The sequence below is a fragment of the Gavia stellata genome, chromosome 22 (genome assembly GCF_030936135.1).
Source record: "Gavia stellata isolate bGavSte3 chromosome 22, bGavSte3.hap2, whole genome shotgun sequence".
NCBI classification, from domain to species: domain Eukaryota; kingdom Metazoa; phylum Chordata; class Aves; order Gaviiformes; family Gaviidae; genus Gavia; species Gavia stellata.
In genome coordinates this window covers 9793896-9915791 of record NC_082615.1, presented here as the reverse complement: position 1 = coordinate 9915791, position 121896 = coordinate 9793896, and the positions used below count along the sequence as shown (strand labels likewise).

General features: G+C 39.6%; 5 protein-coding genes across 6 annotated transcripts; 3 read left to right on the top strand and 2 right to left on the bottom strand.

Annotated features, from left to right (window-relative positions):
• Window positions 1-2926: 2926 nt before the first annotated feature.
• Window positions 2927-20224, bottom strand: ATAD5 (ATPase family AAA domain containing 5). Its single transcript, XM_059828219.1, has 23 exons — window positions 20159-20224; window positions 17403-19186; window positions 16985-17072; window positions 16230-16394; window positions 15566-15704; window positions 15006-15090; window positions 14351-14532; window positions 13381-13538; window positions 12928-13081; window positions 12401-12694; window positions 12127-12223; window positions 11168-11250; window positions 10905-11050; window positions 10634-10784; window positions 10030-10200; window positions 8972-9090; window positions 7996-8089; window positions 7699-7763; window positions 6601-6781; window positions 5646-5833; window positions 4534-5351; window positions 3151-3315; window positions 2927-3005 (listed from the first exon to the last, which is right to left on the bottom strand). Exons 1-23 carry the CDS (start codon window positions 20222-20224, stop codon window positions 2927-2929), a joined length of 5472 nt encoding a protein of 1823 aa, XP_059684202.1.
• A 738-nt stretch (window positions 20225-20962) lies between these two features.
• CRLF3 (cytokine receptor like factor 3) lies at window positions 20963-36940 on the top strand. Its single transcript, XM_059828164.1, has 8 exons — window positions 20963-21085; window positions 24020-24227; window positions 26065-26152; window positions 26617-26794; window positions 28301-28523; window positions 29192-29324; window positions 33418-33530; window positions 33868-36940. The coding sequence occupies exons 1-8, from the start codon at window positions 20963-20965 to the stop codon at window positions 34119-34121; spliced, it is 1320 nt and encodes a 439-aa protein (XP_059684147.1). The 3' UTR covers window positions 34122-36940.
• A 2030-nt stretch (window positions 36941-38970) lies between these two features.
• On the bottom strand, window positions 38971-73706 carry SUZ12 (SUZ12 polycomb repressive complex 2 subunit). Its single transcript, XM_059828101.1, has 16 exons — window positions 73394-73706; window positions 70444-70490; window positions 70292-70356; window positions 65276-65344; window positions 62479-62528; window positions 59561-59646; window positions 57901-58132; window positions 57000-57102; window positions 54234-54339; window positions 52390-52567; window positions 44407-44498; window positions 43793-43936; window positions 42977-43134; window positions 42281-42479; window positions 41654-41733; window positions 38971-41319 (listed from the first exon to the last, which is right to left on the bottom strand). Exons 1-16 carry the CDS (start codon window positions 73704-73706, stop codon window positions 40974-40976), a joined length of 2268 nt encoding a protein of 755 aa, XP_059684084.1. The 3' UTR covers window positions 38971-40973.
• A 12111-nt stretch (window positions 73707-85817) lies between these two features.
• On the top strand, window positions 85818-97572 carry UTP6 (UTP6 small subunit processome component). 2 transcript variants are annotated; one of them, XM_059828174.1, is made up of 19 exons: window positions 85818-85909; window positions 86018-86102; window positions 86717-86758; window positions 86847-86939; window positions 87604-87651; window positions 88462-88525; window positions 89049-89167; window positions 89760-89837; window positions 90262-90343; window positions 91563-91644; window positions 92271-92452; window positions 93297-93376; window positions 94075-94152; window positions 94324-94503; window positions 95213-95293; window positions 96115-96224; window positions 96311-96377; window positions 96676-96748; window positions 97301-97572. In XM_059828174.1, exons 1-19 carry the CDS (start codon window positions 85818-85820, stop codon window positions 97456-97458), a joined length of 1794 nt encoding a protein of 597 aa, XP_059684157.1. In that variant the 3' UTR covers window positions 97459-97572. The 2 variants fall into 2 exon arrangements, with proteins under 2 accessions (XP_059684157.1, XP_059684158.1); XM_059828175.1 differs by having other exon boundaries at window positions 94324-94509.
• Window positions 97573-100459: 2887 nt separating this feature from the next.
• COPRS (coordinator of PRMT5 and differentiation stimulator) lies at window positions 100460-103601 on the top strand. Its single transcript, XM_059828395.1, has 3 exons — window positions 100460-100544; window positions 101110-101367; window positions 103410-103601. The coding sequence occupies exons 1-3, from the start codon at window positions 100460-100462 to the stop codon at window positions 103577-103579; spliced, it is 513 nt and encodes a 170-aa protein (XP_059684378.1). The 3' UTR covers window positions 103580-103601.
• The last annotated feature ends 18295 nt before the right edge of the window (window positions 103602-121896 follow it).

Sequence of the window (121896 nt, the reverse complement as noted above, 5' to 3'; positions counted from 1 at the left end):
TCAGTTGAAAGTACTGATACATTTTTTCCATCTTTTTAGGCACTAAATAGCATTGTACTTTTTTTTTCAATATTGTGAAGTCATGAAATAAACAGCAGCAGTATATCTGAAAAGTTGAGTGTTGTTCAACTATCTACATAAAATCTTTCTTTTCAGCACTTACCCCTTAAGAACTGTGCTATACTACAATATAAACATTGATTTGATTTTCCCCGGTAATATTTTTTTTTGCAAGCCATACATTGAAGCTCTTTCGCTAGCTTAATCTTTGTGGTGTCCTTACAAATCCTGTGAAATGTAAAAGAGAATCTATATGACATTTGCAAAATGGTTATTTATATTCAAGACAACCTATAAGCCCACCACCAAAAAACCACATTGGTCAGTAGCCCCATGATTTTTCTCAGTGTCATACTTAGATGGCTGAGCTTCCGTGTCTTTCTGCAACCTGCAAGGGACATGTCCTTCCCAGCCCTCGGCTGTCAAGATACATCTTGCCCTCTTTTGGGGCTTTTACAAAGACTGAGATAGTCTTGCTTGTCATGCAATCCTTCCATCCTCCTCCTTCTACTCTGCATTAGTATTAACACACTGTATGCTTGCAAGAACACGCCTAAAGCTTAACTGCTTTTTTCGGTATTACTCATGTCAACTTCATTTACATTCTAGAAAGCAATATTAGAATGACAGAAAAAGGAAAGAAAAGCTTGAAACTTGACTGAGATTTCAACAAGAACAACCTGTTTGTTGTTCTTCTGTTTTTAAATTATTGTACATCTAGTAGTAACTATTGCTTAAATAAGGGGTAGAGTCATTGTGACTCCAGGGTTATTTTTCACTTCTGGTTTCACCAAATTCTTTGTTTAGGCAGATCACAGGCATAGGTTTTGTCTTTTTCCTTTCCAGGTATCTTCAGTCATTCCCATGATGCCTGAAGCTGATTTTTATGTTTTGGTAGAAAAGGTGTTTTCTGCTAAGGAGGGCCCAAACTATTGCAGGAAAACATTTTGAATCAAAGGTAGGAGACTTCCACAGTACTGGAATGGATCTTGTGAAACATTTCCTTTTAAGCTGAGTTAATGAAAACCAGCCCCAGATCTCTCTTCCTCAAGACCTGCCCGTCCCTCATGGAAACTTGCTTTCTTCTAGCATACGAAAGATGCTCATACTTGATGCATAAAAATGCAAAGTTGCTAGTTTATCAGAGTTCAAATAAATCATCACAAGTAGATTATCTTTCATTCAAACTAGCCAAAGTTGTTTTTATGTGGTAACTGCACACAAGTATCTTACCAAGAACTGAAATACTTGAATTCCACCGTACCTTTTGGACATCAAAGCCTGGAGATTCTATATAAAAAGATTCTTAAGGCAGTTATTAGAACCAGAGAGTTGACTTTAAAAGGAGGTAAGTTGTCTCCCATTGCTTTCTACTTTATATCTTTTAAATCACCGATGAATTTCCTAAAATAATAATACTTTATAGGGCCTGTTTCCAATTTATGTAGGTCCCCACTGCAATCTAGTTAGATTGAGATTGCCTTTATAAGGCAGTGAACAGATATACTTTTACTTTTTTACTTTTAATTAAAAAAAAAATTGTTTATTTATTTTTACAAAAAAAATGTACAGGAGTTGCTTAGACCATTGATACAACAATACAACCCATTAAGATTTTAACAGCCACCACTTTATTTCATTCTTATTTGATATTTCTGGGCTACTGAAAGAGTAAGCTATAAAGATTATTATCTACAATGCGGAAGCTTAAAATAATTTACTGTTTTCATAAATATTTCTCATTCCTGAACGTCTTTAAGACATGAAAAATATAAGATGAGAACAGAATGTACTAGAAAATGGCCTTCCTTATTATTACAGAAACGTTGAGGTAAGTGGAGTACCACTACATGGCACCAATCTGACTCAGTTTGAGCAAGAGGAACAGTCCAACTGCAATATAAAGGTGGAAAAATACATGGTTGAAATATTTCCAGTTAAAAAACCCTTAAACATCATCTTTATGAACTAAAACATTAAGTTTTAGGAGTCTTACTTTTCATACAACAGAAATATTCAGAATTGTAGAAAAGTCTCACAAATCTATTGTCATATAAAACCAGATTCAATCACAAATAATCAGGCTGAAGTTTTGTCAAATACAAAATGAAGTATAAAAATAGAACACAATATACAAGACTAGAAGTAGTTAAATATTACTGAAACCAAAGTAACACTGGAATAATTGTTATTTACAAAATCTTGCCTAATCTCCGAGTCCATCTTGAGCTACAGTAATAATTTCTCTACCTTTTTAGGAGATCAACATGCAGATCTGACAGCTGTAAATAATGAAATGAAACAAATGTATACAAATATATATACATTGAGGCACAGTGCTTCGTAAAGACTTTGTTACCCAGTCGTTATTGTGAAGAGTTGTTTTTAGTCATTTACATTTTAGAAGACTTGTCTCATCCTCTCCCTACCCCTTCCCACCCCGGGTTATTTAACACAACTGCAAATTCAGAAAGAAACAAGCTTATTTTAATAAAATGGTCTCCTCAGAAAAAAGCAACTTTGCTGTGGAAGTCGTGACAGTTGGTTGTTACAAAAGGACTTCTTGCTATGCGATACACAAATTACAGAGAAAGATAGTATGAAGTAGTCCCCATTGATTAGTTTGTGCATTTAATATTATAAATGCACTTATTGGACAAGCACCAAACAAACCCACATTTCAGTTGTGGGGAGCAATATCATGACAATAGATATATACACATTATTTTAAATACTTATAGAAATTTAATATACAAATGGCTCTGAATATACAATAAAATAATGTGGTAAAAAAAATAAAATAAAAAAATCAAACTATGGTGAGAATACCACCATCAGGCACAAAGTATTTCTGGTGTTAGCGATTTTAAGGGAAGTCCAAAGACAGACCGTTTATCATTTGTCTGGGTATTTCGAGATGAATCGCTTCAAGATAATGCAGGAACCTATAAAAAGAAGAGTAAAAGTGACTATAAGAGAGGGAAACGTTCAGCTTTCTTGTCTAGAATTACTTGACAAAATATTTTATTAAAATTCTTAACTCCCTTGTATATTGGAAATGTAGCAAGATCTAGGAAAACCAAAATTTACCTTCTTTTAGTCTTTCCTTGCTCTTTAAGCTTCTCAGACCTACAGATACTGCGAAGAGTGGGGAGGTATTCAAGTATGCTGGCTTGCTTATTGCCCAGGTTTAAAGGACTTCTGGAAAATACAGTTCTGATGACTGCCAGCCTCTTCTGTGCTTTTTTGTGAATGCTAAAAATGGAGAATGAAGCTTTATTGTTTCTTGTTCAAGAACGTGCAGTCCTTATTTTGTTCCTTTAAGATCAAATCTTCTGGTTTAAAACTCTGTTAAACATACTGATGTCCAAAACGGTGTCCCAATGGATTAGATGCCTGCAACTTCTGATCGTGTGCTGCTTACACAGCATCACAAAGCTGCACTCAGAGACAGGAGGGACAGTAGCTTGTTTGGCCAATGCTCTTAGCTTAACTACAGATTCAGATTTAATCTGGGGAGGTCTTCACAACCTAGGTATGTATGTGAGGTTTAGTACACCTGCCAATGTAAACGAAAGCATCTGTGGTCTTCAAAAATAAAAAGCACCATGCGATTGGTATTTGCCAGAATGTCAGCATCAGATCCAATGTATAACTCACGATATATTGGCCAAACTTGGTCACAGGTTAATGGTTAGCTCCATTTTGACATTGCTCCTCTGGGTACTGACTTAGAGAAAGAAGTCTAAGCTATTTTCCTATTCTGACACTTAAAAAGGTTTTATTCACCTATTACGCCAATTTCACGTACCATGACTTGTTTATTTTAAAAACAGTCTTTCACATCCACCCTTGCTAGCAGCAATGTATTCTTTGATCTTTTATAATATATTAAAGGTTATTCTTAGTTAGCATAAGTTACTGCAGAAAAAGCTGCAATAACTTTGCTCTGAATTTTGTTAGGTCTTCATCAAGCAACACCTATGAATTTAACACAGATTCAATATGACCAGGTACTGGATGAAAAATTTGCATGTCTAGTACTTGCAGAATCCATTTCAGTCTATCTGTCTGTCTTGAAAAAGCCATTCCTTTAGGTTTTTGTTTTTCTTTTGGGGGTGGTGGTGGTGTTTGTTTGTTCATTTATAAAGTAAATTTATATATATATAAAAAATTTAATACCATTCCTGAATAACATTATAGTCAGGCTATTCAAACAAGAAAAGTCACTTTTTGCAGAGATTGCCAAGCTTATTGAATTTAATAATTTAAGCTTATTTAATTTAATTTATTTAATAATTCAAGGTTATTTAAGCAAAGCGAATAATGTATTCCAGTGTTTCGGGACATACTGACAACATTCATCTTGGTATGAATGTGTGTACCTAGTATCTGAAACAGTCCTATACCCTGTGAAATGCTTTTCTTGACAAATAACTGCATTACATTCCAGAAATATTAGCAAAGTCTTACCTTGAATCAGCCGACTGACTGAAGGATACATGATTTCTTGTGTTTGAAATATGCAAAGTAAGTCCCTCCAGTTGATCACTTTCAGGTGTTTTACTGGTACTCAAAGAGGATTCCAACTTTTGCGAAATATTAACAGAACACTTGTTAAAATTGAGCGCTTCAATAGCTGCCTTTATTTCACTACAGCTCTGGGAACTCCACCAATCAGTACTTTCTATACTGAATTCATCACAAAGACCATTTTTGATTTTGCCGTTTGTCCAGTTAAATGCTTCATCTTTAGAAAACTCTAGTGGTTCCTTGGTGTTAGTGTTTACACAGCAATCCAAAAAAGACATGTTATCCACAAATTCAGTCAGTGAATTCAGACACTGAAAAACAAGAGCAGACCTTTTCTCATTTGCTGAGGTTTTAGTTTTAATTTCTTCTTCTTCTTTATTCATCAACAATTTTGATTCCTCTTTATTCACTTCAGCACATGACGTAGGACTATCCGATGGCAAAGTTATGAATTCAGCTGAATAGTTCAGTCCAGTATCAAATAAGTCACTATCATCCAATATATCAAGCCTTTTCTGGTTCTTTGTCTTTTTAGACTTTTTTCCAGGGCGGTAACTGTTAGTAGATCTGTTTTTCGAAGAAACTACAGTAGTCCTTTCAAGTATAGAGTTAGAGGCTTCAGACTGGTTTGAAAGAACTTGCACTGGTAAGGGAAGAATAAGTTCAAGATTACTATATATAAAATCCACTTTCTTCATCTGGAATTCTGTGAGAAGCTGCATCAATTTATTCCATTTCTCCATGGTTGTGGTTTTGTGCTGTAAAATAATAATTGCGAAAATTTATTAATACATTAAATAATTTTTTAAAAAGTAAAAATGTTATTACAGAAAATCTCATACTCCTGGCTTTGTGTTTATGAGGCGAGGGACTCTCTTGCTTGCAGGAGACTGCCCCAGTTCAGATTTTGCTTAATAACAACAGAATCCCCTAGTTTCTACAACAAACCTTTTCAAAGATACTTGCTTCTAAGAAGATGCTATTCATAGTGACGATTACACTCACTTATCTGGCAATCATTCAAAGTATTAGCTAGGCAACTACAAAAGTACCTTAAGAAATGTAAGCAAATCTTCTGAAGGCAACAGGATATTCTTAAGGCCAAGCAACGTCTCTACACAGCCTGTATCACATTTTGGAAACTCCCGAAGACGTGCATCAGCTTGAGAAAAATCAATCTTGGAATCAGTAGTCTTTTCAGAATTAATTAAGTGATCGGCTTTATTAGTCTCATCTCCTCCTGCACAAAGATAACATGCTTTACTTGAAAAGAAACAATTGCATCATGAAATTGATTTTTCCCCTTTGCCTCAATTCCTTTTATAAAGGATACTGTAACTGTTGCCTCTTGCTGCAGTTCTGAACAAATATAGCAACTGAAATTAGTCATCCCCATTCATCATCCCCATTTCACTTCTGTAAGTGTCACCAATCTGCCCGCTCTCCCTTCTTTGCGAGTAACCATTTGAAATAGTTTCCTCTTCCTTTTACGTCCCACTAGTCTCTCACTGTCGCTCGCTCACATGCTGTCTCACTCACCCACACCTGCTGAGGATACTCTTCTTGTATCCTTTGGGACCAAGTTCTTACCCTTGCTGCCTGCTTGCTAGCTGTCCAATTTTTCTCCTTTTTTTCAGTTCTGCTTCCTCCGGGTGAATTACCTACAACTCGGCTAAATGGATAAAGAACTGCAAACTCTGAGTTGAGGGGAAACTACTATTGGCTCCCTGCTCTGCCCAATTTTGCTACTCAGAAGAGGAAAAGGAGATTATTAAGTACCATAATGATGGGTAATAAACAGGTGCAATAAAAATAAAACTTTTAGTTCCTTATTCATACGTACAAGGCTTTGGAGTAGCCAAAAATAACCCCAAAATCCTACCCAAGTGTTTAGGACTCTTACAGAAAGTTACCATCTATTCATACATGTCTAAGAATGGTTTGATTTAATCAAATTCATGCTAAGATGGCGAATTTTTTTTTTTAAATTAAATAACATCAACCTACCATGATGTGCCAAACATTTGTCTTTCAAGCATCCGCCTCCACTTTTAATCCAAAATTGTAAGTACAGAACACTTTGTCTGATATCACAATTATTTGTGGTTAACAGAGCAGCTAAGTCTGTTACATCTGTTCGTAGATTCTCAGCCAGACACAGCACTTGAAGATAGCTAGCAGCATTTATCTAAACAAAAGTTAGACAAAGACCACTAAAAACAACTCTTACCAGACTCAATAGTCACACAGAAGCAAATTATTCTATTTATGCTTGCAATACATTTTTCCTTTTAATACAGAAGATTAGTTTCTTAGATGACAGTTACATTAAAACCTCTATAGAAAAGCAGAATACTGTACCAAAGCTAAACAGTCCACATCAGAGAATTAAGTTGAATTTAGAAATGAAACTCCTTAAAAACAAACAAAACACACATATTCTGCCTGTGTTCCTGAAATCATGTACACCTTGCTTCTCATCACCAGTGAACATGTTTTAGTGAACTATATTCACTTTAAAGGTTTTTCTTTCTTTTAACTCTGCAATGGTCTGGTAGCCCAGAAGATTTTCAATTTCACATTAAAAAAAATCCCCTTCTCAAAAGTTAGTTTCTTCTGATTCTCATTTATTTAGGTTTTTCATGTAATACATAGCTGCAAATAAAACTATTTGCTGTACAGAATACTAGTGTTTACGTTAAAGGAATAACCCATATTTCTAGAACAGTTCCTATACTTTTTAATGAATGAAGCAATACTGACATAGTCAGCCTTCAGATCAAAACTATTAGATACATCATCTATGAAATTATTTACTACATCCTAAAAACTAAATTAAGTGATGAAGTGATGGTCTTATTGTAATTCTCTGAAATACTAAATGGTTAAGAAAATAAATCTTCCATGCTAGGAAAAAAAATTCTACATGTCAAGATAAATACATCCTACACATCCTTGCATAAAAACCTGAAAAAATAGTCTTCTGATGAAACAGATATATTACATCAGATAAACATAAACCTAAACCAACATTTAAATTTCAAACTTAAATTAGCTGACAATTACTTGCTTAGGACGTATCTGCATTTCCAAACACAGACTTACCAAGGAAGGGGTTCTAAAGTTGATCTCTTCAAAATAGCCATCAAACATTAAGCTGAATGTTGGATCTATATAAAGAGATATCAGTGAACTGTCATGACATTATGTTCAAAACTAATCATTTTCTTTACCTGTTAGAGCAGCCAGTATCTTTATTCAAATACTAAAATACTCTCTTTATAGTCTCCACTCATTTAATTTTACATTTATGAGCTGTATTCAACCATCACTATTTAAACCATCTTATTAAAAGAGGCTCTTCTGTCTCTAAAGCCTATTAGTGTAACAAACACTACTCACCATTGGTAGTAAGAATTACAGGTCTCTTTGCAGTTGCCATGAATGTCTTTATTGCACTTAGAAATCCTGCATCTTCATCAAATATTATATCTACCTATAGAAAACAAATGCAGTACAAAATATCAATAGCTTTAGCAACAGCTACAAGCTGTGAATGCAGTCATACTGTTAACAACTCAGTAAGACTTAACATTACTACAGGTTTCTTGAACATGCATGGGCAATGACAGTATACATGCTTCAGGTGAAGTTCACTTGTTAGCACACACTTCGATCACAGTCTTCTGGGCTGAAGCTTTCAAAATCACGGACCGATTGAGGCTAGAAGGGAGCTCTGGAGGTCAACATATCCAAACCCCCTCCTCAAGTTGGGTCACCTAAAGCAGGTTGCCCAGGACCATGTCCAGGTGGCTTTTGAAGTTTGTTTTTTATCTTTTTAGTAGAATTGCACCAGTGATCTGTAGGATCAACCCACAGTTGGCAACATTGCTATACCTCCTTTATTTACTTAAAAAAATGTTCTTGGCTGCAATTTTGTATTCTTAAGACTCAGAGACATTGTTGGGCAAGAGGTTAAAGAAAAGAAGAATTTAATGTGGGCTCAGATACTGTAATTACTGGGGTGTTAATGGTGACTTTTAAAGTGTCTCAGTGCATTTCAGTAGTGTAAAATTATAAACTAACACTTTTGGCATGATCAAAGGAATTAAATTAGCAGAATCCTACAAACTGTTCCAACAGTGAACAACTGTCGATAGATGACAGTTTCTTTATCTTTTAAAATAACGATCCATGGTTAAAAAAAGTACTCATGAGGATGAAATCATTAAACATTGAATTAATTTTTAAGAAGTTTATAATCCTCACGCTTGAATCTACGTAGAAGTCTCAAGGAGGAAGAGAAAAAAAAGTTAAACACTTTAAACATAATGAAAGGACGTGTTGCTCACATCAATGTTTTTCACATGAATTTTACCTCTTCAAAAAGAATGAGAGATGTTGCACTTTTTCTGTTGTGTTCTCCTCCTTCTGCTTCTTTGTTTATTGACTTAATTTGAGCATCTTTCTTTTCTTCACATGAATTCTGAGTATTTCCTGCAGGGTGAAGAATTGAGCAGGAAGTAAAGGAGGACTGTAAATATTTAATATGCATTCTAGACACTGGTTTCAAAAACACCCCATGTATAAACTGCTTAAGAAAATCTACACTGACACAAAAACTTAGAAATCTGACCTACATCCTTTTCTGATGTCTCTTGTTTAAAAAATTGCAACAAATTTGCTGGGAATTCAACAGTGCTTGGTGAGGCGCTGACCATGTAAGAATTAATTTTGCACCTAACCTGTTTGTGACCTATGATGTCTCAGGGGCATGGAGTAGACAAGTCCTTCAAGACAGTGCAATATGATTGCTTGAAAAGACAAGGACTAGACTCAGTTGCCCCAATTCAATCCAGCACTTTGCTCATGCATTCTTCTGTACTGTCTGTGCAAAAATACTCGTTCTCCAAATACTTTATTTTCTTTCTAAAAACCTGTCTTTAAGACTTCCTGATCCCATGAAACATTTGGAAATATACCTTCCAATATTGATACTCAAAGATTCTATGTATTAAAATCTACAGTCTGTAATCTAACATTTACTGGCTAGCACAATGACCATTCCACACCAATCTGAAACAGGTAGTATAAAGGTATGTTTTTTCTAGAGATAGCTTTTAATTTATCTTCTCCTACCCAAATGCTCTGGAAAAAAAAAAAAAACAAAACAAAAACACCCAACCAAAACCAAACAACTAAGGAAAGCCTACTGAACTTCAGATTGTCTGTACCCTAGTTAACTCTACTGTAATACAGAGTAATGACTTCTTCTTATATAGTTAAGCGTATCTAAGGTGCATTAAGTAACTCTTGCCGGCAGTTAAGAGTGCAATATGTGCTCTACTCTTTTCTCCATGCAGCTCCACATATATACTAGTACAGTGTAGCTTTTCCATCTCCAAAGGTAACTAATTATTAAATAGTGATACCTACCTTTGTTTTTTTCTTGAGATGTTACTGCTCCATCATTACATTTACGTTTGGAAGAAATTTTGAAATAGTTTGCAAGTGTTTTATGGGGCAAGCTTCGTTTTAATCCTGAGCCTTTTGGTGACAGTGGAGGTTTTCTTGGTGAAATAACTTTCTTTGGAGAATACATTTTTTCTGCAAGATAAGTTTTATATTAAAAACTTACATTTCTCGGGCAAATTTAGAGCAAATCCCAGTTTTGTATCTAGGACAGGACAGGTTTACTGTGCTGATTCCTGCTTATTTTACCCTTCTCCTGTTATAGGGAATGCCTTCTGTTCAACTTTCTATTCAAATGCCACTGCACTTACTCCACAACTACAGAAATAACTTAAGATAATCAAGAGTCAGTCATTTTGATAAAGTCATTATTTAATTTGGTATGTAGTTGTGTTAACCAACAGAGCATTTCTTATTATTATGGCCAGATAAGCTTGAAATTTGCTATTTTTTTTAAACAAGTGAGGTCTAAAAATTGTTTTGGGAACTCGGTTCCTAAAAAAACCCAAAACAAAACCAAAAAAACCCCCAACCAAATAAAAAACCCAGATATAACCATGAAACTTACTTGGTGACTTGGCACTGCTACAACTGTTAAAAAAGCAAGGCTTATGTGCATTAATGCCTTTTTTGTCCACTTGATGAGACTGAGTAGCTTCTTTTAGTTGAGAAAGTATCTGTCTACCGCTACGCTGGCAAGAGGCATTGACTTCGAATATCTGCAATGGTATTCAATTTACATATATATATAAAAAAAATTAGACACCTTGTATTACAAATGTTTTCATATCACTAGTGACAAATAAGAAAAATGGCACTGAGGAAAGGACTCCACAAACCTTAAAACCAAGTTCCTGAGCACAAGCATATACTGCAGCAGTTTTCCCAACTCCTGGTGGGCCAGTTATCAGAACTGTATTGCAAAGGCTAGTCTCTTCCTCAATATCAGATTTATTATCTTTAAAGTCAAGGCTGTCCAAAGAATCTGTAGAATTATTTATAAAAAAGGAAAGGATTGTTCAAACCATTATCAATTCATGTCATTTTTGTACCAACTTTATTAAAGAGAAGCTATATATATTATTTTTAATTCTATCAGCACCTTGATGCTCTTCATCCTCCTTTTCCCCCTTCTGATTTCTTTTTTCTTCCCAATCAGCTCTTTTTTTCCATTCTTTTAGCCAACTATAAAAGGAAGGAACAGAACAAAAAATAAAAATTACTGCTGAGTAGGGTGAACCATATTCAGATGGAACAGAACATAAAACCAGGGGACATCAGCCACTTGTTATCCCTCTCAGAAACCTATCAAGTCCCTTCAGATTTAAAAAAAAAAATAAAAAAATTGGTTAGGGTTTGTTCAATTCTTTTGTAAAAAAGGATTCCTTCTTCATTCTCCATTCTATTAGTTGATGGGTATAAAACCAAGTCACTTAGTGAACTACTGAAACTGTGGAAAATGCTTTGCCATTCGTAGTTTAGTGTTGTTTGTCAGATGGATCTTTAAATTCTGCGTAAGAGCTGCAACAATAAATTAAACCCACACAGAAAATTTAACTGAAAGCACAATGTATTAGATGGACTTGAGCACTAAATTACTGTCGAAAGCAGAGACAGTGCATCAAGATCAGGATCAGGCATGCTTGCAGGGTAGTATAGACTTATAGGGAAGTACTGGTAAGTTGCTATCTCTCATTCATAGCGTGTAAGCTTAAATAAAAATAATTTTTACTAAAATTGTAAGGGCATTAGTTACTTAAGTATTTAATTCCATCCCACAGCCTAATGTAGCATTTTATGTGTATTTTTGTTTTGTACTCCACCATACAAGCTACTGAGGTATTACTGTAAAAGAAACTATGACCAAAAGATCTTTCACACCAACTGATAATTTGTTTCTGCAACTTTTTGGAAGCAAACTAAAACAAAGACCGCAAACATACACCCTGTAAGTGTTATTCAAGCATAGTGTAAAATAACTGCCTTTGCTTCTTTAAGCATAATCAAGTAATAGGATATTTCGAGTTATTTTAAGAATGGATCCATGTTCCCACTTCTGACCTGTGTAGCCTTTCAATTTCTTTCTTGTTCCCTACAAGTTCACTGGAATCTTGAGGATGATATTTTTCTGTCCAGAGCATGTCTTCCTTTTCAACACCTACAGAAAAAAGTATTATCCATTTTTAAAAAGTTCTTAATGCAAAAGAGTTGATCAAGTCTATTAGAATATTAAAACTAGATAGGATTTTTGCATCACAGTGGAAAGCTGACTTACATCATATATACATTCCTTCAATGCAAAGAGAATTAAAAATCAGACAGGAAATGCAGTTACCTGAAAGTGCATTTGGCTCTGATAAATATTCAGTGTCTTCTGTCACAACATCTGGTTTCTGGGTCTTGTTTTTTCCCAAATGCATGGCTTGTCCTGTCTCTGCTTGTTTTTCTCCAGATATGGGAGAAATAAGGTTCCTGGAAACTCTGGATTTTATTTCAGTCTCTGTACCTTCATTTTGTTTTCTTCTTTTTGATTTGTGGTCTTCTGTTTCTTTCCTTTTCCTCTTAGTTTCCTTCCAATTGTCAGAATGTTTCTGACTTACCTCAGAATTTGCAGTGCCATCTCTGCTTTCTAAGAAGAAAAAAAAAAAATTACATCCTTTAAAAATGTCAAGCTATGCCCATTACAACTGTATGTTTGTTTAAGCCATATTTGAAGAATTTGGTCAAAATGACCTAAAATGCGAGGATCAATTTATTTCCAACAACAGTATTCCTTCACTGAAACATTTCTGGAAATTCCAAGTTGCCTTTTTATGCCAGAGAGAGCATGTGTGTTTATTTTTCCCTACGTAGATTACTAACCTTGTATACTGTTTTCAAAACCCAACCGTTCCATTTGCTTTTTCAGAAACTTGTTGAAGTATTTTCTCACAGGAAATTGAGAATTAGAAGACATGATCTCATCTAGTAAATCCTTCCTGAATGTATCAGGAAAAACTGGTCGGTGGCCAGAAAGCTGTAAGACACACACACACAAATATTACTCAAAAATATTACACAGAATAACAATGACAGTTTTGCATAATTTAAATTGGTAGCCATCTTTTTAAACCCAGAGAATAACAGAAAGCCTTGAGAATTGTCTAATGTTACAATGCAGAATGGGTAAATCACACACAAAGAAAAAAAAAATCCAGGACTGACACAGATTCAAAACTACAGGATTTTTTAAAACAACAGAAGTCCTAATAAGAAAATTGAAATTGTTCTGTTACATTTTTCTTGTAACACAAGCCCCCATTTTAAACTACTAACCACAGGTGCAGAACAGCTTCCAGTTAGTTTTGAATTCACCGTGGAAAATTCACCAAGTGAGAGAGTGATTTTTGTGACGTTAGTGACTTCAGTATTCAGTTTCCTTAGCTTAGTTAATAGAGGACACGAAGGTGATTTCAATTTCCACATTGGATAACCTACAAAAGAACCCCCACCAAAACCAAAACAAAAGGAAACTTTTGTTAACAAGACAGTCACAGACAAAACCATCCCACAGTAAATAAGAGTAAATGCTGTTTTAACTACAGCTTTATCACGTCAAAGCCAAGCTTATTTAACTTACACTGCATCAACTTTTTATCTTTATTAATTCTACCTACCACAAGTAGAACAAATTTGCACATTTTTGCATACAACATTTCTCCAGTAAGTTGCTCCTGGGCTCTGCCTGCTCTCAGTAACAACCTGTGCCCTCACCGGGTCTCTGTAGGACAGACGCTCACCAAGGATTTTCTTTGCTTATTGGTTGGTTTGCAAATATAAATTGCTAAGTGCTATTCCACCTTCTGCTTTTCTGTCATGCCCTTTCATAAGAACATTGTAGCACACTCCCTCACTTAGTGGAAAGAAGTGGGCCGTTCTTTTCTCTTTTGAGAAATATTTTGCCTTTGTCGGAAGGAAACGGTTTCTGCCCCAGTCAGTCCAACATAATCTTTATTCTCCAAATTGGAACTTGAAAGACTAACTTTTCTGACTGAATATTAAGAATTTTGCATCCCCATCCATAAATGTATACGTTACTTTAGCATCGATTTGATTTGTAAATTGTGTATTCAAAAACATCTCACTGGAAGCTTGTAAGTTTTGTTTTCTTACTGCGACACAAAACAGGAGGGAACTACCAATTATTCCAGTCATAAGAGTAAGTTCTGTTGTTCAAGTTTCTTTTCTGCACAGATTTACTAGAAATTATTATATACATTTACACAACAGCTGAACAAAAGCTTACAGTCATCCTTCTGCTGTACATGGACAACAGTCTTAAAACAGGAACTTGCAAGAGAGTATGCTTCCATAGCTGCTGCCTTCTTTGCAATCTGTCTTTTCAGTGACTCTGGCAATCCACTCATCAAGAATTCACGTTTTGCTTTGAACTGATCATCATCTTGAGAATTTTCAGATGCATCTTGGCTTTAATGAAAATAGAAACAAAAAAACCAATCATTAGAACTACCAGCTATGTAAGGCTTACAACAGAATTTAATCACATTCACTTCTATACGCAAGTTAGAAATAGACTGGGAGAACTGCTAAAATTAATTTAAATGTAGTAAGTTTACGTTTAATTTTAAATTTTGTGTTACAGATTTTAATTAAAAAAATCCTCTTTGGTTTTGTATTTTTATATTCAATTTAGGATTTCTTTTTAATCAGTCATCAACTACATTTTCAGCCATCTAAAATGGCTCAACAATAGTTGAGGAAACAACTCTCCAAGAAAACCCCAAAATTTTGCAAGCAGGTTAACATATTGATTAGTATAAAAAACATGAACATTTATATCACATTTCAGTAAGCGTATTTAATTTTGTAAAATGAGAGAATGTTAAAGTAACCTTGAAGTACATTTTGATTCTTAAGCAACTGCAATCTTGAGAACTGACCTGCTTTCATCAAAGATCACAATTGGTTCACCTGCAGAGTTTTGACCATTTCTGCCTAGGAAGGAAGGTGGATATCCCAGTTTTCCTTTAAAAAGAAAAAAAAAGTCACAATTAGATTAGCACTGATACAGGATTCTAACCTTGCTTCTCTGTTCACTATCTGTATGTTCCATTTAATAACATTAGGGAATCTCTTTTCTTAAGCGAAAGCTGAGTATTTTAATAAAATTAATTATAGTTCAATTTCTAGTTATTTCATCACTATAGATGTTATTTTCTGTAACATTAAAAAAACCTTTAAATTAGAAAACAACAAAACATTGTATGTTATCGGAAGTTTTTAAAACAAACAGCGTTTTCCCTTAATGAAGAAAAATCAAAGCAGTACTTGTAAATAACCTCTGCACTATTAACTCCTATCATAAAAATAAAAGGTATACATTGGAATATTAAAAAAATAATCAGAAGATGAATGTACTGCAAAGGCAGCTTTATAAAATAAAGTTATAATAGTCAATAACTGTAATAAAAATTAAACACATTCAGTAAAACTCAATTACCATTTGAGTTCTTTGTAACCTTCAAGTTTCTAGACTTTTTCCCCAAAACATCATTTAAGCTCCGAAGATTCTTTTGCTTCACATTCTGCACTGTAGTAGTGGCATTACTCAGGCTTGAATCTAAAATTACTACCGATTCCTGGAGGTAAAGCAAATAAAATAAGAAAGGAAACAACTTTTCCTCCTTTATTATCAATACAATGTAGCTATCAGTACTGAGAAAACTGAAGAAACTGCTAGAGAGCCTAGAAGTTAGCAAATATAATTTGAAGATTATATAATACTATTACTGTTGTCTACATAGAAATAGTATCTAGAATAAGATCTCCAATATATAAACAAAGGCCAGAATTACTCTCATCTAAATTTAAATGTCTAAAACATACACATTTGAAACAGACACCTTGCTGTCCATTAGGAAAGAGAAATAGTCACTTCTAAAGCGTGACCATCTGCTGCATGTTATAGATCTGCATTAGGGTGAGCTTTCCACTCTATGCCTGGCAGTTACTTTACTATTTTACATTTACCATACCATTGCATAGATATCTACCTTATTTGATTATTGAAAAGAAATGTCTGTAAGATAAGAAACATTGTTGTTGCTTAAATGAGTCACAAAAACATAAAAATATTTTTTCCCCTACAAAGTATATAGGCTTACTTCATTTTCTTGTAATTTTTTCTTTTCAGCAAGAGCTCGCTGTCGAGATGAGCGCCTCACAGGAGTTGGTAAGTCTTCATTAACCTTTGATCTATTATGCCGTATAGCCTTTGCTTTTTCAATCAGCTGTTTCGCTTTAGATATATTTTTAGAAGTAGAGCTTATCTGTTAAGAAAGTACAAAAGAACCAAAATACCTAACAATTAATAGCAATATATTTGGCAAGTATTTAACATATTAATATAATTTTTCATGTTCATAAAAGCGTATGATTTTTATAAAATTTTATTGTTATCAAAAAGTAAATGAAAGAATATCAAGGAGGAGCAAACCAAGATGATATAAGTACTTTTCAAAAAGGAGTGAGAAGTCTACAAGGAGATACTCCAATTTGTCCACAGAACAAATGAAATATGGGCAGTGACATTCTTAAGCATAAGCTGTTCTGCTGTACCCAAACACTATGTCCCATCCTGAGAACCCGCAGAACATGAGCATACCATTTTATTGAATTTTTCTGTTACGAAAAGTAGATTTACACTAATAAAACATATTTTAAAATCTAAGGTACAATAACTGTACAAGAAACTATCTCAAATTCTATCATAAATCACAATAATATTCTCTTTCTGTAGGGCATCTGAGAACTGTCATATCATATTACATTAGACTATCACATAATACTGAATATTAACAAAATTATATGCATATAGTAAATAAGAAAATACTGAAACACAAACTGTTACATAAATTACCTTTATATTTTTGGAGTTAAACTCTTCATTTTTCATTGCTTCAGCTTTATTTGATTTTGTAGTTGCATTGATACGTGTAAACCTCATTCTAATTAGGGAAAAATGTATTACAAAATTATTACTTTTTAATAAAGGGCAATGTTACTCTCAATCTCATTTTTAAAAGCCTTTAAAAATACAGTGCTGGAAACAGAAGCAACCCCCCAATTGGTGGTGGGGTGTTTTTTTGTTTTTTTGATGTCTTTAGTGCAAACACATTTATAGAGTCAACTTTGGTTCTTCTGTATTATTATCCACCATGCTCGGTATTCAGGAAGCTTTGGTATACATTCAAATCAATTTATAATTATGTCTTACTCTTAAAATACTTGCAGGAAAACAAAGTGCAAAAGGGTAGAATACACTCTAAAATGTTTACCTTATTGGGCTGTTTCCATCAAAGGGCACTGTAATCACCTCGGCTTTATACACGTTGCTTTGCTTCAAGGATCGCTTGCTTGCTTTTGGTGTAGAAGTCTGAAAAGGACAGCCACTTAATTCATCTTCAGGAAAGGTATTTCTAATCCTGGTTTTTTTAGGTGTAACATTTTCTGTTGTTTTGATTTTCTTCTGCCTTAAACTCCTCCTTAACTCATTCACTTTTGGACTTGATGAAATTCTTACATCTAAGGTGTTTTCCTTAGTAAGAACATTAGCTCCCAAATCCTCATCTTCATTATAATTGCTAGTATTTGAGACATTAGTTTCCTTAGTTTCTGAAGCCTTCCTTCTTCTGTTTCCTTTTCTCTGAAACTTTTTAGGTCTTTTGGTTTTAGTTCTACTGTTCTCAGGACTAGAATGTGCGTATTTGTCCACGTAATCTTCTGGTAATCTGCTTTCTAATCCTTTATTTGAAGCAATGTCATCTTCAGGTCCTTCTTTTTCTTTTGAAGACTTTCCAGTGGCTTGCTTTTGTTTTCCAGGTGCCTTTTTAACTCCACTTTTTATTCCATCTGATGTTGGTTGTCTAAACGCCTTCATAAACTGATGCCTTTCTTCCAGAGTACATTTTGGCTTCAAAGAATCTGACCCTGCAGTCTCTAGTACAGCTAACTCCAATTCTTCTTCCTCAATAACTACATTAGATTTTCTTTTCTGAGTAACCTGTTCAGTTTGTTCACTGTCCAAGAGGGGTGGGCTACTTTCTTTTTCCCCTACACATCCTTTCTGCTTCAAAAAAATGGAAGCTATTTTCCTAGAGCCTTTTTGCTCCTTATGTAAAGGAGCTAATTTTGGGGGAATAGAATGAACTTGTGCAAGGACAGTTACTGTTCTAAGTGGTAGCTGTTGAGATTCCTCACACTTTTCTGGGTCACTAATACTATCACTTTTGTCCATTTCATTTGCTGTAGAATTGTCCATTGTTGGCTTTGTGCCTTCTTCAACATGATCTACATTATTTTCTCCCTGACTCTTCAAGAAGTCCTCAAATGACACTGTTATTGTACTGTTATTTACCTGCAATGTCTTATCATCCGTACGAACTTCAAAACTGGAGTCGCTAATAGTAACGTCACACTCTGCTATTGTAGGAGATACCACCTTTTTCTTATCTTCAGTTTCCTTTTTACACTTTTCATTCAGTTGGTTTTCAGATGAAAAACTTTCAGACAAGTCCATATTTACTTTGTGCTTCCTTTTCCTTGATTTTCTTATCTTATTTTTTGTTCCATTTATTTCAGAACCAACTTTCTTTGCATTTTTTGTGGGGAAGTTCTCTCTTTGCACATTATCTTCTGCTAATTCTCTTACACATTGTTGGTCAACTAAAGTACAAGTAGCAGTAAGGTCATTACTGTCTTGTTTCAGTCCTGTTGTTTCTCTGCTGTCATCACTACTAATTTCTATTTCACGTTCATTCTCAGATACTTTCATCTTTCTTAGCTTATTATTTAAATTAACTCTCTTCCCCTTCCTCATCCGCTTTAAAGGTGGTTTAAAAGGTGACTTACAGTCTTCGTCATCAGCATCCAATGGTGTTTTATTTTCTCCAGCTACAACTGGTAATGTAGCTTTCTCAGTTACGGATGTCTTTTTAAAATAATCCAATATATTGTTGGGTTTTGGTGGTGACAACACTTTATCCACTGGTTTTGCTAACGGTGAAAAATATCTGGTGATTGTTTTTACAGAAGTCTCTTCCTCTCGCCGTTTCTTGCATGGCTATAAAAAGTTCAAAATGAATCTTAGTTTTAAAAAACTTAAGATGACTTAGTATGGTAATATAAAGCAGTACAGTATCCACAGTATATATTAGTGACACTAGTACTTTTTCAGAGGATAAAAAACTCACGTCAATGCATTATGACTGCATGCACATCAACATTATTTCCCTATTTTCAAAAGCCATTTAAGCTTGAAATAAAGATTATTCCATTTTAAAAAAAAAAACCCATTCTGAAATTTTGAGACCGCCAAAACTCAAAGTGACCCCAGGGTCTTCAGAACAGCTCTGCAGAGATTTCGTAACACTGGAGTTCAGAAAGTCTACTTCAATTCAGATGCCCTACCTATTGGTTACGAGCATTTGCAGAGCACCTAGCAGAGAATTCCAACATCACTTAAAAGATACGTGTGAGCCTACCTTAAACATCTAACATATCTTAAGAAGAAACCATGCATTTTAAAATACTTGAAGAAAATGAACGCAAGATAATTCATAATTCAAATGGTAGAAGAGAATTTATTTGTACGGCTCCACGAAAGACGGCTCACAAAGAATTTAAAAACTCTCCCAGTTGATTAAAAACTGAACTCTTGCGAAATCGCACCACCTGGAACCGAAAACACTTCTTCCCACAGGTACCGGGGACCCCGCTGCGGTGCCCCAGAAGGCACTCCATGACAGGCCGGCCCGCGGGCTGCGCAGCGCTCCCGAGCGCCGACCGTCAGGCTGCGAGCGAGGGCGCGGCGCCGGGCCAGGCGGGCAGCGGGCCGGGCAGCGGGCCGGGCAGCCGCGCCGCAGCGCCCGGGCGGCGTTTCACGCCTCCCCGTTACACCCGGCGCGCTGTGTCGAGCGCCAACGACAAAAGGGCGCCCTCCGCCCCGCTGCACCCCCAAGACGGCCGCCAGCCCCCTCGCCGCCCTCACAGCACAGCGCGGCGCCCCGGCCCGCCCCCGCCCCCGCGTCCCCACCTGAGCGTCGCCGTCTTTCCCGGGGAGGGAGGCGGCCGCCGCGGCCACGGCGACCCTGCCCACCATGCCCCGGGCGCTGGCGGGATGCGGAGCCCTCAGCCGCGGGGGGAGGCGCGCGCTATCGCCATGGAGCGGCCCCGCCCGCCCGCCCGATGGCCGCCGCCGCCGCCGCCTGACAGGAGCGGGAGGCAGGCAGGCAGAAAAGCGCGCGCGGGACAAGATTCGGACCTCCGCGCGGAAGGGGGCGGCGCCACGGCGCCCCACGTGACCCACCCGCGCTGCCAACGGCCGTCCGCTTTCCACCCTCACGTGACGCGGGCCCGCAGCCGGTCACCCCGCCCCTTCCCCGCAGGCCCGGTCACGTGCCGGCGGAGCCACGCCCGCGCCCCCCCCACCCCGCTTCGCCGCTGTCAGTCGGGTTTTCGCGCCGCGGTGCGGGCAGGGGCGGGGCGCGTGACGTCACGCGGGTGGGGCACAGGACGCGAGAGGGGCCAAACTTCGCGGGATCGGCGGCGCCGCCGCGCAGCGCGCTGGGCCGGCCCGGGGCTCTCTGGCAGCACGCGCCCTGCCCACCCCCGCCGGCGTCACCCTCCGCGCACGGCCGCTCCAGCGGTCGGGGCCGCCGCCCCGCCCCGCCCCGGGGCCGCCCCGCGCTCTGCCGCCGCCGCGGGGCCGGCTCCCCGCCGCGCTTCCCGCTCCGCCCCGCGGGGCACGGCGCCCGGATGTGGGGCCCTTCCGGGGGCGAGGCCCGCCCGCCGCCGCCACGGCCCCGCCCCGCCGGGTGCCTCGCCGCCGCGGCTGCCCATGGAGGCCGAGGCCGAGGCGCGGCTCCTCTTGCAGGAGGCTCGGGAGAGCATCGAGGCGGCGCGGAGCTACCGGCGGGAGCTGGAGCAGCGGCTGCGGGGCCTGCAGCAGGCGCGAAAGCAGGTGGGGAGGCGGGGCGGGGCGGGACGGGGCTCTCCGGAGGCGCTCACCGCCGCGTCCGGGAGGGGACGGGCGGCCGGAGGGCGCCCGCCCCACCGCTCCCGCCTGCCCGGGGCTCCCGTCCTGCGGCGTGTCCTTAGGCGGCGGCTCGGGCCGGGACACCCGCTGAGCCGCCCCCGGCAGCGCGGGGCCAAGGGTCCGCCCGGCTCGGGGAGGGGCGGCAGCCACAGCGAGCCTCCGCCGCGGCGGCGGCAGCGCTCGGTCCTGCGCGTCTCACCCGGCGCTGGGTTCTTCCGTGCAGCCCCGTCCGCAGGGCGCGGGGAGCAGCCGGGGGGAGCCGCGCTGGGGGCGCGTAGGGGAGCGGGGAGGGCGGCGGGAGTCCCGCGGGAGCGGGGGGTGGTGGCCGCGGTGGCCCCGCTGGTTCTGCGCGCTCCGCGGAAGCCTGGGTGCTGGCTCTGTCGGTGCGGGGCTTGGGAATGGATGGGTGGGGGAAGCGTCAGGGAGAGAGGGGGGCGAGGTGAAGTCTGTCACTGAGCTGAGCCTGACTGTCTGGGCTCCTCGGCGGGAGTGTTAGGAAAAATTCCTTTACTGAGAGAGTGGTGAAGCACTGGAAGAGGCTGCCCAGGGAGGTGGTGGAGTCACCATCACTGGAGGGGTTCAAGGAACGTGTGAACGAGGCACTGCAGGACATGGTTTAATGGGTATGGTGGTCTTAGTTGATGGTTGGACTTGATGATCTTACAGGTCTTTTCCAACCTTAGTGATTCTGTGAATAAAGATGTCTCAAGGACCTGCGTGCTCAAAAGTAGTTGGGATGCCAAGTCTTATTTTATAGGGAGTGCCGTGCCTGCCTCCTCCCCTCACCTCTGAAAGATACCTGCCTAGGCAAGTTGCTCTCTAGTTTGGTTGCTGTCCTGAACTCTGCTGTCCCCATGCACCAAACTCCGTGGGTCACGTACTCCGTGGGTCTCTGTGGGTCATGTATAAGTGTTGCCAACATTCCAGGTTAGCTGGTTTTTCTGCAGCTGTGCACTGAAGCCAGAGGAGAGTTTTCACTGGGACCAGTAACCCACCCACTCTGTGTTGAAGATACACGGTAAGATACGCAGATGTGGGTAGGGAGGTTGCGGGGAGCCAGTGAAGGACTGGCTCCTCTGCTAAGACATCCTCTAAGCTTTTTAGTTTCCACAGACTAGAACTAATGCATTACTATCTTTGATTCAACTCTGCAAGGGGTAAATAAAAAAACCAAAAACCAAAACCAAACGCAGAAAATGTTTCTGTGGTGACCTGATAATTTTTCTGAAGCAGATCCCATTAGCATAGAAACCTGCTATAAATCTGCTAGGTTACTGTCCTGCTACTGAGTGAATGTGGGCGAGCACTATACATTAAATTAGTCATCTTCAAAACCGCAAGCTACTTAAGAAAATGAATTGTTTGTGACCGTCTTTAATCCAAACCTCGTCATCTCAGAGTGTTGCCTGATAACTCAGACTGCGTTGGGAGGGAGCCAGCTTGTCTTTCTGCAGTGGCAGCGAGCGCTTAGTTAGCTTACCTTACCTTTCCTTTCCTTTTCCTCTTCGGGGGAATTTCTTTGCTTGTGTGCATGTTTCTGTTTTCTCTCTTTCCGTCTTCAGGACGACACGGTATTTTGTCTACAAAGAATCAGTTATGCAACACATGTCCAAGAATTCCCTGCGTCCAGGAGTGCTGAATATCTTAGGCTGGAGTTCAGATAGTGGAAGCTTAATTATTTGGGGACTGGTGGGTTGTTGTGGTAGGAAAAGCGCTTTAAGTCACTTACACTGCATCCTTTTCTTTTGGACCAGTGGCACACGGTTTTCAACAAGCTTCGTGCAGCTCCCTATGTCCAGGCACTTGCATTTCCTCTTCTGCGTAGCTAGTAGTATCTCTAATTCTGAGGCTGGCTTGTTGAATTTGTATCTGCATGTAATGGAGGTGATGGGCTTAGGGAAGTGGCTGTTCTGTCTTCCTCCGCCCCACCCCTTCACAAAGCTAAATACTTCCTTTTTTTCTCAAGCGTTGAAATAACAAGGGAAACCAAGCTGTGTGGCAGCTGCAGAGCTTCATGAATATCACTTGAAGAGGAAATTTATTTTACCTAAGCAGAGAACTTCCTGTGTTGGTTGTCTGTACTTCTAAAGATCTAGAAATTACGTGTAAGGCCGTGTGCATGTTGCAGCATTTCCTTGTGTGTGTGACTTAGAAAAGTTGATAATAGGGAGACGTTTACTTCGGACTTTTGCATCTTTAGCTCAAGGGTGTTCAAATGTGCTTTCTTCCCTAAACGTCAGATTCAGCAAGTTTGCAAACATTTTAATAAGGACTTGTAGACCTTCTGTGGTCTAGTTCTTCCAGACCTGCTGTTCACCCTGTGCTGTAACCCTGGAGCACAGACAAATCAAAGGTGGCTATCTGAAAAAAAATTGAAAGGAAAGCGGCTTTACGAGGATGTTAAAAACCCAATGAAGTGATGGGGCCTGGAAGAGTGCTTCTAGATAGTCTTCTAAAAGCCTGGTATCTCTTTCTTTCCAGTGAGGATGACCTGTATATGATGGCAGGGTAGCTTTTGAACAGGATTACAGCAGTTTCGGGGGGTGGCAGGGAGAAGACCTACAGAGCATTCAGACTTTTCTGACAAGAAAAATTCCTTGATTGAAGTACATGTAACCCAGTTTGTATTTTGCTTAGTTAATACGCTCTTCCCCTTGCCCAGGCTAGTTTCTTTGCCTCCTTCCCTGCTATACTAAAAACAGCTACCCTACTTTGTTACCTGCCAGGGGTCCTTTTTTTAAAGCTGACTTCACAGGCAGCTTTTCTCCAGCAGATGCAGGTGAGGTGGTTCAGAAAAATAAAAGGTGTGCATTGCCTTTGCCTTTATCTTGACTCTTCTTTCCTGTTACCTGAATTTAGATCAGAGAAAGTGCAACATTGACCAGAGATGTACTTGAGCAACATTTTAATGATTTGAAAGGGACCCTAAAGAAACTGTTGGATGAGCGACTGATGTCACTGCTGCAGGAAGTGGATGCTATAGAACAAGAGAGCATCAAACCCTTGGATGAGTGCCAGAAGCTAATAGAGCACGGAGTCAGTACAGCCGATGATCTGCTCCGGGAAGGTAAGGCAGGACCTGATACTAAGACTTAGCTCTACCTTCCAGTGTGTGTGTCTCAAAATCTGGAATGTTCCTGTTATGATCAGCGTATTTGGCTCATTTTGGAATGCTCCCAAACCAAATGTTAAGAAGAAGTTAAAGTTGGGTAGATGTAGTGAAAAACTGATCAATATTATCTCCTACGAATCCATGTTTTAATATCTCGCTCCAATCCTAGGGTGTACCTATGTCAGCGTAGCCTCTCCGTAAGGGCAGGAAGTACCTACTTTGGAAGTGTCTCACTGCAGAGATGTCCTGCACCCTTCCAAGCTAGAAGGAGGATTATGTCAGGCTACTTTGAAATAAAGTACATCTTGGGTACCATAATAACAAAATGTCTCTGTTGGTCGAAGAAAGTTATTTGTGTCTTAATGGAGTAGCAGCTGAAGTAAACAGATTACCTTTCCTGTTAAGTGTGATTATGTTCACTGTTGGTGGGCAACATGAGGAATGGAATGGCCACTCTATAGGAAAAATTTCTCCAAAAAGTCTGAGGATGAGGCAGACAAAAACAGACATGTGGAATATTGCTGTAAGGGCCAGTTTGTACCCTACTGGTGCTAAATACCTAGCCAGAAAGGAATGTCACTCTTGACTGTTTTCCCCACACTGGAGAACCTACTGGGAGCATGTCTGAGCCGTGAGTATGTTGGCAGTTTCCTTGCATTGTTCTCGTGTCTCAACTTTAACTTTCTTTCAACATGATCTCAGTTTTGTGACCTACAGTGCATTGAGCAGTCTCCCACGGGTAGGAAATCTACCGGCTTCCACTCAGACGTGAGCTTTGCGCTTACAGACCATGCTGGCTTGGCAGCTCTATGCCTCCTGTTCACGGGAGTAGTGACAATATTTAAGAATTAATTTGTTGGGTTTTTTTGTTTTTCTAGCACCCCCACCTCTGGGACAGCTGGTAGTCACGTTGTTTTTATTTTAAGTCTCAAGTTACTGAATCACAGGGTGGTGGCAAAGATTGCCTGTGTTTTACATGAGTTTCTATCAGATCTCATGAGAACTGGACTGGCTGTGCGCTTCCTGGCCGTGGGTCACCATTCCCTCTGGAGCCGTAGAAGCGTTGCTGAGTCATGTTGTCAAAATGAGCAGACATTGCATCTGAGTCAGGAATTAAGCCTCCGTGGTTATTAAAACTCCTGCTGCCAATTATGATGTATGCTTGTCTTTTAGAGATTTGTTTGTAATCCTCCGTTTGGAAAATGACTGAGCTTGCTTATGTTGTAAATTATCATAAAATCATCAGATAGGAGAATGGAGCATACGTCTCTGTAAGCTGAAGTGTGGGATGCTACTTTATTTGCAAAACTTATGAAAAGATTTCTGTTTATCTCCACACTTAATGCATGGATTATTTCATTCATTATGACAATAGCTACCATTTAGGTTGTAGCAAACAGAACAATGGTTGAAATTATTTTTTGCTTTTAAGCTCCTGCTTTTTTATTTTTTGCTCAGTGAAGGTGCTTGGGCTTTTTTTCTTCCTTTAAAGCAGGTGGAGAAAGTGATTAATAATCCCGATTTCTGGCATCTGACCCCAGTTCTGCTACTGTCTGAGACCTGAGGCAAATTATTACATCTGTTATGGGTGTGTCTACAGGAAACTTGGAGAACTTCAAAAGTTGCTAGATAGGCTTTATATTGTTAACTATAATTGTATTGTCTAGCAAAAGTGCTGAGAATGCTTCATGTTTAATTGGTTGTTCGTGTCAGAACTGGTTATTCTTTGAAGCAAAGAATGCCTTTCTTGGACATTTTTCTCATTAGGAATATTTTTACCGTTTGATTCCAGGAGAGAGTGCAGTCCATGGAGATGTGGGACAACAGAATGAGAAACTGTGCAGCTTTACAAAAAAAGCTTTACATATTCAGCTAGATAGGTAAGAGACTGACACACTGAGGTGATCTGAGGCAGCGGCACATGTGCTTTTCCTGTACAGGGGATCTTTTCTCCTTTGAAACAAAAGCCTTCCGCTCCATTGCCTTAAAAGATTCATTTGAAGTGTTACTGTCCTATTTGTTTCATAGATTTTCATTGGGGCTGGCAGTCCTAGAATGGAGTAGTTTTCAACCTCCATATGTTCTGTAGAAATATAGGCTGTTTATTTGTGAACAATGAAACCACTCCTTGTGGAACAGCCTGTATTTCAGAGTATTTACTGAGAAACAGACAGTCTGGTTAGGGCTGAAACACAATGTTTTCTGAGTCTTTCAAGTTTGAAATGCACATGCCAATTTCTGCAGCTGTTCTCTCTTTGCAAATCTGCACAGATTCGAGTGTATGGACAAAATATGAATTTGTAGAAGCTGGCCCCTTTCATTACAGCAAACTTTCCTTTCTCAGCTTACCAGAAGTGCCCTCCTTGGTTGACGTGCCTTGTTTATCTGCCCAGTTGGATGACTGCCTTCTCACTATATTGAAAAATCAAATATTCAGACATGGAACTGTGGCATCTCGCCCACCTGTACAGCTAGAGGAATTTGTTGAGAAGCCTGGAGGTATTTTAGTCCGATGGTGTAAGGTAGGTAAAATATCCTGGGTGAAAATCATTCAGACTTCAGTTTTGTTGAAAGAAACTGAAAAAGCCACTTTCATTCTGGATTCTCTACTGCCTTCAGAGGAATAGTCCACTCCAGTGTGTAGTTTGGAAGAGATTTTTATGGTAATGGCCTCATCTAAAGGCAAGACAATCCAGTGATGTTGTGGTCGGCGCTGGCAGTGACATTTGTGTGTTGGACTCTTGCTGTTGGACTCTACCTGCTCCCATCTGCAGGTAGAAAGGACCGATATGCTAATGCACCTCTGCCTCATGAGTTCCTTCCCTGTGTGTGGAAAAGTCGGGAGGGACAGCTGAAAACACTGCTGCCCCTGTGCTTCCCATGCTTATGGAAGTGCCAGGTACTGGACAAGCAGGAAATGCCTCCTTCAGATACTCTTCCCAGTAAACAAATAAATCGTAGAGAGTAATGTATCTGTGATGGTGTTGTACAAACAGGACCAAGAAATCCTGGTGTGTGTGTTTCTGGCAGAGGTGATTCGCACGTGGCCATTTGTGCTGTGGAACCGAGTGGTTCGGTTGTGTGGCAAAAACTGCTAAACACTCTCAGTGAGACTGGACTGCAGTGCTGGGGGGATGCTTGTCTTCCCTTTGAAGACACTTTCACAGACCCAGGATGAGGCTGAACCTGTTCTGTTATGCTTTTACACCTACACGTTTGTGTTCTTAGCGAGATGCAGTGGATAGAAAGAGAAAATATTTTAGTATTGGCGTTAGCTAGTCAAGTAGCCTTTCTCTTCAGTAGACAAAACCTATTTTTGAGTAAATCATTGCTGTGCTCTGATGTGGTTTAGTTGTTGTTGGACAGCTCTACGCTCCTTGGCAGCATTAAGCAAACTTTTGTTGTTCTAGCAACAGCCAGCCATTGATCAGCCACCCTTACCTTGTACAGGATGTGGACTCGGATTGTAAAACCATAGGCACTATTGTCACATGTGGTCTGATTTTCTGTGCTGTAGGGGAGTTCCCTGAATTTGGTTATGCTTGGGGGATAGTGGAGCTTTTGTGGGGAGAAAAAATTAAAAAAAAAAGAATCTCTTTTGACTTAGAGATATCAAAGAATTGGAAACAATTCCCTGGAACAGTTTATGAAGGATAACAGTGAAGTTTCCCTTGCTGTTAAAATTGGCGCTGAATTTCTTCTGCAAGTTTGTCTTCAGCTTTTGGCTGAAGGATCTTGGCTGAAGGATCTTGGTATATCTCTGCTAGATTGAAAAAACTTCTGTTAAATGTTTCTTCTCTTATAGATACTTTTAAACTGTGAGCAAATAATTCTTACACTACTTTTTGTATTAGTTGGTTCAGACACTGATTTTATTTTCTATAAGGCATGCTTTCTGCTCTTTAATACCTTGTGACTCTGAATCGCCTTTGATGACAGCCTGCAGTACTACCCTAGTGTACGCCGCTTCAGAGGCGAAAGGGAAGAAAGAGGGGGGTCCTTTATTAATGTAATGAATATTTCTGTAGGTGGATGATGACTTCATACCACAAGATTACAGACTGCAATATCGTAAGAGTACTGCCAGTCACTTTGAAGATGTATATGTCGGCTCGGAGACAGAGTTCATAGTGCTGCATATTGATCCTAATGTTGATTACCAGTTCAGAGTCTGTGCCCGAGGAGATGGACGTCAAGAGTGGAGTCCGTGGAGTGTTCCTCAGATCGGCCATACCACGCTAGTTCCCCATGGTACTGTTTCGTTGTTCATCTTCATCTTAAGCCCATGTCATCAGTGCTGCACTCCTGAGGGTCTATAGCTGAATGACTTATGGAGCTGCTCTTTGTATGACGGTGGGGTGTCCTTAGCTATGATGTATGTGTGTAACATATGATGAACTATCCTTTCATCCTACAATTTATTCCTTGCTTTGTAGTGTGAGTGATAGTCTTTCCAGCAGGTAGCTCACTGCTTAGCCTTGGAAAGCAGTAATGAGCCAGAAGTGAAGCATTTTTTTTCTCCTTGTCCCTCGCCCCTACCTAAGCATTGTTGGATGACCTGCAGTCACATAACAAGCTCTTACTTTGGAGAGAGATAACGCTAAATTTTCTCTTCACTTGCAAATTTTTAAGGGCAGTAGGTCATGAAGGTTTTCCTTTGCCTACAATACGACTGCAGGGATCGCAGCAGAGTGTGACATTCTGGTGAACCCTGTGAGCTGGGAAATACTTTTTGTAATTGGAAATGATTTGAAAAAGAAATCTGTCCATCAGAAGAAGATAAAACCAGCCCCTGTTCTTAACATAGCTTAAGCTTCATATGAGGTAAAGTGAGTGAACATTGCGGCTGACGTTATTTTGCACAGACGGTAGCTGGTCTAGTTGAGGTTCACACTGCCTTTTTTTTTTTTTCTTTGAAGAATGGACAACTGGTTTGGAGGGTTACAGCTTGAGCAGTCGAAGAAACATAGCACTTCGAAATGATTCTCAGTCATGCGGTGTGCTCTACTCCAAAGCTCCTACTTACTTCTGTGGGCAGACATTAACATTCAGGCAAGTACTTTCTGGGTAGCTGTTGTCTGGTGCGTCTCCTGTGAACCGAGCTTCCTTCTCTAGTCCGTTAATTTGAATTGTATGTAAACCTGAGTAATGATGCGTGTTTCAGTTTTACATCAGCTCAGCCTCAGTCAAGGTAGCGTGTCTGTGTGAAGTCTGAACCTCTTTCTCTTTACTTCTACTTCCTGGCTCTTTAGGAAAACACCTGATGTTTTTGTAGGACCTGCCCCTATCTAAAACAGAGACAAGAGTGAACTCCTGAGGGATGGTAAAACGCAGCCCATGCTGAGCAAATCTGTGGAATGTTGAACTCCTCGAGTTTTGTAGCAGCTGTTACTGGCCGGTCAGAAGTCGGTGGAGGCCTGCCACTGATTCTTTTTAACCTTGGGTCAGCGGGTTTTTTCCTTCCCAGACTATGCACATGCTTTGACTTTGGATGTGAAAACATTGTATGTGCTGCTGGGACAGGTAAGGATGGCAGTCTGGCACTGTCGTCATTAACAGCCGAGATCATTAGTGGTGATGGGGCTACTGCTTGAAACTGGCATTGAAACTCTTGAGTGGAGAAGGGATCTTGTGAAATTCAAGCTTTTCATTTGACACAGAATGCGATTACAAACCTTGGCAGCTTTGCTGCCTGTAGTTCTATCCCTGAGATGATGCTGTTTAATAGGGTATGAGGAATGTCCTTGTGGATATGTCAGTTGTAATTACAGACCTCAGAGACTCTGAAGCTTTATTCCATCTTTCCCTGGTTAAATAAAACTACTAGCTGTACAGTAAGCAACCCCCAAAGGCAATTTAAGGGTCATGATATTTTTGTAACTTACTCCATGGTGTTTCATTTCTCCCTTCCTGATAATGAATTATCTTAACGTTAGATGGTTGTAGTATGAGGATGTATTCAGTTGCCCCTTCTGAGATGGGATAAAAAGATCTGAAGCTTTCCTTTGAAATTTGTTGCTAGATTTAACATCTCTTGGCTCAGAAATGCCTGTGAAATTAAAGGCAGAACTTTGAGGTTTCCCTTTCAGACCAATGCCTTTTATCTGTTTTTATTGGTAACACATGAAAATCTTTTGCTTTACATTTTGGTAATGTGGACTCCTCTCCAAGAGGAGATTGTTTCAGGATGGCAGAGTACTAACAAGCACGTGTCCACAAGAACTGTAATGACACAGATCTTGAGATTGAAGACAACCTCAAAAATTGGTTGCGTTCCTCTTCCAAGGTCCAAGAGTAGCTGCTTATTTCAAAGCGTGTGAGATTTTCCTGAGCAGGGAGATGTAGTACTTGGCGCTTGGCTTTCTCCATCTGTTGAAACAAAAGTGTATTCACGAGGGGTAAGTGGCTTGCAGAGCAAAACAAATAAGCAAGGTTCACGTTACAGATGTTTGTGAAGCAGCTTTGTATTCTTCTTGTGTGTTCAGGACACAGGCATAGCTCATCAGTGAAAAGTGAAGCTGTGATAAACACAATGCTTTGTATCTGCTTTTTAAAGACAGACTGCTTTAGTTAACCTCTGAGGTGAGGCATTTGGACAAGTTGTAGGAAAACATCATTGCTTTAAGCCGAGACACATCCTGTTCCTTTGCAGCCTTCAGGGAGCTGTCCTTAGGAAAGGGAACGCTTCTCCACAGGGACCTGCTCTGCTGTCTCTAAAGCTTTTGCTTGCAGTGGGGAGCCGCAGTCAGCCTGGCCAGGCTGGTGATTCGGGATCATCCAGCAGACGCCCTGTGAAGATCGTGCTGACTTTGTCAGGAACCCACCACAACTACTGATGGCTATTACAAAGGAAGCGCATGTGGTCACCCACAGACTTACTTCTCTGTGCTCTGAGACAAATGGAAACTGGTGGTGGTTGAACTGGTTCAGTGTCTGTATGCTGCAGTGACAGAGGCAAGGGGTTTGCTCCGCAGCATTGGAAGTGGTGAGAAGGGATTTGAACAGTGTCCCACTGAGCGTTGTTCCTACCACGTATTCTGTGGGCTTTTTAAAATTTTGAGTCCCGGGAATCATAGAGGCTGCAGAATAACTTTTGTTAATGTGATAGGAAAAATCAGTCTAGTAAAGCAAAGCTTAGGAGATTGTGCAGTGATGCTCTGTACTGTACTTGGGCTCTTTGGCTGGTTATTAATTGCTGAAAAATCAAAACCTAGCAAGGAAAAGAATGGTGATCTATACCATATCCTGGCCCTCTTCCCTGTGCATGCGAGAGGAGGAAAGCCACTGCAGAATTATAGGCTGGCCTTTGTCTTGGGCACTCGGATTGTGCTTCCTTGTTATAGTGTAAGGAAGGTTTGGCTCTTTCCTGCTTTGCGTTAGCACACAGCCCAGTCTGCTCCCTTGGAGAAAGGGCAGTGGCGTAGGGAGGGTAGCCCTGATGCTGGAAAGCCTGGGAGTGGTGAATGCTGAAGTGCATGATGCAAAACGTGGCCTTAGCCTGGGTTCAGTGAGAACGCTGAACCTAAAATGTTCAGCTGGTCCTAGACTGACTCCTGTGTAACGCTCCCACTCTGGGTGTACCATCGCTCCTCCCTCAGAGTAGTTGCTGTCCTGTGACTTGTTTATGTTTTTTTTTCTTCCTACTGCTGCTGGTCCAGGTTACCTTGACAGTGCTCTGCAAAAAAGGGTCTATATAAAGTGTGGATACAGATTGACATGATAGAATTCCTATTTTTTAATGGGTTTATAATTGTGCATTTTTAGTCATTCTTGTGACTGTACAAACACTTATTTCCAACGCAAAACTCAAGAAAGGCTCCCATAACTAGGGATGGAATGAATTAATGTCACCTAAGCACAAAGGCTTAACTCTCAAGTTTACAGATAAATAGCTGTTTATAAAGCTTCACCAGTAACTCAGGCAGAGTTTAAAATCTAGAGTACCAAAATGAATTTGAAATCTCATTTAAAGTTGTTTTGGGAAAACATTGTGGATTGCTTCCAAATAAAAAACTTCTTAGATTTTTTTTTTTTTTGCTTTGCTTTACAGTAAAAGGCTTTTGCTATCTCAGTGATGTTCCCAGGGGACTGAGAAACCTAGTGGAGTGCAAAAGTAAAACATGGTTCCAATTTTATCTTCCCTGTTTGTCTTGAAAGAGTTAACCCATTGTGTGCCAGTTGTCTACTGCCAGTTTAATTTCCAATTCTTAAAAACTTCTGCTGAAATTTTTCTGTTGTTTGGCAACAACCATATATCAGCACTGCTCTTTCTCTCAAGTTGTAATGAAAATAACTGCTGTTTTACTTTCTAGAAAAGACAATCTGAGTTTCCTGAGTCACTCAGGCTCTCTCTAAAGTATGATTTAGCACCTTTGAGAGATGGCAGTACAAGAGAAAGGACTCAAATACAGAAGAGCCCTTTAGTGCACAAACTGCACAGCCTCGCTCAGCTGCTAGGGCCCAAAGGGAACCCTGTCCCGGGTCATTTGCACAACTTGGTTGCTTTTTCTTCAGAGATTCTTTCCCAGGACCAAAATCCTAAATGCATCTGAGCAGAAGCCAGGCTGGTAAATGCTGTTCTAGGCATTGTTTTTAATACCCATTTGCACCAAGCTGATTTATTAAAAAAGCCAAACCAAACAAAAAACCCACACGCTCCCCCAAACCCAACAACCCACCACCACCAAAACACATCAACCTTCTGCCCCCACCCCTTTACAGCAGAACATAGCAGGGCTCAAAACCCCCGTTTTAATCACACTTACTAAATACTTGCTGAAACTGTAACTGTTTTGCTATAATACATGATGTTGACCAGTAATCTGGTACAGATGACTGTAGATTGTAGTTTTGCACATATTGGTTCAGACAACTGGAAATAATTTCAGAAGACTCTAAGCTGTGACAGTGGAGAATTTTATTAAATAGCAATGAAAGTTTGCAGGAAGCAGATTCATGTTTTGTACAGATTAATAGTTAGAGCATTGCTCAGTGGAACTGTTGGGAAAGCTGGTCATTCAAGAGCCATCTCCCCAAAAGGTTGGATGAATTTGTTGAAAGCCCTGGAGCACAGTACAGAGGTTGGGATTTCATTGTATGTTTTGATTAAAAGCTTCAGGGTTTGACTTAACTTTTTGCTTGGTAGAATTGAAACCGTGGGACAGCCAGACAGACGAGACAGCCTAGGAGTGTGTGTGGAGCAGCAGAACGGCTATGATTCTTTGCAGCGGGATAAAGCTGTATGCATTAGCACAAACGGTGAGTTTAAATCACATAATTGAAGAATGTGATTTTTTTTTTTTTTTTTTCTTTCCCAAAACCCATAGCCCCTGGTTCTTTTATATCCCTGGATCACCTATGAGGAACTTCATCCACCTTTTATGTGCATACTGCTTGTGCAGTTAAAATCTTTGGTGAGATCACAGATCTCCGTTTCCTGCTTGCAGTTACTGCGACCTGTTTGATGTGACAAAATGGAAGGTGGCAGGGTTGCTTTCCATTTCTATCTGCCTGCAAAAAAAAGAGGGAGACATAGTACTGCATGTTAGTAGGTACAGAAAGTGAGAAATAACATTTGGTATCTTGGCTGTTTCAGGGGCAGTATTTGTAAATGGAAAAGAGATGACAAACCAACTGCCTGCTGTTACTTCTGGATCGACTGTGACGTTTGACATGGAAGTTGTGCAGTTAGGGCCTTCCAGCACCGAGGGAGGAAACTTCAAGCTTAGAGTAACCATTAGCTCTAACAACAGGGAAGTGGTCTTTGACTGGGTACTTGATCAATGCTGTGTTTCTTTGTATTTTGGATGTTCATTTTCATACCCAGGCTGGAAAGTTTTGGTGTTTTAGCAGTGAGTGAAGGGATTTTTGTTCTTGCTATAAAGTGTAATGTTAAAACCTCGGTTTCCAGCTGTTTGACATCAACAATCTGTTAACAAAAACCTGCCTTTATACTACTTGAACTCCACTATATTGTACTTCCTACTGGATTCATTTAAAAAAAAAATTGTGAAACATTGGATTTGTTACTCTGGAAAAAGTTAGAAACAGGCATTTGCATAGTAAGTTAATTTAAGCAGTCCATAAGACCTTTCCCTTTTTTCCTTCAGACTTGATTTTTGTCAGTATTTCATTGTACTCTAGTCTCAGGGTACGTGTGTTGTGTAGAATTAACTTTGCTTAATGCTGCTGTTCTGTGAAATAAGCCTGTAAATGTTTAGGGGGGGTGAAGGGGTGGTAATGGACCAAAGTGTTTTTTTTATTTATACCACTCAAAAAGCGCAAGGCAGTTAGAGCAGTGATGTCCTGCTAATGCTTCCTTCTACGCAATGCTGCCTTAATAGTATGAATGGATAGTGGGTTCTGCATGCAACAGCAATTTCTCCTATGCACGGTACTGTTCATTCCTCTAGAGCAAGGATGTCTGAGCCATAATGTCTGTTTAAATATGTAGCCAGTCTGTTAATGTCTCACTTAAGTGCCTTATTTCCAGCAACTGTTTTCTGTGTTGTCACTTGGAGTATATTTTCTAGTGTAGTTTCATGGTGATGCTTACATCAACTTAACGCAGGTGCTTGCCTCAAACTAGACCAATACCCAGAGTACGATGGTTATCCTTATCTGCTCTTAATGTCTTCCCTGGTTATAATTTACTGTGTAGCTTACGCCAGAGTGAGTCTTAGCGATCGAGTACTTAGGCATGACGTGCAAATGGCAGCCATAATTCCTCACAGAGCCCTTCCAAGAGACAACCTTCTTTCTGTTGTCCAACAGAGCCAAGGGAGGTGCTGTTCCAATGTGCAGGATTCCTGGAAATCCCAGATAGCTACCTGGGAACAAATTGCATTCACGTGCAATAGTGCAGGTGTATGGTCCAAGCGCTGGGGATGGACTAGACCACCCAAGCAAGCTGGGACTGCTCCTGGAGATCCCCCTTGAGAGATAATGGAGATGGGCTTTGGGTATGGGCTTGAGGCAGATGCCACTGGCACAGATTTAACCTGTGGCAGTCAAAATAGAGCAGATGGTGGCAATTTAGCTCTCTTCCAGGTAGTAAGATGGGATGAGAAATTATTATGAATTAATTGACTTTGAATTCAGAAGTTACATAAAGTTACCACTATTTCCCCTAAGGAGCAACTAAGATCTAGAATAGGCTTATCAAAAGAGAGCCTATTCCTGGTCAAAAGATTGCAATACTAGTGGATTTAAAGGATTTTTAAGTAATGCTCACTGAGGGCCTTAAAAGGGACCTTCTTACCTCAAGTTCAATTAAAATAAATATATTTTAGCATGTTAGAATAGCAGTATTTTTATAAAACCTGCACAATCATTCTGCCCTTTTTCCTTCAGTGTCAACTTATACATAAGCCCTCTCTGCTAGCATAAAAAGCTTAATTTACATTGGATTCCTATCCCCCACACTCACACTCAGTACAAAAAGATTAGTCACCTGCCTGCATTTTTCCCCCAAGTGTCTGTAGTAGGGGTACATGAATTTCAGAGGGAGAATGGCAGTTGGTATTTATACAATTTACAAGAAAAAAAATTGAGTAGATTCAGATGGATGCAAAGAACTTGCACATGGTAGCATGAGGTTGGAATTTACTGTAAGACATGAGTGAGGAAGACTGACACCTGCAGGTAAGATAATCCAGCATTAGTAACAAAAAAACCTTTTTCAAGCTTAACTATTTCACGGTTAAGGCAGTAAGAATACTAGCTTATCCTGTACTTTCAGTGTTCCTTTGATTATCCTGTGAAGAGTATTTTCAGTACTTTTAAAAGATGGTTCTTTTCCGATAGCCAGGAGGGTTCAGTAGATGATCAAACAGTATCAGTCCTGTTCAGAGAGGGTCAGGCTGGCACTCCAGCTAGCAGCCAACTTACATCTTGCTCCCCTTAGCAGTGCTGGTTAATTCTATGTACTCACTTCAGGTGTCAGGTACTAGTTGGAACTTAGTACTTTTACCATATGGAAACTAAAATTGTGAATATCTACACTTATAAGGTACCAATGGGTCAGGTACCTTTTCATCTGCTTTTGGAGGGGCTAGTCAGACTATTGATTCTGCAGGATATTTACTTGCATATTAGAAAATAAAGCTTAAGCCTTGAATTCAGGTACTTCGGAGATGGCAATGCCATGTCAGTTCGTTCAGAATATACGTACAAAGCAGCTTAAGATGACTGTGAAGGGCCCCAGGAGGCCCCTATTGCTCCCCTGGAGAGCTGAGGATGGCAATAGAAGAAAGTTTTTTCTGACTTCGGTCTCTAGCTGTATGTTGAAGGGCAGCTTGCCAACATTGGGTTGGTTTTTTTGGGGTGTTTTTTTTTTTTTAACTTAGCATAAGCTTAACTGTCCAAATTGCAAATTAGGTACTGTTCAGCCACCTCTTAGAGCTGCACCTTTTAAACCTGGGAGAGGTGAAAAGTCTCAGGGCAAGAGACCTGAGTAATAAAGTATGCAAAGAATCAGAAGAGGCTTGAATTAAAAAGGCTGGAATTCTGTCCTTCCACAGTGGAGTTCAGCTAGACAGAAAGTGACATTTCCCTTACCATTGTTCACCTCTGGGTATTGGAGCCTTGCAAGCAACAGAGTGTTAACTGCTTATGAAATCCAATCCTGAAAGTTGTTTTCTTAAGCTAGTACATTCACTTACCTCAACGAAGACTTATGTGTCAAGTGAAATTTGAATTTTTTTTACAATAAAGTTTTATCCCTCAACTGTGTATGGTCTAGTAAATTATTTATTAGGGCATAAGCTGAGCATCACTGCATTCTTATAACAAGAACATAAAAATGTGCTCGGTAGCACTGCAGTCACTGTAAAAAGCTTCTCCCTTGTTTTTATTATTTTTACCTTCTGTCCCTCAGAAGTCCCCATTTTTTCTCAGGTTTCTCACTTGTGCACTTATTTCCCACTGAAATTCAGATCTTAACTGGTATCTCTTGCAGAAATAATTATTTTCCTTTTTTAAACTACTTTCCCCAATATTCCAGCACAGCTAATTGGTCTCCATTTTACTGTTCCCAGCTCCTTACAGTTGCATTAAATGGTGCAACTCTTACACATAGTAGTTTTTGGCCACCATTACTGAGCAAGAAGCAGGTACGTAATCCCCCTCAAATAAAGGCCATGTTGAACTAACAGACAGCTTTGCTTTAATCCCTTAGTTCTGCTTTACCTGCGGCCTGTTCCACTTCCTTGGTCTCTTTTACAGGAAAAAAGAACTTGTGAAACCAGTAAATAAGGTTGATGACATGGTGGCCTTCTCTCGTAAATACACCATTCATATAAAGAACCTTCTTCATGCTAAGATGCCAAGTATATCTCCTAAAGAGTGCATCTTCAGTCTCAAATCAAGCAGCTTAAGAACAGCAGATTATCAGTCACAGAAGGAAGACTTACCTACTTCAAAGCTTGTTTTCTCAGCTATGAAACCATGTGGTATCAGATTTACAACCAGGATCCGGTCCAACAGGAACACCTTCATTCAAGCCCTGGTTGATGACAGCACCAGACTGTTCTGTGAATTAAGAAATACTTTGAACGATAATGTCAAAATTGTCCTCACAGAATGGCTCCTGCATTCTCAAAGGTAAAATCAAATTGCTGCTTTGGGGTGGGTTGTATTGTTTGAGGGTTTGGTGATTAGTGAAGTAACCAGAACAGATCAAATTATTAGCAACTGCTTCATTCCAGGCAGTGAATCTTTACCCCACCCCCAAAAAATTCAAGGACTACATTCAAGACACAGTCAAAGCAACATACACTTAAGGTTAACAATTTAAATGCATCTAACAATTTTGAATACAGTATTTAATGCACTGAACTGCATATTCAAGTCATATGTTAGGTTCCAACTTAGGGTTCACCAAATACAAAACATCAAAAATCTGCCATGAACATATTAAAGGCTAGATTAGAACCTTGCCCATTTTAGAGACAAAAGCATACTGAACAATGCAGTCTGAAGTCAAGTTTACAGAATGTAGCTGTCATAGCCTGTATTTCAGTATCTGAATTATTTTTAACACGAAAAAAGGTTTTCAGTGTCTGCTATTCAACAGCCACTATTCAGCCAAGCAGTGCAACTCCTTACTTGTTTTGTTCTGTAGTACCTGGAGTACCCATCCTGTACAGTCCCAGAGAAAAGCACTATTTTAAACTGATACTGACTTAAACTTTGCTCCAAATAAACTATCTTGTAAAATCTGTTTGAAACATTAACCACTTGCATGTAAAAAATTCACAAGTCTTATTTTTATAACTGACACAAGTGATATGTTTCATTTTCAGTTATATAAATTACAGTTCTAAACAGTAATACACAACTTACAGATAGATCCCAAGCATTCAGTCCTACCCCCCAGAAAGAATGGAAGTTTTTATAATCTAGCTAAAAGCCTTGTAATTTATGGAGACACCTTAAATATAAGAAAAAGACTGGACAGAAACTTAGCTGCCTCTGTAACAATCTGGGAAAGGAAAAACACGTATGTATCCAAATTCTACAAGACACACAGAAGGGAAAGTTTACACAAGTACCGCTTGTGGCCCTTCTGCATGCACGTAAAATGACTGGACAACCATCATGGCAGATTTTGTATTACTGAACTTTATGTACAAAAGCTGATTTCAAATAAAACATTTTAATGTAAAAACAATGGTTCATTTAAACAACTGAACTTGTTTTTTCTTTTTGTTTGGGGTTTTGTTTTTACATCTACTGTACCATTCAAATTCTTTTTAACCAGCTTACATGATATCTTCAAAATCTATCAAAGGTACATATAGAAAAGGCATCTTTATAAATAGAAAACAAAGGGACTTTTTCAGCTTTTATTATAAATTGACATGACATACAAAGTTTACTGGACAGAAGTAATTTCATTACTATTTTTGGGGGGATCACCAACTTTTTGTGCAAACAATGCTAGCCTTCTTTTAAGCATTAAGAGCATAACTGCTTAAGAAATGACATAAGCAATAATTCTAGAACTACATCTCCCCTAAAATAATCTATTTTTTTACATATGTGCACAGCTTTAGCAAATTAAAGCCAGAGAGAAATGCTTGATGTACTATCCAGAGGCATAATTAGAGTTTGCTAAAACTCAGAGAGCTGGCAAATTCAAGAAGTTTGTAATGAAAGCTGCAGTTTCCCTCTTTCCTATTTTGTACACAAAATCAGTGACTAAGAACTTAATACTGGATGACAAATCACATCCACACCATTAGTTAAATAGTCTCACAGTTAAACACATCTTAAGGACCATCAAAATCAGTATTTACATTTTATAAATTTCTGAAGACACCATTAGAAAGCTTATATACCCCTTAAACAAACAGGGAACTGCATCTCATGGTGATGGAATGAAATAAAAAATTAAAAATACCTGTATTTACAGCAGCATTGTTCCTTTATAAATAAAGAATATGAAAAATGCAATATTTTAAGGATAATAAAAAATTGAGGTGATGTCACTCAACCACAGTGCTTGCTGGAATAAACCCTTCGGTGCTGATACTGTACCAGTAGTGAAACCACTTTCCATTGGAAAAAATCTGTAAACGTATGCATAAAATGTGTTAACAGCAGTGCAAAACTGCTCAAATATAGTTTAGTCAGCATCTTAGTATCTGTATTGAATACAATACATCACAGAATACTTGCATAAGAAGTGCAACACATTTTCTGGTCCAATTTTACAGTGCATTTTTCCCTCAAGAGTGGCATCTCGAAAGCCAAAGCTAAACCTATGGCCTGGACTTGCAGTCTGTACTCAGGCAAAACAGCAGGCATAAACTTCAAAAGAAGTTAATCGACGTAATGCCTACATACTGACTATAGACTCTCGGCTTTAGCATGGCACACTATGATGCGGAACCCCAGTAAAAAGGGTTTACATCAAATAGTTTGTGTAGCTGTGTAAATGTGTAATAAAAATATAAAGGAGCTAATGTTCAAGTTTAAAATGGTACACTGGGTGATCAATACATCAGAATTATCCACGAAAACCAAACTGCTGGTAACCTCAAAAAGCCAAGGTGGTACTTCACTGTGTCTGTAACATGAAAAGCCAAGATCTTTCCAAACAGGCACAAGACAAAGGAAGTGCTAAGTTTGCCAACTTTCATAATTTTAGTGTAAAAAAATTTTGTAATTTATGATCAATTGATAAATGATTTCAAATACAAGGATCAAGGTTAAACTTTAAATAGTGAGACATTATTTTCACAAAAAGCTAACTGGAGAATTTCTAAATAAGAAAAGCAGAAACTGTATCCCAATCCCCTTTCCCCAATGTTTCACAACTTCATGGTAGGAAAAACAGCCAGATACAGATGCAAAAATCTTAATATAAAAACGGTTTTACATATACTTAAATTATGTAAATTCCATAAAGTTCTTAAGACACTAATTACTAAAATTACAAAAAGATTTTCATATTGCTCTTCATGCTCAAACTCTTAGAATATTGTCATTACATCACCAAAACCGATATACATGTAGTACTTGCATAATTAACTGAATAGAAACCCTGTTAAAACAATATCCTTGTTGAAATCATTTATTTCCATCCAGCAGTGCCTGTTTGGAATCTCTGTATTTTTGCGTGTAATTCTTTAGAGCTCATGCACCCTAGAATGTCACTTCAATGCTTGTCCGTTGAATGGCATTTGACTTCTGACTTCAGAGCTTTTGTTTCTTGCTCTGTTTTGTGACACCTGAGATGCTATCCATTTCTGAAATTCTCTCTCTCATATTATTTTCACTATATCCATTTGTTGTCCCACTTTGTTCCTCAGAAGACTCCTCATCCGTTGGGGAGGCTGATTCTCCTTTCTCTAACTTCTGCTGCATCTCTCGGAGCCTGGCAACAGCTTTGTCTATTGACATTATGCTGATGAGGTTAAAGTCATGCATGCTGACCAGATGTAGCATAAAGTTTCGACACAAGTTCTTCTTAATTATTTTTTGTCCGTAATTTTCAACAAACAGCATACAGGCATGATTCATTTGATTGTCAGCAATAAACCTGTCAAATTAGAAAGCCATCATTATGCAAGTAGAACATTTTCAAAAACAAAAAGACACCCTACAACATGGTTTATCAATGTAACTGCATAGACCATCTATTATGTAGTCTCAACATTTGCCAATGTTTCTTCTTTTCAAAGCCTTAAGGCTACTAAGCACAATTTTTAAAAACTTATACAGTCAAAAGCTTGTTACCAAATGATCCTTTAATGAGCCTTTCCTAACAACTGAGCTAACTGAATTTTAAGTGCTTAGTGAACTGCCGTGCAAAATGGTCAACCAAATCTATACCATAATTTATTTGTATCAAATCAAAGTTTATCGTAACATACCCGTGCTTCATAACATGAAGATTCCATAATTTCATCACTTCTTTCTCTCCTTCGTTAACATCAGAAAATTCTTCAATTTGCTGGAGAGACAAAGGATTGGGAGAAAGGACAGGAGAAGAAACAAACACACACACACATCAGAACTGCACATCTGCTGACAAGTCGTGAAAGCACACCTAAAATTCAACTTATGCCACCTATACATCACAGAAATAACTACGGCTGAAAATTCAGGCACTGCAGTCAAAAAGGTCTGAAAAAAAGTCATATCATGTAGAGACCTGTGATGATAAATTACTTCCATATTATATATACACACCACTGCGTACTCCTGTGATACCAGCATCTCCTCTTCGAAGGAGAAATCCAGCCACAAACAATGAAAACTTGTTAGGGCCCATGTGGACTGAGCTAGCTTTGCAACTAAAGACGTACTTGAAAATACAAACTTTGATTCCATGAATTTTTATCGTTAGTGTCTCAGCATCACAAAGTTTTCTACTTACTCTTAAAGTAAATGCATCATTTTCAGAACATATGCCCTGTTTGTTACCTACAAAAACTGCAGACCATCTTTTAAAAAAACACAATCCATTTAAAATAACTTTGTATAAATGGAATAATTACAGTAATGGTTTTCTCCCGTAGCCATTCAGGGTCCTTCTCATCCTCACTGTCTACTTCCATTTCTTGTGGACGGAGAGGTAAACATGTGTCACTGTGAAAATATAGCCGATTGTGCCCGCTGCTGTATGTTCGCTGCTGTTCTACTTCTCCATCTTCAGATTCAAGAAATTCTGACATACTTGCTTTCGTACGCTTTGGCCTACCAGAAGGAAAAAAAAAGTAACTGCTTTCAACCATCATATAAAATATGCAAATACTAAGAACTGTAATTGATTAATGCAAATTATTCTTTTAAGCTCTAGCTTGCAAAAGTGTTGTGGGGAGGGGTGTGTGGGGTGTGGAAGGGAAATCACCAGCAGTGAAATAAATCTCATTAAAAACCCAACACCCCGCTCCAACCCACACTCCACCTTTTCAGGAAGAAAAGTTTTAGGATAAGGCAGTTAAAAAAAAAAAAACAACTTACATCATTATGAATAGGTACCTCAACTGAAAAGACGTAGAAAAAAATCAAAGGTGATGTTATCATCCTTCAGTAACATTTTATTTAGTCATAAACCACTGTACTTTAATGATAGTGAAATTTAACACTGTTTATGTGCACCTACAGATTTACAAATCCTTAGGGGTTTCACAGATCTAGTCCATATGCTGTATTACACAAATACAGATAGACCTTGATTTCCATCTCCCTACCTGCAAACAAGTATGTGTGTGATAGGAGTTCTTTTGACCGGTCCATTGCGACTGAAGGCAAATCCAGGTTGACGATGGATGTCCTGGGGATTTCCTGCATAGGAGCCATCATAGCACTCATTGATAGATACATCTATCCTAGCACCTTTTGGATGATACTGAAACAGATAATTGCAAATATACTTGGCAAACAGTAATGACAATACGTCAGGAGGTTTAAACAAGTAACCTTTTCAATTCTGAATACCTTAAATATCACCCTATCAGTAACCTGACATAGCTCTAGTTTCCTTTTACAGCACCCAAATAGTTTTTAACCTCTAGAAACAAATTATACTGAAGCTTCTTTGCTCTGTACTATTTTACTGTTTTATATAAAACCACTCAGAATAGAACTAATTATAAAATTAAAGAAAATACCAGCAAAAGATTGCTAGCAAGCACCCTAGAAATTAGAACATTTCTGAATTTCCCAAAGCTTCAAGAGACTTCCAACCAAGTGTAGATTACATTGCTTTCTACATCACATAAAAAGAATACATTAATGCAAAAGCAGCAGCTATAGTCAGAATGAATCCTCCAGTGATCAGCATTATTTAAAATATATTAAAAAAAGAATAAAAAAAAAAATCAAACCCACATTTTTTTCCCCCCATGTAACACACAAACATTCACATAACATTCAAAGGAAGCTGCATTTAACCTGTAGATACAGACCTACAACTTAACAGGCTGGCAACAGAATCACTGCATATGTAATATCTGTGACAGACTGTACAGTGTTTTATAGTGCTAAGCTACAAAAAGATTACTTACCACATAATTAAAGATAAACCTGCTGTGGCAAAGTTTAAGATGTTTGAGTAAACTATACAGTTTCCGACAGTTCAGCGTGCACCACGGGCAATGCAAGTCATCTCGGGCTTCAGTCTGCTGTCTCGTGTTGTTGTTATAAAGGAACTGATGCAAACAAAGGAATAGGTAGTAATAGGTAGTATTAGCATCAAATGCGTTTCATTCATTAACCTCCCAAACCCCAAAACAAAGCTGGACGTCACTTCAGGAAACCTCTACCGTAAGTTCCTGGGAAACACTACATCAGCTCAGGGTACTGAAACACTGGTATTTCAAGAACTTTTTCCCCCATAGGGAGACCACCTGCCCCCCGCCCCCCCCCCCCCCCCCCGACTATTAACAAGAGACATATTTTGGAATGTCAGACATGCCCCCAGGAAGATTAGTTTTCTAAAATACTTCCTGTAAGAAGAAATATGTGGAATGGTTCTTAATATGTGAAACTGAGACCCCTTAAGGCATCCACTAAATAGGCAAATAGAAATTTCCACCCAACTCAGAAGAGAAGTGAACATTTTAATTCCATGTAATATTTACATTCTATTTTTTCCCCCTCTAATGCTTATTTTCAATACCTGGTAAAATATTCGCAACTTTTGCCGAGGTTCATTTAAAACATCTCTCTCTTTTCTTGTTTGAAGGTCTGTCGGCAAGGATTCTTTCACAGCTGAAAAAAACCATACATTTCTTTGGTGAAGAGGAAAAGAAAAAGACATTGTTTCTTACCCACGTATGAAGTTCTGAAAAGGGCACACCGCTGCTGAAGGAAATGGGCTATTCTAGTGTACTTTGACAAAGTAGCTCATACCAGCAACAAGAAAGCCTTGATGCTCAACTTCCTGCACAAATCTACAGGCAAACCCACCACTTTTAAACATGAGATGTACCTCCAGTTTTGGAGAACCCTTCAGAGAACTTAAAAACAGTCAAGTAAAAAGCAACATTTTTCTTACTCCATTTAAGCAAACAGAGAATTCTTTAGGTATAGCTAAAAGCAGGTGTGACTGGGAAATAAAAAAGAAACACTGCTTTCAGATGGCTGCATTGCAAATACATTGCTTAAATTCAATTTCAGAAGTTTCCCAAGTCACACAACAGACAACAGTATGAAATGCTAAGTAACACGCAAAATATTTAACTGAAACTTTAATCCTTGACTCTTATCCCTCACTTACTGTTTGTATGTGTGTAATGGCACGGCTCAGTTGCCTCTGAGTCTTCCATACATTTCAATGTCAGTAAGATTATTTGATTCCACACAATTAACAGGAAACCCCACATGCCTAAGCAGCTTTATAAATCTACCATCAGGAGAAATCAAATAATGACACCTACTTGCTTCTGAATGGTGAAAAAGATGGCAAGACAAGTCTCAGCCCTACTGACAGAAGGAGATCCTTTAGAAGAGGCACTTATTTCATATTTAATATTTTGGAGAACAAGGGAAATTTCACCCTCTTTCTGTATGAACAAGAGTGGAGGCCTGACACTTCAGCCTGCACCACATCAGAGAAATCAGAATTCTATGGCTCAGTTACTTTGAGCACTTGTAATTACAGCAAAGCTTACGCTGCCACATTTAGAAAGTCTTTGATGTCTTTATTCCACTGGTCTACCTTGGGAAACACGCCAAAGTAAAATGACAACACCAAATTCATATACCCTTGGGAAAGATGCACTGGATCTTTTTCTTTTACTACCAGAACCTCTAACCGATAGTAGTTTCTACTGTTTTCACTCTCCTCCTTTCTTGGTATTCAGAGACTGAAAACAGTATGACCATCATCTGTATCTTACAATGCTGCACATTGTGCTACGATATATTCCTGTGTTAAGAGTCTGCTGTACTATTTTGGAAGGTGGCTCTTGCTGTAACTTTACCAATTTACTGGAATACTTATCTTCTCTGATGCAAGAAAAAAGGGGTTCTATCAGTATGTCAGCAATGCAGCCTTGCCACATCCCTCTTGCCTCTATTTATTATGTAGTAAACTAGTACACACCTTCTAAAGTTAATCAACACACCGTCATTTCTTTTGCAAGTCTGAGTGTAAAACCTGCCTAACAAATTACAATATAGGTCTCCAAGAAACTCTAAAATACAAGGAGCCCTGGTATGAGGAAGTAAAGATAAAGCAGAACAACTTTTACAGCGCACGTTGAAGTACTTCCCCACTTCTGTTCCTTTCTTCTGTTTAAGAAACCTAAGTGTCTGCAACCCCTCGCTCAGGTAAAATATTCAATTCAGAAGACAGGAATCAGTCTTATTTAAATATTCTTGTACTCTGTCCTAAGACGAAGATGTCTGTAAGCTGACTGAGGATGTTAGGGGTCATTCTAGACAGTGGCTTCTGCACAGGTAGGGGTGAAATTCTTCTTGCTCTAACTTCGGTATTACTACACACTAAAGCTCTAAAAGCAGTGAAAAGAGTTGCTACTCTTAGAAAGTCTCACCAGAGATGAGCTATCGTTGACCCATCAATGTACACTGCAATACAACTGCACAAAAAGCACGTTTGGAAAAGCAGTATATTTTTCATAATAATCATTCCCTTGCTATCACTACTACAGCTCCAAAACCTCACAGTTATATATCCAACACAAAATCAAACTCAAATACCATTTTGCACAAATTCTCTGATATGCTACCACAGATGAACACTGGAACGCCAAGCAAGGCAACTCTTCACAAACAGTGCCTGGCTACATACCCCAGAGATTAAGCCTGGAGACAGAACCACTGCACTCCAGATAATTACTTCTATAATAGGGACCTAGAAGTTTCCTTAATCACAGTCCCAATCTAGTTACAAGCTTGGAAATACTGATCACTCTGAAGTGAATCGGGTGCCAGCTGAGAGTCTGGGTATGTTCATAGGTGCTTCAACAAGAGAAGCAGCCTGTTGCCTTCTGTACAATTTAAGTTTTCCAGCTGTCCTTGGGCCTTACCTGCCAACACAATATTCCAAGCCAAAGTTACAAGCAACTGTGAGCGAGACAAAAGACAGACAGTATCTAGGCCAGCCCCCACTGCCACTTAGGAATCAAAGGGGAGTTTCAGATTAAATATGACCCTGAGACAGGAAATGGATAAAAAAAGGACACAATGGTCATTCAAAGGTGCTTTTCCTATATAGTGTCAAAAAGTATTCTAGTAGTAGCTTTTCTGAGCTAAGCTCTGGGACAGCAAGGAAGAAACGTATTTTTAAAAACATATTAACAAAATTGCAATTAAGCAACTGAACTAAATTAACCACAAATTTGTATTTAGAAATACAAAAGCTACATTAAGCTTAATTCCTTGAGATAATTACGATCGAACAGCATGCCACCTGCTGTACAGCTACATCACTTCGTGAAGTTTTTAGGTAACTGGACTGCAGCATACAATCAGTTACCCCCACCCCAGCAGCTATCCCAGTATTTTGCAAGATCTAAACAACTCTTGAAGGTAAAAATAAAAATACGGGGTTGTTTTCCATATCTAAATGCGCATCTTAATACTACAATCTTCTGCAAAACGTCTCACAGCAAGTATGTATCTGTCAATGTTTTTACATCATGCATGAATTAAAAAAATAAGTGTACTATCACACATTCTTTGAAAATTATTAAGGGTCAAACCTTGTAAGTCCATTGAAACTTTCAAGGTAAGACCCAGCACTGATACTGATTAGCAAACCTTATGTAAATATTCCCAGAAAACTTTCCATAAAGAAACTGATCTGAAACACATACCTGTTTTTTTCAAACATGTACCTACAGAAATATCAAAGGACATTTTATAAAGTTTTTCTAAAACAGTGCTTCCAATCACCTATGTAAAACAAGACATGATTTTTAGTTACAGCAACAGCAGAATGAACAGTTTCTAGACATTTCAAATAGCTCTTGAACTAATGTGTTTAAATATATAAGGGGATATATTAAGGTAACAAAACCTATAATTTTACATTTGCAGTAGGTATTAGCAGACTGCATTAATGTTTTCGACATTATGTAATCTCCAAAGTAGTGGATCAGATTACAATGATAATTACATTTTCAGTGACACTGTAACCTCCACAGGAGTGCCACTACTACATTAAATACAAACCAAGCAAAGAAGGAAAACCAAAATAACCGCGAGAAGTCCAAGGGCAATGAAGAGAGATTTCGGGTCCTTGGGATGACTGGTCAAGGGATCGGGAGCACAAGTTGTGTTCTCCTCTATCCCTCCAGTTGCAGGGGATGATGAGGGGGTAGACAGGAAAAGCCAGCAGATCAATGCCTGCCTCCGAGCCTGGTGCTACCGGCAGGACTTCGGGTTCTTTGACCATGGCTTGATTTAGCAGACACCAGGCCTGCTGGTGACAGATGGGAAAAGCCTATCTGACAGGGGGAAGAGGGTTCTAGGACAAGAGTTCGCAGGGCTCATTGAGAGAGCTTTAAACCACATTTGAAGGGGGACGGGGAGGTAACTGGGATTGCTAGAGAGGCGCCTGGGTGTAGTAGCTCAGCACTTGTGGGGCAGTGTGCTAGTATTTGAGAACCAGAAGGCCTACCACCCCTCAAGGGCGAAAATTACACACATAACTCCCTCCCTGAAATGCTCATACACCAATGCACGCAGCATGGGGAATAAACAGGAAGAATTAGAGATCTGTGTGCAGTTGCAGAGCCATGATCTCATTGCAATTACTGAGACATGGTGGGATAGCTCATATGACTGGAATGCTGCCATGGATGGCTGTGTTCTTTTTAGGAAAGATAGGCCGGCAAGGCCTGGTGGTGGAGTTGCTCTTTATGTGAGAGAGCAACTGGAATGTATCAAGCTTTCCCTGGGGGCAGATGAAGAGCCAGTTGAGAGCTTGTGGGTAAGGATTAAGGGGCAGGCTAATATGGGAGACACTTTGTGGGTGTTTATTACAGGCCTCCTGATCAGGATGGGGAAGCTGATGAGGCCTTCTACAGACAGCTGAAAGTCACCTCACAATCACAGGCCTTTGTTCTCATGGGGGACTTCAATCACCCTGATATCTGCTGGGAAGGCTACACAGCCAGGCATGTACAGTCCAGGAGGTTCCTCCAGTGTATTGACGATAACTTTTTTGACTCAGGTGGTGGAGGAGCCAACAAGGAGAGGTGTACTACTGGACCTAGTACTGACAAACAAAGAGGGACTCGTGGAGGACATTAAAGGTTGGGAGTAGCCTTGGCTGTAGTGATCATGAGAAGGTAGAGTTTAGGATCATGTGTGGCATGCACAAAACAACAAGTAGGATTGCAACCTTGGACTTCAGGAGGGCTAACTTTGATCTCCTCAAGGAACTGCTTGGAAAAATCCGATGGGTTAGGGCTCTAGAAGGTAGAGGGGCCCAAGAGAGCTGGGTGATATTCAAGTCCCACTTCCTCCAAGCTCAGGATCGGTGTATCCCTAAGAGCAAGAAATCAGGCAAGGGAAGCAGCAGGAGCCCTGCATGGCTGAGCAAGGAGCTTCTGAAAAAGCTCAAGTGGAAGAAGGAAGTTTACAGTATGTGGAAGAAGAGACTGACCACTTGGGAAGATTACAAGAATGCTGTCAGAGTATGCAGGGATGAAACGAGGAAAGCCAAGGCCTCCTTGGAATTAAACCTGGCAAGGGATGTCAAGGTCAACAGGAAGGGTTTCTTCAAGTACATCAGAGGCAAAAGGAAAACTAGAGAAAATGTGGCCCCCCTGTTGAATGAGAGAGGTGCCATGGTGACAGATGATGCAGAGAAGGCAGAGTTACTGAATGCCTTCTTGTTTCAGTCTTTACTGCTCTGGCGTGCCTTCAGGAGTCCCAGACTTAGGAGGTAACAGAGAAAGTCTGCAAGAAGGAAGACTTTCCCTTGGTTGACAAGGATCAATTTAGAGACCAGTTAAGTAAACTGGACATTCACAAGTCCATGGGTCCTGATGGGATGCACCCACGAGTGCTGAGGGAGCTGGCAAAAGTCATTGCTGGGCCACTCCCCATCATCTTTGACAGGTCCTGGAGAACAAGCGAAGTGCCTGAGGACTGGAGGAAAGCCAAAGTCACTCCAGTCTGCAAAAACAGCAGGAAGGAAGACCCAGGAAACTACAGGCCAGTCAGTCTCACCTCCATCCCTGGAAAGATGATGGAACAGCTCGTTCTGGGCATCATCTCAAAGCAACTGGAGGAAAAGAAGGTTATCAGAAGTAGTCAACATGGATTCACCAAGGCGAAGTCATGTCTGACCAATCTGATAGCCTTCTACAATGGCATGACTGGATGGGTAGATGAGGGGATGGCAGTGGATGTTGTCTACCTTGACTTCAGCAAGGCTTTCGACACTGTCTCCCACATCATCCTCATAAACAAGCTTAGGAAGCGTGGGTTAGACAAATGGACAGTAGGGTGGATTGAAAACTGGCTGATAGATAGAGGGTTGTGATTAGTGGCACAGAGTCTAGCTGGAGGTCTGTAACAAGCAGTGTTCCCCAGGGGTCAGGACTGGGTCCAGTCCTGTTCAATACATTCATCAATGACCTGGATGAAGGGATGGAGGGTGCCCTCAGCAGGTTTGCTGATGACACAAAACTGGGAGGAGTGGCGGACACACCGGAAGGCTGCGCTGCCACTCAGCGTGACCTGGACACGCTGGAGAGTTGGGCAGAGAGGAACCTTATGAAATTCCACAAAGGCAAGTGTAGGGTACTGCACCTGGGGCAGAATAACCCCACGCATCAGTACAGGTCAGGGGCTGACCTGCTGGAGAGCAGCTCTGTGGAAAGGGACCCGGGGGTCAACAGGATGACCATGAGCCAGCAATGTGCCCTTGGGGCCAAGAAGGCCGATGGCATCCTGGGGTGCATCAAAAAGAGTGTGGCTAGCAGGGCGAGGGGGGTTATCCTCCCCCTCTACTCTGCCCTGGTGAGGCCGCATCTGGAGTACTGTGTCCAGTTCTGGGCTCCCCAGTTCAAGAAGGACAGGGAGCTGCTGGAGAGGGTACAGCAAAGGGCTACAAAGATGATTAAGGGACTGGAACATCTTTCTTATGAGGAAAGGCTGAGGGACTTGGGTCTTTTTAGTCTGGAGAAGAGAAGACTGAGGGGGGGATCTTATTAATGCTTATAAATACTTAAGGGGTGGGTGCCAGGAGGATGGGGCCAGTCTTTTTTCAGTGGTGCCCAGTGGCAGGATGAGAGGTGACGGGCACAAACTTGGTCACAGGAAGTTCCATCTAAACATGAGGAGGAACTTCTTTCTTTGAGGGTGGCAGAGCACTGGAACAAGCTGCCCAGAGAGGTTGTGGAGTTTCCTACTCTGGAGATATTCAAAACTCGCCTGGACACATGCCTGTGCAATCTGCTCTAGGTGAACCTGCTCTGGCGGGGGGGTTGGGCTAGATGATCTCCAGAGGTCCCTTCCAACCCCTATCATTCTGTCATTTTGTATGCTACTTAAAGATGTTTCCATGAAGAAAGGTTAAGCAACCCAATTTTAAATGGTCTATCCACTACTACTTTTAATGTGATATATATCTGAAGTTATGATAAAACAGTTCAAAAGCTGATTACCAAGTCTGACAATATGTAAACTCTTCTGGGAAAAACGTACAGGAACTAACTTGCAGAAGGAAACAAACCAGTTGCATTTCAGATCACTGAAAAATTCTGAACTTAAAAAGCATTTAAACTACAATGCTCTAAACATTAATGAATGACTAGGGAGAAACTAGTTCAATAATACATACAGATTAATTTACATATAACAAATACCAATTTACCTCACATTATAGTAATAGTTTGCAGACTTGCTATGTTTTCCTCTTACCTACACAGAATTATTTTTAGACAGTACTAACCGTAAGCCTGCATTCTATCTAGACAACCGCAAACTGCCCAAAATGAATAAAAGCAGAAAAAACCTTTAGGCCCAAACAGAAATCTTAGTTAACTTGTATGAATATGCAGAAAATGTAGCTAAATAATAAAAATGTATACATATCGTGCTTCCATCATAGGACCATGCCTAGACATCAAGCTATGTACCAAGGAGATTAGTGCCAGTTCATAAGCATTCTGAAAGAACCCAAGTTAACCTTTAGACCACAAACATGCAATGTAACATATAATATTTTAGACGGTTTGTCACATTTCACAGTAGCAGCTATATTTTCCAAGAGCTAAATATATCATCTGATAGACAAATTTTAAAACTATTTTCACTACGAAGCATAAAAAAGGAACTTATTAATAGTATAAATCCAAATAGTTACAGAACAGTAGTTAAAATGAGTACAGCAAAACAGACAGTCCTAGAAGTCCTATTCATAGATTTCCACAATTTATTTCACATCAGGATTTATGAGCATTGTATATAATCACTTCAATATTGTCATGACTTCAAAGACCCCACTATTTTTAGCTTTTAAACTTACCTTAAAAAATGTACAAAATATGGGATACAACAATGTCCATTCATTTTTGCTTTTTCATGTTTAAGATTACCTGAAGTAGTTGCACCAGTGAGTCAGGAACCATGAAGCACAGAAGTGTTAATAAGATGATTAAAACCAAACTTTGCTTACCTATAGTCTGAGTAGGTTTAACAGAATTGGGCTTGTTTTCTTGAGGGAGGCTTTCAGAATTTCGTGTTGCAAGAGGCTTAGCTATAGGAGCTGTAGACTTATCATTTGTGTCTCCTGTCCAACGAAGAGTAAACTGAAGTGTAGGTCCCTGAGAAAATGTTTCAAATGGAGGCAGTCTCTGGGGGGGAATCAAAATAAAACAGCAGAATAAGTGTCTTCCCATATACAAAAAGAATCATGAGAAAATATTCTCAGAGTAGGGACAGATGTAATTTTTTAATCACCTGAAGTCCTTGTGTTTTCAACATAAGCATACACATTTAGATATTAAAAAAGCTGAAAAAGATGATTGTGCAGTTTCCTGCACATTACTGAGCAACCACTTCATGCACATACTGTGGCACACATGTTGATCTTTATGAAAAACTAAACAATAAACAGGCCCTGACTAGAAAGAGAAGAGCACTTACCCACCAGCCTGCTGCCAGTGTATTTCTCTTTCTGCTCACACCTACTCCTAATTCTGCAGACCAGTATTGTATATTAATACACAAGATTTAAAAACCGCACCATTGTCTGCTGTAGTAATGCTATTGCATAATATCCTGTGGATACATTCTTATAGTACACTCACTTATCAAGATAATAGTAATAAAGAAATAGAGGAGACCTGAGTCAAGTCTAAACTCTTATTATCAAGTATCATACCCTAAATTTATCAATGAGATTACAGAATTCCATCTTAACAGCTCTTCATTATATTCAGGCCTCAGTTTACAGAAATGCTATTGCAAAAACAGAAAACCAATGACAATGGGCGTATCAGATCTTGGTGATAAACACACTGCCATGACTATTTTCTCTTCAGGGTAGCACCTCCAGCGTGGAAAACCTTTTTCACATTCTCCCACCAACAGAAAGCAACCATAGCCCTGTCTCAGTTTAACAAAGTTAGAGCAATTTACATATATATATTTATTTTTTTTAAGCACATTTACATGCGGAGCATCACCTCTTATGATCTGCCTAAAAGCTGTTTCTACTTTTCAATTCTAATTTCTGACAGTTTAACAGAATCCAAAGCAGTATTCCAGGTAAAGGCTGAACAGCATAATAGAGCTTATAACTATATTTTTACTATATACTTTGGATAATACCTGCTTTTTTCCTTATTATATAATCATGTTGATTCACAACTACTTTGCAAACATGTAGAATTTTATACTCTTCTCCTCAGTCACTTACAACTGATACTCTCCCAGGACACAGGAGCACGTGGCTATGTAAGTGCATACAATCACCTGCATTCACGGTATCAGCGAGTGTTGATTCACCTCAGTCAACAATTTCTCTTTGCACAACACTTTCTCCTACATTGACACACGCTCTTCCTTTCGTCACTAAATTTCACCAGCATTCTCTTAAGATATGTGTGTAAGATCACACCTATGAAAGCTCTGGGTTATTCTTTCTTTCCCCCAAAATACTCTGCTTCTGCAGCTTGTTCCTTTTGATTTGTCCAACTTGTATTTATTACAATAACAAACATTTAATTTGCCTGATTTTCTAAGACTGAAATTCAGAAGTCACTGAAGGAGACAGCTGACATACCTACGGTAGTTAACATCTGCATGTATTAACGATCTAGTGTAGCCAAAGCCTTCCTAAACCAAGAGCCAAATTAAAACTTACATCCATACATCCTGAAAGAGAAGTATTATTTCCTGTTCAATTTAATCCATTTTCAGAGGAACAGCCACTGACTGCACTTCAAATTGTGTTCCACCTTAATTCAGACCATTTTAGGTGAAGACATGTCTTTCAGCCACTAAAACAATCCATACCTTCCCATCAAGTATTGTTTCCCATGTTGCTCTTTTCTTGCTAATGGGACACTCTTCCATTTCCTGCATGGCCACTTCATATTCCCCATCGAGAAGTTGCAAGCGCCTGTCAAGACAAAGTATGTATTATGAGTAAAGCAGCTCATTTTTATTGTTTGCTTATTAAAATGTAGAATATATTTAACAGTACCTAAGTCTCTATGTAACTAAAGGCAGATTTTCAGGCAAATTTATTTGGCAACTAAGTGTTAATCTTAGGTAAACATCATCCATAACAAAAAAGCTGCCTAATGCCAAACATTAACGCAAAAGCCTCCATCCAAGTGATTCCAAGAGATGTAGGAAAGGTATTGATAATACAAAATTAATGCTATGATGGGAATCTTCCTCTGAAGAAACAAAACCCAAACTGAATGACACTCCCTCCAAATCATCTCTTATATATTCCTGCTTTATTAATAACTACTTTGTTCTAGCAAACCAATATGACCTCTAATCAGGCCTCCAAAACTAAAGAATCCTATTTTCTTATCAGAGCCGTGTCAGATGTAACCTTAAGACGACTTCAACATAGTAAATATAAAGTATGATGTTCTCAAAAAGCAAACAAAAAAAATGCTTTACATAGACTAGAATGGGTAAATCAAATGTGTGAACCAACTTGCTACATTTTCACTTTCCTCCCTATCTCACCCTGCTTCCTCCTATGTAGCAGTCTGTTCAGTGAGACTTGAGAAATTCTGATTTCTACTTGAACAGCTTTATTTTGTTGCCACTTGCTGAACAGCACAGGAGAAGCAAAAAAGAAAAAGCAGTGAATCAAAAACAGTCTCAGGAAAATGTTTCATGGATACATGTGTTTTAAAGATATCAACACAAATCAGCAAGTAATATCAATGTACAATACAAGCTCACTTTGTATTTTTTCTTTTGATACATTACTTTCTGAAGCAATGAAACTGAATTCCTGACAACAGATCATAAGCTACAGAAGCATCATTCAAAATAAATGAGTTGTTGCTAAGTAGATAAATTCCATGTGAATGCATGTTACACAGTTTGAACATGGGAATTATGTCTTGCAGAAAAAGGCTGTTTATGTTTCCAGATGCTTCAGTATTTTACAGTGAGATATCGGAACAGGTAAACTACAGCCTATCTTTTTCTTTTACATGTAAACTATATTACAGCACAAGTATCCCAGCAGAATGAAGTTATAAACACACCACGTAAGCCACCAGAGACCTTTTGTTCTATTTCTTGACAGCATCTTGCAAAGCACCAACTCCATCATTTACTCTACTTAGAACAGTAAGAGCTTCAAAAAGATAAAAAACCCCATATAGATAGAGAGACCATAATGTCCTTAGACAATACTTTTCCTAGATCTGCATGATACGTATAATCCTTTTCCAGGACTGGAGTCTGGGTAGAATAACTTATTTTTCCATTTCTTCATCAAACAGAAGACTGTAACTTCAAATGGTTAACATAAATGAACAGCTTATACTTTACAAAAATCCACAAATAACTAATCAAGTTAATAGCTTATATTTTGAAGATGGTTTTCCACACTTTAAAGGTTTTTCAAAAAATACCAATTTTTATGCATGATTTGGTTCTGCTGTAGATCAGGGCCACTTATACAGCAGCACGGCTGAAAATGCCCTAGCTTATATATCACCACTACAAAACCACCTAATGGTTCATATCATGTTTAGCATATTAAAGTTCTCCAGTGGAATTAAGTAATAGAAAAGAAGAAAATATTGTCAAGACTTCTAAGAAGATACAGTTTAGAGAAAGACATTTCTTAAAAAAACCCTAGTCAATATAAGACTCCTAAAACCATATTTGTATAAACAACCATTTTGTCAGAATCCCTTAGAGCTATGTTTTAAGCAGCTTTTTCCTGAAGCTGTATTTATATTTTTACTAATAAAGAAATTATCTAGATATCTACCTCCACCTGAGATCTACATTTGCCACGGACAGAACTCTTTACTTTCATATACTGCATTTTGGCTGTTGCTGGTATTACCATCTTCTGCAGGACAACAACTACAATGTCCACTTACCAGTAAATGGTATACTACTTCTGAACTATCTGGATTGCTCTAAGCTATAGCTACATGTGAGTTCACCCCACTCCACCTTCTTTAAAATATATTAAGTAGCATCAAGATAACAAATAGTAAAATATTTCACCACACTTAAACTACATGACAGAGTAAGCCTATTACGATTTTAACTACTTGTTTGATTTCACTGTAGTAATTGAGAACTAATGTCTTCTTTAGGTGGTAGCAGAATAAGACCTGTGACCGCATCAGCAAGAGTCTGGGCATGGAGAAAATTATGCCACCAAATAGAAATGTAAGCAGTAAGCATATTTCAGAGACTTTTGTTTGTTTGATTTACTCTTCCATTATGCTGTCACTGATCTTTAACAGAACCACAGAAATTACACCTGTCAAAAAACTGACAAGGAACAGACAAGCTGATGCATATTAACAGGACAAAACTCAAGTTCATAAAAGGGGATCATTTACAATTGTCACTGAACAGGTCTCAGTATAAAGCATGCATTATGAAACCTGTAGACTCTTTTTTTTTTAAAAAAGAGAACAAGCCTAAGCTCTTATTGTAACTACCAACTAAAAATGCATCCAAAGACAGTCAACACTGAAAATAAGAACAGATTTAAGTTTAATGTTAAACAAATTCCGAACAACAGAAACAATATTTATTTTTGGATAATATTACCTGTTTTTATCAAATACAGTCATTTGTGCTACAAATGTCTTTTCCCCGTCTTCGCGATTCGAAGAGTTTCTTTTTCTTCTAGCTGGAAGCTCCTCATTGACATCTGTACATAAGAAATACAGTATTCAATTATTATATAAGCACAAATTCAAAAGATTGAACACCTTCTATGCAACTGTAAATTTTAACTGGCTGCTGATTATGTCAGATGTGTCATACAAAAGGACATAGTATTTAATAAACAGCTCAATGGCAATGGAAAGAGCACTTAGCTTAACAGTAATCATAGATATGTTCACATATATTCATAGTTTAGTCATATTACTGTGTCAGCATAAAGAATTTGGAATTTGACCTTCCTCGTCTTGTAGCTATAAAATAGTGAGAAAGAACGTTTTTGATTCTACGTGTGCTCTTCAAAGCTGTAACATTTGTGATGTAACATAACATGTCTTGATAAGATTAAGAAAATAGCTTTTAAAAATTTGTTAAGGTATTTTCTTTGTTGGCTAGTCATTTAGTTTTGATGAGAGACCATGATAGCACCTACAGCTCAGTCAGTAGTGACCAGTGTTGCTGGAGGTTTAATGACAGTCACAGTGACCGCAGGGCTCTCTTACATTATTCACCCCCCCAACAGTGTTGCCTCACGCCTTCACCATCACGCATTAGTAAAAACCGGTGTTAAATTTACACAGAAATAGAAGCACAGTTTCCAGCTACCAACTACCAACTGTATTTTAGCCCCATCTTGAAAAAGACTGAAAACAAAAGGAAGCCAGTTCAGTCACTTGTCTATTACTGGCCCTTTTCAGAGTATGACGTACACTGCAGATCAAGACAACTGTCTATGTGCCTACAAGACAAACCTTGTAAAAGCATATTTAAAGATTGAAGTTACCAATGTTTTCATTAGTTTCGCCATTGATCAATCCATTAAGCTCTCTTCTTCCTGGGCGAGTTACTCTGAACAACAATGAGTAAGACTTCACCATATGGCTGTTGCTTGGTTCAAACTCATTGCTGGAAACTGCAAGTGATGGGAAGTTGCCTGGTTTTATTTGGCTGAGGTCTGGGTTTAAAGGCACCTGCTTTTTACCTGTAGGAACCTGTCTTATCGGACAACTGACATCCTGTAGGAAATCAAGAAAGCTAAGATTTAGGCTTTTAGAATACACAGTAAAGACATTAAGTGTTAAAATTTACATAACTTATGAATTGTACTTGTCCTGCCATCTTTTTGAAAATAAGCCTTGTAACAGATGTAAATAAAAATATCTGAAATAACAATCCCAGGTTTTAAATGTAAAAACAGGTATTTGAAAGTGTAAATAAAACTGGCATTTTGTAACCACTTCTGGCAGCAGCCATCTTTCTCTAAGTGATTAAATTAACACTAACATGAGGCATTCAGAAATATTGTAGAACAGTCATTAATACTAATTTAATTCTGTTTACCTAAAGAAATTAAATGTTTTGGTTATAAATATATTTGAAGGGCTTCCTCTCTTCTCCTTCCAATATTACAAAGTGCACTTTGCCCTATCTGGGAGATAAGAACCACTTACCTAGGATTTATTATATTCAGTATCTCTCAAATAGATCATTGAGCACTGTGTAGTATTGGAAAAACAAGGCAAGATGGCCTAAGTATGAAACTTGCAGCAAAACATTTCAAATAACCATCAGCACCTCCTGCTTTTACCATATTTATCTATACTATAGCAAGTAACAGAACTGGCTAGAAACAATATAAACTCTTAAAAACGTGTCAAAACACCTTAACGTTCTTAGGGAAAATATACAAAGCTCTGACCACAAATCTTTCCCTTTTTGGTTAAAAATTACAGCATGCATTACTGAGCCTCTCATACTCTCATAGCTGTGAAGATAATTTGCCAACTGGTGTGGAACAAATACAGCTAAAACAGCAAAAGCAAATTCAAAGATGCTTTTAAAAAATATATGAAAATTGTTTATGATTCACAGTAGCTAAAATCTGCATTGAGATGATCAATGTAAAAAACAGGTACAGAAAAAGCAAGGAAAGAGACAAGACTTGGCAGATGACTAGGAAATTAAAAACAGTTACAACTTGTTCCTTTTTATTTCTAAAGTCTAAAAGGCATAGACTATTTTATGATTTTGTGATTGCCTGGTTTAATTAAACCTCTGGACATTACAACAGAATTAATAGTTTAATGATGTGATACAAAAAAATCAAAGAAAAAATAGAGGTGGCTGAAATTCACGAGTGAATCTGACTTATAAGCAAGCTAAAGTCAATGAACAAAGCTGAATGTTATTTTTAAACCTTCCAGTTATTTCTCACAAGGCAGAGCAAAATCCATAGATGTATATATTTGCTTCTGAAGAATCCCTTACCCAGTCAATAGAAAACAACTTGAATAGATTAGTTCTTCATTTTAAAGACTAAGTTAATCTCAACAGAAGTATCATTTCACCATTACCTTGTTGTATGGCCATGTTAAATAGGTGTTCCAGAATCAGGTAAACGTTTTGCTTTAATATATATCAATAGTTTGTAAAATCATTTTTACCTTTCGTTTCTTGTGGCAAACTTTCACAAGCAGTACTTCCAGGGTTACAGAATTTTGTTCATTCTCTGAGTTTTGTGATGGCTTATCTAGACAGAAAAATATTTTAAGTGCTGAAAAAGTAAAGATCTATTCAATGATGTAAATCCACCCGTAATTACTTTTTAACCATAGGTACCTCCAGGCACAAAGACCTCTAGTCAAATTCTAAGTTTCAATTCTCCCCAAACTTACTCTAAATTCCCATTTGAGAGCATATCCTACCTCACTATTCTAATGCTAGCAGATGAAAAAGCATAGTTGATCTCCAATGTTTAAAAGAGTAAGCTTGCTACCTTTGGCATTGCCAAATCCTTTTTATAGCCGACAAAAAGGATACGGGTAGATTTAAGGAAAGTCAGAATAGACTAATTACAGATGAGTCAAATTATTTCCTGTAATTTTTTTTCTTTACAGCTTGCAAACCTAGAATTTGGTTTGCATCAAAACTTAAGATCCAGATGCTACCAGATAGGAAAACAAAACAAAATTTAAAAAACCCTTAAAGTTTATGCAAGGTAAAGTATATGCAGAATTGCTGTTAAAGGACTCTTGAAAGAACTTGAAAAAAAGTCTTAGAAAAGAAGACTTGGCTTCACAGTCTCTGCACTATTAATTTTCTAGAGCCTGGAATCTTCAAGATGGCTACTATCAGCAGTATGATCAGCAATGCCAGCTACGAACTGTCTTACACAATAAATTTCACTGTATGGTAAAAGAATGTTTAATAATTTGAATATATATTAATCTAGAAATGTGCCCTCACATGGAAGAGGAATAGAAAGATAAAACTATTATACATCTAGTTAAAAAACAGTTTGTGGAAGAAATTCCGAAAAACAATAATCAGCCAAAACTGAATGAATCTATATGAAGTTATTTCTGCTCTTTTAAAATCTTACAAATATCATTATGGGCTTAAATTAAAAAGCACAATGGCTTCACCTTAGTCCATGTCACAAAGAATCTGACATTGAATGAAATACTTTGTTATGCTCATCAGATATAAAGAGCAAAGCTTTGGCATAGTAAAGACAACATAACCCATGTCTCTTTACTTGCTTGCCTCCTGACGCTGTAACCACATTCAATAAGCCTAATGTGTTTCAGTTGAGGGAGAGTTCTTGTAACTCACCTAGAGACACTAGCAGTTTTATGAAACAAATGGATTTTTTTTTTTTAAATTGTAAACACAAGACACATTAGAAATCTTCTTAGCAAATACAGAAACTCAGGGCAGGGGGAACGCAACCAGAACTCCATCACACTCTCAGTTTCAAGAGTTTCTAACATAATTTCTATCCAGACAAATAAGCACATTAATTGTGCCAGCTTCATTAATGTAAATATTCTCTATATTTAATATTCACTATAGTATATATTACTTATGCTAGTGACATCCTTTTCTATAGTACAAACGATTATCAGGCTCTCACTATATATAGTGCTCTCTTGAAGTGAAAGGTTTTTATAGTTAACAGTAGAGTCACATAATCTAAACATTCAAAAACACACAGAAGGTCATCAAATATATTAACACCTTGAAAAATCTACTACAGACCATGTCTGTGTAAGACCACATCATAACAGAAGAGCAGTAAGAAAAGCACGGTCTGTCAGCAAGATCTATGGAACAACTACCTGATCCACTACAAATTTTAAATTCCATATGCGAGTTTTACTACTATATACTGTCCTGGAAGGATCAGATTTTGAAGTTACATATTTGAATTTAAGATACATCAGCATACCCTTTCCTCCACCTTTATTCTATACTTCTCTATTCTTATCAGTAGCTGCCCCAAAAGTCCTTATCTCTTGTGGTCTCCCAGCTTAAATACTGAACACCACATATAAATTGAAGTTCTGAGAGCAGAAACGAGATGAATACTATCCATTGAGACCAGCAGTATTTTGAAGTTCCAGAAGCAGAATGTTCCTAATCTACAGATTTGAAGAGCTTTCTCAGAATAATATTACAGTTTAATAAATCACTTTTCAGAAGTGATTCTGAAATTTAGACATTTGCAACTTTAACTTATGTTAAGCATAAGATACTTTGAGGGAACATAACAACTTCCAGAAAAAAGCACAAAACCTTTTACATGAATTGTATTAGCTTTTACATCCAGAGATGCAAGGTGCCATTCAGAGTATTTTTAACCAAAAAATTAGAAACATCACTTTATTTTAATGGATAAACAGCTAAATTTTTTTCAGGGAAGTAAAAAGACAGTGAATTTACCCATGCCTATACAGCACAAACCATGTCACTTCTGCTTTCGTTAAAGGAACAGAACCCTTCATTCTGGTCTGAGAAGTCCAATATTCCGATTTTGAGAGATAAAGCCTTATGTGCATAAAAGACACAATAGAATGACTGCAAGTCACTAAAACATGATTTCTGTTGCTTTTATAACCGCTGACATGGCCTTTGCCTTATTTCTAGGCTCTACTTGATAAAATTTATTCTCACACTTCTATTTTAAGTTAAAAAACACTGAATCTTCTAACTATTTGAAGGCTGAGGGTTTTTTTAAAACTACTTCAAATACTTCAAAGACACACTCCCAGAAAACCACTTTCTTCAGGAACTCCTCAAGGTCTGTTTCAGTTTGAATGGGTGATGACTTGAATTATTTCTCAAAAATCACCGTTTTGACTAAAACCCCTGAAAGCTTATCTGCTTAACATTACAATTATGCTACAACATATTTAAAGCACTATTGAAAGTATTGTAACTAATGGGACAGTCTGAGTCTAAATAAGTTAAAATCTGCATTCAAACAGCAGAGATTCGAAATATTCAAATACTCCCCTCACAGATCTATACTAATTTCAAAGGTGCTATAAAATTAACAGTATAGTGAATGAAAACGTACCATTTTTATGGAAGAACCCAGTAAACGTAAGTTGCAAATGAGCAGATAAGCTAAACAGAAAAAAAGAAAGGAAATGTTAGAACCAGTAAGTATTTTCTCCTCGCAGCAGCCACTCCACTCACTGATGTTCAAGACAGGCCTACACAACAGGCAGAACTATAATGAAGCGGTCCATTTTTTTAACTTGGAAACTGCCTGGATACAGCAGTTGCAATGATGGAAAGTTGTAGTCCAGTTTTCTCTTTACAAACTCTCTATGTATTCTATGACTTGATACATTAAAAAAAGTAGAGGTTTAAACACTACAGTAGAAGGGCTTTGCCTGAAGATATGAGATCTTGCCTTCACAGGCTGGCAAACACATTTCCTAGACATTCATCAGTAACAAGAGATGAGTTTTGGTGGAAGTTTTCTAGAACTTCACACTGCACCAGGAACTTGGTATCAATTTTTTTTTTTTTTTCTAACAAGTACTTTAAGTTTGGTAAGGAGAATCTTTACAATGGGGAAGCTAGAGCCTTAGAAATAAAGGTTATCAGTCACATCAAGTCCGTATCATAACATATGCAATCAAGATAATGACATCTATTTTGTTTCACAGCACTGCAGCTCATAGCCTAGACTATTCTGCTGGCTGTAGACCCATTTTATTTCAAATTGTTAAATTCAGAATGCATTTCAACTGAAAGCAAGTATTCATAAAACTAGATAAAATGGGTCTCAAAAACACTTAGTATTTCTGAAGTGCATAGTATTGAACAAAATACCATACCGTTACACTAGAACACCAGATACAATTTTGAGCACCTTCGCTGACTTCTCAGGAAGATACCTGACATTCAACGCCTATTTTTAAACACAAACACTCCTGAGAGCACTGAGATAATTACTGAAAGCGCCCAACAGCTTGAGCATTTAAAAGACTGCATCTATACCAACTTGCATCATTCATCCATGTTACTTTTCCAGACCAATTCTAAAGTACATTTTTTGATAGTTTTGAAAGCACAAACCCCACACACAAATCGATATTCTGTTTTGTTTCAACATGATCCTTATCCTTAAAAATCATAGTATTTACCTAGCAAGTATCCACAATATACTGAACAAAAGATAACTAAGAAAAACAATATACAGTAAATGTATAAAACCTCTTAGAACACAAAATTTATAAGTTTGTTTCAGACTAAATTGTATCTAGCATGGTTGCCTCTGAAGTAGTCTAATTATTTGGAAACGCTATGGAAAAAGAACAGCTGGTTAAAAACCAAGCAAACACCAGAAAAAAACACCCCAAAACTATCTCAACAGGTCTTCACACATTCCAGTAACTTAGGTTAGTCTTGAAGATGTCTGGTTTTGGTTTAAAATTTCCAAAATGCTTTGCATTTCATGATCTACCAGTACATTAAACAGAAGGGTTTTGGCAAATTATCTACAGTCTTTCTACCAAAAAAAGAACACAAACCTGCAGGACTAAAACAGATCTCTGACTGAATTGTGTTGATCAGAACAAAATTATTCTATAAGTCTTACAACGGATTGTTTAATTCCCATCATATATACTTTCACAGAAAGCTTAGGTGTTTAAGTCATGATTAAAGAATGTAACTTTTTTTAAAGTTACGGTCATCATCTATCACACTCAAATATCACAAACACATGGTATGCTACATCACTTCTCAGTGAATAAGCTTTTCATGCCATTTTATTTCAGCACTAGGAAATGCATCAAGAAACAACAGATTAGGCATATTTGCTATGCCTTCTTCTTGCCATCATAGCAAAGACAGGCTAGGATGAAAATGAACTGAAACGCACCATTCCCAAGCTTCACATTTCTGCTGAACTTTGACTTTTGCCGAATACAATATGGCAAACTCAGCAAGAGTTCAGTGCTTTTTTCTGAAGCAGAGTACTAAGACCTGATAAAATATGAGTTTTAGCCAACATTTAAGTGTGTTACATAATCTAAAGTAAACTCTTGTGGAAAAAAAATTAACAGGACAAAACCAGTAGGTACACTGGTATAAAGGTAATTGCTACTTCACAATTAGAATTCACAGAGTAACCTGCCCCCCAAATGACAATTACATATGGAATTAAGACTTGAAATTGGAATACTGTCATTCAGAAGGAACTATGCGAACATTCAATATGAGACACACGTGGGGGTCAGACCACAAGAAGAATCTCAGACTAAGCAATACTTCTCACAAGAAAATTTTACATTTTATAGCCTTTAATAAAAACGTTTTTTAACTAGTTACACTATTATGGCTTGAGATGGGTTAAGATCTTTTAAATAATGTTAAAAAAGCCAGGGTTTGTTTGTTTTGGGGTTGTTGGCTTTTTTTTTTATGTAACTATGAATGTAAGGTTAAAAATAGCAAGTATACAACCATATAAACCCCAAACAGTGTAACTTCATGGTATTTTCTGAAATCTGCCTCTTTTTTTTTTTAATTCCAGCACACACAGATTAGTTACTGACAGAACTGACAGTCTTAAAAAAAAAGTTAAGGCAAATACCTATTTGAGGCTTCTATACATATTTTAAGAAATGGCACGATGAATATTGAAAGTTTATCCTGATACTGCTTTCCTCCAAGTTTTTAAGTGACCAGCACACATATACACATTTTAAGATTTTGGAAGCAACATTTCATACAGGAAGTACCTTGCTTCTAATAATTACTCTTTATCACCTTCATTTTATCAATCAAAAAGACTTTTGATTTAGCGCACGCATGTGCTCACTTGTACATACACACACAAATACATATGCAGGCAGTACCTGTGAGATTCTTGTTCTCCCTTCATTTTCTCTACTTTTGATAACATGTCATCTACTTTGAATGTCTTCCTGTGAAGAAAAGGCAGAAAGAATCGTTTCACATAGCCACTATTCCCATAATATATAACAAGAAAGTTTTTTCAGTCTGAACTTTGACTTGGTTTTTAATCTGAAACTGTCTATATATACAATTTTAGCCTTCTGTTCAGAAAACACCCTTTTTATGCCTTTTTAGGCCTAGTAGCACACCCGTGTTGTAGGGACACAACTGCAATATAGCTTCTCCATCAAAATAATACAAAGAATTAAAAAATAGACATTTCAGAAGTAATCCTACTGCTCATAAGAAGTGTCATTTAACAGGACCATATTCAAACCTTGCAATGAACATGTCTAACCACATTCCAGCTTCGGTCAAAGAAAATCTTCCCACTTTAGTGACACTTACACCTACTAGGAACTTACATGTCAGCTCTTCAGTCATTACTATTTTAATCTCAATCATAAGAATGAAAAACACTTAAACCCTTATCTGACAAAACAGTTAAAAACCTAATTATAAAAAAACCTACCCCTTCTTTCTCCACAAAGTTATATTAAATGGACACAATACAAAGAGCAATGGATTCTGAAGCTACTTCTAGAGCACACTCACAAGAAACGGGGGCAGGGGGGGACAACCAATGACAACAATGTCGTGGAGAATAATCACTTCAAATCATTTCTCTCCGTAATTCTGACATCAGTCTGTTCATGCTCATATGTTCAGCCTGTTCTACCATACATACAATTTAACGTTCACTGCTAAATAGAGTTCACTCATGAACAGAAGTTATTCAATAGTTTCCAGAACAGTCTTTCAATTTTTCATTAAAGGAAAATTAATGCTTGGACCTAGATGCCAACAAAATTGCACCAGACTAGAGTGACAATGCAAGAGCTGCGAGGGCATCCTTCCTTTACATTTATACCTTAGAAAAATGAAGAACATAATCTGTTGCCAAATACTGGATTTCTTGTGGGGAGAACAACGATGACATGCTCTGGGGAAGTGGGAAGCATCGTTTACAGAAATATCCTGACTGAAGAAACACTGATGTCATACATTGTCTACATTCAGCATGTAATGCATCTGAATGATTTAGTTACAAATCACATTGTGGCTAAATAGTAACACCGGGCAAGAAACACGACACAAGTGCAGGGCTGCAGTCAGATAACAAGGAGAAAAATAATTATTATTTGTGTAGTAAACAATCGCTGATTCAAAGCGCTACTCAGCCTACGGTTCACACAGATGACAGATTCAAGAAGTGACTCACCTACACTAAAATGTGGGATTATTAAAATGAATATTGCAATGCTCAGCTTTCAAGCAAGAGATGTTAAGAACAGGGGTATTTGTTGAAAGTTTCAGATTCTAAGGTAAAAAAACCTCTGCGTGCACTTTGCCCAAGCTCATCAAATTCAGCCACTGTTCTGCAGAACAGCAAGTAGTACACTTATATTTAGCAGGCTTTCTTCAGACTGAAGAATTGCTTCAAACAGCTCTAGAGCAAAGTTATGTCATGATCAGAATATGAGCCAGAAACTAGCTAAGAGACAAACATGTTTCAGGAATCGAGGAAAGTTTAACGGTCTTTCATAAAATATACTAATATCTGTCATAGCTTGCATGTAGTATTTGTGAGCATTACTGATCCAAAAAGAACAATGGCACCTTTCCTAATGTCAAACTGAGGTTAGTTAAAACAAGAAAAAAGCCCTCCTAAAATCTTTCACAAAAACTAAAAATAGCAACCAAAAACCCCATTAAATAAAAATTGTTGCCTTTGAAGTTAACTTGTAAGAACACAAAAAAACCACCAAGCCAGAAATTCCTTTAAACTGCATTACTATTTTTATGTTAGCACGTTCCCATGCATAACAGACAAAATTAAGTTTTTGTAATAGCCGTTCCTAACACCCAGGATTTTCAAGACAGCATTTACTTGTGCTACAAGTATGCGCATCTTGCGCATTCCTTTCTCCACCCACTCTTATTCCAGTCAAGCACAGTAATAATTAAAAAAGTATTAAAAGTCACATCATAGCATGCCACTCTGCCAATAAATAAAAAAATTATTCCTTTATCCAAATACTGTATGGGAAGCAACTTTTAATAAAAGTTACTAACTTCTTTCCAATGCCATCATTTGGTCTAATAATATAGTAACACCTGAAGACAGACCCACAGGCAGAAAGCCCATTTCAGTTCTCCATCAAGTATCCCTTGTCCCAAGTGTATTACCTTGCCAATGATAAGCAGCAACTCCAATACTTTTTTAGCCCAAACATGGGCGTTAACTTCTTCCCTATCAACATTTCTCAACCTTAAGCATTCTAGTCTTTATAAACACTTTCTCAGTATTAAACATATGGACCAACATCAATGGATAATTTCTTGGTAAAAATGCAGTTTTACTTCCCTACCTCCAAGTGATAAATTTGTCTGGCATTTTTCTCAGACTACCGTAGAGCTAGAGATAAAAGATGTGGAGCTATAATTAATATTGCAATAGGTAAGTTCTATGAAGTTTGGAGATAACTTCTTTACATTTTACATATGATACTGTTTACTGAAATCAAAACAATTATCAGCAATTTAAAAATGGCAGAATTAAGAGGTTCTAGGAGAATGAATAAATATACATGTATAGTCACGGTCCACATAAGCAGGCTAACAATGATGCAGTTCCAAAAGATACTTCTTTGAAAAGAGAACTTTACTAACATTTTCACTATACTGAAGCCAGGTGCACAATTTTTTCCTAATATAAGCCTCAGGAAGATCTTCTACTTTAGTTTGGATATTTTTCCTCTTTTAAAGCCCCTTTTTCACCAAAATAAGAGGACCACATACCTTAACTATTTCTATTGAATGAGAATGCCAATTAAGGTCTTGAGCACATCTGAAAGTGTTTACCAGCACAGATCAGCAAACAACTATCCTGTTAACCTCCTCTCCAAGTTCAGTTGAGACTGTTTTGCCACAGTTTCTCAGTATTGCCACTACATCTAAACAGTCCAAACTACCTTTAAACTACAACTTTTGTGGTTTTAACTAGGCTGAAAGAGAAGGACCACAGTACTGACAGAGCACAGAAAGGTGGGAGGAGAGGACCCAAGGGAGAAGAACGCACTTCTTTGCAATTACTTTGGTTTTTCCCCCTCAACTATGCTACCTCATGTCTGTTGCATTATTGTGTTTTTATAAAGAAAACATACTGAAATGTTTTACTTAACCTTCCTAGACGTAATTACCAGAATGATTTCAGTAAGTCAGTATTGTCAGAAAACTAGCAAGTGAAATGGCTATCAATCTGTCTGTTAGTAGAACACTACCTACCTAAAATCACAGTTCTAAAACAAAGTGTTAAGGGAACTGGTAAAAATTAGTATGTTTCAAAGAGAAACTAAGCATTACTTGTGCAGCTGAATTTGAACTGGAATTTGGAACAATGGACAACACAATGTACATGCAAAGTACCATTTCTTGTTTCCCAGCAACTACAGCAAATATCCAAAGAAACAGATTCAGGTAGAAGAACAGATGCATTTCAATCAACTATAACTTAATATAAATTATAAGCAAGAACTTCCTGCCGCACAACTCTAGTTTAAAAAAAAAAAAAAGGCGACAAAACACCGTGAACATTATTTCTTAAAATTTGGCTCTGCCTTATTTTAAAATAAGCAAACAATTCACTTTGGTAACTTTTGTAAGAAAAAGTAAGCAGCAACTTCAAGTTTTTAAAAAAAAAAAATAGTACGATCACTACCTGTCCTAAGTATCTGAAGTTGTACGTTACAGATTCAGCTTTAAGTTGTATTGTAGCATTAAAGCTGATGGCAGATTAAACGATATCCAAGAGATCCGAGAATGCCAAATATAGCTTATTTAGTTTAAATAAAAACATGCAAAATCTTTTGCTCAACAGATCATTCAAATATTACCTTCCTCAGATATAAGTATAGTTTAAATTAGAATTGCCTGCATAACCAGATTTTATGGCTACTCCTTAAGTGTTCATGATTAAGTATTTTGATCCCACAGCAACTGTTTCCAAGCAATAAGAACTTTAATGTTAAAATATTTTAAAATAAATGCTCAGACTACAAAAAATATCCAAGGTGTAACAAATGATTTTCAGCGAGGGCGAAGTAACTGAAAGGACTTTGTTATTCTGCAGTATTCATAGAATCACTGAGGTTGGAAAAAGACCTTTAAGATCATCAAGTCCAACTGTATTTATATATTTTAAAGTCTATTGATATGCAGCTGTAGAACCTTACACGGTAGGAATGACTCTTTTGCAACACCAAAACCGAAGCCCATTTCTCAGATGTATCCAGTTCAAAGCAACCTTTTTAAAGCGTTTGCTGGATTTTTTTTTGTAAAATGCTATAAACTGACGTCCTTAATTTTCCAGCTTTTAAAATAGTTACAGAAATAATTACCGGATCCTTCCAAGACTAATTAACCAAACCAATAGTTTGGTGTTTGGGTTTGGTTTGGGGGTTTTTGGTTTGTTTTTTTGTTTTTGTTTTTGTTTTTTTTTAAACAAGCAGTTAGGTTATAGCTTAAACTAAAATGTTTCATATTATTATGATCAAGCACCACTGATTACAAGAGCTCAGAAGTTACACAGTTTTGTTTGTTTCTTAAGAAGTTCTCCCCCAAAACAGAAAACAAACATGGGAGAATTAGTTAGGATTCTGCAGATAGTTATCCACATTTGAGTACTCCTGGTATCAAAAGAAGTCACAGCATAGTCACACACTCTTTAACATTGCAGAAAAGTTCTTAGGTCTCAGAAATCAACTGTAAAGTGATGTATGCATTTTTTAAGTTCTTCAAAAAGAAAAGGTCATGTTTTACACAGCTTGTGAAAAAAGGAAGTCACCCTCCACTATTTTTTGGACTTCAGCTACTTGGTTAACATTTTAGGATTACTTTTAAAAAAACAATTTTACCTTTTGATATTTGTTCGGGAGTTTCTGTGGGACATGTAAGTGAGAGTTCTGTGCAAAAATATTGGCTGCAGGAAAAAAAAAGAAAAGGTTACGCTTTAATTAAAATTTCCTAAAAGTCCAAAGTAAAGGAGTGATAAAGACCAATTACTCACTGCTATTAGATTCCGGGTACGTAGAAATCTGTATATCTGTGTTGGTTCTAAGAAAAAGAGACACATGTTATCCAACATACCTTATAACTCCAGAAAGACAGCCTTGTAATGATAAAAAAGTATCAAATTTAGCATTTTATTTTTTTAAACAATTATCATAAAAGTCATAATTTAAGTGAAGCATCACGATATCCAAATAACTCCAAGTTAGCAAGTCAAAGGTTACTCCACCTACTGTATAACACAAAGCAACTTCTTGTTTCAGCTACCATAAATCGGTAGTCACAACTCAAGTATGACTGCTCTTGCTTTCCACAAAATGTTTCTTAAAGGCTTTATAACATGAAAGGGCAGAAAAAATCTCAACATATTACAACCTATCGTCGAATAGGTAAGTTTTCTTCACGAAGTTAATGAACATATCTGATACAATACCAAAACAGTACATGAAATTTACATAGCCGGACAATTTGGTATCTGATTGTTTTATCCTTCTGGAAAGTACCAAGGTCACTTGCACAAGGTACCAAAACAAGAAGAGGGACTGTCAGTTGACTATGACTCATTAGGGATCATTCTAAGCTAGGAAATTAATTTCCAAAACCTTTTACATTCATAGAATCAGAAAAATGTTGATTCTGGTAAAGCAATTACTGTTTCAAAGTGCAAACAGAGGGAGGATAATACAGCCACATGCAATACTGACATGAAAGGGTAGCATCATTTGACATAGGTGTAGTAACCAAAGTTCAAAAGAGCAAGACTCGCCTACAGAAGAGAGAACCTTCAGTTTAGTTTTAATCAATTCAGTTAAATCAGGACAAAAAAAAAAGTGTTTGTCTGGATTAGGTTATATCTAACAAGAATTCCAACCTAAACTGAAATACACCCTTTTAAAACTGAAATAAAAGCCAGCTTCATTCGGTAACATCAGCAAGAAACTTGGAAATGACTTGATAAAACACAAAAAGACAGAATGGAGAATGCCTTGATGCCCATATGAGCGCTGCTAACATGGTCTCCATTTCCCACATAAAGAAAACAAACAACTATTTATTTTTTAACAAACATAAAACTTTATTTTCATACGACTGCAAAACATTTATTTCAGATAGCTGGAAACCTTATTATAATTTACGGAATTCTGTGATTAGAAGTGAAAAAAGACAGCATTTTACACCCTTCATCCGTTTTTAAAGATATGATTCAGCCTTATTATCTCCACTTATGAATGCAAGACCCCGAAGAATCTAATATTAGAGAGAAATATTATTAGAGAAGGAAATCTTAAAATGATCCCAGTATTTCCTTTTAGAAGCCTGACGAAAACCAGTAAAATTCTGCTTAGTGCAAATCATCATAATAAAAACCTGTATTTTTTCAAATCAAGATAAAAGACAGAAAAGAAAGAAATTAAGAAACACGCGCTTTGCTAGGAAGTGAAAATACAGAGTAGTCACAACTTTTAAAGAAACATCCTGGGTTTTTCAGTCTCCAATAAACCATGACATGATTATAATTTAGAAAGGTATGAAAACATTAAATTACATTCACAAGGACGTAATTTAATTTAAAGACAATGCACTGCTGCTTCAACTTTAGTTTTCCCAAGTAGAAAAATTCTGAAACACACTTTTCGACCTGCAGACAGACGTACGTTTCACAAGTCCGTATTACTCAGCAAAAGCTTAAAATAAATCTTTATCTTTTTCTAGCATATGACCTTGAAAAGGGACAAAAACATTCAGGAAGAATGTGATTCAATACTACATGTGTTAGGATTTTTTAATCCAATATTTACTTATTGCACTTTTCCCATAATATTCACACTACAGAGTTAATGCGCTATGATACATTTACACTATGACTTACTCCTGATCACTACCTGCACAGCTCTAATGCTTCCCTTGTCTGACAGACTGAGGCATGGGCAAGAGAATTATTTTGCCCCATCTCGGACACTGAACACCAACACTGAGCAAACCTCTTAAAACTTGTTTGCCACTTGACCTACTTGCAGTACAGTATTTATTGAACATACAGCTTTGTTAACAGGGCTAAGGTTTAAAGGACCCTGAATTATTAAGGATCTGAGACACCACCAAAAACTCCAACACTTTCTCAAACTCTGTCACCGTCCATAACAAGTGAGCGCGAGCGGTGACAGCACCAATCCCAGAACCAGACCATGTATTTAGCCAGGCATTAAAAATTGCCTTCAAATCCTAGCAATCGCACAGAAATCTTTCAGTACAATGTAAGTTCATCGCTACACTGTGCTTTTGAATCAGATTTCCATAAACTACTTTCTGGTGCATCCAAGGGGATTCTCCTCCTATCTGGAACTGCCACAGGGTGATGCCTGGGTCGCAAAGGTCAATTTCCAATATGAAATCTCAACTAAGGCACAATTATCGCCAGACAAAGAAAAAGCAAGTACAGTGAAGTCTTAATCACATCCTGCCCCTGCAAGGGGCTCGAAAGGCAGCCGCCGAAGAGGGAAGAGCCTCCTCGTTCCCAACTCCCCAGTGCCTCCAAGGGCTGTTAGAGGAGGGAAGGGAACCAGCCACCCCGAAAGCGTGATGGGAGCTGCTACTGAGAGACCAAGTTCATCGGCTGGGCGCAGGCACACACCCCCGCCCTCCACCCGGCGGGCCCCGGCCCCGGGAGCCTCTCGCCACCCTGCCCGCTCACCGGCCCCCGAGCCTCGCGCTTCCGCCCGGGACCCGCCGGGCCCCCGCCTCCCCGGCGGAGCCCCCTTCCTCCCCCAGCCCCGCTCCCCTTCGCCCTCCTCTCCGGTCCCGGCTCCCTCCCTCCCCCGACCATGTTTACCCCCGGAAGCCCCTACTCTCCACAGCCCTCCCCTCCTCCTCCTCCCGCCCTTTCTGCAGCGGCCCCGGCCGGTCCCGCCGGCTCGGGCCCCCACTTCCTCCCCCGGCCCGGTACTCACTCTCGAAGGCCTGAAGAAAGAGCTCGTGGTCGGCCTGGATCTGCTCCATCTTCGGCTTCTTCACGGGGGGCAGCGCCGCCGCCGCTGCCGCCGCCGCCGAGGAGGCCGAGGACCCGCCCGAGTAACCGCTTCCTCCGCCGCCGCCGCCGCCGCCGCCTGCGGCACCACCGGATTTGCCGCCCGGAGCCGCCGCCGCGGCGGAGCCCCCGAACCCCCCGCCGCCGCCGCCTCCGCCGCCACCTCCTCCTCCGGCGGCGCCGCCAGCGGAGCCCGAGCTGGGCCCCGCACCTCCACCGTGCTTCTGAGGAGCCATGGGCCTGGCCCCCGAGAGGGCCCCGGCAGGACGGAGACCGAGCGGGGAGGGAGGGGGCGGCTGGGGCGGGTGGGGTGAGGAGGGGGGAGGGGAAGCGCCGAGCTCCAACTCCTCTAAGTCTCCTCCGCTCCGCTCTCCTCAGCGCTACGACCAGCCGAACCCGACGACCACGACGCGCCCGCCTCCGCCACTCGCCCATTGGCTCCGAAGATGGCGCCGCACCGCCGCATTGGCCGGCGCGGGGCCCGCCCCCGCGTGACGCACGGATGGTTCTGGAAGAGTTTGGTTGGTCGGTGCGCTTCGCCGCTTGGCGCTTCTCCCCTCCCCCTCCTTTGAACTGAATTCGCGGGAAAGGGCCGCTCGCCCTCCGGCGCGGGGCATGCTGGGTAGAGCGGGCCGCCTCCGCCTGCCGCCCGGGGCCGCCCCTCGCCGCTCCGCCGGCCTGCGGGGGCCGCTCCTCCGGTTCCTGCCCTCGCGGCCCTCCTCCGCTGCTCTGCCCGCCTCCGCCCGGCTGCTCGGAGCTCCGGGCTTTCAGTGCGCCTTCCCGCGCCCCTTCCCGCTGCCTCCGCGGCCGCACAGGTAGCTGTGCCCCTCTCGCCTGAGGGAAGACGACCTCTGAGCGGCGGCGCCGCTGAGGGGCCGCTCTGCTGCCCGCGGGAGCTGGGGCTCGGTTGTTGAAAGAGCCAAATTAGTCGAAATAGAAGCTTGGGTATAAATCGGTATCGGTTTTGTGGTAAAAATGGTTATACTGGGTCGGACATGAGGTCCTGCTGGTATCCCGTAGCTTTAACCTTAATTTACCATAAGGTTTCCTGAGAGGATGGCACAAGAAATCGCCCGTAGGTGTAGGGAGACTTCACGTCTGAGGTAAAATGTTTCTCTCTGGTTTTATTCCCACTTTTGTCTGCTTAATGAGGACCCCCAGAGTCCTCGGGGAAATAAAAGTTGTGCCGCTGTGGCTACCTTCAGAGTCCTGACAGCTGCCTCTGTATGGCCGAGCACACATTCAGGATCAGGCCTTCAGGGCACGCTCTGAGACTACCTCACATACGTGATAAACCATAATAGAGTCCAACTGTGCAATGGGAAAATTCGGCACTGGCTTTATTTAATCAAGTCCTTATCAGCGGTGTGGCAAGCTCAATACATAGAAGGCTTTGACAGCCATCCCGTTCTATTTGGCGAAACTTCTGCGAAACTTTTCAAGAGTAATTGTACAAGGTAGGGTAAAAATGGTCTATGTGTGAAATACAGCCCTGAATTTTGGTACCAGGTACAACTGTGATGTGGGCGCTATACCATCTCGGTTTATCTTCTAATTCCTAGTGTTAAGGAAAATGAACTGAATGATAAATACTAAGAGGAAAACCATGTATCAAAGTCAGTCATGCTGTAAATGTGCCTTATGGGGGATTCTAATGTGATGTTTCAATTGTCTGTTATTAACCTTACTATGTTTTAAGAAAATGTATGTATATACACCCCACACACATTTGGATAAATAAGTCTATTGGCTACTATTTCCCCCCCGATCTTTTTTTTTGTTTTTTACAGTTCCTTAATATTTATTCTTATTTAATATCTGAAATGTTTGTTTTATTTTTTTATTACCTCCTCTCTTCTTGCTTTTCCTGCTGTACCATTTACCTTTCATGTTTGTTTTGGAAAGATCTTTTCTTCCCTTATGCTTTTTTTTTTTTAATTACTCTTCTTTCTTTCCTTCCATTTCTATCAGACATTGATGTTTTACATGCAGTCTTCTGTAATTCGTTTCAACCTTAATTTTCATACATTTTTAGAAATTTATCTTTGTCACCATTTTACCTACATTCTATTTTTCTTCCCTCCAAACAAAAAGTGGTATTTCTGAAATATTCTGTTACACATTTTATCCAGCTTATCATAATTGTCTCTGCTTAGTATTCCAGTTTCTTGATCTTCTACTTCGTACTTAATTTCTCTACAGCCACTCATTTGTTGTTGCTGAGTATGTCTTTTAATTACTGGCAGCAGCAGCAATGTTTGATGCACTGTACATTTCTGAGGACCTTAGGTGTAGCTTCTTTGCTCTTAATACCAGGGGACGTCCTGGTGAGCCTTCTGACGCACTGGGTATTTGCCAGTCTTCTGAAATCATAGCCTGGATAGCAACAGTACACCAAATGAAGAGCATCTTTAGGTGATCTGAGGTTGATCTTGAGGTCAGTGATACCCTGTGCCAAGTGATAACAGGTAACAGATACTGCAGTATGTGTGAGAAAGGCTCCTAAATGTTGTATAGCTGCAATTTTGTCCTTGGAAGTTGTTTATTGCCTAAAATCTATTCTTGTCTCCTGCCTACTGTTTACAAGCCTCTGCTGCTTCTGGTGGCTCATCCTTTTAAATTTCAAAACCAGGAGGAGGAGCCAGAGGGCAACTTTCCAAGCAGGAGTAAGAAAGATAATTAGGCAATTAATCTCTGGCATTGGACTGGGATCTGCTTGCGAACAGAGGAACTAAGGATGAGACTTTAGCCTTGAGTGGCACAGGACAGCGCAACACAAAATGTGTACATATGAGCCCTCTGGAAACATAGGACTGACTGCCAAATAGTAGAGCTTCGATAGCTTAAGCCTGTTTTCCTTAGTGGTGGAGAGACTCTTCATTTTTTAAAGTTGTTTAGATCTGCTGCCCTGGGCTGTTCATATGTACTTAAAGAACATAGAGTACTGTTAAGATACGTTCAACTGAAAGAGCCTCAACTCAGAAATGTCATATTTTGGGCTAGAAAGAGCGCAGGGCATAAAACAGCAAGTAACCTTCATTTACTTAGAACAGTTAGAAGCAAGAAAATTAATAATACTTTTTAGAAAGATGGAAATCATTATGGTTTCTTCAGAAGAAATGAGCTGTGGCATGGGAGTGTTGTGTCGTTGACCTGCCTGGTAATATAGACCCCTGTAGATTTTACGGATGCATTTATTAAAAAATACTTTAAAAAAATTTCTTCTACCTATAAATACACCAGGTAACAGAAAGAAGTTCGCCATACTTAGCAAATGACAGGGTATCTGCAAAGCCAGTGAAAATGTGTTTTCTAATAAAGTAGTCTAAAAAAGACAAGCAGTGAAATACAGTGAACCTTACTGAAATTGGTATCAACTCATAAAATTAAAGTAAAAGATGATGAGAAGTAGTGTATTTTTTTGCTATAAATATAGAAAATATCCTAACAATGCAAAAAAGGGCAGTTTAATAAGTTTAGTATGATAAATGGAAGAAACAATCATTTGTGAACTAGGGTGGTTTGAACAAATTTCTGGTAGTGAAAGCAGAAGAAATTGGCAGAGGTGCTTTTATCATATGTCAGATTTTATGTCTTGAGATGGCCAATCCATTGTTATTTTAACGTACTGTTAGTGGGATTTGCATTTGATATCCAAAAGATCAGATTTGTTTCCTGCAGATCGAAAGCATATGCTACTTCTAAATCTCTTTTTCAGAAGCATTTGTGCAACCTGTATGTACGCAGTATTCCTGTCATCTTGCAAGGCTAAACTGCAGTGATTTTTAACTCTTCAGATATGTATGAAAAAGGGCATGCATATTTTATACCACTTCATTAATTTTTTCTTCTTTTCATAGTTACATGCTTTTCTTCATTGCCTGTAGTACCCCTGTAGCCACAGTACTAAACTTTTCAGCTCCCAGTCCTCCAAATTACTATATCTCAGCACAGGAATGTTTGCAAAGTAAATCCTTTTTTAAAGGGAAAATAAATACCTGTATACATGGAGCGCAGTCTAAATGAAAGTTCTGTCAGTAGTGTTTACAGTGTTTACAGTGTTTTCCTCACATCTTTAAACACAGGTCTGTCTATGTAATTGTTAGTAACTGACTAAATAATACTACAGATCTAGCTTATCTTCTGAGAACTTAATTTTAAATATAACTTTGGAAAAAAAGAGCAGTGCTTACTAGCTGAATATAAGCTTTTGGCCAATCTTTTTTTAAGACTTGCTTACAAATTCAGGCCATCATGAAAGCCAGTGCCAGTATTTATTAGGGAGCGCTACTACATCACATTGGTAAGGAACTGAAGTTTGCTATTCAGGGTGTTGCTGAGAATAACAAATCCACAGCAAATGTTCTAGGTAGCTGCGTTTCTTTATTTTGGCCTCGAGCTAATGAGCACATTCAGTGGGATTCAAGGGCACCCAGCATGGAAGAGACCTTACACACTCCACTTCTGTGATTGCATTTGATCTTTACCTCTTTCTGTTTTCATGCTTCCAGGTTCTCCTTCCCACTCTCTGTCCAGCCCGCCAAACCCAGGTTTTCCATGAGTGAAGTGAGAATGCACAAATGCTGTAGAACTGAGACAAACAAAAATACTTCTTGCATAGATGGGAAGGTATGGGTCCCACAGCTGTATCACTGTACTCCAAGTACAGATCCATTTCAGCGGCGTTCCTTTCTTTCACTTACACGAATAAACTTCACTAGATGCTGAGTTAATTTCATCTGCAATAGTTATTAATTCATTTTTCAGTTCATATTCTTTATTTTCAGCCTGATTTGCTGTTGATCAGCAGTAACAGGCCATGGAAATTATTAGATAAGCTACTCTTCCCTACCTACTTGGAAAGCAAAAGTCAACTCCCACTTTGTGTTTTCCCAGTCTCTTGTAAACAGAGGCTACATAACATTGTGACTGGAGAAAGGGAGTACAGCTTTCTGGGTAACAGCACGAGTGGGTAGGCGGAGTACTGGGGATATTTAGGATGGCAGGATCATATTGCTGTTGGGGTGGTAGCTCTCAGTTTCAGTTTGCTTTTCTGCATGTTAATGTCTAGTGCTGCTCTGTTTTTATAAGCAGGGAACTAAGAAAAGAGAAAATAAACTTTACTGTAAGGGAGCAACTGTACTGGAGCATGGCAAAGGGAAGAGCTAAGATCTTACATAGCAATCCAAGTATTCTGATGTATAGCTATGAATGCAGTATGTGTGGAAGATTGACAGAGCAGCCACTTGTGATTCTCATTCATGTGTTTGGCTGGCGACTGCTTTTGTACAGAGCTGTTCAAATGTATTCCAGGAGCACAGGACTCAAGGAACTTGGCCCTCAGGGAATCTTAATGCACCCATAATGCACAGCTGTCAGTGGGCAGGTTGCTTATGTGTCCTGAGTTATTGTAGAGAGTGAAAAGTGACTGCACAGTGTGTTTTGCACCACTGAGTCACCTATCTTCTGCATTCACATGGTAAACAATGACCAATAATTATTGGTCATTATTGCTTAGTAGAAATGTGTACTTAGGACTTGTTTCTTGCTGTTCTCTTAGTGATGTTTAATATATTTTTCATTACTCTTCTACAGTGAAATTTAGTTATACAGTGAAATTTATTTCCTGATTTTCAGTTAATGATTTATTTTTGCTTGGTGGCTTCTTAGCAGTAGTGTTTGTCTTTAGTGTTTAGATGGTGGACTAAAAATAACAGAATTGTTTCAAAAGCATTATGAAAAGCCTAGGCTCAATATATTAATTTGCTCTAGAGAGGTAGAACATCTCTTAAGATGATTTAACTGTAAGCCCAAATATGTACTAACAGTAAAAGCATTCATTACTGAAGAATACATCTCATACAATGAACTAAACAAAAGGGTTTATAATGTAAAAACAGTAAGTTCAGCATAACAACCACTTAGTTTTAAAGACAAAGTCTGAAAAAAGATCTTTATATAAGATTGGATCAAAATCAAAAGGTAGTGTCTGCTGAAAGAAAACAAGGTAGTGCTATTCACCTTTGTTAAAACCTGAATAAATTCCATGTATCGCTGAAGACTCCATGGGTAAGAAAAGGACTCGTGGAGTCTCTGTGCAGAAGGACTGCTGTTGCTCACACAGCACTCAGAACAGACCTTGTCTGGATTACTCGTTGGTCGGTGCCCTTCATTTTGAATGTCTTAATCAAATTTGTAAATGTTCAAAAAATTGAAGATGCTTGAGGTGAGCTGTAAAAAAGTTCTTGTCCCTTTTGTCCTCAGAGAAACTGTGGATCTTTGTCATGGGCCCGCTTTTTAAACTTGAGCTTCAGAAAAGAAAATTGTAGGCTTTTAATATTTTAATTCAGGCTTGTTTGCCTTCTTTACAGAAAATCTGTAGACCTCCTGTATATGATAAATTCACAAAAACCCAACCACACTACAATATATTTAATGTATGATTCCAAACAAAATGCGCAGAAAAAACCCATGCCAAATCTTGAAGTTTAAACGCTTAATACATGGAAATGGAATAGGAATCGTGTTAGTTCATACTGTAATGTCAGAGATACGGCATGTGTAGTGCTTACTGCAAAACTATCAAAAAATAATTCTACGTGAACTTTCAGGAATTGTGTTCTCTTAATTGAGTCCCAGAAACTGAAAGATACAGCAACTGAAAAACTTTTAATGCAAACTTGATCATTAAACTCAGAAATGCAGAGATCAAAGAGAAACTGCTGGGAAGATGTGAGAATTAAGTCAGTTACAGATGTAAATAGAATTTTCTCACCAAAAGGTCTGTTGACAGTGTAAGAATGAAAGCTTCGATCAATCAAAAAGAAAAATAAGGAGGATCAACAAATATGTCAATAGATAGTGAAACGAAACCTCAAATTAATTAACAAATTAATTTCAGCTTGAAGTAAGGGATAAGTTTTAACAGGGATCAATTCTTTCTTTTGTGGCTAAACCCAGTACAGGTTAATAAGATGAGAATTTTGAATTTTATCATCAGCAATTACTTAAATGATAAGATCAGGGCAGAAACTATTTTCCCAATGTTTTCTGGTTAGCACAGGTATACAAAATTCACACACAGGAGAGCTTATTTAAGTGTTTCATACGAAAGTTAACATGTTGTCTGTGGTTTTATATGCTAGAGGTTGCTTCAGAAGGCTTTTACAAGAGTTTATCTTGTTTTTGGAATGCTGCTTGGGATATATGATTCTGCACACTATAATCTGAATTATCCATACTCCTGAAATAGTTTTACTGGTTGTTGCCATGACTGTGGTCAAAGTACTTCTACCGCGCTAAACACATCTCCACAGAAGGAGGTGAGAAACATTTGTCACATCTGTGACAATCCTAATCCCACTTTTTGGAAGGAGAAATAAATCTCTATGTGGCATAATTTATGCTCTTTGGCATACCAGTTTAATTGATGCTGGTACTGACATCTTTGCGTTTAAAAGATACGAGGCTTTGCTCTGAGGAAGTTCTATCTTTACCTGCCGTGTTACTTATGATGTAGCTAGGTCACCCAAGGCCATGCCACAATTTCACCTACTCTTCAAACCTAGAGAGGTTAGCGAGGTAAATCAAGATTAGCACGACTGTGCTCTACAGAGCTCTGGCAACAATCCTAAGTACAAATGTACATGCAAGAAATGGTATTAAATTAAAGATAATTAAGCAATACATCTAATGGCATTGACAATTTGGGAGTACGTAGGAGATGACTGATAGAGTTTTAAATTGTTGAAATGTGACTGGCATTCCACTGGATTATGAATTGGCAACTAGAATATGATGACTGACTAGTTGTAACTGCCCTGCTGCATTTAGACAGACTGTCAAGTACTTACTAACCAGCCAAATGACAAAATCGAATTAAAAGGCATACTTATAGCCACTACTGTACAAGCCCCTGGAGACCCAGAATAAACAGATGGATCTTGTACTGAGTACCAGATGTGAATTGGCAAGGAAACAATTCTAGAGGCATCATTCCCCTTTACTGAAAATTCCCTGTGTATAGATGTTCAGGTCTTGGGGTAACTGAGAAGAAACAGAATGCCTTAAAATGAGTAGGAAGAAAAAATCTGATTCATAAAAATTCAAGTTCAGAGCCAATGCAGAGAAGAAAGTAAAGGTCTTGCCTTTTTTTAAGAGACTATATGTAAAAGTAAATTGTTGGATAATAGTTTTGTTAAGGCATTGAATGAAAATGTTTATTTTATTTTTTTACCAATAATAGTTGAGGAAGAGATAAGTGAGTGAATGAAATTCTAGGAAGCATTCAGATCTAATGCTGCAGGGTAAGGGCCAACAAGCTGCAAGAGTAAAGCAATGCATTGACAAAGACAAGCATTTGTCTATCAGAGTGGAAAAAAAACCCAATTGTGTAGGACGGGTACATGTACAAGTATTAGAGTAGGTATGGAGCAGTCCAACTGACCCATTGCATAGTCTTAAATATAAATTGTGGTAGGCTCAGAGTGAAACTGCAGTGATGAAACCACTGTTTATGCAGAATGACTGCTGGTTTTGACAGAGGCGAAACCAAATCGTCATGTAAATTGTTTTAATTACAAAACTGGGGAAGTTAATATAGTCCAAAGTTTGGGTTAGTCTATTTTTGAGAGTAAATTCCAAGCTGCTTTATTAGTAAGATGTGTTCATATATTTTTAAACCAAAGCCCCGCATTCTCAGTAAATGCATTGAGGGCTTTGTTAAAAATGTGTCCCTGAGGGTGAACCACTGGCTCAGATGAAGTCCGTGGAGGTTTCCCAATTATTTTCATGAGGTTAGAACATCACTCTCATTGTTTAAAAGGCATCTGCGTATAGTATAAGTTAACTGTAAAATACTGTGCATCTGGTGGCATCTTCTAAAAAGCTGTAATTGTTTATGCACTCAGGTAGTAAAATAGCAGAAATAAATAAGGTGTATCTAAATCAATTTATCATTTAAATATTTGCCTTATGCACATTAACCATCATGCATTTTAATATAGACAAGACTTAAAGCAAAACCACTGTTACTATTCCTAATTCACAATCTATCCATTGCTTGCAGACGATAATCTATAAATATTAAGCTGTGACAGCTTGCCAGAACTTCTTCTGGAAGGACTTTCTGGTGGAGTGTTTCTAAAGAGACTTCATAAAAGAAGCAGCAGCAGCAGCAAATTGAGTGACCCTACAGGTGCAAGCTGCAGCAGTTGTCTCTCCAGTCTTCCCAGTAAGATTTGTTGAACCTCTCTGTATCAAAACGTCTTTATTGGTAATGGATACCCCCCTTAATTTGCACTGATGCATTTGGAATGTCAGCTTCCAAAACAAGGCACATGGGAGGCATTTAAAGTAGATTTTTTGAAAGGAAAATGAACAAAGAGCATGTCAGGTTCCATTTTGATTTGCATGACAAATCCAGCGTGCAGTGTTCTGGTGGGTCGGGCTGGGCTTGCCTGCCACTCACTGCATTTGTCACTTTGTGTTTGAACACTTTTGACAGTCCGTTATGTTAATTGTTCTAAGGATTGTTTTGCTGGGGGAAGAAAAGGAAAGGCATTTTTATTTTTGTACGTTTTCCATTTACAGGAAAGGAGGGATTTCTGAGGGAACAGAAAAAGTTTTCAATTGGTTTGTGATCTATTTTATTTGTAAATAATCTTGTCAGGTCATGCACAAGTTCAGTATTTTGAATCTTACTGTTACTTGCTCTGTGCGTGTGTTTTTGAGTGGAAAATACTAGGCCCCTAAACTAGAAACTTGGGGAATCTATTGTTTTGGCACCCACCATTCTTTCTTCCTTTGAGTCCCACAGTGATCGGTCCTGCAGAGTGGTTTGTGCTATGCCTATGTGCTTCTATCGGATGATATTGTGCTGCTTTGACAAGTGCTAACAAGAGATTTAATGCCCTAAGAGGCATTGTTGGATAGACATTGTTACCGGTATGTGGATAGTATGTGAATAACTCTCACGTGTCAAAGACCTGTTGGTAGATACGTGCATATGACTGAATTCTCCTGGAGGCACAATTCAAGGTGGAGGTTGCTGTTGCCCCTGAGGGTACACACACTTCTCTATCATCTACGTTAAAACAGTCATGGATTGTTTGGTGGTGGGTTTTGGGTTTCAAAGTTCCTAACTGACTGCGGGTGGCAAAACACTGTAGGTTGATCACAAAACAGTATTTTCAGACTGATAGAATGATCAACCATGAAGTTTCGGGAGAAGACGCTGTTTTTTATGTTTGTGTCTCTCTTTCACAGTTACTCCTGTTTTTCAGCCAAAGGAGAGCTTAGTGTTTAAAGAATGAGGAGAGCAAGAAGATGGAAATAGAATTTACAGAGGTTTCCAGATGACTGACATCTACGTTTTAAGCTTTGAACTCCTACACGGCATGTGGTGTTCTCATTTACATGTTGTGATCTAAGTGCACCATGACAGATAAGCTCTAAATACAGAATGCTTTTATAGTATAAAAATCATGCAACAGATGCAGAAATACCCAAATAAATGAAGTTAAACAATCAAGTGTCGTAATTCCAATCACATTCTTGCTTAGCGACTCAGTATGCTAATGCTACTTTTCATGACCAGTGTAGTCCTCCTTAAGTACTCTTTAGTAAAATCTGTGGACTTACACGAGAATCAGTTTGAGCTGGTGCATCTCAAAAAAAGTCAAACCCAATATAATTAATAAGTGTCACTGATGATCATGAATAATATTCTTACACCACTACTTTGAGAAGGATTACCTGTTGTGCTGCTTTACTGAAAGCTGAACTCAGTGGGAGGTGAACTCACTGAAATTTAGGTCCTGAGAGATTGAAGGCTTTGCCTCACAAGTGGGGATGGCTTGTGCTGCGGCGGCTCTGCCGATCCCCGCTCCAGCTGTCCTTCCACTGCAGGGATGGCTCAGCTGCTCTGAGGCAACTGCTGGATTTTGCCAATTCTATTGTGAATATTGTGAGTATATAAAGGTGAATTGGTAGCACTAAAACGCAAAACTGTGGCCTGTGGCAGGTCAGTGTAGGACACGGGAGCCTCCAGGGCGGACAGCGTTTGTTAGGAGCTGCTGTTGTCCTTGTGAGGTGGGTAAGTGGTCCCTCGGCGTGAGACAGCGCTGATTCAGAGCTGCCTCAGCCACCAAGCTCTGAGCTCAGTAGTTTGTAGTTCTTGGTCTTGTGACTGGATGGTGCCTCTGCATTTCCTGGTAGCTTTCCTGTTTGATCACTTCTTGGAAAATAGTGTCACTATTTCCTGTCAGAGTGAAAAGTTGCTAAACCTGTCCCATGAAGAATTCGTTTGTTTTTTTCTAATTGGTGCCCAATATTGAGAAGAACCGCCACGAATTCAAGTCATAGCAGGTGAAAAAAGTGACCAAGTGACTGTTCTTGATAGTTCTTGTGAAGTGTTTTTGCCTTACGTGTGTTTTTAACAGAAGTCAAGTGCTCAGGTTCTCGCTCTTGGCAACACTTTTTAAGCTGTTCTACTGTAATAAAAGGGAAAGGCCACCCACAGCTTTTTGGGGCTATGATATGTGAAGCGTGCTGTGCCGGAAGTCCTCTTGCCCTTAGCACCTCTTCCCCCTGTGCTTTTTCAGAGAAACAGCTCCTGCCTTTTCCTGCAGGAGGGAGTGATGGTCGCCACAGGGCAGAGCAGGTTTGGGGTGTGATTCCATTTCCTACCAGTGACAACTGAAAGCCTAAGCAGAAGATAGCATTGTGGGTAGTAGGTATTTAAAGCAACTCCCTCAAAAATTATTTCCCACCGATACTGTTTTGATTTCCTGGGACTTCCCTCATTTAAGAAACAAAAATTTACCATCACCTGGTTTTATTGTTCATTTTCTCAGAGGAAAGGTGCCGTGTGAGAGGGGAAGAGCCATTTATCCCATGAGGAATCTCACCAGAAAGCAATGTGCTTGCAACGGTTCTGGGCTGGCGTCCCCTCACCTGGGTGGGTGCCCTGCGTCGTCTGCGGGTGGAGGAGGTGCCACCTGGGAGCACCCACCATTTCTGCCGGTCTTCAAACCTGGAAGCTCATCTCTCCTCCCTGCCCACAGGACTCTTCCCGCCCCAAAGCCATTCTGTTTGGAACCGGCTGCCGGTTTGAGCAGTCACCGCGGCGCTTGTACTTCGTCTCTTCGCCTCCCGGGCCCGCCCTGCGGGGGTTTTGCCGTTCACGCCCGGGCGCGGGCCCCGCGGCCGCGCCAGGCGGCGAAGGCGGGGCGGGGCCGCTAGGGGGCGGCAGAGCGACACGGCCCCGGAAGGCGGCGGGCGGCGCGGCCGGAACTGGCGGCGGGCCGTGCCGGGCGCGCGCCTGAGGCCCCTCGCCTGCCGCCGCCATGGCGGAGCGCACCGAGCAGCGGCTGGAGGACCGCGTCCCGGAGCTGGAGCAGCTGGAGCGGGTCGGGCTCTTCACGCGCAGGGAGATCAGGTGAGGCGGGCGGGGGCCGCGGCGGCGCGACCGGGTGCCCGGCGAGGGGCAGCGAGCCCACGCGGCGCGGCCGGGCTTGCTCCGCTCGCTGATTCCGCCTTCCCGCAGGGCCGTCCTGAGGAAGGCCTCGGCTCTGGAGTACAAAATACAGCGGAGAGCTCTTCGGAAGGAGGATTTTATTAATTACATTCAGGTAAGCTTTGCTGATGAGGAGAGCGCGCTAACGCACGTTGTAGAAGGCGCTCAGTTAGGAGTGAGGAGGTTTTGTAGTGACCCCGGCAGGACGCGGGCTGGTTCGTGGGGCCTGCCCTCACCCGGGCCCCGGTCTTCGCTCCTGAGTGGGTCCGTGGCGTAGGCTCCTTATCGGGACACACCAGAGCATGAAGCACAGCCGGGAGGTGGTGCCTGAGTTTGGGATGAGAGTCTTCTCTCCTGCTCTGGCGTTTTCCTATAGTTTCTTCTCTCTCCAGGGATGCAGAGACCCCAATTCCTTGATGCGCTGTGCAAATTGTAATTAAGTGTAATTAGGTTTTTTTGTGGTGTTAGAAGTTTGGCTTGTGCATTACGATTCTAGGAATATGTGGGGTGCTGACAGCTCAAGTCTGAAATACCACGTGCAATAAAAATGCTCAAACTTACTTTCATCAGCCTTAGAAATGCAGTGATCCTGCCAAAAAGTTGTTGGTTTTGCTTTTCCGGATTTAATTTTTATTGTCCACCTGATTAGCTATAAAAAACTTGATCTGTATTTTTTTTTCCTTACTGTTATGTGTCTCCTCATTTGCTTTTAAATGTTCTCCATTCTAGTATGAAATTAATCTGCTGGAACTGATCAAGAAAAGAAGAGCAGTAAGTTTATCAATTATTTGGAGTGCAAAATATTTTATGCCAAATTTTCTCTTGCAATAAAATGAATACTTTTTTCGTTTCCTCCTAGCGCATTGGATATTCATTTAAGAAGGATGAAATTGAGAACTCTATTCTGCATAGAGTCCATAGCCTCTTCAACCGTGCTACAGGAAAATGGAAAGTAAGTTTGTTTTTACTGGTCAGTTGAAAAATGCCCTTTTGGTATGTAAAAGTTACTTAGATATCATTGCCACCAAATATTTGCAGTAATACAGAAGAATGTAATAGAAAAACTAAGTGGACATTTGGTCTTACAGTTAGCAGTAGCCTAGAAGTAGATCATTCATGTCAGTTTGTTTCTTTGGGTTTTTTTGGGGGTTTTTTTGGTACACAAACAATATGTCCATTCTGAGTCACTAGTCCTCAACTATCTTGTGACAAGTATTGCCATGTGACTTTGGTCTTTCTGCTTGTAAGGACTAGAAACAGAATGAAAAGAACTTTCAGCTGCTTTAGGAAAAGATTGTCTTGATACATCTAAAGGTAAAACCTAAATGATGTGCCTAAGGAACCACTACAGTGAGCTCTTTATTGAGTTCAGTGTAACACAGATTTGATTGGAGAGGCTGTGAGGGTGTGTCTTGAGATGGGAGAGTTGGTTTTCTTCTGGTGTTTTGCAGGAATTCGAAGACCTGGGGAAAAAAAGGGAATTTGAGATTCAAAATTCCTTCTCTTTGTATGCCAAGTCGTTGTACCAAGGGCGTATTGTTTGCTTGTCAATGTGCAAGTGATTTTGTGCTTGTATTGTTGTAAGGTTGATGGTCTCCCCTTTGCATTTCCAACAGGAAGATATCCAGCTTTGGCTTTCACATGTTGCATTTTGCAAGCAGTGGGTGAGTTTTCAAAATACTAATCTTATCTGAGTTGAGATACTGGATTGGTGTTTAATCAGGCATCTGGAACTTGAATTACATGACAGGGGTACAAACTTCACTGCCACATGCTGTGATACTGAAATAATTTTGATAGTAGTATTGGAGCTGCCCCTGGGATTTTCACTGACGTATGTAAATGTAGAATTTGACTCAGAATGAATTAGTATGAAATTTGATGCTTACCGGTTGCAAAGGTGAGGCTGATTGCATTGAATCTGGAGTACATTTGGTTTGGGAGAATCATAATATTGGTTATACCTTCTCCAGAGTTAATGGATCACCTGTCTGTGAAGTGTGATTTTGTTCCAAACATTTCTTACTGCAACTATGCTGAAAAGTAGAATTCTGGCAATTCTGTACTTTGTAAACTTACCTGTGCAAGTCTTCACATTATTATTAGCATTCAGTCATTTGTCTGTCCTGTACTGAAGAAGGTGCCCTTGTTGTAGTAATGCAAACGGCCAAAGAAAAATGCAGCCTCTACCTCAGAAGTTGTCAGTGACACTATGGGTTTGTGACTTAGGCAACATTTGTGTTAGCTATGTAGTTCAGACAGGTTTGAGTTAACTATGCTAATCTAGTCTGGTAACATTTGAAAGCTGGTCAGTGTTGAACAAATACGAGAAACTTTCTACTGAAGATAAAGTAGCAGAGAAGTGTCTTTTCCTGTTCAATTGCATTACAATTTGTAACCTTCCATAATGAAACTTTAGTGCAGGTGGTCAGTTTTGTACTAGAGTAGGTAAAACAAAACTTCTTCTTTTACAGAATGCAAAACATCAGCTTAGTAAGGTGTTTTCTTCCATGTTGGCCATTCATCCCAATAAACCAGGTAAATAAAACAATGGCAAGCGGTGCATAAATGACTGAGTATAGATTGTATAGTGTTGGTTTAAGTTCTTGCAGATCTCAGTTCAAGCTATTGGGGTAAAAGTTCTTACTCTCTTTTCTTTGCCTTGCTGCTACTTCAGAAAGAAGGGCTCTGGCAGGGATTGTGTCCCCATGGTCTGAATGACCATTTCCCAGGTAGACAGGGAACTAGGTAAATGTTTCACAGGTAGGAAATGTTGAATACTCCTGGCTGCTTTTTGACTTCTGGAGACATTATCATACATCACTGGATCTGTAGCTATACCAGATTAAACTTCCTGGATCTGCTTAGCTTTTAGTCCTTTAACTAGCTTTTACATGGGAGATAATCAGTCTTGCTCCATTGCTGAGCTCATGGATTATATTGGGGTGGATAGACTGAACAAAAACAACCTGTGCATCCTGGAGAGTAGCTTCAAAACAGGTTCTCATGGCCAGCCACTTGCTTTGCCTTAAAATGAACTTATTTGTATCATCTGTTGCAGCACTGTGGATTATGGCAGCAAAATGGGAAATGGAGACACAACTCTCATCAGAAAGTGCTAGGCACTTGTTCCTTCGTGCTTTGCGCTTCCATCCAGAGTGCCCAAAACTTTATCAAGAAGTGAGTTCCTGGTTTTCTTTTATGACTAGTTAGTTGATCAATCAGAGCAATTCAGTCCAGCGTATTTCTCAGATCGTCTGAGAAAACCAGAAGAAACTTGTTTCCCCATCAGTGGGAAAATGTTATCAAAAAGACTTAAAAAAAAAAAAAAAAAAGCACTTTGTACTGGTCGCATTTATCAATTGTTTAGCAAATCCTGTATTTATGTATGCAGAGTGAGAATTTTACACTTTTTATAGATAAATGTGTCAGAATTCCCTTTTGAAGTACTGTCAGCTCTGCTAGGACTTAGTTCTCTGGATTAGATCTGGCATCCCTAGCCTTTGCTAGGGAACATGGTTTTCTTTGAGGGCAAGTTAAGGTTTAAAGAATGACTAGAAAGTGGTAATTTCTACGTGTGGGAAATTTCTGAGTAAATACGCAGGACAGATATAGCTATATGCGCAAACCAAGGCTCTTGGACGTATGTGGGATGTTGGCAAAGTCCTGATTTGTAGCTCCTCAGAGTTTGTTTTACCACATTTGTGGACTTAGATGTTTTATGATTTGTCCCCATCCCCACAATAATTTCATTTTATTTTCTCTCTTGCAGTATTTCAGAATGGAGCTGATGCATGCTGAAAAACAGAGGAAGGAAAAGAAAGAATTTGAACAAGCAAAGATGGACTTGGTAGGTCAGCTGAACTTAATTAAGGGATATTGTGTGCTTGCGTATCACACATTTGAATGCATAGTTTCAAGGGATCTGTATTAATGGTTTGTTTGAGAACAGCTTAGAGAAAGCTTTTGTTCATGTCCTGTGCCTGCGTTAAGGTTTTCAAGCGTTGGCTGATACTCAGCTCAAATACTTCATAAGTTGACTTTTCTTTACATTTGTGAAGTCTTTTGTTACATTCCCCAGTTTGAAAGTGCATGGTAATTTCTGGAAAGGAATAGTTAAACTTACTACCTCTTATTTCTTTATAGTTGACTTGTGCAAATTAGATCAAGATAGATAAACACTAGTATCTTCTGATGTTTTTTTCCATGTTTGCAAAAACGGTAGCTGAGAAAGGAAAACAATTTTTTCAACGATGTTATGCTTGATGTTGTAGGGGGAGTTCAATTATTCCGAAGAGATTCTCAATGGTGAAATGGCTCGTATAATCTACAGGGATGCTGCTCAGAAAATTAAAGGTGATTTAACATGTCTTGTACTTATTCAATAGGAAAATTGTTGCCTTTAACTCTCCAGTAGCTAATATAGATAGACTTACCTCCAGTGTACACACTAAGATACATTTTCAAATACACCATTTTTTCAGTAGAACTTAGATAATGCCAAAGTATAAATTAATAGTGCTGATAGTTCTGATTTCACAACTGTTCTGCAGGCTGACACCTCTTCCAGTACAACAGCTTTTGGGCTGAAATGGTATAGGTGCTGGGCTTACAGTCTCAAAACTTGTTTCTTTAAAAAAACAAAGGGAGGACAGTTCAGAATTACACACCTTTTTTGCTTTGTTGTTTCCTGAACATTAGATCACAACTAATCAGCTAGCGACAGAGAAATAAGAACTCGGACTGCTAACAAAACAGGTTAGATGATTTTAAATTAACCAGGCTTGGTAAAATTCACCCATTTTATTGAGAGAATTGGGTATAATAACTGGAAAGTAGTAGCAGATATCTTTAAGAAAGCATGATAGATGGGGATATTTTGGAAGACAATGGGCAAAATATAGTAACAACTTTGAAAAGTAGTGGGGGAAAAGGGCATTAGAGGAAATCAGAGAAAGAGTTGGCTTCATATAAATTCCTGGAGAAATAGTGGAATAAATAGGCATACAAATGATTTGTAAGCACCTAAAAAGAAGGAGGTGAGTAATGGCTGATAGGGATTCACAATGCACTAATTATGTCAAGTCATGTCAGTTGGCATTCTCACAGATAAGTTACAGAGATACAAGATGGATGGATACAATTCGTTGACATACACTGTGTGCAGCTTTGGGGAGGTCTGTCCCAAGTGTGGAGCCTTCTGTGTTTTCATGGCAGAGTCAAATGAAGGAGTAGAGGAGGTACTGGTTAAATTTGCAAGTGGAACTGAGCTGGAAGGATCTGTAAGCATGTCAGGACAGGACTAGTTTATCACTTTGGAGTCTGGAATGTCCTGCCTCTCATGGCCTTTTTTTGTAACTGGATAATATGAAGTCATGAAGAATATAGTCAGGCAATCAACTTCCTAACATATGGCTTATTATATGGGTGGAACACTGAGATTTATAGAAAATAAAAGTTATCTTACGCTTAAATGTTATCTGTGTGTTGACAAAAACTTGCAAAGACAGAAATGCAAAGTGTGCAATGGACGTAATACTCACTTGATGTTTTCTTTTCTCCTCTTGAAACATAGGTGTTGAGTTCCATCTGGCTGTGCTTTCTATTGCAAAGCTCTTTGATTTTACTCAAGATTTGCAAAAGGAAATTCTTGAAAGGTGAGGTGTGGCTATGTGTTGTGTGGTTTTTTTTTTAAATTTGTTTTGTTTTTTAAGAAACATGTTCTCATAACTTCTGTAATCTATAGTGACAGGTTAACAACTGAAGGCTGTTCCTCTAGGGAAACAGAATGTTAAGGCCTATGGGAAATCCTTTAGGAAAAACAAAATATGAGGCAAGCGTGCTCTTTAGAAAAGGATACTTGTATCTAGCTTCAGAAAAGGCTTTGAGAACCTGCTAAGAAAAATTTAGGTAAAATACAGTTGTTGCTGAATAATTACTACACTTAGTTTCCATACATTTACTGCAGGAACTGTGGATTTTCCTAGTGTACTTTGTGGTTCTTTTGCCTCTTTAGTTTCTCCAGTTGTTCCTCTCTCAAAAGAAAGATCTCTCTCAAACTTCTTGTCTAGTTCATGCTGTTACTGGAGAATATCCATATTAAATAAAAAAACAAAATAAGCTACTATTTTGTCTTTCTCTTGTGGAAAGGTAAAATGTTTTTTCTCTGGCATTTGGTCACTTAGAAATGAAGTACATTTCTATACCAATATAACAATCCTTCTAAACATACCTGCAAAAGAAGAATGGCACTCGAGGGGTATTACAGACATGGTGTGTTTAGTTTGCAGACCAAGTATGCTGATGATCCTCTGACATGGGACTACATGGCCCGTCGTGAGCTGGAGATGGGGTCCCTGCAGTCTGCAGAACACACCACAAAACAGATGAAAGTATCTGAAATGACCCAGAGAGAGGAACGATGCTGTGCAGTCTTTGAAGAGGCTGTGAGAGCAGTCCCAAGAGGTGAAATGTTCTGCCTGCATTTTAACATTTTTTCCTGGTACTTTAACATACTGTATACTGTGAATGTTTCGAAGCAGGTGTTGGCAGGCTCTACCATACCTAAGAGAAGGCAAACAGTTTTTAGATGCTACCTTTTTGGGGTCTATTTTATGTGTTATTTGGGTTATTTTCCAATGCATTTATGCTCTTGAAGGAGCTGCTTAACTGAAAGTGCTTTTTGTTGCTGTTTGCTTTTATTAATGTGACTTAACCAATGAGAATAGAAGCCCACAGATGAATAGAGGTTTGGGAGTTGTAAATAGAGAAAATTTCCTAAATAAAGGAAACCTGTAGAACTCAAGTATATTGCTGGTTGTCTGTGAGCAATGTTTTTGAGTTGCCAGTGGAGTGGATATCCAACTTCAACATCTGGCACTGTCCTTACTCTCAAAGGAGGCTATCAAGGGGACTATCTGGAGTGGACTCAAACTTGCTGCTTATATAGCCTTTGAAGTCATGCAGACAAAGAAGGATTTTCTTGACTGCCTGTGAGTATCCTCACTCTTGCAGGCCCATTGAAAACTACAGGCATAGGGTGCACTGAGCATTAATCGTGGCAGCGTGCGCTGAAGCCTCAGCTGAACTAGGAGCCTGATGCTCTTTAGAATGAGTCAGTCTGCAGCTTATACTGGGAAGCCATTTTTAAATGTTAATGTTATAAATGTAGGGCCTCTTTTATAATACATTTTAAAACAAAGTTGGCGTTAACACTTACTGCTTGGATTCTCTGTATTCCTTAAAGACAAATATTTGTGCTTACTCTTGTGAGTCTATAAAGTGTGATATTATGCCTTTGATTCTACAGAGGACATGTGGAAATGCTACATCACTTTTTGCTTAGAGAGATATAACAGGAAAACCAACAGTGAAGAATTAAAGCAAAAGGTAAAAGCTTATTAGGAAGTCATAGTAACAAATCATCCCTATTTTCACTGACTTCTGTAATCTATCAGACAAGGAACAAATATATTTTGACATTTTATCAGAAATACTTACCTGCGACCATCATTAAAAATCATTTAGTCTCCATCTGAGGGGATCACTTTTGCTGTCAGGCTCACGTGTGGCCTGCCTGAACATGAGTAACTTGGGCATAAACCAGCCTTGTCAGTAAAGTACAGTGTCCTCTTTGGATGAAAGTTAAGAGTGCAAACTTGTTAATGTTCACTGACAGTCCTGCAAACTTGTGCATGTTCAAAGAAAAGGATGAATTAAAATGACTTGCAAATAAGTCTGATTAAAATTTGGTGCTAGCACATGGGCATCTTAATTATGCATCTATGCTTGGGTGTGACTCAGTGAATTAGCTAATCATCCTGTGCAGTTTGCTTCCCTTTTAATACAGTAAAAGAACATTGCTATGTTCTTCTTTTGCTGCTTAAGGAAGAAGTGTAATTCAAATGCTCAGATTTCCCCTTTATCTTGGAATGTATGCAGGTACCTAAAGTATTAGATACGTAACTCTTACTGAATTTCAGTCGTATGTTGATACACTAATCCACTGGGCTTCTTGCAATGCTGGGATGTGGTATATGCAGGAATAATGCTTATTTTCTCTACTTTTTCCTCTCTGTTGGTTCTAGAGGCTGGAGAGGACACTGAGTGTATTCAACAAAGCCCATGAGGCCAGTTTGCTGCCAGAAGCTCTCTATAAACAGTGGGTAAGAGTTGACACAGAAAAATTGATTGTGAGGCTGTCCTGCATTGCTTGCGTGTCTGTCTTTACCATTTTGAGTAGATAGAAAGGTGGACAGTATTTTGATCAAGGCCTTGCTTTTTAACAAGGTATTACAAATCCCTTATGGTGATTAGCTGTTTCTGCTGGGTTTTAGCTTCAGCTGTTACTGGAGTCGAACCTCTTTGAGAAGGCTACAGAGGTGGCAGAAGCTGCAACTAAACGCTTCAGCCTGTCAGTGGAAACATGGCAGATAAGGCTGCGGGTGCTGATCCAACTGAAGAGTGACAGTGTGACCCAGTGTTTTGAAGAAGCCGTTAAGCTCATTAAATCAAAGGTCTGTGCTGGTTTTATCGACTTGCATGCATTAGTCTTAGGAAGCCTCTGGTATTTATTTGAGGGGTTTTTTTCCTGTACAAGGCATTCAAAATCCCTAACTGTTTTTAAGGTCGAAAATAAGAACTTGACATTTCACATGCACGTTGCATTCAGAAGCATTAGGGAATTGCACATTTACTTCATATTCACAATTTTAAAGTCTGAATGCTTGTAGGTGACATTTTGCATACTATTCTAGCAGTCAGCTGGTATTCTTTGTGTCTTAGTTTTCACTGCCCTGATACATTGTTTGTGTGTGTGGTATTTCAAGCCTTGAATTAGCTATGTACTCTCTTACTATTCCATTTCAAACCCTGGGCACAAGGAGTGAGGAGAGGAAACAAGGAGGTGATTGTTTCTTTCCTGCTTGCTGTTCTTAAAGTTACCTTTGTACTGCAGTGTTTGGTAATGCAGGAGAACTTGTCTCTCATCCCTGGCAGCATGTCTTGCAGCTGTCCAGCTAAGCAGTACTTGTCCTGTAAGTGAAGAAGGAAACAAGAAGTGATTTCAGTGTGTAGTCCAAAGTTGTCTTTCTAAGAGCTGTGTCTAAAGGACATTTTTTACAGCAGCTGTAATACAGAACCTAGTGGATGTGTTGTCATGTCATATGCTTCTGTAAATCAGGGTCACTATATTTCAGTCATTTGATTTATCTGCTTACCTTGCAGGGCACTTTGCCATTATGGACCCTGTGGGTGGAATGGAGTGAAGGCACAAACAGCAAGGAAGACACGGAAGCTCTTTACCAGGTACTTAGCTAATAGAAATCTACTTTTTATGACAGTGTGTAAATGAACAGGAACAATGTGTGTGGATGGAACGTGTAACAAATGCTTTATACTGCAGTTCTTTCATGGATTTATTGATATTAAAGAATTTCAGGTAAAACTGTGTATGTTACCAAAATCATTTGGGCATAGGCACAAATGTTGTCCCTGTGCTTCTACGACTTCTAGATGTTTGTAAGCACAACCAACGATCAACTCTTCTTTTCTTTGTGGTGTAGAATTTTTGCTCTATTTTCAGATGTCCATCTGAACATGGAAAAGAGAACTTTCCAATCTGTGAAAACATCAACCTTGTTACAGAAAACTCAAGAACAAAACTGGGACTTAATCTTGCTGTAAATTTCCTAAATAGCTCAGGGCAAAACATTTCCTCTTTGCCTGGCGTGTTGGGTTGTTCCCCCCCCAGCTTACAACATAAAACACATATTTCAGATGGAAGCTTGAATTCAGTTGTTTGTAGAGCGTAGTGAAACCCTCCGCATGAAGGCTGTTAGGGAAATGCCAATTGCCAGCTGTATGGAATGTTGGAAAAGACAGGTATTTTAGGTTACAACTACTATTTTAATTTGAAAAATATTGGATGTGTTACCTAATGCTGTCTTTCAGACATCATTTGGGATGCTTTTGTCCAGTACTTTGTCTCACTTATGCCATCTGCTTTATGTCAGATGCCTAATTAGGGTGAAGGTAGTATTTGGTTTCTTCTCCCTTGGTGCCTTTTAATTGTAGCTTATGTGGTTGGTTTGTTTTTTGTTTTTTTTTTTTTCCTTTTAAACTTGCAGAGATCCTTACATGCCACAACTCCTGCTGAATCTGTGACTATGAAAGAAAAGTATCTTGACTGGACTTACAGAAATGGTGGTTATAAGAAAGTTAAAAGAGTCTTTACCAGGTGACAAATAAAACCTTTGAACCTGATTGTTTTAGGACATATGTTAAAAGGCTTGAAGTCTAAAGTTACTTATGTTTTTACTTCAGCTTGTGTGAAAATCGTCCATTTTCACTTGACTTCTTCAGGAAGATGATCCAAATAGAAAAGGAGCAAGTAAGTTGTTGAATATCCAATTAGTGCCTTGTGTTTGTAAAATACACTTCTAACTTTAGCTTTAAATAGGAAACAGAGGGCTTATGAGTAGTGTCATTAGTTTGTGATCAGTTCATATTTGTCTTCTGAAGTTGATTCATAGCATGTAATACAAAACCAAGTTCCATGGTAACTAATCTTTGGCAGTGTGCGTGTGCGCGTGTAATTACCATGACTCTTTTTCTTTGTAAGAATCTAATCAAGCTGCAGATTCACTTCTGTACAAAGTAAATGGCCTTTTAATACCTTCCTTTGTTAGGAATCCTGCAAAATGCTTCATCTGAGAGAATACTATGAACGTGCCTTGAGAGAGTTTGGTTCAACAGATTCTGGTAAGGAGATTTTATTCATTCAGTGCTGCCTCTTTTATTTCCGTCCATTTCAAAAGGTAGCTGTTTGTTCTGCCCTTGTGATTGCTGTCATGCAGAGTGGAGCTTACTTCTTCTGTGCCATTAAGCGCATGACACTCTGCTGTGACCCTTCACTTCCAATCCAGGGTCATTGTTTACAGTGAGATGGCTTCAGCAGAACTACTAGCAAATAAGGTTTTGATGCTGGCTGGCTTAAGAGATGCGCATTCACCTTTAATTTGGTTTTGCAAATAGTATGGAGCTATGTTTTGATAGATTTCTGCAGTATTCCTTTTAAAAAAGTAAACAGCTCAATTATTGCTGCATTATTTCTTGAGACGTCACTGTTCCAGCTGGGAATAGAACCCAGGCTTTTGGTCCTCACAGGGCAGGGGGTTGTAGTTTCACAAAGTAAACCTCATTGTCTTAACATCATGGACACTTGCAAAAAGAGGGTTTCTAGGTTAGGGTTGGTATGTTTGTTAAGTAATATCCAACGAAAATCTAACCAGAACTTTTATTTTTCTTTTAAAGATCTCTGGCTCGATTATATTAAAGAAGAGCTAAGTCATCCCCAAGGCAAACCAGAAAACTGTGGGAGCATTCACTGGCGAGCTATGAAGATGTTGCAGGGAGACCTGGTGGAAGACTTTGTTTCCAAATACACTTTATTGCAAACTGGACATTTATGAAAAACTATAAATAGTTACAACATGACAGTGCGGATTTTTTTTAACTTGTTTGTACAAAGGTAAATATGTACCTGGATCATATTAAAGTGTACCTTCCTTACATTCATGCACATGTGGAAAAAAATAATTATCTGCCCCGTTGCAGTTGCTTCTGGTGTTGCTTCTGCCAGTGGCAAGTTCAAGTGCACAGTTAGAGGAGAAACCAAAGGCGTCTCTGAGGGTGTTCGTCGTTGAAACTTCTGAGAGCAAATGCTTCCTCCTGCCTAAACATTTAGATGGAATAGTCATAATGCATCAGCTTTTACACTCTGGAAAGCTAATATTACAGCACATAAATGCAAAAAAAAATCCCAGCCCCTGGAAACTACACCTGTGGGAGTTCTTCGTATCTTTCTAAGTTCAATAATGAAAAGTGGAACACTGGAGAAACAATCTGTAAAATGGTGGTATTTATTGTTTCCTAACCTTGAAGTCATCTGTAATCCTCTTTTCAAAAACAAAAACGATCTCTGCAACTACCTTACATTGGTGCTTGCATCCTAAGCTGTAATTCTGAGTGAGAGCTGAGGGGAGCTGAGACCTGTTACACATGTCCCTGATGTGACAGCTTCAGCTTTCTCTCCACAGTGCCTCAAAAATGGGTAACAGGTTTTTGAGGCAGTGCTGTCCTTGGCTGTTTCCTGAGCCACGTTTTACCATGTCAAACCCATTAAATCAGCATAAATGCTATCCTCAGATCAGTAGACCACGCCTAGGGAAGGTATAGGAACACGCAGCAACAGTTCCTTTAATTTCCCAGTGACTGGTGACATAATGACAATGCAGAGAAATATTTCTATTAAGATTTTTCACACAACTAGAAACTGCAGCTCCTCTCAAGCAACAAATTCTAGTAACTTCTGACTAGCTGGAAACAAGGGTTGGAGCAACAGCCTGTTAGATTGCTTCTGTGACATCTGAAGTATGTCTTGCATTGTCTTCACTAAGCTTTTAGCCAGGCCATCTTCCCTCTCCCCAGTAGTTCTCAGCTGTCTGGTGTCATGCTTTCCCCTCAGTAATCACTCCTTTTATACCCTGTCTGCCCCTCATTATGTTACTCCCTCCTCTGAATCACTCATCTTGCTTCTTCAGTTGCACAACAAGAAGCTTTTAAGTGCAAAGTATGGGGTTTGGGGATTTTTTTGTTTGTTTGTTTAGGGTTTTTTTTTGTTTTAAGTCCAGGAAAGCTGGTAACTCCACCATTTCTGGAATGGGCCCTTTTTCTTCACCTGTGCTGGTTCCTTACAGAACTTTGCCACTCACTTCACTACCTGCAGCACGTTCGAGTGACACGTGTTTCCCAAGAGCATGTTTGGCTGATGCCCGTTCGCAGAGCTCCTACCAGCTGGGTTCAGTACAGGTGCTTCCCATCTCTTAACGCTTTCTCTGAGCACGCTTCTAGCACGAGGCTTAAAGGATATTGTTATCTTTTGGCACGATTAAGAAGCCACAGAGCCTGGAAGGGCACTGATACTTCATTTACAACTTTATGAATGTAAAGGTGTTTTCTCACAGCTCTTAATGTCTGTATTTCTCCACCTTTTTTCTCCAGTTGTTCCAATTCCTTGTTTCTGCCCTCAAGTCAGACTGTTTTCCTCTCTCACCAGACACAATTTCCAGTAGCAATGAAACGCATTACGCGTTCAAAGACCACAGGTAGCGGTGGTCCCTGCAGGCAGATAAGGCGAGCGGGGCTCACAGGGATGCGGGAGAAGCCGCCGCTCGCCCTGCGGGTGGAGGCTCCCGCGCCGCCTCGTTTCCAGCCTCTTTCACGGCCGGTGTCGCGCCGCGCTCCTCGGTCAGCGGGTGCCGAGGCACAGCCATTACGTTCACCGGGTTCAGCAGCAGCCGCCCTTCCTCGGAGACCGCCCGCCTGACGGTGCCCGTGGCCGCTGGCTGCCTCGGCGCAGGCGCTGCTGCCGGCGCCGGCCCGGCCCGGCGCTGAGGGGACGAGCGGCCGCGGCAGGGCGGGAAGGTGGCGGGGGGGGCGGACGGCGGAACGGCTCCTCGCGCGCGGACGCTCCCTCAGCGCCCGCTCCCTCAGCGCCCGCCGGCGTGGCGCGGCTGGTGGCTCCGCCGCCTCGGCAGGTGTGGTGAGCTCCTGCGCGGCGGGGAGCGGGGGTCGGGCAGGCTCGCTTTTCCCCGCCACGGCCCGGGCGGGCAGCGGAGGCGGCGGGGCCCGCCGGTGCGGGCTTGCCCGAAGTGTGCGGCGCTCTGCCCTCGTTCGCCGGCCGCGACCCCTGTCAGGCCCCTCCCGGCAGCAGGCCCGGCCTCGGGCGCGCCGCGCTCGGCTCTTGGAGCAGCTGGGAGCCCGCCCTCCCGCACCCACCGCCCTGGGCCGGGGCTGTCCTTCAGCCAGTTCATCTTTGTTGTTCTGGAAGTGGCGGGATAACTCACCCTTCCTTTCCTCTCCTTATGGGGACCGTGAAACCGGTTGAGGTGTTACCTTCTGCTCTCCGGCTGCGCATCTGCCGTCTTTCTCCAGCTCCTCAGGGCTGCTGGAGGGCCTGGCCCTCTCTTGTCTCCCTGGCACGTCGGCTCCCACAAGGTGGTTAATTAATAGCCTTTGGTGCTTGTACTCTTTCCACTCCTTGTGTCTTCATCACCTCTGCAGCTTTCACAGTCTGCTGCTGTTCCCAAACGGGTGCATTTTGGGGCAGTTTTGGGACCCATTCCCAAAATGGTGGCTGCAGGATTATGGCGTGAGTGAGGAGACTGGCTGTTCTGTGTTGGCTGCTTCCTGGGGTGACTGATGGCAGCAGCAGGATGAGCCATCCCTCAGCAGATTTGCTTTCTGAAGTGAAAGCCTGTCTGGTTTAAAGCCTCTGATTCATCAAGGGAACAAACAAACAGGTCATGCTCAAGAGCTCAGAAACACTCAGTTGCACTCAAAGTTGCATGAGCCTCACTGGAGGAATCAATGAAAGGTGCTATTGGATTCTTTAAAACTGTCTCGTAGGTGATGGCTGCTGCCATTGAGTCTGCAAGCTTTGGGGAGGAACAGCTTCCTAATAAGAGAGAAACTATGACCTGGAAGCCCAGAAAAGGTAAGCCTGAAATATTAGGACAAAACAAAGCAGACAGTGAGTAATGAAACTTACACTCTGCTTGAGGAAATACACTTAAAACTCTTTGGTGATGCATGGGAAATGCCTCTTCAGTTACTGCACTGATTTATTTCTATGTAGGTATTTGTGTATGCCTAGGTGCAAGAGTAATTAATCAATACTACAAAAAAATCTTTTTTTTTTTTTTTTTTGTAAACTAGAGCTGTGGTTTTACCTATTTTTTAAAAATCTGAATGTGAGTGTGGTGAAACAAAACTGCTGGGTCCTATACCCTAGTTTAAAGAGTTGTTTTCCAACAAGAGTCTGTGGAAAATCCTGACTTAGGCTAGTGTTGTTATGCAAGTCTATGTCCGATGTTCCCAAGCATATGAAGCCTGAAGCAGCACTGCAGTGATATTACATACGTAAGGAATTGCATATATTATAATTAGATTAGTACTGACAAAGTGGATTCATATACCTGGCTGAATTATTGCATGCTAGGAATTTTGTTGTTCCTGTTTAATTCCTAAGTATCTCTGTTGGCTCTTTCTATTGTTTCTAGAATGTCTGCTGAAGAATATTCCAAATGTTCTTGATAGTGAGTCTGAAGAAAGTGAATTCTCCGATATCTCTCACAATGAAAATGATGTCAGTGGCTCTCCTGTTGACCATGTTCATATACATCCTGATCTGGAAAACTTGCGTGATGAAGTCTCCAATATGCCTGAGGCTGTAGCTTTTCCAGAGCTGCAAACTGCTGCTGCATACGAGGTGGAGGACTGGGATAAAGAATTGGAGGACTCTGAATGTAATCCTTACGGTGAGTACAAATTTACTTGTGCTTCATTTGAGTTTTGTTTACTATGTGATTGGAGGTAGGTGCTTTGCTGGAGAATGTATTTAAATAACTCCACGTTCTATTTTGGGAAGAAATTTTTGTTGTTGTTGACCTAATGGATTTGTAATGCATAATTTTGTTGTCAAATACGGGGTTTAAAGGCAGTGTTGTGAAGTTCACTTGAAACTCTTGCTTGAGCAGTTGAATTCTTAGGGAGTGGAATGGTAACAAGAATGGCATGTGTGTATCGAGTTTCTCTGGAGAAGCTAGGTCTCAGTAGTGTATCTTTGTTATTCTGAAGCAGAAGAGGAGGGTACACAGAGTCCAGGAATGTAACTTTTCGTGTAAAAGGAGTTTTTCCTTTCCTCCAAGAAAATTCATCCAGACTGTGCACCATAACGTCCCTCTAGAGCATGGAGTTCTTGGGAGGGGAGCAGTACAAGTGCTCAGTCTCTGAGTATGGTTTGTTGTTGTTGTGGCTATATTTTTTTTTGAGGGTAGGTTTTTCATTTGTTTGATTTTTTTGTTGGATTTTTTTCAAGCTTGATCCTCTTAAGTGGTTGTGCATGTGATCAGTCCCATGGACAAAGGTGGCAATGGGTAGAAGCAGTTTCATCCACATCTTCAGAGTCGTATAAATCCTCCAGTTTGTAAACTGTTTTACGGTGACTCGTGTTGAACTCAGAGTCTTAATCTTCCATTTGCCAGGCTGTATGTTAGGATAGAACAAGTGGATGGAGTTTAGCCAGCAGTGGTGACCTGCTGTGTCTTTGTTGAAGCGGAATAGTACCATTGCCATTTTCTTCTCATTAATGTGTATCTTTTGTAATTAACACAAACACTCCTTTCTTTGCTTAGGAAATATAGATTTTCTGTTTATTTTAATTCCATAAATGGCTGCTGTATTCAAGTTCCATTGTTTGATAACAGAAGGAAGTGGGAAGGTTTTTGCAGCCTTCCTATAAAATAATTCTGATTTTAAAAAGGAAATACAGTAGTGGTTTTTCACACTGGGTAATCTGAGAAAAGGACTCTTTCCTTTTCAGATGTTTCCCCTCTCTTACATCCTGAGCTTTCCTTTTAATCTCTCATCTGCTCAAATTTATGGAATGTTTTGAAATTATTTTTTTTACTGGAACTGTCACAAGTTCTCTTCTTTTCCTTTATTTAACTCATCCTACCTGTAGCTTATGCTCTTCAAATCCTCACAAACTAAGGAAGCTATGATTATGGAATTCAGGTGCTTGTGAAGGATACTGAGTACAAGTGTCTGAGTTGTTGACTGCTACAAATAAAAAACATGTGTGGTCGGTCATTTTATGGCTTTTTAAAAACTTTTTTAAAATGCTTGCTTTGGTGGCTTGTTTGGCAGTGCTACTGGAAGGCTGACACGTGGATATACTGTGTTGAGTCCTCTGCTGCCCCATACTCTGGGCTTTTCATTTGCTCAGTCCTTTCAGTGCTGGCTAGAAATCTTTTGCTTCTGTTAAAGGACTTTGCCCTATTTTTGTGCTAGGTTGGTTAAATAACAGGCTTATTAAGCTTAATTCTAGCCTAGTGGAAATGTTCAGAGCTTGCTTTTACAGGACCCTACCCTTCCATTCTGTCCAGTGACCCAGTTCTTAAAGGGTTTGGAGGGCTCCTAATTGGGATGTGGTTATGGAGACAGCAGGAAGGGGGAGGGGAAACAAAAGTAATGATTTCATGAGCCTTTTATGCCTGGAGAAAATGTAGATGGACCATGCATTGTAAGAGCTGGTATCAGGTGTTCTGAATCCAGGTATACCATTGAGCTTTTTGGAAAACTGTTTTGTCTCTGTGCAAGAACCTTCCTTAAAATTAAGACATTGCCAAATTCAGCTTTCTGTTTGCTTTGTTTGTAGGTCTGATTCATGAATGCTGGCAGATTAGATTGAAATACTTAACTGGAAGATACTGTAGACCTGCAAAATAATCTGCTACACTATACCACTAGTTTTCTAAGTGTCTCCCGTGGTTTAAATATTTTCTTTGATCTTCTTTAGATGCTGGCGATCTCCACTGTGGAAGCTTTCAGGAAAATAATCTTTTGGCCTCATACTCATGGCGAGAGGATTCGTTTTACAACCCAGGCTGTCACCATGCAGCTTGCCTTGCTTTTACGCCACCAGTTAGAATGACTGAGACTGGCCAGTTTGATGATGCTGATGAATGAGGTTGACCCTGGTCAGACCTAAGTTTGGCTTCTGAGTTGGATTATGTTCTTCACCGATTGAGTCATGTCAAGTCCTTTGGCTTGCTTGCAGACTTCTGCATAAGGCCAGAAATGCTACACCATCTCCAAAGTTTTGCTTAGACTGCTTCTGAGCTCTTTATAAATTGACCACACTTGACCTCTGGAAAAGAGAGTGCAGGTGCTAGCTGTAAGGAGTCAATGCATTTCTGGACTTTTTGTTTGTATTATATAGATCTATGTTGTTGCTAATGAACTGCTTGAGAGGAAGTATTTAATTTCTAAACTTCAGCTTGTTTGCCAAGCTTTGTCAGTTTTGACATGCTGATCCCAGCACGTAGACATAACTTGTAGTTTTCTTTCTATTTCATTTGATGCTGTCAAATTGGTTCAGATAGCTTTAAAAACTCTTCCTCCGTCCAGCTTCTCTGTTGTATTTCTATGTTGCAGTTTGTGATTCCGTATCTAATACTGGTGTTTAACAAAATCAGTCATAACAAATACAGAATGAGTCGTTTTGTTTTTATTTTTGTGTATTTCAGTATAAAGGAATTACAAATACGCAATACACATTTTGCAAATACACATGTGGACATACAGCAGGGCCTGCTGCATCCAATAGGAATGCTGAGTGCTTAAGACTGCCTCCCCGCAAAGGTTTCTCCACATCAGACCTTCTTCTATATGGGCATATTATCCTCCAGTCTCACAGTTGTCTTTACACATCTGACGTCGCATGAGAATGTTATAATGACAAAGAAAATATCTATGTTATATAGTGTTTTGCAGCATATAATCTGTGTCCTGCAAGCCGTAGTGGATTAAGGTCCCTGATGCTGCTGATATGTTTGTTTTGTTGTTGTTTGTGTTGTGGCAAATGAGGAGATGGGAACACAAAATACCTCCATGAAGTCTCTAAGAGAATAGCTGGAACTGGAACCGTATCCTTCTTGCCTTTGCTTTGGAGTTAAAGGAAACGTTCTCAAATGAAGTATGTAAGTGGATTGAATAGCTGATCACTTGAGTAACAATAATCTTCAACTAATGCTCATGTTTCATTAATCACTTACCTCTCACGAACTTTTTGATGGCCTTGTGTTTTGACGCTGACTGATAGTGGAGCACAGTACCCATGTTTGTTTAGTGTCAGGCGAGGAGTTAACATTTACCGCTGGGAGACTTTTTTTTTTAGATCATCCAATGTACGAGACTGAAATAATTTATGTATTAGTTTGGAAGGAGGATGTGAATGACACAGTGATACTTGCTTAATGTTTTCCTTGAGAGCAGAGGAGGACAAGAGCTTGGAAGAGTCTTTTCTTCTGGTACCTTGCAGTTCCTGGTTACGTCTTAGTACCTAGTAAGCAATCGAAGTAAAGAGTGGGAGATGGTGGTGAGGTTGCAAGAAAGAGAACCTGTTCTTTTATTCCTATATGATGGAGTGATCTAGGGATTAGTGTTTCCATCAAAACTTACTTTGGCATGCCTCCAGAACACATACAGCAGAAAGCATAGTCTAACAGACTCTTCTTTCCCTGCACAGCAAGAAAGCCCTAGCTGTGTTCTCTAAGGCATTGGGGGTGTTTTTTTGTTCTGTAGTCTGCTGTGTATCAGAGAGAGAGTGCTGCTCTTTGAGTCTTGCACTAGTTAGAACATGCACTTGACTCTGGAATAGAAGTGAGAATTGACTATGCCCAGCTTACCAGGTTTGGATATATAGTGGCCTCTTTCTCTAACTGAGGAAACAGGAATGAAACTCTTGAGCGTACTATAACTGACCCATCAACTGGAGTAACGTTGTTGATTTGCATTTATAAATGCAATATTAATAAATATAAATTGAATACAGATTACTGTTGAAGTTAACAATACACCAGTAAGCTGTAAAAGTTCCTCAGAAAAAGCACAGATTATTTTGTGAGCCTATTTATCACTTGCCGGCAATGCTCAATGCTACCCCGCAGAGGGCAGCAAAAAATTGTCAGCCCTGCTCAGCCTATTTTCATCTGGCACCAAGTTTCATCAGCAAGTGTCAGATCCCCGGGCTGGATTTCTAACGTTGATAGCAATTTAGATCTGTGTTCTGCATAGCCCTGTTGTTCCCCAGCGAGACTGATTCACGGCCCTGATTAGTTTCTCTTTTTTTTTTATTTCACTCTGAAGTTACACTTACTGGGCTGAAAAATTTCTCCCATGGCTGAGAAAAGAACATCACTTGGCTTCGGGCTTAATTTATTTTTTTTTTTTACTATGCGTGCGGGAGATGCCCCATTGTATTTAATAAAGATGAAACTAACAGAATTCTGTGGAAGCAAACCTTCCTTCTTTAGAATTGTTTTAAAAGGATAACCAAAAAGTCTTTATAACATTGATTAGGTTGATTTTCTTCCTATATGATTCCAAAACTCCATCAGTCCCAAAGTCTTCAAGCCATTTTCTATGCACTCCGTAAGTTTGTTTTTTCAGCTTGTACCTTTAGTTGCAATCACCCTTATCTATTTGGGCTGTCCTGTTATTTGAAGAGAAATTGTCTTGAATGGCTGCCTTGCCGACCTGTTTGTATTTTAAATGATTGTAAACTTAAAAGATTTGTTTTCAGTTTCCCTTTTAGGTTAAAACTGACACCACCCCCACCAGCTTTGGAAAATATGGCATGAGGATTTTAGAGCAGAGATGCATTGCGCTCTCTAGAGATATGCTGGCAAATGTAACTTCGTTTGTCTTGGCCCTGCTTATTAGGGAAGGGGCTTAATGTAAAGCTTGATCTGAATACTCTTAAACTTCTGTGGGATTAGAAAACCAGATGCAGAATTCTCAGAAAGCATCTCCCTGGAAGGATTTGAAATCAAGCTCACAGATTCCAATGCTTCTGCACTACACCGTGTTTCAAATTCCGTTGTGAATCTTGCACTGAGCCTGTTTTGTGTTGACACAAGCGTGCCATTCTAGGCAAGAATACGTTGCAATTAAAAACAACATAAGGGAACACATGAGCCAACAATTGAAGCCAAGACCGTCAACCCTGCAGCCTGCTCAAATTATTGGAGAGAGAAGAGTCCCATTGCACAACCAAGATTGTAAATATTTTACGCTTACAAGAAACACATTGGCAGTACATAAATCAGTTGGAAAATTTATCAGAAGTGTCAAAGATTTCTCAGTTAAATGCACCTACATCTCTTAACAAGATTTCCCCCTTCTATACCTACAGTGTAAGACACCATTCAAAGGACAAGAAGGCTCTACTGCAGGTTAATATGCTTGCTGAGTTTGTATCATGGGGGAGGCTTAGTAGCGTGGCATAATATAGCAACTCAGAGCTGAGACCTGGGTACAACTCTGAAGCTGCCCTTGCTTTTCTTCTCATTTCCCCTTTTTACAGGTAGAGATGATGCTACCAGCCCGTTCGTAAAGTACTTCAAATTCTCTGAGCAAGAAATTTTGTCTAAATAGCAATGTGTTTAAAAATAAAACAGATTTTTGCATTTTCTTTAAACAGGCCAGCAAAGAAACTAGAATTTGGTTTGGGTGCATCCGTTGTTTCCTTTGAGACCTACAGGGAATGATTTGCAAGAGGAAATAATTGAAGGAAATGTGTTAATATTTCCTGTTGATAAGGTACAGCATTTAATTCATACATCAGATTGAGATAGAGGTTTCTTGCTCTTACATAACCACAAAATCCAGCCCATTTTAGTGTCTTTTAAAGAGTCTACTGCTTGACTTGTTGTTTTGTCCCATCTTTTAACTAGTGTGCTTTGGCTCTTAAGCTGAGAAAACGCCTCCACTGTTGAGGCGAGTATGTGAATAATTTCACAGACTAAAGGAAAAATGCTGATGGCAGCAGCTCATCCTGACCACCTGCTGATTCCAAGGACACCAGTGTAAATCCCATTGTAACAAAGGTCATTTTGTGAAGCTGGTGGGTAAGTCTCGGGGGGGGGAAGACCTTCCCCCGGGCGTGGGGAAGGAACTTGTGATACAGAACTGTGGTTCTGTATTGCAAACGCAGTCATCGAGTATTAGAGGATAAAATTGTGGTGGAGTTGTTAGTCCCGGGAGTACCAGCTGCTCATAACATAACTGTCTAGCTTGGCAGAAGAAACTGTAACCTACTAAAAAAAGCTGCGAAGCACACAACCCTAATAATTGGTTTTAGTGATGGAAACAGCTTCCTTTAAGCATTTGGAATAGATCCTCAGCTGGTATGAACTGTTGCAGCTCATTACCCAAGCAGATCTGTCCCTATATATCCTGTAAGCAATGCCTGTGTCATCTCTGAGCTAAAGCTCGTGTTCAGTGTTTCATTATTGCTGTACTTTTTAGTTCTTAATATAAAGGGCTTTTTTTACATTCATTGTAAGTCTATTGACCTTCACAGAGCAAAAAAGATGAATGTGGCTCAATGTCTGTATTTGTTTCTTCGCAGATGGTTTTGGTTTATAGCAGAAATCAGCATAAGAAAGTTAACTTCTTATAATTCAGTCTTGATTCTCTGGCCTGAATTATTTTGATGAAACCTTTTCTGATCTGCCTGCAACTTCTACATTTAGACCTGGAAAATGCAGAAATTTAAGACTGAGTTGTATACGTAAGTTGTATGTACTTGTTAATAAACTGAGACCTCAGGCTCATAGTTTTATTTCCCTCAAAGGCAACTATCAGCTAATTCTCCTCACTCCTTTTTGAGCTATTGGTCCTTAGTTAAATGTACACTGAGCAACACATTTTCTGTGAGGCCTAGAGTACCAGAGTACGCCCGGTTCTCATTGTGCTGCTTTGCAATTTTAATCAGTGTAGGTATTGCGGACTCTTGTTCTGACATTAAACAAGTTATTTAGTATTTCTATCTCTACCTCGGGAACTACTCCAGAACTTTTATTTTCTCACTGAGGAGTGCCTTCAGTTACTGAACACATACTAGAAAATATTTTGTCTTTTTTAATTATTTGACCACAGATAAAATAATATAATTTCATCTGTAGTCTTCATCCAGACACCACCTTATGGGTTTGTGAGTAAATGTACAACATTATAATACAGAACTAGCTGGCTACAGTTGGCTGGGAATTGTGTAACTCTGTCTTCTGCTGTACGCATTGCATGCTGAAATGCTTCTGGGGAAGTAGGTAGGTGTGACAGCATGATTAAACAGGACCTATACTACACAGCAGAGAGTACAGCCTCCTTTTATGTAACTGGAGTTCCAGACAGTAAGGAAAAGTATTTTAGCTGAGCAGGTCTTCACAGTGTTGGTGACAGTAGTGTAGTAGAATTGGAACAGCAAGGCCAGAGGAACAGCTGATACTTCCAACAGAAGCATGGCCAACAAATCAAAGTAATATATTAGGAGTTGTCTTAGTAACTTTTAGGGGGAGCGGTGATAGAGTGGAACCTTGTTCAGCACTAGATCTGAATTAATTTCTAGCCTGGGTAGGCAGCCACTGAAAGCCAATGCTGTTTGAAGCCAATTCATATTGAGGTATTTGGCATGAATGCATACTGAGCTAGTGGTGTTTCAGGTGGATTCTCTGCAAGGAATTGGGGACTGAACTGAGTGGCTACAAAAGCACCCTTTTTGTCAGGAGAGAAGCATGTTACGTGTTTAGTCTGGATTTGATATACCCTTAAGTGGACAATATTAGAAAACTTAGGAAGTGCATCTGATCCAAAATAGCATCTTTTGTGAAAATAAAGTATCTGTAGAGGAGGATAACAGGGAACACCTGGATTTTATGCTGTGCAGGCCTGTTAGATTCTTCTGCTTGGTTCCAGTTGCTGTATTTACTGCATTTTACCAAAATATACTGGGTCTGATATAAAAAAAAAACAGCTCTTGCATTGCAATTCAGAACCCCTCTTAAAACTCCCCTAGGGAAAAGGGGAAGGGTGTAGGGGGAAATTAATATAGCTGCTATTTTAAACTTCTATTGGCTATGTGTCATAGATAGGGATCACTTCGGTCATGTAGCCTAACCCTCCGTCCTCCAGTATACAGCCAAGGAATTCTTGTGGCAGGAGAAATGTTTCTTCCATATTGATTTAACACATCTTGTAAGCTCTTACTTCACAGACAAATTAAAGCTATAAATACAGGTTTAATAATTAAGTATAAACAAATGAGATGATGTACAAAATAGTACCTGCAGTGTTGATCCGCTGGAACAAGCCCTTGTCCCTATGTGCAAGCCTGAGGAAGTCCATGTGGGGCAACAGGTCTGGTACAGGAATCTCAGTTGCTGCTTTCTCCCTAGTACATGAGAAGAACATGTAAGGGAAGTTTGCAAATTTTGTTTCAACTGCGGTTAGCTCGTTATATCACAGCCTGAAGTGGGACAAGTGTTAATCTGAAATGAATGCACAAAGGTGGAGCCTGTGAATAGCCACAGTGCTAATTCAGAAGCCGTCATCTTGTCTGCTGTCACTACTGGATTTGCTAGAATAGTAGATCCCCCTTGTTCTCAGCATTATGTTTATCAGTATCTTCAGTTCTGTATTCTTCAAATTGGACGTTATTTTCCTGCTCTGAAATGCCTTTTACCTTCTGTTTTGTTTAGCTCTAGCTTTTCTGCGTTGTTCATACTTGATTTGTTTCACTGGGCCTTTAACTCTGCAGCTTGTAGTTTGCCAGAAGTCTGGTCTTTTCAGTGGGATTGGTCAGACCTGATAGATACAGCCTCTTCGATAAATGTTTTTCAGGCAGAGACTGCCTGTCTACTAGATAAAAACTATATTTAGTTCTATTATCTGCACCTGTGTTAGTAGGTGGATTAGATTTAATTTGGTCTTTTGGAGAGAAGTGGGAAAACTGTTCTTCAGACAGATCTGGGATTTGGTTTAAAGACAGACTTTCTTATGTGGTCTATAAAGTGCATTGTAGCCCTATAGGAATACTTTGTGTGTCTGGTTCCTGCCTGCAATTTTGAACTCTTAACTTTAATGATCGTGCTTCTAATTATGTGCAGAGGTAAATTCTCAGATGAAAGAACAAGGAGTTTCATCATCTGTCCCATTAACTGCAGCAGGTTTCTGTTGTGCAAAGGAGTGACTGCCTAAAACCGGCACCTAATGCTGATGGTGACAGGAACGCTTTCTCGGGTATGCTGGCTGCACAAGGCACCTTCCATCCCTCCACAATGGCTAACTGGTTAAAGGATGTATCGACTTCTTAAATCAGCCACATCTTTGTCACTTACAGGTTGCATTACTGTCATTTAATTAGGTTACATCTGAAAAGGGGGCAGATGGGGACATTTTGCCAGCATGTAGCAGTGTCGTTGTTTGATATTATGGGACCAGGGAAATGGGTAACACCCAGCCTTTGTGATCCTGACTGCCTGCCAACAAAAGGGTTAAGTTCAGTGTCCTGCTAATGGACTTAACTGTTCCATAATTGAGACTCCAGCTACTTGGGAAACGTCTTTTGCTACATATCCTTTCAAGTTTGGCTTAGTTATTCCCGTTCAGCTTACCCTGATACTGGGTATTGCTAAGGCTTTAATGTTAGCTTCCACCACAATTCAGTCCTCAAGGTTCGGCAGTAGGATTTTTACTGGTTTCAGGGCTTATCTTTATGGTTTGTGTTTCACTTTCTGCTTGAATTTTCCATTTTGGAAGGATTCTTTTCCTTTTTTGTTCTTTTTGCACCTAGTGGTTGCTTCTGCCTGGGGTTAAATTTAGGTTTTGTTTCTACCTGTAGTACAAAGCCCCAGCAATGGATGTTAGCTAAAGAAAAGAAGAAACATGTTCTCTGACTTATTATGGCAGCATCCACCTTGTATCAACAGTGAGTGTGGGAGGAGGCTGAAATGAGGTAAATATGGGAGAACACAGAGTGTGTGTGGTAACTGTGCTCATTTTTACAATTGCAGCATGCTTCAAGTTTGACTTGATTACTTCCTCTTTGATTAATTGAAGCCCCACCTAATGTATCTGAGAGCTTTCCCTTCTCTAGTTTAGAGTGCCTTGTATCCTTTTTAGCTGTACTTGCTATTGTACCTTAGACATGACACTGATGTGAGAGGGATATTTATTTTTAGCACTTCTTCCCATGATTAATCCATGCAGGTTCTGTTTGACCGTTCAATGCTATTTTAATGATGTAGGCAACAGCTGTTTTCTCCATGTCTTATCAAATATCCTCCATGTTCTAATAATAACAAAGAAGTTTCTTTATTCTTGGCTATTCCAAATTTCCACCCGAGAGATGTCATTGGTTCTCTTCATGGGGACTGCAATCTAGGAATAGGTACTTGTGGCTAGATAGATAGACTCTTTGCTTTAAAAAAATAAGTATGATTGAGGATTTAGCATTCATTTTCTTCTTGATTCTATCATTACGTCTAGGATGACATTTAGGGCTAATTTTTTTTTTTTTAACAGCTCAGTAGTTTTAACTATCTTCTTGTTGCTTTGGTAAAATGACAAGTATACCAATGTGCTTTGCTGTCAAATGGTGTAGGGATGATTTAATTAGACTAATTTCTGTTTTCATTAACACTTCTATTGACTGTGCTTTAATGCTACAGTTTACAGATTCTTATTTCCTACATATTTTCTCTTATCCTTTTTGTTGCCTGTTTACTATCACGAAACTGATACTGTAGCAATTGTCTAATTTTACAGGAGGCCCCTCTCTGATATTATCTGGCAAAATATGGTATCTGCACCACTGTTAAATGGTATCCTTTTTTTTTTTCTGTTGAGCAAGACTGCGTGTGACTTAACTTGTCCTTCAGGTGGTCCATAGAGGCCATACCGAATGAGCGGACATGACATACATGTGTACCAGATCTCTTATCTCCATGGTCCCACCCAGAAGCAGGGTGGCATGAACTAGTACTCTAGGACAAAATTCTATGAATCATGACACTGTTGGCATACCCTGATAGACCAGAACTGTGATAATGTGACATATCCCAAATTCCTTCTGAGTTCATATTTTCACTGCTGATATTTTTGACTGTGGATTTTTAAATCATTACACACTTAAGATCTGACAGAGGTGTGTTTTTCAGTGGAGAGTCCCTCATGTTTAATTGTCATATATATCTTGAGAAAGTTCTGGATTTGTGAAATAGTTTGTTTTCAAGCTTTTTACAGTCTGTAACATACAACAGAGGAACACAGTTTATTCTTAGGCATGGGAACTTATTCTACTACTGAAGTGCTTCATCAAATTCACTAGTAATAAATAGCATGTTTTTTCTTGCTTAGCAGTCTTATCTTCAGCAGTGAGTTTCAGAAAGCCTTTTGCAGGTGGGTTTTGTTCTGATATAGCATTCTACTATAGCTCAGGGCCAGCTTTATTCATTAATCTTCTATCCATACAACTACATACTTTTAAAATAACTTGGATATTGAACAGGATTTGGAGGACAAAGTATTTCAGCTACTCTTTACAACTTATGAGTTAGTCACCACAGAACATTGCCTGTTCTGCCTTCTAAAAAAATGAACATTTGCAAATGCTTCACTTTTTAAAAAAAAAAGGAAGTTGTCAAGGACAATAACAGCAGAAGGAGAAACTACTTAGTGAATTTTGTCAAGACTGATATGAAAATTATATTTGGAAGGTAGCTATGTTGTAAAGCGCTTCAGGGGCCGCTGCTAGTAAACATGAATAGCTTCATGTATTGAAAAGCCTGGGTCCGCTGGAAAAAAATGGCTTGAATGCCAGTCTGTGATTTGCCAAATTAAATATCTATTAAAATTTATAATGAAAATTACAATGTTGCTATAGTTACCAAAGCTTCCTTAGTTCCAGGACTGCAGTGCATTTCACTTCAAAGAAGAATCCCTTTTTTCCCATTCTTTCAATATAATCAAATAGAACTTTCAAAAGTGCTTTTAATTTGCATGAATTAGTTGGTGGAACTTGTTGCCACGAGGAATCAGAAAAGCTGGAAATATAGCTGTTCCCAAAACATGTGCTTTTATTTCACAACATCTTTGACTTAAATCTCATCAAATCATATTCTTCAGTTCTGTACTGCAGGGCAGAGGTGACCGTCCCTTGGCTGGGAAGACAAGTATGGCTCACAGTGACCCACTGAATGTGGGTAAAGTTCTAACAGATACTACAGTGGGTCTTGTGTGTGTTATGAAGAGAATGTATAGTCACATGTTTGTCTGTGTTTATATGAGTGGCTTATGCCCACTTGTTCTTGAAACTGATATTGCACTTCTGAACATTTCTGCTGTAAAGTATGCCTTGACTAGTAAATGAAAAGGTTAAGGAGGAGTGACAAGATATGCCATTATTGTTCTGTTAGGGCTCATTTCCTCTGAAGCTGGAGGTGCTGCCACCATTGTCATAGTGGCTGATTGCCGCAGAATGTTTGTGAATCCATCGGAAAATACAACCTGTTATTTGTAATGTGAAGGGAGGGACATAAACCCCATGGTGAGATCCTGTGAGACAATTCCTATGCAGCTTTCCTCACTGAGGTCAATAAATGATAATATTAATAAGGTTATAAAAACAAGACAGAGTGAGGCAGAGGAAATAAAACCAAAGGATTTTGCTCTGTCATCCTGGCATCTGGCCTGCACCAACAGCACATCTGCCCAGCAAAGGTCAAAGATCGAGTGCTTCTGACACTGCTTACTTTTGTCAGCGATTGTTGCCTTCACACAGAGCACAAAAGAGTGTGTGTTTAGGCGTTTCCCATCACATACTCTAGGGTTATTATGCAAAGATGACTCTCTTGTTGTGGCCATATATTTTCTGCGTATTATCAAACCTTTTTTGTCCAATGTGCAGCTTCTGCTTATGGTTTAAAACTATTTTTAACATGTACATTTGTGTCTGTGTGACTAACTAATGGAGGGAGGGTATTTGCTGAATGAAGTCTGTTTGCTGTAGAGCTGCAAAGCTTTGTCCTTCAGGAGAACAGTCTGACAAGACATGTGAAAGCATCTGGTTATTAGCTGTGAGTGTGCACATCTGGCCAAGCCATGGCATTCCTGGTGACACGATTCCCTATTCCCTTCCTCGCTGTCCTGTCTGACATGAACTAGGCTCGTCCAGCTGGAGGGGTGTGCAATGATGCCTTTCACCTGCTGCAACCGCAGAGGAGGGTGTGGGTCTCCAATGTACCGCTCATGGCCAGATTCACCACTGATTTGTGCGGGCTCTAGGAGTGCCTGAAGGCTTCCTTAAGTGAAGATGAAAAACAAGTGATGAAGTAATACTGACTGCAACTTTTGTTGCCACTTGGATATGTATATAATATCTCCTACCCTTTATATGAAACTACTTGTTTATTTCAGATGAAATATATAGGTGGTTACTATCACAACCTTCCTGAGGTTTATGAGGAGTTGAATAGAAGATGTTTCTTTTAAGCCTTTTGTATCTTTAGGTCCATCTGCTCTGTAAGAGCCTTTATCCTCTTTGCATGCTCTCGAGTGGGAGTAAGAACAATCAATATAACTTTGTACACAGAGAAGAAAGGGATTAAAATATGAAATTGCCACAGTATCCATATCCTCTTTTTCATATTAAATAAACAGGGAACCAGTTATTTCAATCCTACAAACAGTTTTGAAAATAGTGAAAGCCCTCACAGATCTGCAACGTGCAGTCAAGATACTTTGTTTTCACAAAGAACTGATTCCCGTATGTACCTTTACAAGTACCTACTTGGGTACATCCAGGGCATATTTCTGAAAGAGCTTGTTCACCAATACCAGTGTGTTTCAAAGTTCAATTTTCTGTCATTTTTGAATCTGCTGCCTGAACACAGTCTGAAGACTGGAAACATCATGTGGTTTGAATAAATAAAAACACTAAATTGCCTGGGGTGCATCTGTGCCCCCATGCTGCGGAGGTTGGCTGTTTCTCAGCCATCAGCCTGACAATTTCAATCAAGTTTTTAATGGACTCCTGGGGCTTCCCCAGTTTCTGTTCAAACAGAGTCTGGCACCAGTTTTCCCAAGTCCATAGCAATGAAAAGCTTTATTTTAGCTTCTGATTGTACAGAAATTTAATGACAGGTAGGGAAGAAATAGAATGGTTGGATGAGTGCTAAAATAGCACAAAAGGCTATCTTTAGAAAAAATTCATAACTTGTGTTTTGTTTTGTGAAATTAGGAAGTGCAACGTATAGAGCAAGCATAGATCAGACTTCTCTGGAATCTCTTCCAGATTTTGACAGATTAGCAGTTTTAATTAAGAGTGTTTTGTTTAATTCCTTTTGCCTTTACACCTGAGAGTGTTCACAGGCCTATGCAGGTTTAGACTGCAATCCTGCAGGGTTTTTTTGAAATATAATTGTTGGTCATTAAAAAAATTGAGGTAAATATTATGAAGGCTTTTAATTTTCATTCCTGTTCAGGAAGTTCATATGCTTATATGAGTTATTTTCAACAGTTTCTTGTATTTCAAACCCTTTTTATTATAAAGGAAGGGTGTATCATAAAACCATAACAGTTGCCACTTTGCAGTAATTATGGGCTAACGATCTCTTCTATTCTAAGTAAAGAAGCCATTGTGATTGTCTGTCAATGTTGGGTTTTTAACAGCAGCTGTTTTAACAATTGTTAAAAGGTTGAAGTACTGTGATATATATGGAATAGCTGTTGGGTTTTTATAACAAGAAAGGTATTCAGTATCTTCCTCTGTATCCTTCAAGGAGTTATGAGTATTATTCCTCCATACAGTAGGTGGAGACAAAGACCTAATGAATTTTATAATGTCTCCTCAGACTGATTTTATTAGCTATGCTAGGTCTCTCCTGATTTTGATATTATTAAATTCCTTTATAAAAATGATAAATATCAAACAATTTTGTTCCAAAGGCTGTTAATTTATGTTTGCGTTAACTGCCATAATTCTTTTGCTGGCTACTATCGATAAACTGGTTCTTTCAAATATAAGGTCTGATTTGGAGATTGAGGAGATATCTGTGAAACCTTTCTGTGCAAGCTCAGATCTGTCTTAGGCCCAAAAATTCGGGGGTCAAAGCACGCCCAGGATTGACTTCAAGTTTGAACGTATCTAGAAATTCCCAGTGGTGTAGGAGTTGGATGTCTGTGCAGACTGGAAGATAGAGGTGTGGTCTGCCTCTGTTTATAAAGTGAATTTGTATGTGTATGTATGTCTATATAAATCATGTGCATGTTTACAGGTAGATGTTTGTGTGCTTACACCATGTTTGGCGGCACACAGAATATGGTGTTGGCATCCTGCCTCTGCCTAAATTTAACTGAAATCTTACAGTGTAATTTGGAGTAGTGGGAACAAATGGAGTGTAATCTGTAAAGTGGGAGAGATGGTTTTATTAGCTTTTCAAAAGGAAAATGGAGCTTGCAAGTTTCTCAGATACATTGGTTGACTGTTTCAAGTAAGAAATAATCTGCAGGTATATTTTTGTTTTAATCTTTTCCTTAATATCGTTTACACTGGGCTGCTAGATGTTTCTTTGATAGAGGAAGTCTCTCTGCCGTGTGCATCCTACCACATGTACTGAAGCTGATTGAAATTGTCATGCCAGAGATGGATTTCCAGATGTGTAACAGTGCAGGGTATGTTTCTGCTGTTCTGTTGGATGCAAAGCATGTTGCCTTAGGAGAGATGGCTTTGTCACATCTGTCGCTCACGCTCAGCTAAGGTTACAATTTGACATAAACCTTTGTGATTTCAGCAGATCATGGAAGGAATCCTTTGTTCATTGATCTTCAGACTGGTCTGTTCAAAGTTTCCGTGCTTCTTAAGAAACCCAGAGTTTAGCTACGGAGGTATGTTTGTGACAGCGTAGATGCAAGAATGCAAAGCGGAGTTTAACCCAGCAAGGAGGAAGTGGAGAGGAGCCCAGGGTAGATCAGATGACCTGATCTCAGAACCCATTTAAGCAAACCCTTTAAGAAGGGATTTCTTGCCTTGTTTGCAGTTCCATGGGCCGCTTCAAAGCTTGAGAAGGATTGCTATCCAGCGCCTTCTGTTCCTTGTCCTGTCCACCTGTGAGGGGAGAACGTTTGCCTTCTTAAAAGGGATACTTAGGATTAAGTTTAAAGCAGGAGAATTAGTTGTTCTCTGATCAGTTCCTCATTATGCCACATAGCTTTGTGCATATAGGACCTGTCTTTTAATTTCTCTGGACTCCTTTCACTGGAATCCTGACAAAATCTCCATGTCATGCAGAAGAGTTTTGTGAGACCTGATTTTTACTCGTGGGCAGTATATGCTATAGAAGGTCAAAATGTATGTTATTATTAAATACAGTTCACATGAAGAGGCAACGACTAGAGTAGTTTTCCAAAATTAAGACAACACAGGCTTTGGGGGTAACTTACAAAGATGTGCAAAGTCAAAGCCTGCCGCAGTATCATGTCTGTTCTGGTGAGGTGGGTGTTTTGCAGGGCATCTATCTGAATAAATCAAAATATCCTTCAGTAAACATTAGTGAGAAGCTGAGAATGACATACGAGTGGGTGTATGGATCTTGTCACTAGTGATGCACAGAGCCTGTCTTTCCAGCATCATTAACGTAGAGGCAAAGGGAAATATTGGATTAGAAAGTCTGAACATCTCAACATTGCTCTAACTCTCAAAGACAGAAGCAGCATTCAGCTTTTCAAAAGCAACGTGGTATTTTCCTACTGAGCTAATAGCAAGGATTGAACAGAAATCCTGACTTGGAGAATAAATGATGATAGTGAGTGAACATGCAGTCAAATGACTGTTACTGCTTGGTACAAGGTCTCAAAGTTATGGTTCATCAGGGTTTCTTGTATGCTTCTTTACTTTAAGAGCGTAATTTAATTTAAAATGTCAAGAGCTGTATAATAAACAGTTAGATCATTAACAGACACAAACTATTCTATTCCTGAGGCTTATGGCACTACTCACTGTAAATCATAGAATCATCATAGAATCGTAGAACGGTTTAGGTTAGAAGGGACATTAAAGATCATCTAGTTCCAACCCCCCTGCCATGGGAAGGGACACCTTCCACTAGACCAGGTTGCTCAAAGCCCTGTCCAACCTGGCCCTGAACACTTCCAGAGTTGGGGCATCCAGAGCTTCTCTGGGCAACCTGTTCCAGTGCCTCACCACCCTCATGGTGAAGAATTTCTTCCTAACGTCTAATCTAAATCTACCCTCTTTCAGCTTAAAGTCATTACCCCTTGTCCTATCACTACATGCCCTTGTAGAAAGTCCCCCTCCGGCTTTCTTGCAGGCCCTTCAGGTACTGGAAGGCTGCTATAAGGTCTCCCCAGAGCCTTCTCTTCTCCAGGCTCCAGCACAATGCATCTGCAACTAGGAATGCTGCCAGGGCTGAGAGCTTTGGAGGAACCGTGTTTTTGATGTATCCATCTGAACTTTGCTAGATTGAGGAAATAGAATTTTGAAGAGCCCAGAGCCAAATGGGGATGGTGAAACTGATGGCCCGTCCTCTGGCTGTATCTACCTGCATCTACTCTTTGACCACCGGATGCTGACTGAAAGATGTGGTCTCTAAATAAGCTTGTGTAAAAGTGCCCAGATTCTGTGCTCTTCTGGGCTGTGGCAGTACGGAGGATGTTTTATGAAGCAGGGATGTTTGTAGCTTTTGTATTGAACATGTGAGACCACAGCTTCCTCCCCTCCTCTGTGTACTCCATCTGCTTGCTGAGGCTTCCCTTCTGTTTTTCCTTGGCTCTCACGGAGAATATATGGGGTCTGTATCATATCTTTGCCTGGAACTGCGATCTGGCGCTCCAAAGGGAACTTGTGAATGCTTGCACTGTGTTACACACCAGGGTGGTTGGAGGAGAGGTGGGTTTGGTAGGATGTGAATCTGATCATAGACTAAGTGGAGCTGGGAGAATCCCCATGGGCTCAGGTGCTCACAGTCCCTCTGAGTGACAGCCAGGGCAGTGGGAGCGTTGCCTGGGGAAGAAAACCTCTTGCATAGGTGAATTTTTGAGGGGTGCCCAGGTGTATTTTGGTCAAATCTGGCCTCTAATCATTGGTTTGTTTAATTTACATGAGAGAATAAGCTGCTTTTCGTGTATTCTTTCATTGTGCCTGTTGTCTTTGTGCAAATTCAGTGCTTGGACAGTTTGCTGAGACCCCATGCAAAGGTGTAAATCCTGGGGTTTTGAATGCCTATGCACTGGAAAACAGACATTCACAAGTTATTTAGCTGAACGTACAGCTTTCAGTCTGTATGGCTTTCCAATTCAAGCTGATAACCTGAAAAGACACAGTCTCACAAATTATCAATGGCTGGAGCCATTCACTTTCTTCTGGTTGTGTGCTGGTCACTGCACATGGAGGAACACTAGTACGTCACTGCTCATAAGGGTCTTAACTAAACCCAGTGAAGAAATCTATAGTAATACTCTGTTTAAAATACATAAAGTAAAAACAATTAATTTCTCCCTCCACTTCCAAACATAATAATACAAAATAAGAACTTAAGTTCTGTGTTTTTTCTTTTTTGTCGGTTCCTTACAGGTGAAGGTAGCTTTTATAATAAGTTTTCTGGAATGAAGAAAATAATGGAAACTATGCTCTTTGAATGTATTTATTCATGCTTCTAAAACTAATTGTTTGAGTCATAACGGAAATCACAACTAAAAAGTCAAAAAACAATAGATGTAATGAAATAACATTTGTAGAATTTAAGTGGCATTCATTTCTATGTGTTGTTAAATATTTCATACAAAAATGCAGAAATGGATCAATATAAATGCCATCCAATTTATTGGTTTTCTGTATAGGAATTTCCCTTATGTTCCTCTGTAAATGCATGTACATAATTTATACATTGTATTATTCATACTCTATATCAATAGCAAGCATAATTGATGAGGAAGAAAAAACCCAGCAAGTTAGTATATTTGGTTATCTTCTCACTTGTTTAAAAATGCCCTTGGAAGTGGAAGGATAATGAATTCTGACATTTAGTTTGATTTTTAAGGATGGCATGTGGATAATATCTGGTAGGCTTTACAAATGAAGCTGCCGTAGCCACAGACTCTAAGTGCTAATGGTTAGGGCAGAGGGGTACGAACAGTTGCTAACCACAGAGCTAAGACACTGGGATGGACAGAGCTTTTCATTCCAGCGTATAGTTAAATGTTTTTGTTGGCTTTGCTGTTTCTGTTGGCTTACATTTAAAGGATGCAGACTACTCTGTGAAAGGAAGAATGAAGTGTCAAAAGTGGCTGGAGGGAGACTTCTTTGAAAGTTACTGAATTTGTGCGCCAGTAAGTAAGTGGGCAAACGTAGTGTTAACTTAGAAGGAAGTAAATTTCATTTGTGCGTGTTATTTTGTTCACAAAGGGCCAAATCCTGAGAGATACTAAGGATTAAGTGTTTTTTGATAACATGTTCTTTTGTAGATTCAGCTTCAAGTTGCCTTGGGTTTTCTTCTCCAGATATGCATAATATTTGGCTCTAGTTTTGCTCAAATTATTTATCAAACTGCTTTGTAATGTCTGACTTAAATGCACGTAAGATTTGCCTAAAAAAATGTGTTTTGGTAATGAAAGACCTTGCTTGAGGTCTCTGCTATTAAATCTTTGCTGAGGGGCAGGGAGAGGCTGTGAGTTTTTTGGCGAAGTTAATAAAATGTGTGGATTAGTGAAGTGCTGATTAGTGAGGTTCTATTGTAGACAGAAACATTCCTGCCTTAGCTGAAACCCAGATGGAAAGCTGCCCGCCTCAGATTGCGGAAAATGGTTTTTGTTGCTGGTTTGCTGTAGTATGTTGCTGAGGTTGCAGCAAAGTGAACCTTACTAATGTCTTGAAGTGTAATTAACTCTGTTGTTCGATGTAAATATTTGAATACTGCTCATTCAGTCTCTATAGGGGACTGTTTAAAACAATTTTTGCCAAAGAGCTCAAAGGCCAGTAGGAATGTGTGTGCATTAATAAACTTCTCTTTGTCCTGGACTTGATCCAGAGCTTATAGAGGGCAAATGGGAAGATCTCATCCTATCTGATGTATTTACAGTAGAGCTCAGAGCACTTGATCAAGGCTTCATTGTGCTGTCATTGTTCCTAGGGTTTAGTTTAGCTATGAAAGAGAGTGCAGGACGTGGACACAACAGGCAAAAGGATCCAGGGTACTGGAAGGGCTGAGGGAGAAAAAAAACAAATAGAGTTGATCAGAAAAGTCGTGGACTATGTTATCGTCTGTTACATAAAAATGATGGCTTTTTTAAGTTGTAGAGCTTCCATTGTTGATCCCAAGCATCAGCTTAAATGCTCAGAAGTAACGTTAGTCAAAACAAAACTCTCAGGGAAATAAAGTTATATTTTGTTGCAGTCATCGTCTTTTGGGGGGTGAAAAAATGTGCTT

What these genes read in the sequence shown, in the direction of transcription:
- ATAD5 (XM_059828219.1), bottom strand. Translation starts at nt 20,224, where the DNA reads ATGGTGGGCAGGGTCGCCGTGGCCGCGGCGGCCGCCTCCCTCCCCGGG. An exon ending in GGAGGATGAAGAGCATCAAG is followed by an intron (nt 11,051 to 11,167) that starts GTGCTGATAGAA and finishes ATAATTCTACAG; the next exon opens with ATTCTTTGGACAGCCTTGAC. An exon ending in CAAGGAAAGACTAAAAGAAG is followed by an intron (nt 3,006 to 3,150) that starts GTAAATTTTGGT and finishes TTCTTTTTATAG; the next exon opens with GTTCCTGCATTATCTTGAAG.
- COPRS (XM_059828395.1), top strand. Translation starts at nt 100,460, where the DNA reads ATGGCTGCTGCCATTGAGTCTGCAAGCTTTGGGGAGGAACAGCTTCCT. An exon ending in GACCTGGAAGCCCAGAAAAG is followed by an intron (nt 100,545 to 101,109) that starts GTAAGCCTGAAA and finishes TATTGTTTCTAG; the next exon opens with AATGTCTGCTGAAGAATATT. An exon ending in CTCTGAATGTAATCCTTACG is followed by an intron (nt 101,368 to 103,409) that starts GTGAGTACAAAT and finishes GATCTTCTTTAG; the next exon opens with ATGCTGGCGATCTCCACTGT.
- CRLF3 (XM_059828164.1), top strand. Translation starts at nt 20,963, where the DNA reads ATGGAGGCCGAGGCCGAGGCGCGGCTCCTCTTGCAGGAGGCTCGGGAG. An exon ending in GGGCAGACATTAACATTCAG is followed by an intron (nt 29,325 to 33,417) that starts GCAAGTACTTTC and finishes TTTGCTTGGTAG; the next exon opens with AATTGAAACCGTGGGACAGC. An exon ending in TGTATGCATTAGCACAAACG is followed by an intron (nt 33,531 to 33,867) that starts GTGAGTTTAAAT and finishes TGGCTGTTTCAG; the next exon opens with GGGCAGTATTTGTAAATGGA.
- UTP6 (XM_059828175.1), top strand. Translation starts at nt 85,818, where the DNA reads ATGGCGGAGCGCACCGAGCAGCGGCTGGAGGACCGCGTCCCGGAGCTG. An exon ending in TGATCAAGAAAAGAAGAGCA is followed by an intron (nt 86,759 to 86,846) that starts GTAAGTTTATCA and finishes GTTTCCTCCTAG; the next exon opens with CGCATTGGATATTCATTTAA. An exon ending in TGCTGCTCAGAAAATTAAAG is followed by an intron (nt 90,344 to 91,562) that starts GTGATTTAACAT and finishes CTTGAAACATAG; the next exon opens with GTGTTGAGTTCCATCTGGCT.
- SUZ12 (XM_059828101.1), bottom strand. Translation starts at nt 73,706, where the DNA reads ATGGCTCCTCAGAAGCACGGTGGAGGTGCGGGGCCCAGCTCGGGCTCC. An exon ending in TCCCGAACAAATATCAAAAG is followed by an intron (nt 65,345 to 70,291) that starts GTAAAATTGTTT and finishes TTTTCTTCACAG; the next exon opens with GAAGACATTCAAAGTAGATG. An exon ending in GGAGAACAAGAATCTCACAG is followed by an intron (nt 62,529 to 65,275) that starts GTACTGCCTGCA and finishes TTTTCTGTTTAG; the next exon opens with CTTATCTGCTCATTTGCAAC.